Raw genomic sequence first — 114,722 nt, forward strand, 5'->3', positions numbered from 1 at the left:
GGCTCTATAATTACATCACAAAAGTTCATATCGGTTCGTAATTATTTCTTCCCTAAATATACTGGTCATGAACTGAATATATACGTTTTAAATCGACCTTTCTTGTGCCTACTATATATCCCGCATGGACTAACTTACAATTTAGAAGATGATGTTAAGAAGTCTTAAGATGCCTTGCCATCGGCCGCAACCCAAGTAATTTAATTGTGGATGACCGTCTTTAGTAGAAGTTTCTACGCAATCCATGGTGGAGGGTACATAAGATTCGGCCTGGCCAAACTTACGGCCGTATATACTTGTTTTTTAATTGACTTTGGTGATTGACACTATCATTTATGTGATTGAAGACATTTCAATTACAAATTAATTTAATCAATTAATTTCGTGAATTTTTTTCTGTGTATGTGATAATATATTCAAATATAAAAGTATCGGACCCTCATTGTATATATTTCAATGTAACTAAAAGATATTAGGAATTGTTTATATTCCCTATTCTATGGTGGCAGTCATAAAAACAGAATCGAATAATCAGGATTGACAATATAAGATTAAAAAGAATTATTTATTATATAAATACTTAATTTAACTTAAAATAATTTTAAATATAACTAAACTAAATGTAAGAGATCGAAACTTAAATTATAGGTACAATTAAACTAAACACATGCTTGTCAGAACAACTCCAGCATTGGTATCCATATCTATATAATGACTATCTTTCATTTCCTAAATGTATGAATCATAAATATGGGGTATCCATTTGCCCAGCTATGCGGGCCAATGAACTTCCGCTTGCCAAGAGCAGTGCCATTATCACTCCAGACATAATCTCTAGTAATAAATACTTAAACTAGGTGAGAATTCTAACACATTACTGTTTAAATATAAAAACTAGGAGATATTCTAATAATTTGACCATGATCTTGCCAACTGTAAGATAAAATGAATATGACCCCGTTTTTTGTAGATAACTTCATATAAACTTTATGATAATAGAAGATAAAATCTCCAAGTGATCCATATAAAAGGGGCTGGCTTGCAAAAAGTCATATCAAAAATAATTCTTCATTCATCATGAAATCGGAAATCTCATTTATATTTGCCTGGTGGCTTTTGGTGCAAGTAGGTGCAATATACGATGGCACTCAAGACGATTCAAATCCTAGAGAGGGCCGTATTGTTGGAGGTTGGGAAACATCTATAAGCTATTTTCCCTATCAGGTGTCATTACAAATATCCAATAGGCATATCTGTGGAGCATCGATTATACGAGAAGATCTAGTCCTAACAGCGGCCCATTGTGTCGATCATTATAGCAATCCATATCTCTATACAATAAGAGCTGGGTCCAGTTATCATTACATGGGAGGTATTATAGTACCAGTGAAGGAAATTGTAAAACATGAAAATTACAATAAGACCATAAACGATATAGCCTTGTTGAAATTACAAATGCCCTTGGTCTATAATGGCTATGTTCAGGCGATACAATTAATGGAGGAAACTGGTACACTTAAAGAATACCAAGAGCTTTGGGTATCCGGTTGGGGTACTCAACACAGTGCTATTCCCCAAGTATCTCCAGTCTTAAGATACACGACGGTGAATAAAATCCCCCCTAGAATATGCTATGAATCCTATAAGGCTTTGCTGAAGATCAATAAGAATATGTTATGTGCCGGTGTTGATAAAGGTGGAAGAGATAGTTGTCAAGGTGATTCGGGTGGTCCACTAATAGCTCGTAGTACCATCGATAGTTCACCAAGATTAGTGGGTGTTGTTTCTTTTGGCGTGGATTGTGCAAAAGCTCAATATCCTGGAGTCTATACTAGAGTACAAATGTATCATCAATGGTTAAATGAAACCATTGAAAAATTAAAATAAACTATATAAAAAAAATTGCTAATAACAAAAAACCGAATTAATTTTCTTTAACTACGAGGAGAGTATTTAAATGTTGTTTGGCTTTGTGATGTAACTGCATGACCTCACTTTTTGGCCTCCAGTCACCTTTCCATATCTTGTACCTGTTCCTTAAGGTAATCCAAATGATTGACACTATCATCCATGGCATCATAGTGATAGCTAACATGTTGTAATATCAAAGACATTTTATTAAGATTTTGGGCACTATAATCTGAGACTATATCCACTTGTGTGAAATTTCTTATAGACTGTCCCAAAATCTGAAAAAATCAAAAGAAAATGAAAGGTATTAAGATTACAAATATTTGTTTTTAATGGTTTTAGTAAAGCTTACCTCGTTTGATTTTGAACTTCGTACAACTTGTCGAGCCACGGAACCCATATTGTTGACATTCACAGCCACACGGGCACATAATCGTTTTTTACTAAAAACAAAATAAATTTTCAATTAAGACGGTTCTTAAGGAATATGATTTTGGTATTTTTCAATCTTAAACAACACACTAAATAGTCTATATAATTTTTTGATAGTCTCCACTAATTTGGTTATTTATTTTAACCCACATCCCAAAGAAAATTTTCTCACATTTCAATGAATTTCTATCCTACAAACAACCAAACTTTGTGGAAATAATGTAAAGTTCAGAAACCATTCTCTTTGGTCCATATACAACCACGGTTGCCACAGTTGGTAGAATTCTACCAAATATGGTAGATTTTTTATTGATTGATAGAATTCTTCGTGTCTTGATAGATTTTGTAAAATATTCCTCTCCATTTAAGAGGTACCTAATTTTTATAGAAATACTATTTTGATAAAATTTTCTATAGAAAAAAATAAATATTCCTATAGAAATAAAAATTAAAAAAAAAATAAAATTTTGACATAATTTCTTATTCAAATGAAAAATTTCCTTCAAACTAAAGAGTTTTTAAATTTGGTAGATTTTTGGTAAAATTTCCGAAATTGTTTATTGGCACGAGTTAAATGGTTAAGTTGGAAGCGAAAATTTTTAAAAATTCGACCAAAATGCCAATAAGTCTACTAATGTACTAACCAATAAAAATCAATCGCTTTGTAAGAATTCTACCAATTGTGGCAAGCGTGGGTATAGAACTTTTTAATTGACCGTTTTTGGAAAAGATCGACTTTTTAATTATTATTTCGATCAATTTGTTTTTTTAAGTAATTTATTTTATTTTTTTTTTTTTTTTGTTTTGGTTTCATTTCCATTGAAATAAAATTTTGATAAAATTTCAGTAGAAATAAAGTTTTGACAAAATTTTCAACAGAAATAAAATATTGACAAAATTTTCTATAGAAATTAAAATTTTTGAGAAAATTTTCTATAGAAATAAAATTTTGACAAAATCTTCTATAGAAATAAAATTTTGACAAAATTTTCTATAGAAATAAAATTTTGACAAAATTTTCTATAGAAATAAAATTTTGACAAAATTTCCAATAGAAAGAAAATTTTGACAAAATTTCCAATAGAAATAAAATTTTGACAAAATTTTCTATAGAAATAAAATTTTGACAAAATTTTCTATAGAAATAAAATTTTGACAACATTTGTTTTTTTTTTTTGTTTCATTTCCATTGAAATAAAATATTGATAAAATTTCAGTAGAAATAAAATTTTGACAAAATTTTCAATAGAAATAAAATATTGATAAAATTGTCTATAGAAATTAAAATTTGACAAAATTCTTTAGGAATAAATTTTTTGACAAAATTTTCTATAGAAATAAAATTTTGACAAAATTTTCTATAGAAATAAAATTTTGACAAAATTTTCTATAGAAATAAAATTTTGACAAAATTTTCTATAAAAATAAAATTTTGACAAAATTTTCTATAGAAATAAAATTTTGACAAAATTTTCTATAGAAATAAAATTTTGACACAATTTTCTATAGAAATAATATTTTGACAAAATTTTCAAGAGAATAAAATTCTGACAAAAATTTTTATAGAAATAAAATTTTGACAAAATTTTCTATAAAAATAAAATTTTGACAAAATTTTCTATAAAAATAAGATTTTGACAAAATTTTCTATAAAAATAAAATTTTGACAAAATTTTCTATAAAAATAAAATTTTGACATCATTTTCTATAGAAATAAAATTCTGACAAAAATTTTTATAGAAAAAAATTTTTCACAAAATATTCTATAGAAATAAAATTTTCACAAAATTTTCTATAGAAAGAAAATTTTAACAAAATTTTCTATAGAAATAAAATTTTGACAACATTTGTTTTTTTTTTTTTTTTGTTTCATTTCCATTGAAATAAAATTTTGATAAAATTTCAGTAGAAATAAAATTTTGACAAAATTTTCTATAGAAATAAAATTTTGACAAAATTTTCTATAGAAATAAAATTTTGACAAAATTTTCTATAGAAATAAAATTTTGACAAAATTTTCTATAGAAATAAAATTTTGACAAAATTTTCTATAGAAATAAAATTTTGACAAAATTTTCTATAAAAATAAAATTTTGACAAAATTTTCAATAGAAATAAAATTTTGACAAAATTTTCTATAGAAATGCAATTTTCACAAAATTTTCTATAGAAATGCAATTTTCAGAAAATTTTCTATAGAAATGAAATTTTGACAAAATTTTCTATAGAAATAAAATTCTGACAAAATTTTCTATAAAAATAAAATTTTGACAACATTTTCTATAGAAATCAAATTTTGACAAAATTTTCTATAGAAATAAAATTCTGACAAAATTTTCTATAAAAATAAAATTTTGACAACATTTTCTATAGAAATCAAATTTTGACAAAATTTTCTATAGAAATAAAATTTTGACAAAATTTTCTATAGAAATAAAATTTTGACAAAATTTTCTATAGAAATAAAATTTTGACAAAATTTTCTATAGAAATAAAATTTTGACAAAATTTTCTATAGAAATAAAATTTTGACAAAATTTTCTATAGAAATAAAATTTTGACAAAATATTCTATAGAAATAAAATTTTGACAAAATTTTCTATAGAAATAAAATTTTGACAAAATTTTCTATAAAAATAAAATTTTGACAAAATTTCCAATAGAAATAAAATCTTGACAAAATTTTCTATAGAAATGAAATTTTGACAAAATTTTCTATAGAAATAAAATTTTGACAAAATTTTCTATAGAAATCAAATTTTGACAAAATTTTCTATAAAAATAAAATGTTGACAAAATTTTTTATAGAAATAAAATTTTGAAAAAAATTTTTATAGAAAAAAAATTTTGACAAAATTTTCTATAGAAATAAAATTTTGACAAAATTTCTTATAGAAATGAAAAACTTCCTTTAAAATAAGAGTTTTTAAATTTGGTAGATTTTTGGTAAAATTTTCTTAACATTTTGGTAAATTAGTTTTGACACGAGTGGCAACCGTGTATACAACCAACCCATTCCCTTAGCTATTGACTATATATTTTTTTATATATATTTTATGTGCGCCATCTGTTGACTCACTTAGTAAAGAGACTTACCAATCATCAAAAAGGTGCCTAGCACTGCTACTCGAAGCGGACGCCATCTGTAAAATATAAACAAATATGTATACAGTACCAAATTTCTTAACATTTCTCAAAACAGTTTCATCGTTGTATAAATAGGACACTAGATGGCACTATCGACTAATGTGAATTACACCAACATATACATAAAAGTGGAATGTCATGTATTAATACATTAACGTTAATGAAACGGTTGATTTTTTAGTTTGTCAACACTCTAATCGAGCACTTCCTCTCAAAAAGAAAGACAAACTCTTCAATCAACGTATGGTTATTTCAATTTAATATATATTTGTGTTAAACACACGCACAACATAATGACGAACATTATAATAGGCAGTTCGTAAATCATATTGATTTATGATTGATTTATTTTGTTCATATGAGCTCTTTCTCTCTTCAGAGCAATGACATTTCCTCTCTACATTGTGGAGAGAAAATCTCTGTCTTGTTGAAATAATCTTTGCATTTGTTGTCAATATTTATCAAGTTGAGCCCATAGCAAATACAATATAATTGGAAGTTTTATGGAATTATGTTATTATCTGATGCTGTACTTACCTCAAAGATGTGAAAAATTCTTCCAAAAGCCCACAAAAAATTCGTTGAACAACTAAATCCTTGATTTTACCAGAAAATTGTGCAAAAACTGCTCATCTGCCCTTGTCTGTCTTTTGTAGAATAATCTAATTCAAAAGCGTTCCATTGTCCCCCTCAACGCATCATGCATGTTGGGTTAGACGAAAATCATAGACACCCAAGGGCCGTTGATTGATTATTGGTTGGTTGTTGGGGGGAGTAAGTTGTGTGATTGGAACGCTTTTATTTTATTATTGCAGCAACTAATGACGGCGTTTAAGTAAACAGACTGGCGGCGGAAGGAGTGCTGCCAAACTGCTAACGACATGGTGATGCCAATGCCTTCATATTAAGGACATTGCCAACGTATATCAATGTGAGGTAATAGCTCATTCACATTAGGCTCGAAATCTACTAAAAGTGGATTTGAAATCTTTTACGTATAAGGCAAATGACAGTTGAAATATAGTTAAAGTGAATTTTGGAAGTGTAATGTGAATGAGGTATAAATGACAAAATTTTATATGCATGTACCAAATATTAGCTGCCAGTTCATGAAACACAAAATCGACTCGTTCGTATAGATTGAAACTAAAATAACTTTTGATATATTCTTTAGAGAATCCTGAATTTTGTCATGACGACTTACTATCGAATACAGAAACAATTGGGATATCACAAACTCTTCGAGACATCAATATGGGATTTTTGACGAATCGTTCGTCTCGAGGCGAACGCAAATTCCACGAAAAGGCAGTAAAATTATTAAATTATTTTTTATTATTACATTTATTTTATTTATTTTTAAAAATAATATACTTGTATTGAAATAAAAGACAAAAATATTTCTTATAAAAACGTCCTTAAGCACTACTTCAGAAAATTTTCAAAAAATTTCAATATCCTGGAGTATATACCTGAGTACAAATGTATTGTTACGAATTTGATAATTATAGATTTAAGTTTATTTAAATTAGTTTCCGTTAATTTAAATTTCAAATTGTAACGATAAAATTTCGTTATAACTTGTTGGAATCATCTATTCATTTTCTAGCACTTTCCGGAATTTCTTTTATGTTCTTTTGTTTGCTTATTTTCATGTAAGTTCTCACTCTCTTTGATAACAACCCCTTTGCTTTGTTATTTTGCATTCTCATTTCATCTCATTGTATATTGTCATTGTTTTTGTTCTTGTAGTAATGCGAGCATATATCTATGTGAGTGTGTATGTGTTTGGCAGCCACCAGACGAACAACTTAATGGTCGTAGATCCTTCTAGCATTGTCTAAGAATGTTCTGGCGTTGCCAGAATATTGTAGTGCTACCAGAATGTTCTCGTATTGCCACACCGTCATATATAAAAGCGCTCGCATGCTGCTAAGGAGTCAGTCTTAATTAAAGCGTCAAACGAATAACTTCAGTGTGAACGAATTGTAAAGTGTGAAGTCATAGTAAATAAATTGTAGATTGTCGTTATTCAAAAGAACTGTGTTTTAATTGTCGGATAATTAAAAACGCCTAAATATAAAAACGTAACAGTATCATCAATGGTTAAATGAATCCATGAAAAAAAATATTCAAAAAAACTAAAAAATGGACAATAATCACAGCCTTCCATTCTTGGATATAATGTGCGCCATATAGGAGAAGGGAGGATCCATAGCCAGGACCAAGTTGGAAACAGGGACAAAATACAAAGTTTGAAAGGAACACTGGGTTCTTTGAAGCAGAGAAATGTACAGTGAAAAGGATGCATAAGAGCACAAAAGAAGTATGATTTAGTGCGAAAGCTGGCTAAAATCATCATATTTCCACGCTATAAGCCAAAGTGCTTTTACGGTTACTTTTATGAATCAATGAATTTAGATGGAATTTATATGAATAGTTCTTAACCACTGTCCGATATATTTTCTTTCATGACTTGACAAGATTTTATAAAAATATAATTGTCGTCATATACCTCATACATATTACACTTCCAAAATCCACTTTAACTAGATTTCAACCGTCATTTACCTTATAAAAAAGGGATTTCAAATCCACTTTAAGTAGATTTTTAAGTAGATTTTTAATATATAATTTTAAACTTCTTATTTTATGTTATAGGGCAAAACCAAACATAGTATCTACTTTTAGGTCCAAAAATTTTGACTTCTATATATTCAAAAAATAAAATAGAAGGGTCGGTGGCTAAGGAAAAACCTCAACCTATAAAATTTATATTTATTTAGCATATCTGTTAATCCCAGATAACAAATTTCAAGTAACTCTCAGAAACTCTTGATCATCTGGAAGAGAATCAGCTTATATGGGGTCATTATTAAACATCTCTTCATAAAAGTTACGACGAAGTAAAATTAGGTTATCAACCTCTATTTGAACTATATGGAAAACTGAAACGATGTAAACCATCGCACAGTGGGATGAAATAAAAAAGGTGAGCCTTTTGTGAATTAATGAAGTTTAAATTTTGAACTGTAAGGCCTGAAAAGCTTGCTAGACGACATCCGAAAACGTAAGTACTTAAATATAATTAGTGGCATGTGTACAGACTCCAAAAGTGGATAAACTCCGTCGCTTGTGATCGTGCTGCCAAATATTTTTAGAGACGTTTGCCCAAACTATCTAAAGGCAACAGATGCTTTATGATAGCATCAGTATGTAAATCATTTCTAAAAATCATGAAAACCCCAAAGGGACCATAAATAGTTTAGTCTTTCGATAGCTCAAGCCTTGGGAGCCACCGTGGTGAAATGGTTAGAATGCCCGCCTTGCATATGTAGGGTCGCGGGTTGAACCTCAGTTTCCAACGAAAACCAAAAAGGTTTTGAGCGCTGGATTTTCCCCTATCAGTAATGCTGGTGACATGTTTCTGAGTGTTTCAAAGCTTCTCGAAGTGGTTTCGCCGTTTGGACTTGGCTATAAAAAGTAGATCCCTTGTCATTGAGCTAAATATAAGTAATAAGAGAGAAGTTCACCATTGTGATAGAATAATTAACTGAATAGACTTAGTGAGCCTGAAATATAAGGCTGCCACTATACCTAACCTAACCTACTCGAAAGCAGACTGAATACCAGATAACATTATAGGTCAGATTTTATTATTTGATCGTTAACTTATTAATACATTACAAAAGTGTACAAAAATGAAAAGACATAAGAAAATGTTTCTTAATACATGTTCAGTAAAAATTTCTCGTTGGACGTGTCTTATAATCTAAAAATCTTACAAATACAGAAGAAATTGTCATTAACAATAACACATATAAGCTTTTCTACCATTCGCATATTATCTATCTATGATATAAAACTAATAGGATATCTCAGATACATATTAGTTTTCAGTGCATATTCACTTGTCCTTCTTTGATGGGGATCATTTCTTGTTCGGCGGGTGGTTTGTAGCCAGTCTTGGGTAAATATTGACGCTTTCTAGATGCCGGTCTTAATATAATATGGGCCACACATGTACATATGGCCATAATAGAGAAATATTTAAAGCTACTTCTACCACCAAAGTATTTCATAGCAAAACCTCCTATAAGAGAGCCAATACTGAAACCCAAGCCATCATCCATGCCGGCTATAAGACCTTGTATGGTGGCACTTGTACCCGGGGGAGCCACCTCAGAAGCATAGGCCACTATCACCGTGTAGCAAAGAGCATAGGTACAACCCTGGAAGTAATCACACAGAACATTATAATTTTTCATAAAAAGGAAAATATTTGAAAATACCTGGAAGAACAATTCCACTCCTACTAAATACCAAGGATTTGGTATCCATGAAATTAAAGCCAAACGTATGGCATAGAAAAAGAAACACATACTCATACAGTGGACATAGCCCAATTTTTTAATAATTTTACCACTGTAAAAGAAGAAAGGCACTTCGCCGGCTAAACATTCAGCTGCCACCACACATCCTTCTATCAATTTGATTTGATCGGTGAATCCCGTCTCCTCTGCCACCTGTTCCACATGCCAAAACATATAGAATATGATGAAAGAATCTATAATTCCAGCAATTGTGGCAAATACCAAGAAAGTTGCCACCGATGGTTGACTTATACATTCCCATACATCTTTGGTTATCGATTCCGAGGAGGATAATTTTGGAAGTTTCAATTTTGAAACACTCAACAAATCGAAAGTGCTGAATACCAACATTATTACTAAGGCTGGTGTGAAACTTTTCAATGTTTCCACTGTCCACAAATCGACTACAATACCCGATATCAATGCGGTCAAACCAAATCCTATAGTACCCCAAACTCTTTGAGCACCATATTTATGTTCCGCTGTATCGCCAAGCATATCAAAGCATATGGCATCCGATATTGAATTGGTGACATTGAATCCAATTGTACCGGCAAACATAAAGGTGACAAATAACCAAAATGTAGCTGAGCTGTATAGGCAATTCGTTTGTAAATCCGAGCGGAAATCGCATGTACCATTGAATAAGCCGGTTGAAAGATTGTACACCCCATGGGGTTTGGGATCAAGACATACATGGTATTGTACTGGAGACTTTTCAAAATTTGTGCTTAAATTCAAATGCGATACGGTTGGATTGTATATATCCACAAAATATGCATCAAATGCTAAAGCCTTTGATAAATCGGAACATTCAGCTTTGCGCAGGGATTTACACAAATTGGATTCCGTCAAAAGCTGAAAATAGATAGAACATAGACATCAAAAATTAAAGAAAAATCGAAAGGAAAATCTAAGAAAATATTTGCTAGTATATGTTAGTCCCCGACCACTACTCCCCATGGGATTATGAATTCAAATGCATTTTTCTATGTTCCATTTATTCTGTTTAAGGGTTTGATTTTCATCTTTCCCATTTTATTGTTATTATTTGAAAGCATTACCCCCAAAACAATGAATTTCTAATTTGACAATTTGTTTTAGTATTTTTCTAACAATTTGTTTTAGTATTTTACTCTCTTACTAATGATTCCGATAAGATAACCTTCCCAGTACGATCAATAAACAATCTGCCATACAGGTATTATTAATTTTATGAAATGAATGTTAAAATAAAAAAAGTTATTTTTACCTCCGAACTGCAATTTGATATCTTCTGAGTTGCCAGGCTAACATTCCACACTTCATTCGGTATGAAAAAGGATCCATGGGGTTGTGGTATAAAATAAAAGGCGGCGTAGGATAAAGTCATGCCCACAATTAAGGCAATGAATATGAATTTACGGAAATGCTGAAATAAATAAAAATTGGGTTTGAAAAAAGCGCAACATTTTATTGTGAATAAATATATTAGAATATATTTTTTGAAAACATTTATTCAATATTAAGGGTGGACTACTGAGGGTATATAAGAGTTGAAATCTTTGAAAATATATGCGTTTCATATAAGCGTCTTTCAAAGGTATAAATACCACCACAAAAAAAAAAAACCTTTTACTATTTATAGTCCGAGAGAAGCACAAAGGGTTGTTATTGATGTAGGTCGGATGCTATTGCTAACGGGTAAAATCGGACCACTTTTACGTATAGATAGCCCCCATATAAATCGATGGCCATATTTGACTTTCTGGGCCTTCTAAAAGAGCACATTTCATCTGATCCGGTTGAAATATCGTACGCGAAGTTAGTCTATGATTCATAATTATTTATACACTGAAAAAAAAAAAATATTGTCGTGAGGTCAAAGATTTCATGTCTTTAAAATTACGAATGCAAATTTTGCTTAGCATAGTAGACGCATTCCACTTATATAAAGTTTTTTTCCTGTTCAAAAGTCGATAAACTTTTCAATGAAGTCGTGTTGTCCTTATAATTAAGCGATTTCACTTAAAAATGGGTATCATAACATGAAAGAAAAAATGTTTGGGCTAAGGTCTACTTGACTTTAATAATTCAGAAAAATTCTTTAAATTTAATGAAATTGTCTTTAAATTTGTTGTCTTTTTGCATCTTGACATGTTTTTCAACACTTTATTTTAAAGACTTTTTTTATTTGAAACATAGCAAAATATTTGCTGGAAGTCGAGTCTTAGTTTGGAAAATAAAGTTGTTGTTAACACGTTTTTAAAGGACTTTGATAATATATGAAGAAAACAAGTAAGTAAAGTCGGGCGGGACCGACTATATTATACCCTTCACCCCTATGTAGGCCAAAATTTGGGTTACCATCTCAACTACTTCACATTTGCTGGAAGCTATATAAAGGAGACAATTTGTTTTCTTCTACAAAATTTCTAGAATAGGCTAACGCTATCCAGTTAATTGGAGGAAACTTCCATTGAAAATGGGTCTAAAATATGTAACAGTTTACCATATTTCCCCAACTCTGGTGTACGTATATATGGGAGCTATATATATATATATATATATATATATATATATATATATAGCTCCCATATATACGTACACCAGAGTTGGGGAAATATGGTAAACTGTTACATATTTTAGACCCATTTTCAATGGAAGTTTCCTCCAATTAACTGGATAGCGTTAGCCTATTCTAGAAATTTTGTAGAAGAAAACAAATTGTCTCCTTTATATAGCTTCCAGCAAATGTGAAGTAGTTGAGATGGTAACCCAAATTTTGGCCTACATAGGGGTGAAGGGTATAATATAGTCGGTCCCGCCCGACTTTACTTACTTGTTTTCTTCATATATTATCAAAGTCCTTTAAAAACGTGTTAACAACAACTTTATTTTCCAAACTAAGACTCGACTTCCAGCAAATATTTTGCTATGTTTCAAATAAAAAAAGTCTTTAAAATAAAGTGTTGAAAAACATGTCAAGATGCAAAAAGACAACAAATTTAAAGACAATTTCATTAAATTTAAAGAATTTTTCTGAATTATTAAAGTCAAGTAGACCTTAGCCCAAACATTTTTGCTTTCATGTTATGATACCCATTTTTAAGTGAAATCGCTTAATTATAAGGACAATACGACTTCATTGAAAAGTTTATCGACTTTTGAACAGGAAAAAAACTTTATATAAGTGGAATGCGTCTACTATGCTAAGCAAAATTTGCATTCATAATTTTAAAGACATGAAATCTTTGACCTCACGACAATATTTTTTTTTCAGTGTATAAATAATTATGAATCATAGACTAACTTCGCGTACGATATTTCAACCGGATCAGATGAAATGTGCTCTTTTAGAAGGCCCAGAAAGTCAAATATGGCCATCGATTTATATGGGGGCTATACGTAAAAGTGGTTGTCTTTAAATTTGTTGTCTTTTTGCATCTTGACATGTTTTTCAACACTTTATTTTAAAGACTTTTTTTATTTGAAACATAGCAAAATATTTGCTGGAAGTCGAGTCTTAGTTTGGAAAATAAAGTTGTTGTTAACACGTTTTTAAAGGACTTTGATAATATATGAAGAAAACAAGTAAGTAAAGTCGGGCGGGACCGACTATATTATACCCTTCACCCCTATGTAGGCCAAAATTTGGGTTACCATCTCAACTACTTCACATTTGCTGGAAGCTATATAAAGGAGACAATTTGTTTTCTTCTACAAAATTTCTAGAATAGGCTAACGCTATCCAGTTAATTGGAGGAAACTTCCATTGAAAATGGGTCTAAAATATGTAACAGTTTACCATATTTCCCCAACTCTGGTGTACGTATATATGGGAGCTATATATATATATATATATATATATATATATATATATATATATATATATATATATATATATATATATATATATATATATATATATATATATATATATATATATATATATATATATATATATATATATATATATATATATATATATATATATATATATATATATATATATATATATATATATATATATATATATATATATATATATATATATATATATATATATATATATATAATCTGAACCGATTTTGACTAAATTTGACATGTATTGTTAGAGTAATAATTCTGCCATATAACTTCAAATCGGATGAAAGATATATATAGGAGCAATATCTAAATCTGAATCGATTTTGACCATATTTGGCACATACAATAGTATCGGTAAAAGTACCGCTTGTGCAAAATTTTAAGTAAGTCAGGGCAAAACTCTGGCTTTTGAGACCATAAAAATTACAAATCGGGCGAAAGATATATATGTGAGCTATATCTAAATCTGAACCGATATTAACAAAATTTGACACACTTAACGATACTATTAAACGTATCCCTTGTGCAAAATTTGAAGCAAATCACGGCAAAACTCTGGCTTTTGTGGCCATATAAGTTCAAATCGGACGAAAGATATATATGGGAGCTATATCTAAATTTGAACCGATTTCAATCAAACTTACCAAGTATTGGTAGAATGTCAATTTTACCCTCTGTGCCAAATTTCACGTAGATCGGTAGTAAACTTTGGCCTCTGTGGTCATATGAGTCTAAATCGGACGAAAGATATATATGGGAGCTGTATCTAAATCTGAACCGATTTGGCTGATATTTTACAAGATTTTCGAGATTCATAAAATATTTGGATGTACGGTATTTCAAGAAAATCGGTTGATAAACACGCTAACTATGACCAAATCGGGGATAAATATATATGGCAGCTATATCTAAATCTGAACCGATTTTTTCCAAAACTAATTGCGATTGTCTCTGTCTCAAGAAACGACCCTATGCCAAATTTGAGGACGATCGGACTTAAATTGCGAGCTGTACTTTGTGCACAAAATTACATATACAGACAGACAGACGGACATCGCTAAATCGACTCAGAATTTAATTCTAAGCCGATCGCTATACTAAACGATGGGTCTATGACCACTATTTCTTGGCGTTACATACAAATGCACAAACTTATTATACCCTGTACCACAGTAGTGGTGAAGGTTATAAACAGCGAAAATTAAAATTTGCTTCCTAGAAGCAAGAACTCAAAACCAAAATTTAAAAGAGAATTGAGTCTTAAAAGTAACCTTAACCTCCGCTTCTTTGGCTCGGAATAAATACCAAAATTTTTAAAGTAAAGACAAAATCTTTGGAAAGGGGCATGCTTTTTTTCAGTGTAGCTTCCATATAAACCGATAGACTGGATAGTCTTAATGAGTTTAAAATATCCGGCTTCCTCATATAACTTAAGTTACCATCTAAAACGCTGGAAGGAATGATTCTTAAAAGACCGAAAGCTTATGTAGCTGTTTTATGTACATTTTTGATTTGACTTCTGGAAAAGTACCACTTGAAAAATGCACTCTAACCCGTGCTCAAAAATTTATATATTGATATTTGGAATTTTCTTTTCAACAACCACGAATATAAAAATAATTGTAATACAAAATATTTCTACTACATCCTTGTTACTTACCGCAAAATAATCAGCCACAAATCCAAACATGGGTTTCGCTATAACATACATCACCGGCAATATACACATAATATATCCCATTACTTCGGGTGAAATTCCGAATTGTTTACCAATTACCGAAATTTGAGGCAAAATAGGGCCCATTGCTTAAAAGGGAAAAAACACAAATTAGGAAAAATGTTTTTTCTTCACTAACAACTAACATACCTGCCATGAAAAAGAAGTAATGGGCCTTAATGGGCAGCAAGCGTTTATTGATTACAGGCATTATTATCACAGCCAAATACAATTGAAATAACAGTTACCACAAAAAAAAAACTAAATATGGATATGTATATCACAGATATTTTATTTATTTTTTGTAGGATTTTCTTCTCTTATTTTTTAGACCATTGCTTTTACAGCCAACTCCATTCATTACTTTATTATATTTTATTTAAATTTTCTCCGTTACGTTTTTTACCCGGCCATCTTCAGCTCACAACTAATGCTCTTTAGTTTTTGACATTTTCCAGTTTGGGACTAACTCAGGTATTCGAATCACTATCAGCATTTGGTAGTGTTGGCCTGCAATGCAATCTACCTTCTTTCTCAATCTCCTATCTAAATTTTCACCATTTACTCTCTTAATAACTGCCACCACCACCACTGGCGTCTATCCACATCCAGGTTTGTTGGGCTAATTGAGAAAAATGCCTTTGCCTTGTAATCTTTAGAGAAAAAATTCTAAAGATAAGGCTTTACTTTATGATCGTTTTAGGGTCGACGACGTCGATTTTATGCCTTTTAGTGTAGTAGGTGTAGAAATCAAATGATATCGTGGTTTAGTATCAAATTGCTTGGAGATTCATTGATGATAGAAGCCAACGAACGGATTGGATCAGTCAGTGTAGGTTTCTATGACAAAGTTTGTTTATTGCATTTGCTAAAATGATAAGAATGAAAAGTTTTATTGTTAACATTTATCAAATATTGAGATAATTAACTAATTTGAATGATGAAATACAAATTAACAATTTAAAGCAAACAACAAATATATTATGTTCACAATTGATCTTATATATAATCTTTATAAAATTTATTTGTTTTGATTTATTGAAAAAAAAAACTTTGATAACAATATTTATATTTATTAGTTATTAGTTATATATAACAATAATAATAAAATATTTTTTTTAATTTAATTCTAATAATTTTATTATAAATTATTTTTACAATTTATTTGGAAGCAAATTATTTAAAACTTATTAAAACAAACCCACTTCAATTTAATTTACCAAAATGTATACCCAATTATTTCCCTTTTTATTTACTTTGTATGTTGTATGATAATAAAATTTAAGTAAACATAATTCATATTAATCTAGCACATATATAATAGTTCTAATTTAATGTAGAATAAATTGATTTAAAAAATTAATTGTAATTAATATGTAAAATGATTTATGATAAATATAATTAATAAAAGTCAATTTAAATTATTATGATTTTATTTAAATAAATCCAGAAACAAAATATTGAAAAAATGTTCTATAGAAATAAAATTTTGAGAAATTTTTCTACAGAAATAACATTTTAACAAAATTTTCTATAGAAATAACATTTTTACAAAATTTTCTATAGAAATAACATTTTCACAAAATTTTCTATAGAAATAAATTTTCTTGGCAAAATTTTCTATAGAAATAAAATTTTGATAAAATTTTCTATAGAATTAAAATTTTGACAAAATTTTCTATAGAATAAAATTTTGAAAAATTTTTCTATAGAAGTAAAATGTTAAAAAAATTTTCTATAGAAATAAAATGTTGAACAAATTTTCTATAGTAATAAAATTTTGACACAATTTTCTATAGAAATAAAATATTGACAAAATTACATTTTTTATAGAAATAACATTTTGAGAAAATTTTGTATATAAATAAAATTTGAGAAAATTTCCTAAAGAAATAAAATTTTGAGAAAATTCTCCATAGAAATAAAATCTTGAAAAAAATTTCTATAGAAAAAAATTTTGACAAAATTTTCTATAGAAATAAAATGTTGACAAAATCTTCTATAGAAATAAAATTTTGATATCGTGGTTTAGTATCAAATTGCTTGGAGATTCATTGATGATAGAAGCCAACGAACGGATTGGATCACTCAGTGTAGGTTTCTATGACAAAGTTTGTTTATTGCATTTGCTAAAATGATAAGAATGAAAAGTTTTATTGTTAACATTTATCAAATATTGAGATAATTAACTAATTTGAATGATGAAATACAAATTAACAATTTAAAGCAAACAACAAATATATTATGCTCACAATTGATCTTATATATAATCTTTATAAAATATATTTGTTTTGATTTATTGAAAAAAACTTTGATAACAATATTTATATTTATTATTTATTAGTTATTAGTTATATATAACAATAATAGTTATATATAACAATAATAATAAAATATATTTTTTTAATTTAATTCTAATAATTTTATTATAAATTATTTTTACAATTTATTTGGAAGCAAATTATTTAATACTTATTAAAACAAACCCACTTCAAATTAATTTACTAAAATTTATACCCAATTATTTTCCTTCTTATTTACTTTGTATGTTGTATTATAATAATATTTAAGTAAACATAATTCAAATTAATATAGCACATATATAATAGTTCTAATTTAATGTAGAATAAATTGATTTAAAAAATTAATTGTAATTAATATGTAAAATGATTTATGATAAATATAATTAATACAAGTTAATTTAAATTATTATGATTTTCTTTAAATAAATCCAGAAATAAAACATTAAAAAAATTTTCTATAGATATAAAATTTTGAGAAATTTTTCTATAGAAATAAAATTTTAACAAAATTTTCTATAGAAATAACGTTTTCACAAAATTTTCTATAGAAATAACATTTTCACAAAATTTTCTATAGAAATAAATTTTCTTGGCAAAATTTTCTATAGAAATAAAATTTTGATAAAATTTTCTATAGAATTAAAATTTTGACAAAATTTTCTATAGAATAAAATTTTGAAAAATTTTTCTATAGAAGTAAAATGTTGAAAAAATTTTCTATAGAATTAAAATGTTGAACAAATTTTCTATAGTAATAAAATTTTGACACAATTTTCTATAGAAATAAAATATTGACAAAATTTTCATATTGACAAAATTACATTTTTTATAGAAATAACATTTTGGGAAAATTTTGTATATAAATAAAATTTTGAGAAAATTTCCTAAAGAAATAAAATTTTGAGAAAATTCTCCATAGAAATAAAATTTTGAAAAAATTTTCTATAGAAAAAAAAAATGTTGACAAAATTTTCTATAGAAATAAAATGTTGACAAAATCTTCTATAGAAATAAAATTTTGAGAAAATTCTCTATAGAAATAAAATTTCGAGAAAATAAAATAGAAATAAAATATTAACAAAATTTTCTATAGAAATAAAATTATCAAAATTTTCTATAGAAATAAAATGTTGACAAAATTTTCTATAGAAATAAAATGTTTACAAAATTTTCTATAGAAATAAAATTTTGACAAAATTTTCTATAGAAATAAATTTTCGTGGCAAAATTTTCTATAGAAATAAAATTTTGACAAAATTTCTATAGAAATAAAATTTTGACAAAATTTCTATAGAAATAAAATTTTTACAAAATTTCTATAGAAATAACATTTTGACAAAATTTTCTATAAAAATAAAATTTTGTAAAAATTTTCTGTAGAAATAAAATTTTGACAACATTTTCTTTAGAAATAAAATTTTGACAAAATTTTCTATAGAAATAAAATGTTGACAAAATTTTCTATAGAAATAAAATTTCGAGGAAATAAAATATAAATAAAATATTAACAAAATTTTCTATAGAAATCAAATGTTGACAAAATATTCTTCAGAAATAAAATTTTGGAAAAATTTCCTATAGAAATAAAATTTCGAGAAAATAAAATAGAAATAAAATATTAACAACATTTTCTATAGAAATAAAATGTTGACAAAATTTTCTTTAGAAATAAAATTTTGAGAAAATTTTCCATAGAAATAAAATCTTGACAAAAATTTCTATAGAAATAAAATTTTGACAAAATTTTCTATAGAAATAAAATTTTGACAAAATTTTCTATAGAAATACATTTTCTGGGCAAAATTTTCTATAGAAATAAAATTTTGACAAAATTTTCTATAGAACTAATATGTTACAAATTTGTCTATAGAAATAAAATTTTGAGAAAATTCTCTTGAGAAATAAAATTTTGAGAAACTTTTCTATAGAAATAAAATTTTGACAAAATTTTCTATAGAAATAAAATTTTGACAAAATTTTCTATAGAAATAAAATTTTGACAAAATTTTCTATAGAAATAAAATTTTGACAAAATTTTCTATAGAAATAAAATTTTGAGAAAATTTTTTATAGAAATAAAATTTTGAGAAAATTTATATATAAATAAAATTTTGAGGAAATTTTCTATAGAAATAAAATTTTAAGAAATTTTTCTATAGAAATAAAATTTTGACAAAATTTTCTATAGAAATAAAATTTTGACAAAATTTTCTATAGAAATAAAATGTTGACAAATTTTTCTATAGAAATAAAATTTTGACAAATTTTTCTATAGAACTAATATTTTACAAAATTTTCTATGGAACTAATATTTTACAAAATTTTCTATAGAAATAAAATTTTGACAAAATTTTCTATAGAAATACATTTTCTGGGCAAAATTTTCTATAGAACTAATATGTTACAAAATTGTCTATAGAAATACAATTTTGAGAAAATTCTCTTTAGAAATAAAATTTTGAGAAACTTTTCTATAGAAATCAAATTTTGACAAACTTTTCTATAGAAATAAAGTTTTGCCAAAATGTTCTATAGAAATAAACTTTTGCCAAAATTTTCTATAGAAATAAAATGTTGACAAAATTTTCTATAGAAATAAAATGTTGACAAAATTTTCTATCGAAATAAAATTTCGAGAAAATAAAGTAGAAATAAAATATTAACAAAATTTTCTATAGAAATAAAATTTCGATAAAATAAAATAGAAATAAAATATTAACAAAATTTTCTATGGAAATCAAATTTTGACAAAATTTTCTATAGAAATAAAATGTTGACAAAATTTTTTATAGAAATAAAATTTTGACGAAATTTTTTATGGAAATAAAATTTTGACAAAATTTTCTATAGCAATAAATTTTGACAAAATTTTCCATAGAAATAAAATGAAATGTAAAACGTTTTTATTTAAATTTGGTAGATTTTTGGTAATTTTTTTTTTCAAATTTGGTGGATTATTTTAGGAAAGTAATTACTATGTGCTAAAATATCAAACTGCCTGCTTTTTATACTCTTCACCATTGGCCGTCCGTCCGTCTGTTGAAATCACGATAACTTCCGAAATATTGCAAACAGATCGGATGAAATTTGGTACGTGATGTTAGTGTATGTTGTAAAAGTAAAGAGTTTTTACTATCTTTTAAACTCGATTGCCCTTAAACGTATTTTGTTTGTTGATCGCTTATATTTTTGGGTAGGAATATACAAAAAAATATTTTTGTTTTTGAAAATACTTTGTGTAACATTTTAAAATTTAAAAATTTTACAATGTACACGAATTGCAAGTCAGCAGACTTTTTTTCTATGAGTGTATTTTGAAAATTACAAACTAAGCAAACTATACTATTCGTAATATCTTTTATAAGATAATTGACGCTATGCTATAAACATAAAAATATATTTGAAATGCCAATAAAAATTATCTTTGCAGAAAAAGTTTACACCTCATCTTTATTATATTCGAATATCTTTAAAACTTGAGAGTTGCTACAACACATTATGGTTTTACTCACTTTCAGAAAGTTAGAATTTATTTACATTCTGTAAAGTTTATTAACTTTTTAAAATATAAACAATTAAAACTATCATACATATATAGTGCGTTATCATACAGTTGGTATTATCTCAAATCTTATCTTAAATTTTGAAGAAAAAAATATTACAAATAAAAAAATTAAGACTGCATACTTTGTAAAGATTTCTAATACATTCAAACACGTGTAAAATTATAAATTCAAGAAAAGAAAAGAATCATACATGCAGAAAAGAAAATTAAACACAAGACTATTGTTACCCTTAATGAGAACGTAGATGTTGTTCTTGTAGATGTGATACTACCTGCCGTATTATGCATTCTCATCCTTCGATTATTAATTAATCGGTTACTAAAAGTAAAATAAAGTAATTCACAATATCTTTATGTGAAAAACAAATGGTTAGATGAGTTATGAATTACGTGAAAATACTATTAAAATCCCACATATTGTTTAAGAATTTATTGAATACATCTTTCCCCTTCATACCTGAAATGTCATCTCAATGTGAGAAATATAGTTTATATTTTTTATCAGTGTATGAGCAGACGAAAAATAAAACTAATTTAAATATTAAATTTGAGTCTATGACACGGTTGGTTGCCACTCGAGCCAAAAATAATAATTTGAAGAATATTTTACCAAACAATTACTAAACAAAAAAATATTTTGCAAAATTTTATGTTTATAGAAAATGATGTAAAATTTTGTTTCTATAGAAAATTTTGTGAAAATTATATTTCTGTAGAAAAATTTTGTCAAAATTCTATTTCTATAGAAATTTTATGTATATGGAAAATTTTGTCAAAATTTTATTCCTGTAGAAAAATTTGTTAAAATTTTATTCCTATAGAAAATTTCGTCAAAAATTTATTTCTATAGAGAATTTTTTCAAAATTTTATTTCTATAGAAAATTTTGTCAAAATATTATGTCTATTGAAAATTTTGTAAAAATTTTATTTCTATAGAAAATTTTGTCAAAATTTTATTTCTATAGAAAAGTTTGTCAAAATTTTATTTCTTTACATAAATTTTGTCAAATTTTTATTTCTATGCATAAATTTTGTCAAATTTTTATATCTATATATTTTGCAAAATTTATCAAAGCCTCAAATATTCTACCAATCTACCAAACAATAAAAACTTAACCAAGTGTACGCTACTACTCATATGTAGAGTACACTTGCCAACTATCACATTACCTTTACTTGGATTTAAATGCTACACAAGTTGCGAAAGCTTTTTATTTTTTGTCCGTCCGGTAGTTAAATAAACCGGATACGCATATAAGCTCAAGAAAAGAGAACCCCACTTTTTGAATTTCTTATGAAATGGGGATTACCCTATAACTCTAAACGAATATCTGTTATTGCTGGAAATGCAAATTCTTATTTTTGGGAAATACCACACATTATACATTTAATAGAAATTGTTTTAATATTGATCTTTTTAATTTGCAACACAGTTTTGCGAATTATGATAATTTATAAAATTATGATGTACAAAGCATTTATGTATACAAATATTTTTATACCCAGAAAAGGAATAAGGCTAACAATGTCTTATATTAAATTACTCAGAAACATTATTTGATTTGAGTCTACAATGTCCGTACTTCCGTCCGCCCATACAGCAGTCGACTATCATACCATAATATGGCACCATTTGGAGAATGAAACGACGGAAATACTCGATTTGACTCAGGAAGTTATTAAAAACAAGTAGGATCCACACTAGTCGACATTATTTATTTTTATTAGACATTTTTCTATGAGTGTATTATCGAAAAAAGACAAAAAATTATAAAATGAATAATAAATGAATTGAATAAGCATAAGCTGGATTAAATAATTTTTTCTCACTTTAAATGTTCAATTTGTAAATACCAATAACACTAATATGCAATTCTCACCATTTTAACACGTAACAAAAAAAACCGTGTATGTCACATTTATTCTAACAAAAAATCCCACCAACGAATGTCTTACGATATTGTTGTTTAGAGCAACCTAACGTTTTTTCTCGCCAACTGTCATATTCAAATTCAAAATAATCGTACACGCATTTGATATGACGATGTGAGTGCCCTAACCCATTAACACTCAATATGTGTTCAAAAACAAATAAAAGGGTTGCCAACCACTTGCTTGTTGTCAAAATGTTATTTCTATGGAAAATTTTGTCAAAATTTTATTTCTATAGAAAATTTTGTTAATATTTTATTTCTATTATATTTCATGTTAGCCTGATACCGAAACAGGCAATTGACCATAAAGCTCGAAAAATAATTGTATAATTAGATTTTATTTCTATTTTATTTTCCCGAATTTTTTTTTCTATAGAAAATTTTCTCAAAATTTTGTTTTTATACAATATTTTGCCAAAATGTTATTTCTATAGAAAATTTTGTTACAATTTTATTTCTATAGAAAATTTTGTCAAAATTTAGTTCTAAAGAAAACTTTGTCAAAATTTTAAGTTCTATCGAAAATTTTGTCAAAATTTTATTTCTATAGAAATATATTTTTTTTTCTATAAAATATTTTGTAAAAAAATTGATTCTTATAGAAAATTCTATCAAAACTTTATTTCTTTACAAATTTTTGTCACGATTTTATTTCTGTAGAAATTTTTTCAAAATTTTATTGTTATAGGAAATTTTGTCAAAATTTTATTTCTATAGAAAATTTTGTCAAAATTTTATTTCTATAGAAAATTTTGTCAAAATGTTATTTCTATAGAAAATTTTGTCAAAATTTTATTTCTATAGAAATATTTTTTTTCTATCAAAAATTTTGCAAAAAAATTGATTGTTATAGAAAGTTTTATCAAAACTTTATTTCATTGTTGTTGTTTTTTTTTTATTTCAGCTTAAAACCATGCATTGACTAACCTAAAAGTGTGGCTTGTAGTTTAGTAAATTTTTTTAAAGAATATTTTCTCAAAATTTTATTTTTATAGAAAATTTAGTCAAAAATGGTTTCTATAGAAAATTTTGTCCAAATTTTATTTCTATAGAAAATTTTCTCAAAATTTCATTTCTATAGAAAATTTTCTCAAAATTTCATTTCTATAGACCATTTTGTCAAAAATTTATTCCTATAGAAAATTTTGTCAAAATTTTATTTCTATAGAAAATTTTGTCAAAATTTTATTTTTATAGAAAATGTTGTCAAAATTTTATTTTTATAGAAAATTTAGTCAAAAATTGTTTCTATAGAAAATTTTGTCAAAATTTTATTTCTATAGAAAATTTTGTCAAAATTTTATTTCCATAGAAATTTTGTCAAAATTTTATTTCTATAGAAAATTTTGTCAACATTTTATTTCTATAGAAAATTTTGTCAAAATTTAGTTCTAAAGAAGATTTTGTCAAAATTTTATTTCTATAGAAAATTTTGTCAACAATCATTTCTATAGAAATTTCGTAAAAATTTTATTTCTATAGAAAATTTTGTCAAAATTTTATTTCTGTAGAAAATTTTGTCAAAATTTTATTTCTATAGAAAATTTTGTAAAAATTTTATTTCTATAGAAAATTTTGTCAAAATTTTATTTCTATAGAAAATTTTGTCAACAATTATTTCTATAGAAAATTTTGTCAAAATTTTATTTCTGTAGAAAATTTTGTCAAAAATTTTATTTCTATAGAAAATTTTGTCAAAATTTAGTTCTAAAGAAAATTTCGTCAAAATTTTATTACTATTGAAAATTTTGTCAAAATTTTATTTCCATAGAAAATTTTGTCAAAATTTAGTTCTAAAGAAGATTTTGTCAAAATTTTATTTCTATAGAAAATTTTGTCAACAATCATTTCTATAGAAATTTCGTAAAAATTTTATTTCTATAGAAAATTTTGTCAAAATTTTATTTCTGTAGAAAATTTTGTCAAAATTTTATTTCTGTAGAAAATTTTGTCAAAATTTTATTTCTGTAGAAAATTTTGTCAAAATTTTATTTCTACCATCTGTTCTTCTAAGAGGCTCTGGAAATCAAATCTAGGGATCGGTTCATATATTTGCATGATAGCTATAGAGCATATATTTACATCACGTATTAAATTTCAAACGGATCGGATGAAATATGCTCCTCCAAGAGGCTACAGAATTCAAATCGTGGGATCGGGACTATTTATAATTATAGACGAATATGGACCAATTTTTGCATGGTTCTTAAATGGCATACGAAAAGCACGTACCAAATTTAAACCAGATCGGATGAAATTTGCTTTTCAAAAAGGCTCCGGAAGTCAAATGTGTGGTCGGTTTATATGAGGCTATACCCAAAAGTGAGTTTATATGGGCCATCTACATTAATAAGAGCTACTTGTACTGAGTTTCAATTCGACAACTTGTTACGGTCGAAAGTTAGCGTGCTTTCACCAGACGGACGGACATCGCTAAACCAACTCCAAATTTCGCAATGACCCAGAATTTGTAAGAAAACACCTGATAAAAGATTAATTTTAAAATCACGCTAGATGACAATCCTTTTGAAAAAAATAACTCCTATATGAAAATTAAAAAAAAATAATTTTTTTATTAGAAAAAAACTTCCTATGTTCGTATATATGCTTAAAAGAAACTTTTTGTTATAAATAGCTAATAATTCCATGTAAGACAAATAACGCATATACAAAAAATGTGTGTTTTTTTCTGACATTTTTTATATCCGTTACCAACTGTATAAGATATGTAAATGGCAACCATTTTCATCTCCAAGATACTACACAACATTTAAGCTTGGATCTGGATTGCGTTTGTCTTTTGCTCTCTTCTTAATATCAATTTTGCATTGAAGCTTCATAGTGGCCGGTTGTTGGTTTTTATAGGAGAATATGAACATATGCTATAGAATGAATACAACTTCAAGATTCAGTTAAAGCCCGACTCTCAAGAGCATCACAAGCGTTTACGCTGTGTGCTAGCGCGGCAAAGTATTCACAGAGGAATATAAACAAATTCAAAACGATAAAATATTAAAAATTACATTACATATTTTTTCGTTATAAACATATATGTTTATAAATTATTAAAGTGATAATCGTTTTCAACTTACTCACTTGGGAAATTTCGTTTTCTCAAGGGAATTGAAAAAATAATAAATTACAAAAGATTTATATAAATCAAGAGGAAAAAGTGATTATTGTGTGAATAACAATTATTGAAATTGAAACAAAACAGAAATCAATTATTATATTTTATAAAGAGGAAAAATTTAAGTGAAAAAAAAACAACAAATTATTAAGCAATATGGATTTTAAAACTGCATTCATTTTGTTGGTTTTATCAGCACTTTGGGTCTCCGGGGATGCTTTGGAAATTCCAGATGATGGCAAATGTAAGTCTATAAATTTGGGTTTTTCTGTGAAATTATAAAGAATTTTCTAGTCAATAATGAAATTTGTTTAAAATTAACTTTTAGATTTTTCCATTATCCACCACACAAATTAATATTGATTAATTAATTTCAATTACTATTAAAAATTTCCAAATTATTCAATTTTCTAAATTATTTTTTTTATTTTCCATCTTAGTTGTAGTAATCGACATGATCTTGGCATATGTATTTCATTAAAAATTTTGAAATCAAGTTCTTATGAAGAGTTTAATATTTAAATTTATTTCTAAATTTAAATTATGATGATTATAGCTTTTAACATTTATTAATTGTTTAATTATTATTTCCTAAAAGTTCAAACAAATTCAGGTTTGTGGTCTTTCTCTTTGGTTTATTTGCAATATAAGACGATTTGGTTAAATCATCGAATAAAGAAAACTGGAATTCATAAAAATGTTTCGAATTATAAATTGGTCTCTTTGGGATAGACAAATCGTTCTAAATGGTAAACACTACACTTAAAAAGAAGTTTCTTGGTTCCAAAGATTTTAACCTTTCTAGCATTTTGGTGAAATGCGGCTTCTTTGGAAAAAAGACTTTAATGAAAAAATTTTAGTTTAAAAATAAAAAAAAAAGTGGAACTTATTAAATTTTAATGGAATATTTTGTAAAATTAAATTAAAACTTTAATTGGAAAAATTTTGGTGATATTTTTTCTGGGTGTAATGCGTTATTCCAAGCATTAAATCGGTCTCTTAAGGATTTGAATTGCTTATAAAAATGGAAGTAAAAAACAGACCAACTGAAAACCCCAAAAAAGATTATGGTGTGCATCGAAAGTTAAATTAATACAAAGTCATTGGCTCTGCATCAGCTAGCTGACTGTCACCCTTAATAACCAAATTTATTTGCCCATAAATATACTACGTAAAATATTCATTCGTTTTTCTATTAGAAAAATACTCATTTGTATATTCCAAAAAATTATTTCTAATACATTCTTCTCCTTTCACCAGATTTCAAACCCCTTCGAATTTGGGAATTCAATATGACAATTTTGACCCCTCTATCTTTGATAAATTCTACATCGTCTATCGACATTAATATGTAAATATATTTCATAAATTAAAAAAACTAAAATGTAGTCAAATAAACCCATAGCTACTACATCAATACTTGATTATTCCAAATGCTCTAATGTATTCAGAAACACAAATCACCTGTAAGTTTTACTATTGAACTACCTAATGTGACGTTGCTGGGGTTTACTTCATGAATCATCATCATCGTCAGTGATGTGCCAGTAATAAAAATCATACCTAAAATTTTGAAATGTATGGAAATTATAGGGCTTCAAGCGTAGCTAAACTCAAAAATCCCCTCCTTATAATGGATAAAAAACAATATCCCATAGCCTACTAAAATCGTGCTAACTTGTTCTCAAGGTCAAGCCGAAATTAAGACCAACAAAAAAACGAGACATCTAAAATATCGTCTTGCACAAGTTGTTGGAATTGATTGTAGAACAATTCAAAATACTAGTTGAGAATCTACACTCAGAAAAAAATATTCGCTATAAATGTAAATGTAAGCAGCATGGAAGGTCGAGTTAAATGTCATCATCTCTACTACAGCAGTTTGGTAGATTGGTAGAATTCTTGATGATTTGGTCACTTTTGTAAAAAAAATTCTCTGCAACAAAGAGGTACTTCAATTTTCTATAGAAATTAAATTTTGACAAAAAATTGCTACAGATTTCTATAGAAATAAAATATTGACAAAATTTTCTATAGAAATAAAATTTTGACAAAATTTTCGATAGAAATAAAATTTTGACAAAATTTTCGATAGAAATAAAATTTTGATAAAATTTTCTATAGCAATAAAATTTTGATAAAATTTGCAATAGAAATAAAATTTTAACAAAATTTTCTATAAAAATTAAATTTTGACAAAATTTTCTATAGAAATAAAATTTTGACAAAAATTTGCTACAGATATAACATTTTGAGAGAAAAATTTCTATAAAATAAAATTTTGACAAAATTTTCTATAGAAATAAAAGTTTGACAAAATTTTCGATAGAAATAAAATTTTGACAAAATGTTCTATAAAAATAAAATTTTGATAAATTTTCTATAGCAATAAAATGTTGATAAAATTTGCTATAGAAATAAAATTTTAACAAAATTTTCTATATAAATAAAATTTTGACAAAATTTTCTATAGAAATAAAATTTTGACAAAATTTTCTATAGAAATAAAAATTTGATAAAATTTGCTATAGAAATAAAATTTTGATCAAATATGCTATAGAAATAAAATTTTAACAAAATTTTCTATAGAAGTGAAAGTTTGACAAAATTTTCTATAGAAAAACATTTTGACAAAACTTTCCATAGAAATAAAATTTTTATTAAATTTTCTATAGAAATAAAATTTTAATAAAATTTGCTATAGAAATAAAATCTTGATCAAATATGCTATAGAAATAAAATTTTAACAAATTTTCTATAAAAATAAAATTTTGACTAAATTTTCTATAAAAATAAAATTTTGACAAAAATATCTATAGAAATAAATTTGTGACAAAAATATCTATAGAAATAAAATCTTTAGAAAATTTTCTATAGAAATAATATTTTGACAAAATTTTCTATAGAAATAAAATTTTGACAAAATTTTCTATAGAAATATCTATAGTTACAAAATTTTGACAAAATTTTCTATAGAAATAAAATTTTGACAAAACAGGTTTCAATTTTCTGTAGAAATAAAATTTTGATAAAATTTCCTATATAATTAAAATAATACCAAAATTTTCTACAGAAATCAAATTTTGACAAAAATATCTATAGAAATAAAATTTTCTACAGTAACAAAATGTTGACAAAATTTTCTATAGAAATTAAATTTTAACAAAATTTTCTATAAAAATATAATATTGACAAAATTTTCTATAAAAATAAAATTTTAACAAATTTTCTATAAAAATAAAATTTTGACAAAATTTTCTATAGAAATCATTATTGTTGTTTTTGATTAAAACCATGCATTGACTAAACTATAAGTGTAGCTTAACCAACAGAGGAAAGGTATGCTTGTCATATTTATTTGGGCAAAGCCCTATAGACTGCAAGATGGTTGTATGGACAGCTGTTTCGGAATTACCACATTCCTCATCAGCATCCTCTACTTACATCAAAACTATCAACCATTACATCAACTTACATCAGAATAAATTCGGGTAATTCACTTAACCCAAAGTGAACTACACTTGAACCTCTCAAAAAAAGGTTTTTGATAGTCGGCTTTGCCTAAACAAAGTTGTAAGCATTTCTCTTTTCCTTTGTCAAAGTCATTGTATTTCTATTTCTATATAAAATACAATTTTGACAAAATTTTCTATAGAAATTTCTATAGAAAATGTTGACACAATTTTCTATGGAAAGTTTTAGAAAATTTTCTATAGAAATAAAATGTTGACAAAATTTTCTATAGAAATAAAATGTTGACAAAATTTTCTATAGAAATAAAATTTTGACAAAATTTTCTATGGAAATAAAATTTTGACAAAATTTTCTACAGAAATAAAATTTTGACAAAATTTTCTATGGAAATAAAATTTTGACAAAATTTTCTACAGAAATAAAATTTTGACAAAATTTTCTATGGAAATAAAATTTTGACAAAATTTTCTATAGAAATAAAATGTTGACAAAATTTTCTATAGAAATAAAATTTTGACAAAATTTTCTATAGAAATAAAATTTTGACAACATTTTCTATAGAAATAAAATTTTGACAACATTTTCTATAGAAATAACATTTTGACAAAATTTTCTATACAAATAAAATTTTGAGAAAATTTTCTATAGAAATAAAATTTTTACAAAATTTCTATAGAAATAATGTTTGGACAAAATTTTCTATAAAAATAAAATTTTGACAAAATTTTCTATAGAAATAAAATGTTTACGAAATTTCTATAGAAATAATATTTGGACAAAATTTTCTATAAAATTAAAATGTTGACAAAAATTTCTGTAAAAATAAAATTTTGACAAAATTTTCTATTGAAATAATATTTTGACAAAATTTCCTATAGAAATAAAATTTTTGATAAAAATTTTCTCTAGAAATAAAATTTTGACAAAATTTCTATACAAAATAAAATTTTGACCAAAATTTCTAGAGATATGAAATTTTGACAAAATTTTCCATAGAAATAAAATTTTGAGAAAAATTTCTATAGAAATAAAATTTTGAGAAACTTTTCTATAGAAATAAATTTTTTGATAAAAATTTTCTCTAGAAATAAAATTTTGACAAAATATTCTGTAGAAATAAAATGTTGAGAAAATTGTCTACAAAACCGAAACTAGCCAGAAAAATATTTTTACATCCTAAAGACACGTCAACAAAAATAGTTTAGTTTTCTTCCAAACCAAAATCAATTTCCCAACGATCTTCGTTAGCCTAAAATGGAGGTAAGATTCTTTTGGTAGCAGCAAATTTCCTTATATTATGAGCAATTTTATTCGAGTGTAGAAGGGAATCTCATACTGCTGTAGGATGAAGCAATTAATATATGTTGCCAAAAACAAAACAAAAAACACAATACATGACAATCTGATATTAATAATTACCCATTCGGTGTTAAACCTTTACCGGTTCATTGTTTTTTTTTTTTCTTTTTATTATTAGCATTATTATTTAATATTTCAATAGTAACCTATATGAAATTTTAGATCTGTGTACTGTGTACGCTTGCTTGCCTGCCAATCTTGGGAGAAGGTCTTCCACAAGTCATGAACAATGTATGATGAGTTTTTTGTTATGTAGCATTTGCAATTAAACCGGTTAATCTGTAGATGGAATAATAGCCAGATATTATTTTACTAAGAAATCAATGTCTACCGGTAGCAGTGAACCCCCCATGATCATTAATCAACGGAGATGTTGATTAATTTTTTTTTTTTTTTGGGTATTGTTTTAATATATCAAGGATCCAAGGACAAAAGTGGACACGTTTTACAATTGAAGTGGCAATTTCATTGACCTATAATTTCAAGTGATTTTTTAAAATGAAAATACACACAAAAAATATATTTCTATGAAACGAAATTTTAGATCTTTATTTATGGTACACATTTCAATTTCATTTCATTTCAATTCACATTCCATTGCTATTTTTCCCCCAAAAACGATATTTGTTGGACCTGACGGAAACAACTTTAGCAACAAAAGAAAACTTCGATGGCCCAAAATTTCGTTTCCGATAAAAGAAATTAATTGTTTGTGTGTAAAGTCATTACATAAACCTAACTAAATTCAATGATGTGCACTATATACAAAAGAAATGTAGGTGAATTAGAAGCTATTCTATTGAAGATCATGAGTGTAGCAAAAATACCAGCTACTATTATTTAGTAATTCACTTTAAGCACGATCAGAGCGACTATCGGCGGGCTAATATACATTTACGTGTTCTTATAAAAAATTCTAAAATTTTTATTAAACTACAATGTGGACTGTGAAAATCGAATTCCATATTTCCATCATAAAATACGTGAAGATATGCCAAAAAGAAAATTTTTAATAGCCAAGGTACAACGGACATGGTGTCTTGGAATAAGAGGGGCAACGAATACCATATCAAGCAGAGCTTTGGAAACGAATCTGGACTTTAAACCTATACAGACATTGATCAAAAGCGAGTCCGCCATGGAGGTGATGAGATTTAAGATGTTAAGAGCCATCTAAGGGTAATAGGGAAAAACGGTGGATGTAGTGGCGAACGCAACAAAAATCCATAATCGTATAACTGAGGTGACCATGACCACTTCAACCAGAGCTTTAAAAACGAAACAGACAGGATAACCAACGATTATCCGTAAAACGGCAGGATCCACATCATATGGGCTTGCACATCTCAGAATAAGAGGAATGTAAAGGCAAAAAAAAAACTGGCTGGAAAACAAAGTAAACTGAACTTAGCAGCCCACTTAGCCCCTATGGGATTTATGGAACAATATAATGGTCGGATGGGAGGCGATAATACTCTGGGGTGATCCAATAATGCAAAAGACTAAAGAACTACTTGAAAAGGGTAGAAGCAGAAGAGCCTACGGTCGGAAGGGGGACAAAAATAGTGATCCAAAAAAGGGGTGATCCAAGCAAGTAAAATACTGAAGAACTGCTTCAAAAGAGTAGGAGCAGAAGGGCTAAATGACGGGGCGCCTAGAGTTGAGGGCATATCTTTGCCGACTCGGAGCCGCAGATAATCAGGTATTTGCAAGTTTTGGAAAGAGGATATGTTACCTTCCAAAACGCATTGCTCTGATTTTACCCGATTTTTAGCCCACCATATTGGGGAAGAAGTGATTAGGAACCTGTCCCATGTGGGAAACAGGGATTGGAAACAAATTAGAGAACTCGTTAAACAAACCGAGTTTTCGTAATAAAAGAGCATATGGAGGGGCTAGATATAAAGAATAGGATTGCAGTCCGAAGAACATTGGAAAATAATGACTGGTTGCCTAGACCACATTTTTCCGAATCGGAGCCATGATTTTGCTACACTCACTGCTCTGCTTTTACACGATATATAGCCCACACTATTGAGGAAAAGGGGATTAGGGATCTGGCCAAATGGGAACGAGGGACTGAAAACCAATAAGGGAATTTGTCAAATTAACCTTGTTGCAGGAATAAAAGAAGACAATAATGGAGAGAAAAAGCTACAGCGCACAACGAACTAGACACTGACATAGCTAACATATATGTCAACGATATTAGACAGGGAAACCTGAATCCTCCTTTCAACTTGATCTAACCTATCCTGAAAAGGGTAGAGACTACGAGGTCTTCAATGTATCCTTAATCTGATTTACATATCTCGTAGGTATATCGCTCGATAGACTCTCATTTTAGTGCAACCATCGTCTTTAGATACTTGATGCATTCGTTTACAGTTTTCGGTATCTTTCAAAAACCTGAAATCAAACAATTGAGATCATACGCGAAGAGGACGTTTTTGGATTGGACCTACTTTCCAATAATTTTAGATAATCTAAAAATCAAAATAGTTTAATTCCACTGCTAATTAACCCTTCGGTACTGCATTCTTATGTCTTAAGCGTCATATATACTGTAAACGAAATCGCCTTTTTTGACTACTCACTTTTGTATAAGAAAATCGACTTGAAGCACACTTGGTATTAGCTCTTACTCACTCCTCAAAATATTCCCCTTTGTGTTCTTTCAGTGCGTGTATGTATTGTGGAATCTCGAGGTGTTTATCGCAAGACACCCAAATTCTGTCCTATCCTAGAGGCAACAAGTAATATAGAATGTGTAGTCGGTGTAGATCGTCTCGATTGTGTTCGGCGAATTCACAAAGGTACTGCCCACTTTGGAGTTTTAACATCAGAAGATTTGGTGGCGGCTCGTTGGGCTAGTGTAGAGATTCTGGTAGCCAGTGAACTGAGGACTCATAATACACCATTCGAATATGAAGTTGTAGCTGTTGTTGACAATGAAGCAGATATTCATACCATACATGATCTGAGGGGTTCAAAATTTTGTCATCCTGGTTATGGTTTGGAAAATCATTGGACCGAGGTATTGGCGAATGTAAGTTGAAAATAGGAAATATGTATAATTTCTTATTAATAAATTGTTTTCTTTTTGTTAGTATTTTGAATCGACCTTGGTATCGAAATCCTGTGATCCTGATATATCTATCACCGAAGATCGCATAAAATCTTCAGCCCATTACTTTGGCCCCAGCTGTAAAGCAGGTCCTTGGGTGCCTGATCCCAAACAAGATCGTCAGCTTAAGGCGAAATATCCTTCATTATGTCAAATGTGCTATGATTCGTATAGATGCGATATTGGAGACAAACACTGGGGTCGACGTGGGGCTCTATACTGTTTGACTAGTGGCGGAGGTAATGTGGGCTGGGCCAGATTGGATGATGTTCGCAGTCATTTTGGGGTAAGAGAATGTAAAAAAATCTTCTTACACATACTAATTTTCCATTGTTTCAGTTGACTGGCTTACCAAAACAAGCTGAACCCTCTGAGTATAGCTTTTTATGTGCCGAGGGCCACTTGCAACCTATCAATACAACAAAACCTTGTGTTTGGGTAGCCAAGCCATGGCCTGTGATAGCTGCCCGTCGTTCTCATGCAGCCCAAGTACAAAATCTGGTGACCGGTTTAAATCATGATGCGCCCAATAGTTGGCAAAATGCCTTGTTAAGTCTTCTGGAGACTTATCATGTGGATATAATGCCCCTGGATAATGTCATACCCATTGATGACTATTTAGATCAAGCTCCTGCCTTCCAAAGTGCCTACAGTTTTCCCGAATGTAATCCTCCACGTTCTATTGTCTTTTGCACTACATCGATAATACAGCACATCAAATGTTCCTGGCTTCAAGAAGCTTCTCAAGTCTATGGAGTTCAGCCCAATATTCAATGTACTAGATCGACTAACTTGGAGAGTTGCATGGATGATATCAAATATCGGGCAGCCGATGTTGTCTTGGTGGATCATGAAAATCGGGTGAAGGCACAAAGAGATTTCAATTTGAAACCTGTCCTCTTTGAATTCTCCCAGGATATGCATCAACGGTATACCACAATAGCTGTGGTCCATAAGGATTCAACATTTTCGACATTTGATGATTTGAAAGGAGCCAAGGTATGCTTACCTTCGTTTGAGGGCCCCGCCTATTTGTCAGTTCTCGAAACCTTACATAACAAAACCCATCATGAAAAACCATTGCATAAATACTTCCATCATGAGTCTTGCCTTTGGGAACCTCATTCATCGCATAAATGTCCTGATGTTTATCAGGGTGACGAAGGAGCTTTAAGATGTTTAGCTGAGAGGGGAGATGTGGCTTTCCTTAGCTCGGATTTATATAAAAAATATACCATTGGAAATTTAACCTCACCATGGATCAAGCAAACTCAGCATAAATCATTTAGAGTCCTCTGTCCGTATGGATCCAATGAAAAAGGATCGAAATTTGAATATTGTTATTTACATTGGACCACCAGGGGTCATATTATGACCCATGACACGGCTCCCGCTAGACTCAATGAAATCCACAATTCTTTGAGGGATATTGATATACTATTTGGTAAAACCTATAAGTCCGAAACGAGACCCTTCACAATGTATGGAACTTTCGACAAGAAAAGCAATGTCATCTTTCATGATAGCACCGATGGCTTACGAGGTCTTCAGGATTTAAGAAAGGATCATAATACACGTATAATGGAAGATATTTTCGAAAAGTATATACAGAAAAAATATGTTAATCCTTTGGAAAGTGGTTCATCGACATCGAAGGCTATGGGATATGGTAGTCTGTTTGCAATGACTGTTTTAAGTCTTTGGAGACTTGTGAACTGAAACGTTTTGTAAAATATTATTTTTTTTTTCATTTTGTGTTAAATTGTCTATATCATTATAGTTTGTGTACAATTAAAAAAAGATTATTGTGATATTATCTTGTAAGTTAAACAAAAATATATAAAAAAATTAAAAACTATCAAATATCAATGGAGACTTTATCAAATTCTGGATTTATAGACGCCATATTTGTTTCAGTTGTTGAGAAATGAATATGTACATTAATATTATGAAATGTTTCGCTATGAAATATAAAATTCATTACAAAAATCAAAAAGGTCATTGTACAGAGTGGATGATATGTAATGCAACCAACTTTATGTTGCTGTCATTTCTAAACCGATCATCTGTAAGGTGACAGCTTTATTCCAGTTAAAGTTCATTTTATTGATTACGAGCTTGCAAAAGCTTTTCGATCTATTGCATTCAGAAAAAAGACTATTCGTGATGGAATTTATATTTGGTTGCAAACCTACAAGCCCTTCAACATGTAAATGTAAACAAATCGTTTGTTTCTCGTATTATTGCTCATTACTGTGATACTGGCTGTGTTACATTACCTCCAAACAATGGAGAAAAAAACGGTAACAATACCATGAATGGTTTGAAAAGTGAAGGTCAGATTTGATCAAATCCACGAAGCAGTGGTAAAAAACTTGCTTTTGAGCTGAACATGTCGCGGAAGCAACACATATTTAAAAAGGAGATTGAACTAAAGCCATTGAAATCCAAGAGGTCACCCATCCACACAAAAAAAAATTGATTGGGATGAGCCAAGGAGTTGCTTTGCTTGAACGAAATTTGCCATTTACCGAATTTGGTTTTCTCCGTTGAAATGCGATTCTTAATTGTGAACAAACAAAATAATCGTAAAAGCTCAGCTAAAAATTTACTCCTTCGATTGTTCACCAGAACTCAAGCGCCACCGATGGTAATGGTGTGGACCGCCGTAAACGCCAATGGGCGCTGCCCGCTGGTATTCGTCGACCGTGTGGTCCAACTAAATGTCGAATATTATCGGGAAAATATCCTAAAGTCGCTTGGCCTCCAAAATCTTCGGATCTCAATTCGTTGGACTTTTGCTCCCTGGGAATTTTAGATAGTGACACACAGATATATCAAAGCGTCGATCATCTCTCATCTCAAGACGTCGCTTTGCTGGAAATGGACCAAACTGAATCTAAAATTTTATGTTTCTTCCGATTTTTTTTCTTTTGAACAATGTAATAAAAAACAAATATATACGGCCGTAAGTTCGGCCAGGCCGAATCTTATGTGCCCTCCACCATGGATTGCGAAGAAACTTCTACGAAAGACTGGATTTCTACGAAAGACAAATTACTTGGGTTGTGGTAATACTTACCGATGGCAAGGTATCTTAAAACTTCTTAACATCGTCTTCTATTTTGTAAGTTAGTCCATACATGGTATATATTAGACAAAAAGGTATATATAGGTAAGTCTACAAATAATTACGAACCGATATGAACTTTTGCGTGGTAATTAGAGAGCCAGTTTTGAAATATGGGGGTCTTTTTATATGGGGGCTACATACAATTATGAACCGATATGGACCAATTTTGTGTGATTGGGGATCGATTTATCTGATATGGACCTAGTTAGGCATGGTTGTTAACGGCCATGTACTAGCACAATGTACAAAATTTAAACTGAATTGGATGAAATTTGCTCCTCCAAGAGGATCCAAAACCAAATCTGGGGATCGGTTTATATTGAGGCGATATATATGATTATGGACCGACATGGACCAATTTTGGCATGGTTGTTAAAGACCACATACTAACACCACATACCACATTTCAACCGGATCGGATGAAGTTTGTTTCTCCAAAAGGCTCGGGAGGTTAAATCTGGGGACCGGTTTATATGGGGGCTATATATAATTATGGACCGATATGGACCAATTTTGCTTCTCTAAGAGGCTCCGCAAGCCAAATCTGGGGGTCGGTTTATATGGGGACTATACGTAAAAGTGGTCCAATATGGCACATTTGCAATACCATCCGACCTACATCAATAACAACTACTTATGCCAAGTTTCAAGTCGATAGCTTGTTTCGTTCGGAAGTTAGCGTGATTTCAACAGACGAACGGACGGACATGCTTAGATCGACTCAGAATTTCAGAGCAATATTTCTATGTGTTACAAAAAACATATCAACCCTCCGCTATGAAATTGTCTTATTATCTAAATGTTAATATCACGAATGTTTTTTTTTACCAGTGTATGATTGACCTAATTACGGTTTCATATAACATACCAACAAAACCACGACATTTTTAGTGTCTTTTTTAATTAATGATATCTGAATCTGCTATTCCAGAACGACGGCAAAATATAGTTTTTAGCACATTTTCTTTTCTTATTTACAAATACATTGTACATACAATAGTTATTAAATTTTCAAATCAAATAAAGCGTAACGGTTCATTACTTGGCAAACAACTCTGTATTCATATCATCAACCACCATGCATATAACAAAAACCACCTTTACCCTCAATGGTGAGTGGTGAGATTTTTTAATATATACTCAACAGCTGTGTGTTGTCAATGGTAGGGATGAAAATTGGATTTTTAAAAAGTAATAAAATGAACACAAAAAAATAATTTTTGGTACCAATTTTGTGTATATATAATAATTAACATAATAAAAATCATTAAATAAATTTGTCCATTAATATCCTTAAAATTGTATGTTAATGTTAATTGTTAAATATGTGACAAAACAAAGAAGAAACGTTTTGCTTTCTGGGTCTGCAAGTCATAAACATGTTTTTAGCTTTTTCGCAGATTTTCAAATTTTTTGATTTTATTGTCGTATTAGCCCTGGAAAGTCATCCTTATTTTTTGTACACTAACGTCATCCTTCGTCATTTTGACTACGGCATATTTAAAGACGCTATAATTTGAATTGTGAGCAAAAATGAGAACCAAATTTGAGAATATTTTCTTATTCAATATGTTTTTAATTAGTATACAACAAAAATTCATAAAATAGTTTAATTAGTATAGCTTAAATTTCTCATTTCCCAATCGACTAAAATACATTTTAGATCGAAATTGAAATTATGCGTCGTCATTTTGACGAAGGATGACTGTCCAGGGTTAGTAAAAAGTACTGCGGTACTTTGGCATGCTAAGGAGCCACCGTGGTGCAATGGTTAGCATGCCCACCTTGCATACACAAGGTCGTGGGTTCGATTCCTGCTTCGACCGAACACCAAAAAGTTTTTCAGCGGTGGATTATCCCACCTCAGTAATGCTGGTGACATTTCTGAGGGTTTCAAAGCTTCTCTAAGTGGTTTCACTGCAATGTGGAACGCCGTTCGGACTCGGCTATAAAAAGGAGGTCCCTTGTCATTGAGCTTAACATGGAATCGGGCAGCACTCAGTGATAAGAGAGAAGTTCATCAATGTGGAATCACAATGGACTGAATAGTCTAAGTGAGCCTGATACATCGGGCTGCCACCTAACCTAACCTAACCTAACCTTGGCATGCTAAATGTACTACAAAACGTACTAAGGTACTGAATTTTTCATCCCTGGTCTACTATGGATATTGAACTTACCTCTCATTACGTCTTCATATACACACTTGCCCACTAAAACAGCTGTTGATTTCATTGAATGTTTTTGTTTTTATTTCACGCGGACGGTTGCCACGAACAACTACAGACATATATGGCATATATATATGGGTATAGTTAATTAGAATCCGTTGCTAAGGTATTAAGGAAATGTCACTATGGCATTTATTAGGATATGAGGTTTACCACACACGAAAGAAATTTCATTGATTAACCTCGTAGACAGCGTGTTTTTTTTTCACAAGCAACCCGAAAACACTTTAAAATTCAACTTTATTTTTTACCATTAATTGTTTTTTCGGCAAGCCAAACCAAGTGTATTTTTATGTGGATTTTAGTGTGGATTTTAAATTGTTTAAATGTCGAAGATTGCAAGTACTAGTAGTAATGTGAATACAAAGGTTGTTAAAAGAGATGTAAGAAAAAATAAATCAATCCAGAGCACTACAGTAATTCATAATGAAGTCTTGCAGTAAAATGAACAAGAAAAAATCAATTATCAAAAACGCATAGCAATACACATATTCACTTTTAATTTCATCACGTTCAGAGTACACACCAAAGTGCCGTCTAGTCTAGATTGAATTTCTTTTGTTATTGTCAAATATTATTTCTTGTGCGTTTATATACACTACACCATTGTTTAAAATTTACTTTGATCAGCTTATATTGAAGATTGTTCTACAACGTTTAAATTTTACGTATATCAAATTGTTGTAGTTGTCGTTCTTGTGTTGTTTTTGTTTCTATCTTTCTTTCACATCTACCATACAAAGAGTGTTTGGGGTGGGTAGGGTTTGATGGGAAATATTGAGTATTATCTTGACCCGCATTGCCGCGATACTAATAATACACAAACAATCAAATGGAATAGGAATCACTGCCATTGGGAATCGATGGGAGATTTTTTGAGATTCTCTTTCTCTACCTAATGATCAGAGAAAGAGAGCGTAAATCTTAGAGTGTGATTGGAAATCAGGGCTGCCAATTTTGCCGATTTATCGGCATTTTGACGATTTTTTACTTAAAAAAATAGCAAATGCCGATTTTCCGATTTGTACCCCAAAAATGACAATATTAGCTCGGTTAAAAAATTTGGACTAGAAGCACTTCGTTTACACATTTAGAGTCAGCAAAAGAGAGAATACATGTGAGAATAGTCAGATAGAGAAATTGCAAGTTTTTGCTAGAGATTTCATACATGTATACCTCATTTTACATCTACAGTATTAGTTTCACGGTTGCCAAAAATAATCCACCAAAATTTGAAGAAAATTTTATCAAAAATCTACCAAATAAAAAAATATATTAAAGTTGTTGTGGTTAGTATATTAGTATAGTTTCACTGTTGCCAAAAATAATCCACCAAAAATTTGAAGAAAATTTGATCAAAAATCTACCAAATTAAAAAAATATATTAAAGTTGTTGTGGTTAGTATATGCAAAAATTTTGTTTTATTCGAAACAAATGGTTTATATGGAATTTATAGAAAATTTTGTTAAAATTTTATTTCTACAGAAAAAGTTGTAGAAATTTTATTTCCTATATTATTTTTCTATATTATTTCTATAGAAAATTTTATTCTCAAGACTTTAAATCTGTAGAAAATTTTTGCACATTTGTATTTATATAGAATATTCTTGCAAAAATTTATTTATTTAATAAATTCTTGCAAAATTGAATCTCTAAGAAAATTTTGCAAAATTTTATTTTTAATAAAATGTTTGCAAATTGTATTTCAAGAAAATTTTGCAAAATTTTATTTTCAATAAAATTTTTGCAAATTGTCAAATTTTTGAAAATCGGGCAACACATATGTAAATATTAAAGATCTTTATTTGTATTTTTAAATAAAGAACTTACTGAAGTAAAACAATATATTAAACAAATAATTTTTATATAACTTTTTGAATTGCATAGCATAGCATTGCATAAAAATATATATATTTTTTTTTAATTTTATTTTTATACAAGACTGATTTGAATTTTCTGTTCTTTATACGAAATAAATATTTTTGGTTTTAACCACAAATTAGTTTGGTTTTAATATTATTAACATTGGAGATTTTTTTGGCGATTTTTAAAATGGAAGTGACGATTATGACGATATTTTCGGAAAAAAGTGACGATTATTCTTGAAATTTTCTTTATTGGCAGCCCTGTTGGAAACTAATGGGAGACTTATTGTTGCTCTCTTTTTTTTTACTTTAACATCGCTCTCTACAAAACTACCCTGTTGGGATTATTTTCAGTAAAACAACTGTAGAAAATGAAATGTTATCGAATCATGGCTATCGATCATTTATAGTGTGCAACTATAAGCAAACATTTGTTTACGAACACTGAGTAGTATAAAAATAAAAATTGCCGAGTCTTTTTTCAGAAACTGAGACTATCCCCTATGTTCTGGTTAACGAATTTTTGGCAAGCCCGAGAGGGCTTAACAAAAAACAAGTGTATACGGCCGTGAGTTCGGCTAGGCAGAATCTTATGTACCCTCCACCATGGATTGCATAGAAACTTCTACTACAGACTGTCATCCATAATCGAATTACTTGTGTTGCGGTAACGCTTGCCGATGGCAAGGTATCTTAAAACTTCTTAACGCCGTCTTCTAAATTTTCTATAGAAATAAAATTTTGTCAAAATTTACAATACAAATAAAATTTTGACAAAATGTTCTATACAAATAAAATTTTGACAAAATTTTTTATAGAAATAAAATTTTGACAAAATTTTCTATAGAAATAAAATTTTGACAAAATTTTTTAAAGAAATAAAATTTTGACAAAATGTTCTATGGAAATAAAATTTTGACAAAATTTTCTATAGAAATAAAATTTTGACAAAATTTTGTAGAGAAATAAAATGTTGACAAAATGTTCTATAGAAATAAAATTTTGACAAAATGAACTATAGAAATAAAATTTTGACAATTTTTTTTTATAGAAATAAAATTTTGACAAAACTTTCTCTAGTAAATAATAAAATTTTGACAAAATTTTCTGTAGAAATAAAATGTTGGTAGATTATTTTTGGCGATGTGGACCAATTATTGTGTGATTGGCCATCGGCTATATATTGCTATAGACCGATATGGAAAAATTTTTGTATGGCTGTTAGCAGCCATATACTAGCGCAATGTAGCAAATCGGATGAATTTTGCACCTCCAAAAGGTTCCAGAGGTCAAATCTGGGGATCGGTTTATATGGGGGCTATATATAATTATGGACCGGATACCACGTACCAAATTTCAACTGGATCGGATGAAATTTGCTTCTCTTAGAGGCTCCACAAGCCAAACCGACAAGCGTCGGTTTATATGGGGGCTATACGTAAAAGTGGTCCGATATGGTCCCATTAACATTACCATCCGACCTACATCAATAACAACTACTTGTGCCAAGTTTCAAGTCGATAGCTTCTTTCGTTCGGAAGTTAGCGTGATTTCAACTAGAGGTGTGCACGTGAGTAATATTTTGCTCACGCACACTCACGAAGGAGAAATCTTATTAACGCACACTCACGCACGATATTTTTTGGTAGGACTCACGCTCACGAAAAGAAAATTTGTACTCACGCACGAAAATCTTTTAAATTTCGTGACTCACGAAAAACCTCGTGATAGAGGTGTGCACGTGAGTAATAGTTTACTCCCACTCACGACTGAAAAATCATACTCACGCACACTCACGCACGATATTTTTTGGTAGGACTCACGCACACTCACGAAAAGAAAATTTGTACTCACTCACACTCACGTACGAAAACGTCGTGACTCATGAAAAATACCGTGACTCACGAAAAATATCGTGACTCACGAAAAATATCATGACTCACGAATAATATTATAATTAATTTACCTTACCGAAGTGTCTGAAAGCATGAGCATTATTAAAATCGAGAGTGTTATTAAACTCTTAACATCTCAGGTGTCACTAAAATTGTAATTGAATTTAACTCTTAAGCGTTTTATGTTGGCGAGCAGGAATATTATCGTGAGTGCAATTCGTTACTCACGCACACTCACGAAGATATTATTTTCGTGAGTCACGACAATTTCGTGTCACGTGCACACTTCTACCTCGTGACTCAGGAATAATTTTATGAGTAATTTACCTATAGAACCCGATTGAAAACATGCGTATGATTAAAATCGAGAGCGTTATAAAACTCTTTACACCTAGGGTGTCACTAAAATTATAAATGAATTCCACTCGTAAGCATTTTATGTTTGTACGCGGAATTATTTTCGTGAGTGTGTTTTTCCGAAATTCGTTACTCACGCTCACGCACGACATTTGGTTGGTTAATCACGCTCACACACACTCATGCCGTTACCGTCAGCGTGAATCACGACAATTTCGTGTCACGTGCACACCTCTAATTTCAACAGACGGACGGACGGACATGCTTAGATCGACTCAGAATTTCACCACGACCCATATACTTTATTGGGTCTTAGAGCAATATTTCGATGTGTTACAAATAGAATGACAAAGTTAATAACGTTGATTTCTGTTCACAATATTCAATTCATGCAAGAGAAGCCAACTCTCAACCGGTCCATCGCATTAAAGGCTTATAACGTCGCCTGAGGAATTTATTCCCAGACGCGGAATAAATACTGAAACTTTCGGGTCTAAAGTTGCCGCCCTAAGACCTACAGTTCCACCACTGAGACCTTCCGGCCTACCTTTCCACTGATTTAGGTCGGATGGTTGTCAGAGTAAGTTTTTTTTAACAACCGTGCAAAAATTGGTTGTTATCTGTTCATAATTATATATAGCCCTCATATCAACCGGTCCCCAGGTTTTGCTTCTTGAGCCTCCTGAAGGAGAAAATGCCATCTGACATGCTTGAACTTATGTACGTGATGTCATAATATGTTTTCTATCTTTCATAGCTATATATACCCTAACATAAACAGGACATTAAAATTGGGGATTCTAATCGCAGCGTCTTGAGACAAAGCACATAATGCACAAAACTACAGTCATATACATAATCATTACATGTAATCTTGTCCCTAAATAATAATCTATTTAATTTCAGACTTCAAAAACAGCCAAATCTGAAGCAACAAAACGAGCAACCCCAAAGTCAAGCACTACAACGACATCATTACTTAAAAAACCAACCTCAAGGACAACAACAGAAGATAAGGATACTCAACGAAACACAAAAGCCTCAGTTACTACAGTAACCAAGGCTAGGACTGTATCAACAAAATCCACCAATGAAAAGGATCCCAATCGAATAACAAGGACAAGGCAAGCATCTACCAGCAAAACCATATCACCAAAACCTTCTGTTATTTCGTCAACAGCACGAGCAGGACAAGCTCCCAGAAAATCCAATGAGACTAAACCAAATGGCAGTCAATTGCAAACACAACGAATCAAAAGAATACCTTCATATGATTCCGCTTCAAGTTCACCAACGCCCAAACAACCTTTACGTGCCAAACATACAGCCGAAATTAAGGAGGCGGTTAGGAAGAACTCAACAAAAGCTAATGCTGTGTTAGATACACATTCAAATGTAACCATTGCTTCACCGCCTCCAAAACGAAAAAGTGATCCAATACCAAATGAGAATGAAGTCCAACCAAAGCATTCCTCGGAAGGTAAACTTGTGAGGAAAGGTAGTAGGGTTTTAGCGCCCGAAGAGATTGTGGTTCTTAAAAGAGAATCAGCCAAGCGGAGAAATGAGGAACAAATACGTAGAGAGAGTATAAGACAAGTGGATCAGATGGTGGCAGTAGGTCCTGTGAAGGAACCTGTAGCTTTTGAGGTTACATTTGACGATGCCCAAAAGAAAGTTAATGACGGTGAAAGAATACAAATGGAAAGAGAAGAACAGCATAAATCTAGAGAGCGTTCTAGATCTCGAAACCGACTAGCAAAAGAAACCAATAGTGAAGAGGAACCTAATTATTCGGATGATTTTGATTCATATGAATCGGATTTCGAGGCTAGTTCATCACAGAAATCATCACAACAGACTGGAAATAATAGCAACGAAGATTCGTACAATGAAGACGATGAAGAGGAATATGAAGAAAGTGGTAATAACACTTCCAGCGATTATGAAGAAGATTCAGAAAATAAGTCCACTAGTAAAGAATTGGAGGAATCTGAAGATGAATCTGAAATAACTCAAGATCCCATAACTGTACTACAACGTGATAAAGAGCGCAAGTTAGATTCAGGTCATTATGAAATGAACTCTCGTAGAAATCCCAAACTTGGTGAAACATCTGCCCAATCTACTCAGAATTTTGTGGATAGTTTTGATGCTTTCAGCCTTAATACCTCCGATCAACTAGATTCAGGTATCTCAGCCTATGGTCCATCTACCTTGAACCTCAATAATACTAGCAGCAATAAAGGAAACTATCAGGTTTTCTATTTCGGTTACCGTGAGTTTAATACCAAACCCATATTCAATAAACGAGGAAGAGATCTAATGTCCAAAATCCAATTGGATACATTAACCTTCACTTTTTTGGATATGAAACCCATATCGTATGATGTGTTCATGCAAACCTATGGAAAGCTAAATTCCACACAGAGTTCTACACAAACCCAAGATAATCTTATGAACGTAGAACAACAAACCGAAATGTGGGAAACACGCTCCATGTGGACCCAACATCCAGCGCAATATGATTGGAATATGGTGGAAAATCTTAACAAACTAGGGAGTACCTATAAAAGAGGAGCTTTATCGCAAAACTGTTGCGGTGAATTGGAGGAAAGTGGTGAATTAAGAACACCCAAAAGTGATTGCGAATTGGATCTTAGTCTACAAACTCTAAAGGATATTGGTCATCAGCGTTCGGCAAGAAATATGCATAATCATATCGGCGTTCAAAGAAAGCCAGTTAACTATGATCGTCTTAACGCATTTCTTCTAAAATCTTCTATGATCCTCGACCAACTTTTGGGATCAAATGAGAGTAAGATAGAAAAAATTGACAAAACCTCCGATTTCGGTAGCTTGGAACGTATTACTGAATTCGGTTATGTATTACAAACGTCATTCCTCAATACCTTAAGAGTCGTCAAGATCTTTTCGAATGCCAAACATAATCTGGTAATAACTGTTCATGAATCTCTACCGGATACCGATGTTTATCGCATGGATTTTTCTCAACTATTAATGGTTTGGTGCATAAATGTTAGCGATAAACCTATACGCCTTCTCACAACTTGGAGTTATGTTGCAAAAGTAGACATATCTAATGATTCGCCTGATATCATAGTGGCCGCCCTACGAGATGGTTCTATTTCAATGTGGGACTTAAGAGAAACCTATTCGTTTTGTTCCAAATTGGATGGATATTTGACACATTTTGCAGCAACGCAATCCATTATTCCATCTACAATTGGTCTACGAGACAAGACGGCCCTATTAATGGATTTGGGTTCATGTCTGGATATAAAGAGTTTTCGTGCTCCCTCCAATAATTGGGGATTGGCGAAAGTTAGTGGGAACCTAAGTAAATCACAGGTAAAGTACGCCAACAGTTTTAGTAAATTTCGTGACATTTTCAGTTATATCGTCTTTGCTACGATTCGAAGACGATATAAAATGTGGGTGTTCGAGAGGTTTCTGAAAGGGGTGTTCGAGAGATTTCTGGTCCTTTTCAAATGTATAAAATTCGTAACTGAAGACAAAGAAATTATCAAAATATTCTGGATTCCCGGGATTGAGTACCGTAACAACCCTGTTTTCTTATTGGCTGATTGATCTGAGTGCACATGGTGCTTTTTATTCATATAATTGCTTAATTCACCATCTGGACGTGCTCAATACTCCTTAGATGTCATCCTACCGATTTTGTTCCACGAACGTCCTTCTCTCGTTTGGGATTTAAGAGATGCTTCGTCATCCATACAGAGATCTTGGAGATGTTTGCATTTATTCTCCCTCCTATGATAGTTTACAAACCGGTCTATCATCTTTTGTCTGTCAATGAAAGCTTTGCTGCTCCATAGGGAATTCCCTTCTTCCCCTTAAATTATGCGATATCTGTTCGTAGATATATCCAATTTGCAGCAGCAAATTCATAAGCTCCTGATAACTTTCTGTTCTTCAGTACAGAGAATTCTTATCTTATCCCTGAAGTTTGTGATTTTTGTTAGTATACAGCCTATTACTATTCCATTGAAAAATATTCGACTTGTAGTATTCATTTTCCGAACATGGTCTATAATCTGTATTATCGAAGAATTTTGATGTATCTTAGTCTCGTGTTCTAATATTTTAAATGGAAGCTCGGATGACACTGTTGGTTGGATATCTTTTTAATTTGCATCAATCAAGTCTGAGAAGAGAAGACAGAAGTAGTTGAAGTTGAATTAGGTTAGCTTAGAATGAGGATCCAGGTTTCCATGCTTCATGTCGGTTGAAATATACCTTAACCAATATTTAGCCTATTGTGCTCTCTTACCCCTTCATTCTATAACACCCTTATTTTTGCTACAGTAACCCTGTGGCTTTCGCGAATTCCCCAATTCTTTCCAGTTCTTGTTTCCCGAGCTATCTCTTCAGGGATATGAAGGGATAGCGCTCCAAAGGTTCTTCCCCTTAAAACAAATCGTATATACACCATCATCCGCAAACTCTTGTAACTGTCTTCCTAATCTCTTTGTGTAGTTCTTCAGTATTTTTCTTTTGTAAGTCACCCCATGGCATTGCCTTCAATTCAGACATGATTCCCACGGCTCTTCTGACTGTCGCACTTTCTATCTGTAGTTATTTTCTTGTTTTCGTCGCAGGTCCGACCGTTGCACTTCTGCGCATCACATGTCGATGCTTTGGGTTTTGGACTCTCTGTGTGCACTTCCCTTTATGGCCCAGCTCGTATCGTCCAGTCCCTGTTTCTCAGCTCCTCTTTCCTGAGCTATCTCATCCTTGATATTATAGGCTCTATAACTTTTAAAACCTGGGCAGATGTCGTGCTTCAATGCTTCCTCCTCAAAACACGCCACATATATACCATCATCCGCAAGTTCTTCTGATTGTCTTCCTACTAGCTTTGTGTAGTTCTCCATATTTTTCTTATTTAGGTCACCCCTTACCATTTTCGTTGCCAGTGCGACCGTTGCACTGCCCTCAATTCAAAGTACCCAGACATGATTCCCATAGCTCTTCAGACTTACGCTCTACTTTCTATGTGTAGTTCCTTTTCTTGTTTTCGTCGCCAGTCCGACTGTTGCATTTCTCCACATCGCTTGCCGATTTTGTGGGCTCCGGGTTCTGTAAATTCACTTCCCTTTATGTCCCAACTTTTTTCGTCCAGCCCATAGCCAGGTAGTGCTTCAATGCTTTCTCCTCCTCAAAACACGCCCTATATACACCGTCATCCTCATCTTCTATTCGGTACAGATGTGTCCTCAACTCAAGGATGCCAGTCATGATTGTGTAGTTCTTCAGTACTTATTTTGTTTGAGTCACCCCATAACATTTTCGTCGCCAGTCCGATCGTTGAATTTGTCTCAAATCAAGGTGCCGGGTTGTGATTACCAGGACTCCTCTGACTGTCGTCATTCTCTCTATCTGTACATATTTTCTTGTTTCACTTCAGCTTCGTCATATGTGTGGCCGTTGCACTTCTCCACATCGCGTTCCGATTCTCTAAGTTCACGTCCCTTCACGAGAACTTAGAACTTATAGTCCAGAAGGTTTGATAAAAATGGTTTGGAACACTATCGAACCCTAACATTCAATCTTCAATCTTTTGTTTCCGCATGTATAACCTATATTTGCTTTTTCCCATATATTAAACTATTTTTCTTACCTATATGCATTTTCTTTCTCCTTAACAGTTTGTGTCACTGCATGATTCAGGGGTTTTAACTGTTTGGACTTTAGTGGAAACATCAGAGATGTCATTTAATCCCCTAGAAAAACGTCAATCGGAAACATCAAAAAAGCCAAATAAATTGTCCCAGAAATTTGGCTATAGTTCACCTTGGGCTCGTGTTAAACTCATACAAAGTTCCATGGTATATTTGAAGGACTATTTGGAGACAAGGACACTACAATCCCTTTCACGTTTTGATAAAACTAAAGCCCTATTCCAAAAGAATATTTACAGTGATGAAGCCTTGAAGGAATTGCATGAGAATAGTGGAGATTTTGGTCAACAGGGTCTACGTTTTACAAGCATTGAATGTGGTTCGGAAAATATTTACATTTGTACAAATCGCAACTTTATATTAATGTGCTCAAAAACCTTGAAAGCGGATCGTTTTAGACGTGTCATACTAAATGAGAGTCGTTTACTATTTCCCACTGCCCTAAAAGTTTTAAGCAATGAAAACTTTTTAGCTGTGGGTCTATCAAATGGGGCTGTGATGATTATAAATTGTGCCTTAAATAAACCTCTCAAATCTCCCGCATCGGCAGGAAAATCCAAGACACCCGGAACCCCTTTCCCAGGAGAAAATTCTATAGCAGTTCCACCTGGAGATATTGATACCATAACAGGCAAATCTTGTGCCATACAAAACATTGTTCTGAACTCTCAGAAATCCTACGATAGCATGGATTTCACTTCATCCTCACATGATATGGATATAAGGCCAACTACTGCAGCAATTGCTGCATTAATTGATACCAATCGTAAACCCTTTGAATTGAGAGTTTATGATCAGCAGGTGATATTATCGGGCTCCGTGTTGAGAAGAAATCTAATTCAATCTTTGGAATTATCGTCGGATGGTTGGCGTCTATTTGCCCTCAGTAATGGGCGTATACGAGTTTATGATTTCTATTTGGATCAAGAAATCCATGGGGGAGAAGATATCGAAGAATCTGAAATTGGAAACATCTTGGATATTGGATGCGGCAAAGCAAATCAAAATGAAATGGACCTAATAGTTTTGAAGGATGAGTCACGAGTTGAGATTTATGTTTTAAAAAAGTAGAATTATGTATGGGCCAAAGGTAGAGGAAATTGAGGAAAACTTTTTTTTATTTATATATAGACACATTATTTTTATTAATATGATCTCAGTTTATATGTCGCTTAATAAATTTATTTATTAATTAATTTACAGAGTTAAAGTTCGAATTAGTCATAAGTATGGGAAAGATTATATTCTTCAAAATACGTTACTTTTTTTTAGAGTCACATATATTTAATGTTGAAATCCATCCATTAATAGTTTTTATTTATATAGACTCTACCTTTAAAGAAATATTGTTAAATTTTATAAAATAAAATTGAAAATAAATCGTAATGGTTTCAATTGCCATAGGAATCAAGTATCGAAGTTTTTTTTTCGAAGCCAAAGGCAATGTTCGGCAAGAAAGATACAATTCAGCCGAAAACGAAGGCAAAGTCGAATGTAATAAAATACTGTCATATATTTTATATCCTCCACCATAGGAGGGGGGTATATTAACTTTGTCTTTCCGTTTGTAACACATCGAAATAATGCTCTAAGACCCCATAAATATATATATTCTGGGTCGTGGTGAAATTCTGAGTCGATCTAAGCATGTCCGTCCGTCTGTTGAAATCACGCTAACTTCCGAACGAGACAAGCTATCGACTTGAAGCTTGGCATAAGTAGTTGTTATTGATGTAGGCCACATCGGACCACTTTTACGTACAGCCCCCATATAAACAGACTCCTAGATTTGGCTTGCGGAGCCTCTTGGAGGATCAAAATAAATCCGATCCGGTTGAAATTTGGTACATGGTGTTAGTATATGGTCTCTAACAACCATGCAAAAATTGGTCTATATCGGTCCATAATTATATATATCCCCCATATAAATCTATCCCCAGATTTGACCTCCGGAACCTCTTGGAGAAGCAAAATTCATCCAATCCGGTTGAAATTTGGTACATGGTGTTAGTATATGGTCTCTAACAACCATGCAAAAATTGGCCTATATCGGTTCATAATTATATATAGCCCCCATATAAATCTATCCCCAGATTTGACCTTCGGAACCTCTTGGAGAAGCAAAATTCATCAGAATCGGTTGAAATTTGGTACGTTGCGCTAGTACATGGCCGCTAACACTCATGCAAAAATTAGTCCATATCGGCAATCGCACAAAAATTGGTCCATATCGCCAAAAATAATCTATCAAAATTTTATCATAATCGAAAATTTCGTCAAAATTTTATTTCTATAGAAAATTTTGTCAAAATTTTATTTCTATAGAAATTTTTTTCAAAATTTTATTTCTATAGAAAATTTTACAAAATTTTATTTCTATAGAAAATTTTGTCAAAATTTTATTTCTATAGAAAATTTTGTCAAACTGAATTATATGTATTTAATCGGCCTTTTTTTGTGTAATAATATATATACCACGTATGGACTAACTTACCATTTATAAGACGGTGTTAAGAAGTTTTAAGATACCTTGCCATGGGCAAGTGTTACCGCAACCCAACTAATTCGATTATGGATGAAAGTCTTAATAAGAAGTTTCTACGCAATCCATGGTGGAGGGTACATAAGATTCGGCATGGCCGAACTTACGCCCGTATATACTTGTTTTTAATTCTATTGTTCAAAAGCAAAAATATCGGAAATAGCATTAAATTTTAGAATCAGTTTAGATTTGTTCGAACTGTGTGAAGCTGTGCCCTGTTGGAAATGTCGATGGTCTACGGCCGAAATGTTTGTTTTCCCAGAATTTCAATACAGTCTTTAGGACATTTTCCCGATAATATTTGTCATTTATTTTGACCCCAAGGTAAATGCATGCGAGGGTGGTCACTCCTCAGCCGTTACGGCTTCACACATCTTTACCATCAGCGAGAATTAAGTTCTGGTGGAGGCGTAAGTTTTCAGTGGCAAGGAAATCCAATCATTTTGTTTGTTTACAAACTGCTGACAAAAACAATTCGTTAACTGAGAACTTTCGTGCAAGCTAAGCAACTCCTTGGCTCTAACCAGTCGAACTTTGGTGAGCTCGGGTTTTCGTCAAAGCCTATTTTTCATTATAATTTGCAGCCGGTCTAGCCGTTCTATGTTCAGCTCACGAGCAAATTTTCTCCTACTGGATCACATCTGACATTCACTTTTCGGATCAATTCTGGTAAGTGTGTATTTCGTCCAATTTTTGGATGCGATCCCACACTGCTAACGAGCAATGGTACGAGAAACAAACCCTTTATTCACATTTAAATGTTGAAAGGCTTTACTGATAGGCATTTGTGATATCCATCCGAATATAAAGCAATCCCATTGTCGCCCTTGAATTCCATCACGAATAAATTTCTATTTCTGAATGCAATAGATTAAAATGCTTTTGTAAGCTTGTAAAGAATAAAAAGAACTGCCACTGGAATAAATATGTCACCTGTCAGACGAGTGGTTTAGAAATCATAGCTACCTAAAGTTGATTGCAATACATATAAATCTCACTATAGACCGGTTCCCCAATTTATATTTTGAGCATCTGAAAGCCGATTCTTTTTTCAGGTTTGTTTGAACCTTCGATCCTAAAACTTCCCTCAAAGAAATTCAAATATTTTTTTAGTCAAAATTAAATGTTTATTTTCAAAAATCTGTCATAAATTTAGAAGCAATCATCAATGCTGGCCAAGGTGCCGTCACAGTATTTCCAGGTGGACCAGGCAGTCCAGCCTTGTTGTTTCAAGACCAACTGAGCGCACTTGACGGCAGGTTCAATGCTGTCAACCAAGAAATCTTCACACTTGACTTTGCATTCGTTGTAGGAGAAAGCACCAGAGGGAGGAGAGCACCAGTAGTAGTTGTTGATTTGGAAGATACCGTAGTCGCGGGAGCCATTGGAGTTCAAAGAGCCGACAGCCTTGGTGTTGTAGGAAGATTCATGTTGAGCAATGCAAGTCCAACGAGCCAATTGATCCTTAGGTACACCCAAATTGTACATGGCCTTGGCCAAGGAACAACGAGTGTAGACCTCAGCGTAAGAGGGGGCAACCAATAGGATGGCAGCCAAAACGGCGAAGGTGAGCTTGAACATTTTGCTTTAGTTGTGACCGAAGAAAAACTGTGCTCTACAATTGAAAACCGAACCTATTTATAGGGAAACGGTCAAGAGCCGCAAATAGATAAGGTATAGTGTTTTGATGGATGAAGGTATTAGGCATATTTTTGTTTAATATGTGGTTTATATCAAGAAATATGATAAAATCAATATATACAAATTAATGTATATTACATTCCTTTAGATATCTAAAACTGATAATACATTCATTATTTTCTATAACATTTTTTTTTATCAAATAAGAAACGTGTACAAACTTGGACTTGTTTTCAAAAAAAAAATACTATAAAAGACCTAGAATATTCTGAAATTACCATAGTTTGTTTTCGATTACATCTAAAGCAAAATGTTCAAGCTTACTTTCGCTGTCTTTGCTGCCATCCTTTTGGTTGCTCCTGCTTTCGCTGAGGTCTACACTCGTTGTTCCTTGGCCAAGGCTATGTACAATTTGGGTGTACCAAAGGATCAATTGGCTCGTTGGACTTGCATTGCTCAACATGAATCATCCTACAACACCAAGGCTGTCGGCTCCTTGAACTCCAATGGCTCTCGGGACTATGGTATCTTCCAAATCAACAACTACTACTGGTGCTCTCCTCCCTCTGGTGCTTTCTCTTACAACGAATGCAAAGTCAAGTGTGAAGATTTCTTGGTTGACAGCATTGAACCTGCCGTCAAGTGCGCCCAATTGGTTTTGAAACAACAAGGCTGGACTGCCTGGTCCACCTGGAAATACTGTGACGGTACCTTGGCCAGCATTGATGATTGCTTCTAAATTTTGCTTTGATTTTAAAATAAAAAGACTATAAAATAATTGACTATTAGATATTTGGTTTGATTTATTAGCATTTAAGCAAGAGATAAGTCTGAAATACTCAAAAAAAATTTTATGGTGTTAGCGGATTTCAGCAATTAAACAAATGACTCTAAGTGGACATGGTACACATTAATAATTCCATGAACCAAAATAAAGTTAAATTGGCTTTAGTAAAATAGAGAGTTCACTTTTTTTAAGTGTGAGATATCTAAATATCTATAGGATTATGTCTGGCTACGCCTAATTATATCTCATCGTATATACACTGATAAAATATTGACCTAATAGGATAGATTATACAACCTGAATTTGGGAAAACCCACAATTTACACAATATTAAGGACAAATTTCTTTAAAATAATGAAATTTTAATTAAAAGAATGTTTATAATCTTTGCTTTACATTTTTATACCCTGCGCCACACTGTGGAACGGGGTATTATAAGTTAGTGCATATGTTTGCAACACCCAGAAGGAGACGAGATAGACACATGGTATCTTTGGCAAAAATGCTCAGGGTGGGCTCCTGAGTGGATATAGCCATGTCCGTCTGTCCGTAAACACATTTTTGTAATCAAAGTCTAGGTCGCAGTTTTAGTCCAATCGACTTCAAATTTGACGCAAGTATATGTTTTGGCTCAGAATAGAACCCTATTGATTTTGGAAGAAATCGGTTCAGATTTAGATAGAGCTCCCATATATATCATTCGCCCGATATGGACTTATATGGCCCCAGAAGCCAGAGTTTTACCCTAATTTGCTTAAAAATTTGCACAAGAAGAACAATTAGTACTATAGTCAAGTGTGCCAAATTTTATTGAAATCGGTTCAGATTAAGATATAGCTCCCATATTTATCTTTCGCCCGTTATGGACTAATACGGTCCCAGAAGCCAGAGTTTTACCCCAATTTGGTTGAAATTTTGCACTAGGAGTACAATTAGTAGTGTAGTCAAGTGTGCCAAATTTAATTGAAATCGGTTCAGATTTAGATATAGCTCCCATATATATATCGTTCGCCCGATTTACACTCATATAACCACAGAGGCCAACCTTTTACTCCGATTTAATTGAAATTTTGCACAGGGAGTAGAATTAGCATTGTAGCTATGTGTGCCAAATTTGGTTTAAATCGGTTCAGATTTAGATATAGCTCTCATATATAGCTTTCGCCCGATTTACACTCCTATGACCACAGAGGCCAATTTTTAACTCCGATTTAGTTGAAATTTTGCACAAGGAGTAGTATTAGCATTGTGGCTATGCGTGCCAAATTTGATTGAAATCAGTTCAGAATTACATATAGCTCCCATATATATGTTTTTCTAATTTGGACAAAAATGGTCAAAATACCAACATTCATCCTTGTAAAATCGCCACTGCTTAGTCGAAAACTTGTTAAAATGACTCAAATTTTCCTATACTTCTAATACATATCTATCGACCGATAAATCATATATATACTTTTGCGAAGTTGCCTCAAAATTGGTTCAGATTTAAATGTTTTCAATACTTTTTTACTAACATTGTGTTCCACCTAGGTCATTAACGGATTTAAATTTTAAGTCAATAACTTTTCTAGAAAGTCTTAAATATAAGAAGCCTGGGAACATAAACCTTTATATATAGCACCTAACAAATTTGAAGGATTTTGTAGATCCACAAAGTGTTGCCGGGTATAATATAGTCGGCCCCGCCGTACTATAGATTTTCCTTACTAGTTATACCCACCACCAAAGAATGGTGACGGGGGTATAATAAGTTTGTCATTCCGTTTGTAACACACCGAAATATCGATTTCCGACTATATAAAGAATATATATTCTTGATCAGTGAGAAATTCTAAGACGATATAACGATGTCCGTCTGTCCGTCTGTCTGTCTGTCTGCCTGTTGTAATCACGCTACAGTCTTCAATAATGAAGCAATCGTGCTGAAATTTTGCACAAACTCGTCTTTTGTCTGCAGGCAGGTCAAGTTCGAAGATGGGCTATATCGGTCCAGGTTTTGATATAGTCCCCATATAAACCGACCTACCGATTTGGGGTCTTGGGCTTTCAGAAATCGTAGTTTTTATCCAATTTGCCTGAAATTTGAAATCTAGAGGTATTTTATGACCATAAAGAGGTGTGCCAAAGAGGGTGAGTATCGGTCCATGTTTTGGTATAGCCCCCATATAGACCGATCTCCCGATTTTACTTCTTGGTCTTATAGAAACCGCAGTTTTTATTCAATTTACCTGAAATTTGAAATCTAGAGGTACTGTAGGACCACAAATACGTGTGCCAAAAATTGTGAGTATCGGTCCATATTTTGATATAGCCCCCATATAGACCGATCTCCCGATTTTACTTCTTGGGCTTATAGAAACCGCAGTTTTTATTCAATTTACCAGAAATGGGAAATCTAGAGGTATTGTAGGACCACAAATGCGTGTGCCAAAAATTGTGAGTATCGGTCCATGTTTTGGTATGGTCCCCATATAAAACGACCTGCCGATTTGGGGTCTTGGGCTTATAGAAACCGTAGTTTTTATCCAATTTGTCTGAAATTGGAAATCTAGAGGTATTTTAGGACCCTAAAAAGATGTGCCGAAAATGGTGAGTATCGGTCTATATTTTGGTATAGCCCCCATATAGACCGATTTCCCTATTTTACTTCTTGGGCTTCTAGAATCCGAAGTTTTTATCCTATTTGCCTGAAATTGGAAATCTAGAGGTATTTTCGGGTCATAAAGAGGTGTGCCGAAAACGGTGAGTATCGGTCCATATTTTAGTATAGCCCCCATAAGAACGATCTCCCGATTTAACTCCTTGGGTTTCTAGAAACCGTAGTTTTTATCTGATTTGCCTGAAATTGTAAATATTCTGCTATTTTAGGCTCACAAAAACGTGTATCGGATTAAGTTTTTATCGGTCCATTTGGTAATGCCTCCATATAGACCGACTTCACTTCTTGAGGGTGTAGAAGGCGCAGTGATCATGAAAATTGCTTGAAACTCAATGTAAAATTTCCAGTTTTTACTTCTGCAGTTTTTACTTTCAAATCAAGACGTTATTTTATAATTTTCTTGCACACTTACAAGAGATGTTAATGATTCCTCTAAAACTAAAACAAAAATGGTTCTTATAAATCCAGAATCTGATATAGTCCTCATAGGTGAAATCTTTAAATTTATCTTCTGGAAGTGTCCTCAAGTCCTCAAGCCCTCCTGAAATTTCAAAGGAAACCCTAATATTTCGTTCATGGTGGTGGGTATTTAAGATTCGGCCCGGCCGAACTTAGTACTGTATATACTTGTTATACCCACCACCATAGGATGGGGGGTATATTAACTTTGTCATTCCGTTTGTAACACATCGAAATATTGCTCTAAGACCCCATAAAGTATATATATTCTGGGTCGTGGTGAAATTCTGAGTCGATCTGAGCATGTCCGCCCGTCCGTCCGTCTGTTGAAATCACGCTAACTTCCGAACGAAACAAGCTATCGACTTGAAACTTTGCACAAGTAGTTGTTATTGATGTAGGTCGGATGGTATTGCAAATGGGCCATATCGGTCCACTTTTACGTATAGCCCCCATATAAACGGACCCCAAAATTTGGCTTGCGAGGCCTCTAAGAGAAGCAAATTTCATCCGATCCGGCTGTAATTTGGTACATGGTGTTAGTATATGGTTTCTAACAACCATGCAAAAATTGGTCCACATCGGTCCATAATTATATATAGCCCCCATATAAACCGATCCCCCGATTTGGCTTGCGAGGCCCCTAAGAGAAGCAAATTTCATCCGATCCGGCAGAAATTTTGTACGTGATGTTAGTATATGGTCTATAACAACCATGCAAAAATTGGTCCACATCGGTTCATAATTATATATAGCCCCCATATAAACCGATCACCAGATTTGGCCTCCGGAACCTCTTGGAAGACCAAAATTCATCTGATTTAGTTGAAATTTGGTATGTGGTGTTAATATATGGCCTCAAACTCCCATGCAAAAATTGGTCGATATCGGTCCATAATTATATATAGGCCCCATATAAACCGATCCCCAGATTTGACCTCCAGAGCCCCTTGGAAGAGCAAAATTCTTGCCATTCGGTTGAAATTTGGTACGTGATGTTAGTATATGGTATCCAAAAACCATGCAGGAATTGGTTCCTATCAGTCCATAATTATATATAGCTCCCATATAAACCGATCCCCAGATTTGACCACCGGTGCCTCTTGGAGAAGCAAAATTCATCCGATCTGCTTGAAATTTGGTACGTGATGGTAGTATATATTTAACAACCATGCCAAAAGTGGTCCATATCAGTCCATAATCGTACATAGCCCCATATAAACCGATCCCGAGATTTGGTTTTGGAACCTCTTGGAGGAGCAAATTTCATCCGAGTGAGTTGAAATTTGGTACATTGTGCTAGTATATGGTCGTTAACAACCATGCCTAACTAGGTCCATATCGGTCTATAGTTATATATCGCCCTCAGATAAATCGAACCCCAATCACACAAAAATTGGTCCATATCAAGTTCATAATTGTATACAGCCCCCATATAAGCCACCCCCATATTTCAATTCTGGCTCTCTACGTACAAAAAGTCCATATCGATTCGTAATTATTTGTAGACTTAACTATACATAACTTTTTTGTCTAATATATACCATGTATGGACTAAATCACAGTCTTTCGTAGAAGTTTCTACGCAATCCATGGTGGTGGGTACATAAGATTCGGCCTGGCCGAACTTGCGGCCGTATGTACTTGTTTTTTGCTAACATTGAGCTTCGCCCCAGGGCACTAGGCGATTTAAATTTTCAGCCAAGATATATTGTAGAAGTCTTACAAATTTTGGGAATATAAACCATTATAAAGAATCCAACAAACTGGAAGGATTTGAAAATTTGGATCCACAAAGTGGAGCAGGGTATAAAATAGTCTACCGCGCCGTCCTTTGTAAATTATCCTTTTAGGTTCGAAAATCTCAAAATTTTAAAATATTGGCAAAATTTTAAATTGCTCAAATCTTTTTATTTTTTTTTATTTATTTATTTTTTTTTTTTTTTTTGTGGGTTAGTTCAAAAACGACCACCAATACTGTACAAAATATTCCATAGCCTTTAATATAGACTTGACAGTGGGAGATGACATATTTTATGTCATATCTATTTCATGGAAAGCATTGACGATTAAAATATATTAATAATTTAAGTAAATAAAATATTATCTTGCCATTAAGATTTTGGCCACACGATGGTTTATTTATAGAAAATCAACTGATACTGATATAAAAACCAGGTGGTGGTACTATTTACTTTTGAAAATATAATTAGCAATCATTATTAAATAATTACATTTACTTTGTTTATCAAAAATTTGAAAATATTGTCAGTGAAAGTTATCGATATTTTTGTTTCCAAATAAACAACATCATCCATCATATTTGAAATTATTGAAAAACAAAAAATAACAAAACCAGTGGAAAAATTATTATCAAAACTATAAAAATAGTTTTTGCGATATTAAGTGGGATTTCTAATAAACTAACAAGAGGAAATATAATAAATCATAGAGTTTTAGATCAAAAAGCGAAGATTATATGATATTAGCATAAATACCCAGCCAAAACAATGTCAACAAAAGAGGAATGAAAATGTGCTGTTTGGATCCGGAAACGGAATGAAATATACATGGGCTTGTCATAGGACAGAAGTAATTTTTTTAAGCATTTTTTTCTTTGGGTGCATGGTAGCCTAAATTTTTCCTTAATTGGGAGGTTATTTTAATGTGATAACAAACATTTCACGAAAATCAAATCCCGGTCTAAAAGGGGGCTATATCGAAGAATGAAATACAAAACATATTTACTTTATATCCTTATTCATCTATAGGAATCTGAAAAATTTCGCGGTGTCAAAGAATCATCAGTCAAAGAAAAAAAGGTTAAATCTGAAAATCGGATTCCGAAAATCTTAATCCGATTTAAAGACTTCATCCTAAGCTCTCAAAAAGTGAACAGAGAAATCGAGCTACGTCAATGCTTTATCAAATAGTGAGACAAAATCCATCCAACCATTTCTTTAAATGTGTGTTGAAAATATCATCTTTTTACATGCAAAGAAAAAAACGTTTGGAAATCCTGAACCGAAAACGTTTTTCTTTTGTTGTATTTTTTTGAATTTCGTCATCAATTCCAAACTTTTATAACCAACAAAAAATTTACAAAATTTTTATTTTTGTAATAAAAAAAATTATTTTTGTTCCTAAAACAAAGTCCATTTCGTTTATATCAAGCATTGTTCTTTTCTGACTTACCCCCATTTTCATGAAGCTCCGTTAGTGTTACGTTAGCTAACGAAATTTTAAACCGTGCTGTCATCTTGCGTATATATTCCATATGCAAACTTAACAGCTGAAAATTTTTCACTTAAAGTTAACCGGGGAAAAGATATTTCCATTTTTTTCTTTCTGTTAACTGGCAGGTAAAGCCTATCGGAGCTACATTAAAAGGGCCTTTAATGTCTTTAAAAAGACACATTTTGAAATTTCATAGTAAAAATTTTATAATGTCGAACATTTTTGGAATGTATATATGTAAAATTACATTACGTTTTAGTGATCTTCGACCGATCAGAGACAGAACCTACGACCCTTTGTATGCAAGGGTGGTAGGCTAACCATTGTTCCACCTAGGCCAACTAAAGGTATGTTTCTGTTAAATAAAGTTTCTTTAAATTGGCTCGTGGGCGTCCAAATCTAGTGGAAAATTTCAACCACATTGGGCTAAAACTCTGGCTTCTGGGGCCATTTAAGTCCATATCGGGCGAAAGATATATATGAGAGCCATATCTCAATCTGAACCGATTTCAATCAAATTTGGCACACCTTACTATAATAACATACTTATTGTTCTCCTGGTGCAAAATTTCAAGCAAATTAGGGTAGAACTCTGGCTTCTGGGGCCATATAAGTCCATATCGGGCGAAAGATATATATGGGAGCTATAACTAAATCTGAACCGATTTCTTCCAAAATCAATAGGATTCTATTCTGACCCTAAGCAGGAAGTTTTGCCAAATTTGAAGTCGAATGGACTTAAACTGCGACCTAGACTTTGATCACAAAAATGTGTTCACAGACAGACGGACGGACAGACAGACGGACATGGCTAAATCGACTCAGGGACCCACCCTGAGCATTATTGCCAAAGACACTATGTGTCTATTTTGTCTTCTTCTGGGTGTTGCAAACATATGCACTAACTTATAATACCCTGCAGGGTATAAAAATTTAGTCCCTTGTCATTGAACTTAACCGTTTCACTACCACTTAGAAGGACATTCGAAAAAAGCACCAAATTCTATTTTCCCACTTAGTTTCGATTTATTTCTCGATGTTATTTTAAAGTAGAGGCTTTAATCTAAATAAGCTATATACATTGTCCATATGGGTGAGGTCTAAAATACATTTTTATAAACTTCTTTAACAATAAACGAAAAATGCGAAAATTTGAGACAATTTTTGTACTGCATGTTTCTAGTAAATGGGCATTTATACAAAAACTATAGCTGATACTTTTACATGTTCTTTTTGTATTTTTTCTCACACTTTGAAAGATATTATAGGCCAAATAGCGCTTATTTTCGTAAGGCTATTTGGTCACAATTCAAGAATCAAGTTTTCAGAGCAAGCTCATATAGCTCTTGAAGTAATTGAGTTAGGTTTTCAAAATGACAATCTTTGTTCTACATGCTGTTAGTACAAGTAAAAACAGAAGAAAAATAAAAGTTTTTACCATTAGTTTTATTTCGGTAGTGAAAGGGTTAACATGTAATCGGGCAGCATTCAGTGATAAGAGAGAAGTTTACCACCTATAACAGACTCAATATAATTCAGAAGACAATGGCAAGATAGAAAACAATATATTTTGCCGTCGCCAACTGTTAGTACAACCCAGCTAATCCGATTATGGATGACAGTCTTTAGTCATCCAGTCCACAGCCGAAATGTGGGCCGTACATACTTCGTTTATTATAATCCCCTGACACTTTCGCTTCCACACGAGGTAAATATAATGAGTGAGTCTGATCTAGCTGAAATTTCGAAATTAGCAAAATGTAATACCCGATAGTTAATATCTCCAGAACAAACATTAAATCAGCCAGTGAGGACAAATAGTTTATCCATTGATATTGTAACCACCAAAATTGGAAAACTATTTACGTTTAAAAATTTCAAATTCTTTATTCCAATCAGAGATAAGTAAAGATCTTCTGAAGGAAACTCTAATAAATCAAACCTAATGTAGAGGAATGAGGAGGAATTCAGTTACATATTTGCTCGCCACAGCATGAATTCTCTTTGGAAATAAGCCCATAATTATTAGTCTTTACTCATTTTTTATTATCAAAATTTTCTTTTAAATAAACTTAGAAGCAGTCATCAATGCTGGCCAAGGTACCGTCACAGTATTTCCAGGTGGACCAGGCAGTCCAGCCTTGTTGTTTCAAGACCAATTGGGCACACTTGACGGCAGGTTCAATGCTGTCAACCAAGAAATCTTCGCACTTGACTTTGCATTCGTTGTAGGAGAAAGCACCAGATGGAGGAGAGCACCAGTAGTAGTTGTTGATTTGGAAGATACCATAGTCCCGGGAGCCATTGGAGTTCAAAGAGCCGACAGCCTTAGTGTTGTAGGAAGATTCATGTTGAGCAATGCAAGTCCAACGAGCCAATTGATCCTTTGGTACACCCAAATTGTACATAGCCTTGGCCAAGGAGCAACGAGTGTAGACCTCAGCGTAAGAGGGAGCAACCAAAAGAATGGCGGCCAAGACAGCAAAAGTAAGCTTGAACATTTTGTCTAAGTCGAAACGAAAAACAAACTATACTAAACTGAAATTTTACTGGGACTTTTATAGCAAAATTTGCTATAAACAATTTGTTTATAATTACGAATAATTATTAATTATTTAAGATTATAACTAAGATTTTTAGCATTAAATAGGCAGCATTGAACAAATAGAACATTTTGGCAAACTCATGAATTTTTACCCATTATCATTATCGTTCATCTAAATTTATCATGCAGATACAAAACAAAAACTTATCGAATACCTTCATTCATCAAATACCACCTAAACCACTTCTTATCTTGGCAGAACGTTTAAACATTTGCCTATAAAAACGATTGTTTTCAATTGTAGAGCACAGTTTTTCTTCGGTCACAACTAAAGCAAAATGTTCAAGTTCACTTTCGCCGTTTTGGCTGCCATCCTTTTGGTTGCCCCCTCTTACGCTGAGGTCTACACTCGTTGCTCCTTGGCCAAGGCTATGTACAACTTGGGAGTTCCTAAGGATCAATTGGCTCGTTGGACTTGCATTGCTCAACATGAATCTTCCTACAACACTAAGGCTGTCGGCTCTTTGAACTCCAATGGCTCCCGGGACTATGGTATCTTCCAAATCAACAACTACTACTGGTGCTCTCCTCCCTCTGGTGCTTTCTCCTACAACGAATGCAAAGTCAAGTGTGAAGATTTCTTGGTTGACAGCATTGAACCCGCCGTCAAGTGCGCCCAATTGGTCTTGAAACAACAAGGCTGGACTGCCTGGTCCACCTGGAAATACTGTGACGGTACCTTGGCTAGCATTGATGATTGCTTCTAAATTTATTTAGAAAAAATTGGAAAATAAAAAAATGAGTATAGACTAATAATTATGGGTTTATTTCCAATGGGAATTATTATTGTGGCAAGCAAAAATGTAGCTGAATGTGGTTAGGTTGAAACCCAAATGAGCATCTTCCTTATTAGGTTTGAGTTATTAGAGTTTACTTCAGAAGATCTTTACTTATCTCTAATTGGAATAAAAATTAGAAAACCTTCAACATAAATACATTTCAAATTTTGGAGGTTACAATATCAACGGATAGACTATTTATCCTCACCGGCTGATTTAAGATTAGCGCAGGAGACATTGAGTATCGCATAATATGTTACATTCAGCTAATTTCGGAATTTCATCCAAATCAGACTCGTGTCGAAGTGAAATTATCAGCGGATTATAATAAAACAAATGTGTACGGCTGAAACTTATATACCTCCCGACCAAAGTGAAATTATCAGAGGATTATAATAAAGTAAATATGTACGGCCAGGCTGAAACTTATGTACCTCCCGACCAAACAAAGTTCTACAAAAATCTGTCTGCCGATAATCACAGCGAAATTAAGGAGCGTTGGAATTCTGTATGCATTGAATCTTCGTCTTTGATGCAGGCCATCTAAACTTGATTTATTTAATTTAACATGGACATGGACGTTGGTGTTTTATGAATCACTTTCTTCTTCAAGTCCAAATACTTCAAGACCCTTCCCAATCGATTTCAATGGCAATGGAAGTTCGGAATTTTTTTGCACGATTTTTGCTATTAGTGATTTTGTCATTATGTCTACAACCATCAACTCATTGCGACGTTTTCCTTCTCCCTGATTAATCTTCATATATTTTTATACCCACCATCATAGAATGGTGATGGGGGTATAATAAGTTTGTCATTCCGTTTGTAACACATCGAAATATCGATTTCCGACTTTATATAAAGTATATATATTCTTGATCAGGGAGAAATTGCAAGACGATACAAGCATATTCGCCTGTCTGTTGTAATCATGCTACAGTCTTCAATAAAGGAGCTATCTTCCTGAAATTTGGAACAGAACCGTGTTTTGTTTGCACGCAGGACAAGTTCGAAGATGGGCTCTATCGGTCCAGGTTTTGATATAGCTCCCATATAAACCGATCCCCCGATTTGGGGTCTTGGGCTTATAGAAACCGTAGTTTTTATCCAATTTGCCTGAAATTGGAAATCTAGAGGTAGTCTAGGACCATAAAGAGGTGTGGTGAAAATGGTGAGTATCGGACCATGTTTTGATATAGCCTCCATATAGATCGATCTCCCGATTTATTTCTTGGGCTTCTAGAATCCGTAGTTTTTATTCAATTTGTCTGAAATTGGAAATCTAGAGGTATTCTAGGACCATAAAGAGATGTGCCGAAAATGGTGAGTACCGGTCCATGTTTTGAATTAGCCCCCATATAGACCGATCTCCCAATTTTACTTCTTGGGCTTCTAGAATCCGTAATTTCTATCCAATTTGTCTGAAATTGGAAATCTAGAGGTATTCTAGGACCATAAAGAGATGTGCCGAAAATGGTGAGTACCGGTCCATGTTTTGAAATAGCCCCCATATAGACCGATCTCCCAATTTTACTTCTTGGGCTTCTAGAATCCGTAGTTTTTACCCCATTTGCATGAAATCGGAAATCTAGAGGTATTCTAGGAATATAAGAAATTGTGCCAAAAAAGGTGATTATCGGTCCATTTTTTGATATAGGCCCCATATAGACCGATATCCCGATTTTACTTCTTGGGCTTCTAGAATCTGTAGTTTTTACCCAATTTGCCTGAAATCGGAAATCTAGAGGTATTCTAGGACCATAAAGAGTGGTGCCGAATATATTGTGTATCGGTACAGTTTTTGATATAGCCCCCTTATAAACCGACCCTCCAATATGGGGGTCAAATTCTAGAACTACAATTAGATATGCCGAATATTGTGTGTATACCTTCATATTTTTGGCATAGTCCCCGTTAGAGTGATCTCCCGATTTAACTACTAGGGTTTCTAGAAATTGTAGTTTTTATTCGATTTGCCACAAATTAAAAATATACTGGCATTTTAGACAAACAAAAAAAGTGTATAATCGTATATAGTAGCATTTATCGGTCCATTTGGTAAGGCCTCCATATACACTAATAGAAAAAATTACGTTCCATAGTCGTGAACGGACGGTGACAAAATGAAACGGAAACGTTCACAAAAAATCAAAACGGAATGTTCACAATTTCGTCCACGGGCGTTCACGATTTCATGAACGGCATTCGTTTTTCTTTGGTCATAAAAAGTCTTAAAATAATCGTTAGATGTTATTATGGCAACTACCTCGGTGGTAGAATTTGCTAAGGCGACTGTTAACGCGTATGGTGCAGAAAACACAGGTTCGAGTCAAATCTATTTTTAATTTTCTTTATAAAGTCGTAACCATAACGTTTTCAGATCATGAACGCTGGTTGTTGTTTTGACAACGCCTGGTGTCATTTTATCGTTGTCAGATTGACACCACCTGTTCTCAGTTTGAAACCACATGTGTGTTGATTCACTTTCATGAACGAATCGTTTTGAAATTAGTAGAGCGATTTCAGATCATGAGGATACAGAAGGTGCACTGATCATGAAAATTCCTTGAAAGTGAATGTACAATTTCCAGAGTTTACTTCTCGTAATAATTTAAAAAATTGGGGTAAAAATCTACAGATCAAGACGATATTTCAACATTTTCTTGCACACTTACAAGAGATGTTTATGAGTCCTCTAAAATTCAAACAAAAAATGGTTCTTATAAATCCAGAATCTAGTCTTCATAGGTAAAATCTTTACATTTATCTTCGGGAAGCGTACTGGTTGAACTGATCAGCTTGGAAAAATATCTGTCATCAAACCTGAAATTTTCAAAGGAAACTATTATATTTGATTCATATAAGAATCATATAAGGGTATATCAGATTCGGCCCGGCCGAACTTACTGCTGTACACGGACGAAAAAGACTGTTTTTCATATGTTTGGGTGTAAAAATTATATGTTTGGAATTTGTTAACACAATATTTTTAAGTGCAAGCATGTTTGGGACATATATGTTAATATGTTAGAACATATTATGTTTGGGACATAAAATGTTTGTAAATATAATATGCTTAGATGCAAACATATATTAATTTGGAAATAGCCTATAAACATATATGTGTTTAGAAAGAGAGACCTAGAGAGTATGCTGCAAGTAAAGCGTATACCCTAAGGTGAAACATAATATGTTTGAACAATACAAACAATATTTTGTTTGGACCAATCCAAAAAATATATATGCTTGAATCAAACTGATACCCCAAACACATTTTGCTGTTGCAGAAGCGATTTTTTTAGGGTGTATATACTTGTTTATAGTTTTCGAAGCCGAATGGCTTCATTACACACTTCTGATAGAGCGATACATACGGCCTCTGTTGAAAACAAAGATTTGCATGTCTGCACCCTCACAAAAAATCGCTTCTGTAACATATACTCCCAAACATATTTTGCTTCAAGCATATACATTTTTGGGTATTGCCCAAACATTTATATGTTTGATCTCTACCAATATATAATATGTTTGAAAGCATATTGGTCTAAACAATATATGTTTGGGTAGTCTAAGTTCCAAACATTTTGTATTTTTGCATCCAAATTCAATAATGTTGTCTTCCAAAAAACAATATGTTATTATGTGACCATATAATATGTTTGGAAGCATTTTGCACCCAAAAATATTATATGCTTAAAAAAAAATTCTCCCAAACAATATTGTGCTCAAAATTTTATTTATTTATTTATATATTTACAATCATAATGAATTATGAAAATAAGCAGGTAATATAGGTGCTAACAACATACAGTATGTCAAGAAAGTCTTTTGACATTGCCAAATATTTAAAATTCCAGAAATAATTGAAGTAAAAATCGAGTTGTTAATTCGTTTTGAGAAAAATAAAATATGTATACTTTGCAAAATACATAATAAAATATTTTTTAAAATTAAATTATATTTAATTTTGGAACAAAACATAAGTTTTATTCTATTGTCAAAACACTTTCTTGACATACTGTAGGTTTTCGACCTGAATGCTCAAAATTTTGTTTCAGCCCAATTGTATATTCCCCGACATCTTTCTCACTTCCACGAGATTTTTTAGTTCTTAGCACCTTTTTCTGTAATACAAACATTGTAGAAGAAATTATTAAATTTTATGATTTTTTTTATACCCACCACCATAGGATGGGGGGTATATTAACTTTGTCATTCCGTTTGTAACACATCGAAATATTGCTCTAAGACCCCATAAAGTATATATATTCTGGGTCGTGGTGAAATTCTGAGTCGATCTGAGCATGTCCGTCCGTCCGTCTGTTGAAATCACGCTAACTTCCGAACGAAACAAGCTATCGACTTGAAACTTGCCACAAGTAGTTTTTATTGATGTAGGTCGGATGGTATTGCAAATGGGCCATATCGGTCCACTTTTACGTATAGCCCCCATATAAACGGACCCCCAAATTTGGCTTGCGAGGCCTCTAAGAGAAGCAAATTTCATCCGATCCGGCTGAAATTTGGTACATGGTGTTAGTATATGGTCTCTAACAACCATGCAAAAATTGGTCCACATCGGTCCATAATTATATATAGCCCCCATATAAACCGATCCCCCGATTTGGCTTGCGAGGCCCCTAAGAGAAGCAAATTTCATCCGATCCGGCTAAAATTTGGTACATGGTATCAGTATATGGTCTCTAACAACCATGCAAAAATTGGTCCACATCGGTCCATAATTATATATAGTCCCCATATAAACCGATCCCCCGATTTGGCTTGCGAGGCCTCTAAGAGAAGCAAATTTCATCCGATCCGGCTGAAATTTGGTACATGGTGTAAGTATATGGTCTCTAACAACCATGCAAAAATTGGTCCACATCGGTCCATAATTATATATAGCCCCCATATAAACCGATCCCCCGATTTGGCTTGCGAGGCCTCTAAGAGAAGCAAATTTCATCCGATCCGGCTGAAATTTGGTACGTGATGTTAGTATATGGTCTCTAACAACCATGCAAAAATTGGTCCACATCGGTTCATAATTATATATAGCCCCCATATAAACCGATCACCAGATTTGACCTCCGGAACCTCTTGGAAGACCAAAATTCATCTGATTTGAAATTTGGTACGTGGTGTTTATATATGGCCTCAAACTCCCATGCAAAAATTGGTCGATATCGGTCCATAATTATATATAGGCCCCATATAAACCGATCCCCAGATTTGACCTCCAGAGCCCCTTGGAAGAGCAAAATTCTTCCCATTCGGTTGGAATTTGGTACGTGATGTTAGTATATGGTATCCAACAACCATGCAAGAATTGGTTCCTATCAGTCCATAATTATATATAGCTCCCATATAAACCGATCCCCAGATTTGACCTCCGGTGCCTTTTAGAAGCAAAATTCATCCGATCTGCATGAAATTTGGTACGTGGTGATAGTATATGATATTTAACAACCATGCCAAAAGTGGTCCATATTAGTCCATAATCGTACATAGCCCCATATAAACCGATCCCGAGATTTGGTTTTGGAACCTCTTGGAGGAGCAAATTTCATCCGAGTGAGTTGAAATTTGGTACATTGTGCTAGTATATGGTCGTTAACAACCATGCTTAACTAGGTCCATATCGGTCTATAGTTATATATGGCCCTCAGATAAATCGATCCCCAATCACACAAAAATTGGTCCATATCAAGTTCATAATTGTATATAGCCCCCATATAAGCGACCCCCATATTTCAATTCTGGCTCTCTACGTACAAAAAGTCCATATCGATTCGTAATTATTTGTAGACTTAACTATACATAACTTTTTTGTCTAATATATACCATGTATGGACTAAATCACAATTTAGAAAACGATGTTAAGAAGTTTTAAGATACCACAACCCAAGTAATTCGATTGTGGATGATAGTCTTTCGTAGAAGTTTCTACGCAATCCATGGTGGTGGGTACATAAGATTCGGCCTGGCCGAACTTGCGGCCGTATATACTTGTTTTTATTTTAATTTTACCTTTTGCCGGACGGGGATTCGAACAGCGGACCACACAGTTTGTAAGCATCAAAGAAGTAGCTGATCAGTTGCCCAAGGAAAAATAAAATGTTAATTTTGTAATAACAAGCAACAACCACCAACTTAATTCAATATGCATCCAAGCATATTATATTTACAAACATTTTATGTCCCAAACATAATATGTTCTAACATATTAACATATACAGTATGTCAAGAAAGTCTTTTGACATTGCCAACTATTTCAACTTTTAGAAATAATTGAAATATTAAATATTTTATTAAATTTTTAATTCTGTGTACGTATACTTTGCAAAATACATAATAAAATATTTTTTTAAAATTTCATTATATTTAATTTTGGAACAAAACATAATTTGTATCCCATTGTCAAAACACTTTCTTGACAAACTGTATGTCCCAAACATGTTATGCTAGTTTATGAACATTATATGCTTGCACTCAAAAATATTGTGTTTAAAAATTTGTTTTCCAAACATATAATGCTTATAGCCTAACATATGAAAAACAGTCGTTTTCATCCGTGTGCCTTCTGAACTTTCTCGATTTCTAAGCAGTCCTCTTGACATTGCTGGCTTAATTTTCATGCGAGCATTGAGACGTATTCTGTGATATCGGGCCTTGACTTTTACGTTGAGGTATAAAAGATATCCCATTAACTTTTGATATTTCTTGTTGTCCAGAAGTTTATTTGGGGGGGATTTTGAGTGGTCAAGACCAAATTCTTTCAAAAGATTTTTAATGAAATTTTTCTGACGCAAACAGCAGCTCTGCAAGTTATCTTTGAATAGTGCCCAAAATCCCAAATAATGCTTAACCTCTCCACGATTATTTATTTCAGAATGTTCTTTCAATAGATTTTTAACTGTTTTTATATCCCTCCACCATAGGATGGGGGTATATTAACGTTGTCATTTCGTTTGTAACACATCGAAATATTGGTCTAAGACCACATAAAGTATATATGTTCTTAATAATTTCACCATATTTATATTTTTTTATTTATTATTTATTTTTTTAAAATCTTTTTTTTATTTTTTATCTACATAAACTCTTCTTAAAGTTATGTCCGCACACTGATCACTGAGTTTCTTCATCTTTTCCAGATTGAGATTTAAGTATCACATCGCTATGCGCGTTTCACTATATTCTCTAATGCATTCCAAGAATTTTGTGGATTATATCGCCTAGAGAGTCTCGATCCAACTTCCATCATTAAAGATCGGGCACATTAGAGGTAGGCGAAAGACTCATATTCAACAAAGCCATTATAGGTAAAATTATATTATTTTCTTCATATTCCCAATCCGTAGATTTTCTAGGCCGTATAACAGAGGAAACCTTTTCCAAAGGCAAAACTGCAGCCAATATGGCAAATGTAACAATGGATAATAGGACAGCAGCCAATAGAATAAAATGAAATTTCAACATTTCGTGTGAATTCTTTCCAAGTAAGAAAATAATTGACAGACTCACAAAACTCGTAGAAAATTACTAGTATTTATAGGAGCATAACATCAGGGACAGAGCGATGGTTTTATTTCAGGTGGAAATAGAAAAATGTCTAATATTTTATTTAAATAAACAAAATATATAACGTTCTAAAAGATTTTTGATATGTTTAACTCAAGCATGAAGGCTTTCCCCTGACTACGTTCATGGCTATTATAGAAGTGTGCCTTAAGAGAGATAATTATAGTCCATTTATGATGGATGATTTTTTAATGTACACAAATATTTTCTTCGTTATTTAAATGTTAAGTAGAAAGACTTAATGTGGAAATGGATAACATAAATTCAATAAGATTTAAATAAAATAAATAAATTAATAATTGTTATAAAAAATTGCTATAAAAGACCCATCATATTCTGAAATTAGCATAGTTTGTTTTCGATTACATCTAAAGCAAAATGTTCAAGCTCACTTTCGCTGTCTTGGCTGCCGTCCTTTTGGTCGCTCCTGCTTTCGCTGAGGTCTACACTCGTTGCTCCTTGGCCAAGGCCATGTACAATTTGGGTGTTCCCAAAGATCAATTGGCTCGTTGGACTTGCATTGCTCAACATGAATCTTCCTACAACACCAAGGCTGTCGGTTCCTTGAACTCCAATGGCTCCCGCGACTATGGTATCTTCCAAATCAACAACTACTACTGGTGCTCTCCTCCCTCTGGTGCTTTCTCTTACAACGAATGCAAAGTTAAGTGCGAAGATTTCTTGGTTGACAGCATTGAACCTGCCGTCAAGTGCGCTCAGTTGGTCTTGAAACAACAAGGCTGGACTGCCTGGTCCACCTGGAAATACTGTGACGGCACCTTGGCCAGCATTGATGATTGCTTCTAAATAATAACGATATTATAGAATAATAAAACAAACTAATAATACCATACATACGTAATCTTCTAAAATATTCGAATTTTCCATTGAATTTCCATTAGAAGGCCCAACTGCTTCTCGGTGCTAATGTCTTCTAAGTATATAATGACAACATTTTTAGGGATAGCGATACAAAAAGGCGATTTTCAATGCCCTCTTATTATTTACCGTGTTGCTGACCGTACAGAAAAAAATTACTAGCTTGTAGTCTATCCGCCGGTTAAGTACTAATCCGAGGATGAGAATTTGACTTTTAAAGAGAATATCACAATGGACTGAATAGTCTAAATCTTCATCACAGAACCAGCAATAATGACGGTTAATAAAATATCGTAGGCTGAGAATGAGATATCGGTACTTTGAAATGGTAATAAGTTTTAAGTTATGAATAAACATAAAGCCCCATATGCAATAAAGTTACAGAATACATCAAGCCTACTTTTGCCATATAAATTCATTCGATAAACTGTCAATAAATTGTTTTGCATATGGACAAAAGAGTATAGTCTGATTTCGACTAGGTTGGCTGATAAGTCCCCGTTATAACAAAGAAAAAGATTTCGTTATGTAACAGGTTGGCTGACAAAGAAAACCCCATTTTTTTGTCAAAATTCGTTTTTATTATTCAACATAGTTCCCTTCAAGAGCGATACAACGATTATAACGACCTTCCAATTTTTTGATACCATTTTGGTAGTACTCCTTCGATTTTGCCTCAAAATAGGCCCCAGTTTCGGCGATCACCTCTTCATTGCAACCAAATTTTTTCCCTGCGAGCATCCTTTTGAGGTCTGAGAACAAGAAAAAGTCGCTGGGGCCAGATCTGGAGAATACGGTGGGCGGGGAAGCAATTCGAAGCCCAATTCATGAATTTTTGCCATCGTTCTCAATGACTTGTGGCACGGTGCGTTGTCTTGGTGTAACAACACTTTTTTCTTCCTTCATATGGGGCCATTTTGCCGCGATTTCGACCTTCAAACGCTCCAATAACGCCATATAATAGTCACTGTTGATGGTTTTTCCCTTCTCAAGATAATCGATAAAAATTATTCCATGCGCATCCCAAAAAACAGAGGCCATTACTTTGCCAGCGGACTTTTGAGTCTTTCCACGCTTCGGAGACGGTTCACCGGTCGCTGTCCACTCAGCCGACTTTCGGTTGGACTCAGATAGTGATGGAGCCATGTTTCATCCATTGGCGTCCACTGCGTTCACCGTCCTCCGTGCTCATTTCACCACGCTTGAATTTTGCATACCTATCAATTATTGTTGATTTCCCTGGGGCCGAGTCCGGAAACTCATTATCAATCCAAGTTTTTGCTTCCACCGTATTTTTGCCCTTCAGAAAACAGTATTTTATCAAAACACGAAATTCCTTTTTTTCCATTTTTTTCACAATAACAAAAGTTGCTTCACAAAAGACGCTCTATCTCACAAACTAATTGACTTACAGACGTCAAATTTTGACACGAATCATTTGAAGGTTGGTACTATATAAAAACAAGTAAGGAAAGTCTAAAGTCGGGCGGGGCCGACTATATTATACCCTGCACCACTTTGTAGATCTAAATTTTCGATACCATATCACATTTGTCAAATGTGTTGGGTGCTATATATAAAGGTTTGTCCCAAATACATACATTTAAATATCACTCGATTTGGACAGAATTTGATAGACTTTTACAAAATCTATAGACTCAAAATTTAAGTTGGCTAATGCACTAGGGTGGAACACAATGTTAGTAAAAAAATGTGGGAAATATTTAAATCTGAAGCAATTTTAAGGAAACTTCGCAAAAGTTAATTTATGATTTATCGCTCGATATATATGTATTAGAAGTTTAGGGAAATTAGAGTCATTTTTACAACTTTTCGACGAAGCAGTGGCGATTTTACAAGGAAAATGTTGGTATTTTGACCATCTTTGTCGAAATCAGAAAAACATATATATGGGAGCTATATCTAAATCCGAACCGATTTCAACCAAATTTGGCACGCATAGCTACAATGCTAATTCTACTCCCTGTGCACAATTTCAACTAAATCGGAGCAAAAAATTGGCCTCTGTGGTCATATGAGTGTAAATCGGGCGAAAGCTATATATGGGAGCTATATCTAAATCTGAACCGATTTCAATAAAATTTGGCACGCATAGCTAAAATGCTAATTCTACTCCCTGTGCAAAATTTCAACTAAATCGGAGTTAAAAATTGGCCTCTGTGGTCATATGAGTATAAATCGGACGAAAGATATATATGGGAGCTATATCTAAATCTGAACCGATTTAGCTGATATTTTGCAAGTTTTTCGAGACTCATAAAATATTCGGATGTACTGATTTTAAAGAACATCGGTTGATAAACACGCCAATTATGACCAGATCGGGGATAAATATATATAGAGCAGCTATATCTAAATCTGAACCGGTTTTTTCCAAAATCAATAGCGATTGTCTTTGTTCCAAAAAACGACCTTATGCCAAATTTGAGGACGATCGGACTTAAACTGCGACCTGTACTTTGCGCACAAAAATACATGAACAGACAGACAGACGGACAGACAGACGGACATCGCTAAATTGACTCAGAATTTAATTCTAAGACGATCGGTATACTAAACGATGGGTCTCAGACTTTTCCTTCTTGGCGTTACATACAAATGCACAAACTTATTATACCCAGTACCACAGTAGTGGTGAAGGGTATAATCCCAGCAAAAACTAGGTAACCACATCTCATTACAATTGACATTACCAGGAGTAAAGCTGTCATTACACGTTGCATTACATTGCGGCGAGTTATAATGACTAACTTGTAATGACAAAAATAAATACTTCTCGGTAATTTTCGAATTGTTATTCTCAAATTTTTAGGCAGTTGTAGTTAATATAATTATTCACATAATCGAGCACTTACATAAAAAATAAAAAAGAATATGTAATGTAAAGGCAATTCTGAAAATTTTTCCGTTAAGAATTTTTTATCACAAATATTTCATAATAATTGTGTTTAATGGCATTATCACATTATGTTTTAAATAAATGCTTTCTTATACCTCATTGACATTACACTTCCAAAATGCGCTTAAACTAAATTTCAAATGCCATTTGCCTTATAAAAAAGAGACTTAAAATCCACTTTTAGTAGATTTCGAACCTTATGTGAATTGGTTATTGGATATATTATAACGTAATTCACGAATCCAACTCCCTTAAACAACCTACATTTATTTCTATTTTAAGTGTGAAATTAATTTGAGTGTAATCTTATTTAGATTATTTATTAGATTTTTTGTTTATTTATACAATATTCTATTTCTATTCAAGTAGTTCTCCTATTACAGCACCACTCGCCATATTTTGATCCATTGTAATCGGCGATAGAAATCAATATTTTCGAGATTTGGTTGCCTGAGACAATAAGTGGCTATTTTGCAAGCTTTGGTGTATCTACGAATAAGTCATTACATATTAGGTGATTATATGCTTTAAATGCACTACTTATTTTATGGCCGAAAGTATGCCTGGGGAGAAGTACTTTCCTCCTAGGACATGCGTATGTAAATGTAATCCGAAGCGATGCCAATTAATAAGTGGTTATTAATTTTTAAATAGGCTTACCTACAAGATTACCGGGTAATGAGAGTTTTTGCTGGGATAATATGCATTTAATACTAGCGACGCCATCAGACTGGGGACTTATCAGCCAACCTGTTATAGTGAGAATTCTGCCCAAAGCTTTGCGCTGTAGCGATAGAGATACTTCGTAGATAATATTTCTTACTTATATAGTTAACATTTTCTTGGACTATTTGCTTAAATATTAAATATTTAAAGAAAAAATGTACTATATTAAAAAATATCTTATTTTGAAGTTGTTGATCAAATTTTTTTGGTTAGTATGAAAAAATGCTGTTTTTTTTTATTCGAAAGAAATGTTTTATAATGAATTTATAGAAAATTTTCTCCAAATTTTATTTCAATAGAAAATTTTGTCAACCTTTTATTTTTATAGAAAATTTTATCAAAATTTTATTTTTATAGAAAATTGTATCAATTTTTTTTTTTTATTTTGCTTCTATATAATTTTTTTGCTAAATTTTATTTTTATAGAAAATTTTGTCGATATATTATTTCTACAGAATATTTTGTCAAATTTTTATTTTATAGAAAAATTTTTCAAAATTTTATTTCTATAGAAAATTTTGTCAAAATTTTATTTTTATAGAAAGTTTTATCAAAATTTTCTTTGTATAAAAAAATTGCAAAAAAATTTGTTTCTATATAAAATTTTTGCAAAATTTTATTTTTATACAAAATTTTGTCAATATTTTATTTCAATAGAAAATTTATGCAAAAATTGATTTCTGAAAAAAAGTTACAACATTTTATTTCTATAGCAAATTTTTGCAAAATTTATTGCTATATAAAATTTTTGCAAAATTATATGTTTATAGAAAATTTTAACAAAACTTTGTGGAAAATTTCTATGGAAAATTTGTACAAAATTTTATTTCTAAAGATTTTTTTTACAAAATTTTATTTCTATAGAAAAGACATCTCAAATTTCGAAATGGGTAAATAGCCACTACAGTCATATCCCATATTTCAGATTTGATCGAATTTAGAAATGATCTTTGGTCAAAAACAGCCTATAACATGGGAATATAGACCACACTCATAAAATATGAACTCTCTATGGCCACTTAAACTCTATTTATTATTTTATATTTTATTTATTTTTTTTTGCGTAATAAAAAGGGGGAAAATTATATACTAAATTCGTAAAAATTTCTTAAAATTTGTTAAATTTATCTCAAATGCGTTTTTGCAAAATTTATTGCTATAAAAAATTTATTGCTATAATAAATTTAACTTGTGAACTTCATATGGCGCCTAAGACATTTTCGTAATTTTGAACTCCAAGTTTTTCTTCAAACTACGAAATTTTCTTTAAAAGGTGATACAATTAATTACGTCTAGTAAATTGTCTTCAATTTGTCGAAAAATATTTACTTAGTTTTGTGATATTGCCGTGTATTCGGCGCTTCTAATATAGTTGAATAATTTTTTACTAAAATTAACCGATATTTTCCTTCCTGGAGGGTTCACTGTTTTTCGAGGCAGAACTATTACACGTTTAAAATCGTTGTAATGGACACTGAACCAATTATGAAAAATACAAAAGTATGGTTTCTTCTCCTAATCAATGTTATATTCAATTAATCGCGACTGAATGCATTTAAAAGTAGTGGTCAATGCTGATCAAGGTACAGTCATAGTATTTCTGAAAGAAAATATTATTTTCTTGTATGTACCATATCCAGTTATAATAATGGGTCTAATTGCAAATATCGTCTACCATATAAAAATTTCTTGAGTATTTCAGACTTATCTCTTGCTTAAATACTAATAAATCAAACAAAATATTTAATAATCAATTATTTTATAGTCTTTTTATTTTCAAATCAAAGCATAATTTAGAAGCAGTCATCAATGCTGGCCAAGGTACCGTCACAGTATTTCCAGGTAGACCAGGCGGTCCAGCCTTGTTGTTTCAAGACCAATTGGGCGCACTTGACGGCAGGTTCAATGCTGTCAACCAAGAAATCTTCGCACTTGACTTTGCATTCGTTGTAGGAGAAAGCACCAGAGGGAGGAGAGCACCAGTAGTAGTTGTTGATTTGGAAGATACCATAGTCGCGGGAGCCATTGGAGTTCAAGGAGCCGACAGCTTTGGTGTTGTAGGAAGATTCATGTTGAGCAATACAAGTCCAACGAGCCAATTGATCCTTGGGAACACCCAAGTTGTACATAGCCTTGGCCAAGGAACAACGAGTGTAGACCTCAGCGTAAGAGGGAGCAACCAAAAGGATGGCAGCCAAAACGGCGAAAGTGAACTTGAACATTTTACTGTAATTGTAGTTAACGAAAAACTATGCCTTTTCGTTGAATTGTATGGCCTTATATAGAAAGACTAAAATCATAAGCAAAAAAACTAACTAATCCTTTCATAATTGATTATGGATCGATGATTATGTTCAAATTTTCTACGGCAAAACATTAAAATAATAAGTGGTACCCAATTTCTATAGAGCGCCTATTTTAAAATAATTACTATTAAAATCTCTATCTACTATCAAGATAACATATATCAGTAAGTCCAAATAGATATCACAAAAATTCCCTTAATTCTCTAAAACAACGACTATTTTTATTTATTATCAATTTTTTCTTTACATTTTTCCTATAAAAACTCATCAATATTTCGAGATGATATAGTTTGTTTTCGATTACATCTAAAGCAAAATGTTCAAGCTTACTTTCGCTGTTTTGGCTGCCGTCCTTTTGGTCGCTCCTGCTTTCGCTGAGGTCTATACTCGTTGTTCCTTGGCCAAGGCCATGTACAACTTGGGAGTTCCTAAGGATCAATTGGCTCGTTGGACTTGCATTGCTCAACATGAATCTTCCTACAACACCAAGGCTGTAGGCTCCTTGAACTCCAATGGCTCCCGCGACTACGGTATCTTCCAAATCAACAACTACTACTGGTGCTCTCCTCCCTCTGGTGCTTTCTCCTACAACGAATGCAAAGTCAAGTGCGAAGATTTCTTGGTTGACAGCATTGAACCCGCCGTCAAATGCGCCCAATTGGTCTTGAAACAACAAGGATGGACTGCCTGGTCCACCTGGAAATACTGTGACGGTACCTTGGCCAGCATTGATGACTGCTTCTAAATTTTGCTTTGATATTATATAGAAAAATAAAAAAACTTAATTAATTAAACCCTATCTACGTATTCTTATAAAATATAGAGATTTTCCAATATAATTATAAAAGGGTCCAACTAGTTCTCGGTGCTACGGACTTCTAAGTCGAAAATGACGGAATTTTTAGGGATAGTGATAATAGAGGCCGACTTTACCAAGTTTCTGACAGTACACAAAAATTTTTTTCTTGTAGTCTATCCGCCGTTTAAGTACTAAACGTGGGATGATAATTTGACTATATGACTTTCAAAGAGAATATTGCTATCAGTTAGAACTTATTAAAACTTGAGAAGTTCACTCATATGGTATCAAACTAATCGAAGTGAGCTCCCTGCCAACATTTTGTGAATTTGACGGCACTTCTGAGAATACCCACCACGTCGATAACAGTCGTATACGATATCCAAAACTCTTCCCAAAAGCGCCGTCACAATTGAAAAGTTGTACCACGCCAAGTTACTACAAAAAAGTTTCTCATCAGTGCAATTATTTTTTGCATTAATAAAATAATGATGTTGAATTACAAGTAGCAAGTTACATGTTGCAGCGCCTATCAGCCATTGTTTTTATTCTCGATGGAGGCAGCGTGTCTAGACAAATATCTGAAAAAATATCACTTTATTCCATTTGAAAATTCGAAAATTGTTCACCAATATACCTTTCACAATTTCAAGCGAAATAACTATGTTTTATGCACTTCATTTTCGTTTTTACTTAAATAAAATATAATAAGATAGTTGCGCTTGGTATTTCACTATTATAAAATGGCTCTTGTAACAATAGTGATGGCAAAATACTTTCAGTTCGTAATTTTTGATACGTTGCCCCTATCACAGTTGGCGATTGTTGTAGTGTCACTTACGAGCCTATAGTAGCGATGAGGATGAAATGGAACTTTGTAATGCTGGCAGGGCTACACCTAACTTAACCTATATAAACATCCATGTGATTCTTTAACATTAATTTAATATAACAAGGGCCTGTCTGAGCCCACAGAAGGTGATGAGGGTTCAACTCTACATCGCAGAATCTGCAATAATGGCGACTAATTAAATATTGTGGGCTGGGAATCTTCTGACTGTAAAATGGTAATACGTTTTAACTTATTAATGAACATTTAGGGTAAAGTCTGATCTCGAAAAGTATGTTGATTATCTTGGATTTTCAATGAAAAATCACATATCTCCATATATTCATACGTATCAAAGCGATTAACATCTCGTTATGTGTAGTGGGAAAAAGCTTTGAGCGAGGGAGATACATAGCCACCGTGGTGCAATGGTTAGCATGCCCGCCTTGCATACACAAGGCCGTGGGTTTGATTCCTGCTACGACCGAATTCCAAAAAATTGTTCAGCAGTGGATTATCCCACCTCAGTAATACTGGTGACATTTCAGAGTTTTCAAAGCTTTTGTAAGTGGTTTCACTGCAATGTGAAACGCCGTTCGGATTCGGCTATAAAAATGAGGTCCCTTGTTATTGAGCTTAACATGGAATCGGGCAGCACTCAGTGATAAGAGAGAAGTTCACCATTGTGATATCACAGTGGACTGAATAGTCTAAGTGAGCCTGATATATCGGGCTGCCACCTAACCTAACCTATGGCTGCCGTCTCGAAGTCTAAAATAATAGCAAACTTCTTGTGTAGGCTAAGTATGTTTTTGACTCAATCTGATTTTGGGCGAAGGTAACGTTTTCGTGCGTATAGGAGCAGAAACTCCTTACTGTCATTTGAAGACAGTAACAAGGATGTCAGGGTTCATCTGGTCATCCCTTGGAAAAAGTTGGTGAGGGCGCTAACAATTAGCAATATTGGCTACATTACTAAATGATGGAAATTCGAATGTAGGACGAGTACGACCTTTGAAATATTTTAAAGGTACCGTGCACATTGGACTGAATAGTCTAAGTGAGCCTGAAATTTAATCGGGCTGCCACTTCAACCTAAAGGTGCCGTTCCTACATTTTGAAAATTGAGAAAAAGACCCAAATTTCTTTTCGAACATTCTTGAAAAATCGCCCCTAGGGTTAATACCAAATGGACATAATTTGCAAATTATTCTATGATCGTAAACAGTCAATAGCATGGAAATATATTCCAGAGCTATTAGACATTTTTCGAGAGTTATTACAAAATTAAAAGAGTTGAAATGGACCCTAACCCTATTAAAAAAAACTAGAAGAACACAGAAGTAGTTTCCTCTCCTAATCAATGTTTCATTTTATTTAGCATACTAAATGTATTTAGAAGCAATCATCAATGCTGGCCAAGGTACCGTCACAGTATTTCCAGGTGGACCAGGCAGTCCAGCCTTGTTGTTTCAAGACCAATTGAGCGCACTTGACGGCTGGTTCAATGCTGTCAACCAAGAAATCTTCACACTTGACTTTGCATTCGTTGTAGGAGAAAGCACCAGAGGGTGGAGAGCACCAGTAGTAGTTGTTGATTTGGAAGATACCGTAGTCGCGGGAGCCATTGGAGTTCAAGGAGCCGACAGCCTTGGTGTTGTAGGAAGATTCATGTTGAGCAATACACGTCCAACGAGCCAATTGATCCTTTGGTACACCCAAGTTGTACATAGCCTTTGCCAAGGAACAACGAGTGTAGACCTCAGCGAAAGCAGGAGCGACCAAAAGGATGGCAGCCAAAACAGCGAAAGTGAGCTTGAACATTTTGCTTCAGTTGTAATCGAAAACAACTATGATAATTTCAGATTATGCTGGGCCTTTTATAGTAACACAAAAAATATAAAACTAAAACTAATTTGATAAAAATATCTTATAGATAGATAAGAATGTACATATTATCAGTTTGATATATCTGAATATATCAAGGAATATAACATAAATAAGTTTGCGTATATATTGGTTTTATCTTATTGCTTGATAACGACCAAATATTACCAAACTCTGTATAATCCCCTCATCCATCAAATCACTATATCTCATCTATTCACGGTTCTTGACCGCATACCTATAAATGTGTTCAGTTTTCAACTTTAGAGCACAGTTTTTCTACGGTCACAACTAAAGCAAAATGTTCAAGTTCACTTTCGCCGTTTTGGCTGCCATCCTTTTGGTAGCCCCCTCTTACGCTGAGGTCTACACTCGTTGTTCTTTGGCCAAGGCCATGTACAATTTGGGAGTTCCTAAGGATCAATTGGCTCGTTGGACTTGCATTGCTCAACATGAATCTTCCTACAACACCAAGGCTGTCGGCTCCTTGAACTCCAATGGCTCCCGGGACTATGGTATCTTCCAAATCAACAACTACTACTGGTGCTCTCCTCCCTCTGGTGCTTTCTCCTACAACGAATGCAAAGTCAAGTGCGAAGATTTCTTGGTTGACAGCATTGAACCTGCCGTCAAGTGCGCCCAATTGGTCTTGAAACAACAAGGCTGGACTGCCTGGTCCACCTGGAAATACTGTGACGGTACCTTGGCCAGCATTGATGATTGCTTCTAAATACATTTAGTTATGCTAAATAAAATGAAACATTGATTAGGAGAGGAAACTACTTTTGTGTTCTTTTTGTTTTTTTTTTAATAGGTTTAGGGTCCATTTCAACTATTTTAATTTTGTAATAACTCTCGAAAAAAATGTGTAATATCTCTGGAATATATTTCCATGCTATAGGCTGTTTACGATCTTAGGAGAATTTGCAAATTAGGACCATTTGGTATTAACCCTAGGGGCGATTTATCGAGAAAAGAAATTTGGGTCTTTTTCTCAATTTTCAAAATATAGACACGGCACCTTTAAAATATTTCAAAGGTCGTACTCGTCCTACATTCGATTTTCCATCATTTAGTAATGTAGCCAATATTGCTAATTGTTAGCGCCCTCACCAACTTTTTCCAAGGGATGACCAGATGAACCCTGACATCCTTGATACTGTCTTCAAATGACAGTAACGAGTTTCTGCTCCTATATGCACGCAAACGTTTCCTTCACCAAAAATCACATTGAGTCAAAAACACACTTAGCCTACACAAGAAGCTTGTTATTTTAGACTTCGAGACGGCAGCCATAGGTTAGGTGGCAGCCCGATATATCAGGCTCACTTAGACTATTCAGTCCACTGTGATATCACAATGGTGAACTTTTCTCTTATCACTGAGTGCTGCCCGATTCCATGTTAAGCTCAATAACAAGGGACCTCATTTTTATAGCCGAATCCGAACGGCGTTTCACATTGCAGTGAAACCACTTACAAAAGCTTTGAAAACTCTGAAATGTCACTAGTATTACTGAGGTGGAAAAATCCACTGCTGAAAAATTTTTTGGAATTCGGTCGAAGCAGGAATCAAACCCACGGCCTTGTGTATGCAAGGCGGGCATGCTAACCATTGCACCACGGTGGCTATGTATCTCGCTCGCTCAAAGCTTTTTCCCACTACACATAACGAGATGTTAATCGCTTTGATACGTATGAATATATGGAGATATGTGATTTTTCATTGAAAATCCAAGATAATCAACATACTTTTCGAGATCAGACTTTACTCTAAATGTTCACTCATAAGTTAAAACGTATTACCATTTTACAGTCAGAAGATTCCCAGCCCACGATATTTAATTATTCGCCATTATTGCAGATTCTGCGATGTAGAGTTGAACCTCATCACCTTCTGTGGGCTCAGACAGGCCCTTGTTATATTAAATTAATGTTAAAGAATCACATGGATGTTTATATAGGTTAAGCTAGGTGTAGCCCTGCCAGCATTACAAAGTTCCATTTCATCCTCATCGCTACTATAGGCTCGTAAGTGACACTACAACAATCGCCAACTGTGATAGGGGCAACGTATCAAAAATTACGAAATGAAAGTATTTTGCCATCACTATTGTTACAAGAGCCATTTTCATAATTGTGAAACACCAAGCGCAACTCTCTTATTATATTTTATTTAAATAAAAACGAAAATGAAGTGCATAAAACATAGTTTTTTCGCTTGAAATTGTAAAAGGTATATTGGTGAACAATTTTCGACTTTTCAAATGGAATAAAGTGATATTTTTTCAGATATTTGTCTAGACACGCTGCCTCCATCCAGAATAAAAACACTGGCTGATAGGCGCTGCAACATGTAACTTGCTACTTGTAATTCAACATCATTCTTTTATTAATGCAAAAAATAATTGCACTGATGAGAAACTTTTTTTGTAGTAACTTGGCGTGGTACAACTTTTCAATGGCGACGGCGCTTTTGCGAAGAGTTTTGGATATCGTATACGACATTTTTCGACGTGGTGGGGATTTTCAGAAGCGCCGTCAAATTAAAAAAATGTTGACAAGGAGCTCACCTCGATTATTTGGATACCATATGAGTGAACTTCTCTAGTTTTAATAAGTTCTACCTGATAGAAATATTCTCTTTGAAAGTCATATAGTCAAATTATCATCCCACGTTTAGTACTTAAACGGCGGATAGACTACAAGTAGTAAAATTTTTGTATACTGTCGGTATCACTATCCTTAAAATTCCTCTAGTATCACTATCCTTAAAATTCCATCATTTTCGACTTAGAAGTCCGTAGCACCGAGAACTAGTTGGACCCTTTTATAACTATGTTGGAAAATCTCTATATTTTATAAGAATACGTAGATAGGGTTTAATTAATTAAGTTTTTTTATTTTTCTATATAATATCAAAACAAAATTTAGAAGCAGTCATCAATGCTGGCCAAGGTACCGTCACAGTATTTCCAAGTGGACCAGGCAGTCCAGCCTTGTTGTTTCAAAACTAATTGGGCGCACTTGACGGCAGGTTCAATGCTGTCAACCAAGAAATCTTCGCACTTGACTTTGCATTCGTTGTAGGAGAAAGCTCCAGAGGGAGGAGAGCACCAATAGTAGTTGTTGATTTGGAAGATACCATAGTCCCGGGAGCCATTGGAGTTCAAGGAGCCGACAGCCTTGGTATTGTAGGAAGATTCATGTTGAGCAATGCAAGTCCAACGAGCCAATTGATCCTTAGGAACTCCCAAATTGTACATGGCCTTGGCCAAGGAACAACGTGTGTAGACCTCAGCGTAAGAGGGGGCAACCAAAAGGATGGCAGCCAAAACGGCGAAAGTGAACTTGAACATTTTGCTTTAGTTGTGACCGAAGAAAAACTGTGCTCTAAAGTTGAAAACTGAAAACATTTATAGGTATGCGGTCAAGAGCCGCGAATAGATAAGGTATAATCGTTTGATGGATGAAGGTATTAGACATATTTGTAGTATAATATTTGGTTCTTATCAAGTAATATAATAAAACCAATATATACCCAAATTAATGTATATTCTATTCCTTGAGATATTCAGATACATCAAACTGATAATACATTCATTTCTATCTATTTTCTATCAAATTAGTTTTAGTTTTATTTTTTTTTAATTCTACTATAAAAGGCCCAGTCTATTCTAAAATTATCATAGTTTGTTTTCGATTACATCTAAAGCAAAATGTTCAAGCTTACTTTCGCCGTGTTTGCTGCCATCCTTTTGGTTGCTCCTGCTTTCGCTGAGGTCTACACCCGCTGTTCCTTGGCCAAGGCTATGTACAACTTGGGAGTTCCTAAGGATCAATTGGCTCGTTGGACTTGCATTGCTCAACATGAATCTTCTTATAACACCAAGGCTGTCGGCTCTTTGAACTCCAATGGCTCCCGCGACTATGGCATCTTCCAAATCAACAACTACTACTGGTGCTCTCCTCCCTCTGGTGCTTTCTCCTACAACGAATGCAAAGTCAAGTGTGAAGATTTCTTGGTCGACAGCATTGAACCTGCCGTCAAGTGCGCCCAATTGGTCTTGAAACAACAAGGCTGGACTGCCTGGTCCACCTGGAAATACTGTGACGGTACTTTGGCCAGCATTGATGATTGCTTCTAAATTTTGCTTTGATTTTAAAATAAAAAGACTATAAAATAATTGACTATTAAATATTTGATTTGATTTATTAGCATTTAAGCAAGAGATTAGTTTGAAATACTCAAGAAATGTTTATGGAGTTAGCGTATTTCAGCAATTAAACAAATGACATGGTACATGGTACGCATAAAAAAAATTGTCTTTCCTCCGAAACGAAATTGTAGACCATCAACATTTTCTATTATTGATAAAGTTGTATTTTTAAAGGCAAATAAATCTTTGTGTATGGTACCCGTTGCCACTTTGGGTCCTAAAGAACTCTATTCGTCCGCACACAATTTTGATACCCTGCGCCACACTGTGGAACAGGGTATTATAAGTTAGTGCATATGTTTGTAACACCCACAAGGAGACGAGATAGACACATGGTGTCTTTGGCAATAATGCTCAGGGTGGGTCCCTGAGTCGATATAACCACACCCAGAGATGGTCACCATACAAAAATAACATTTATCTCTTAAAACATGTTTGAGGTGATCATATTCCTTCTCTGGGTGCATGTCCGTCTGTCCGTCCGTCCGTCCGTCCGTCTGTCTGTGAACACATTTTTGTGATCAACGTCTAGGTCGCAAGAAATCGGTTCAGATTTAGATATAGCTCCCATATATATCTTTCGCCCGATATGCACTAATATGGACCCAGCAGCAAGAGTTTTATACAGATTTTCTTGAAGTTGTGTACAAACATAACACTTAGTCGTATAGTCAAGTGTGAAAAATTTGATTGAAATCGGTTCAGATTTAGATATAGCTCCCATATATATCTTTCGCCCGATATGGACTTATATGGCCCCAGAAGCCAGATTTTTGGTCGAATTTTGCACTAGGAGTACAATTAGTAGTATAGTCAAGTGTGCAAAATTTGATTGAAATCGGTTCAGATTTATATATAGCTCCCATATATATCTCTCGCCCGATATGGACTAATATGGTCCTAAAAGCCAGAGTTTTGGCCCAATTTGGTTGAAATTTTGCACAGGGAGTAGATTTAGCATTGTAGCTATGCGTGTCAAATTTATTTGAAATCGATTTAGATTTAGATATAGCTCCCATATATATCTTTCACCCGATATGCACTTATATGGACCCAGAAGCCAGAGTTTTATCCCGATTAGCTTGAAGTTTTGCACAAGGAGTACAATTGGTAGTATAGTCATGTGTGCCAAATTCGATTGAAATCGGTTCAGATTTAGATATAGCTTCCATATATATTTTTCGCCCGATATGGACTTATATGGCCCCAGAAGCCAGAGTTTTGGCCCGATTTGGTTGAAATTTTGCACTAGAAGTACAATTAGTAATATAGTCATGTGTGCCAAATTTGATTGAAATCGGTTCAGATTTAGATATAGCTCCCATATATATGTTTTTCTGATTTCGACAAAAATGGTTAAAATACCAACATTTTCCTTGTTAAATCGCCACTGCTTAGTCGAAAAGTTGTAAAAATGACTCTAATTTTCCAAAACATCTAATACATATATATCGAGCGATAAATCATAAATAAACTTTTGCGAAGTTTCCTTAAAATAACTTCAGATTTAAATTTACTAACATTGTGTTCCACCCTAGTGCATTAGCCGACTTAAATTTTGAGTCTATAGATTTTGTAGAAGTCTATCAAATTCTGTCCAGATCGAGTGATTTAAATATCACTCGATCTGGACAGAATTTGATGATGTATGTATTTGGGACAAACCTTTATATATAGCACCCAAAACATTTGACGGATGTGATATGGTATCGAAAATTTAGATCTACAAAGTGGTGCAGGGTATAATATAGTCGGCCCCGCCCGACTTTAGACTTTCCATACTTGTTTTTTTTACTGTTTCAATCACAAAATTAATTGATCCAATTAATTGTTTAATTGAAATGTCTTCGATAACAAAAATGATACTATCAATTAAAAAATTAATTGGAAGTCAATTAAAAAATTAATTCATCCAATTAAAAAATGAATTGGAAGTCAATTAAAAAATCAATTGATATTATTAATTTTTGTGGTTGTGGTTTTTGTTCCAATTAAAAAATTTGTTGAATCAGTTAAATTTGTAATTTAATATTTTTTAAAAGTCAATTAGGACTTTAATTGGAAAATTTTTGGTGGAAATTTTTTCTGTGCGGAAAGAAACATTTTCAACAAATTTCGTTTCCTTGAAAAGAAATTAATTTCTTGCGTTTAGGCATGTTTACAATTGCATCATAATAGCTCCCTTAATTATTTAATTAGGCTGCCACAATTACAATTCGCTTATTTTCTTATTTGAGAACATTAAAAGCGAATGTTATACGAAGGAATGGTAAACCATCTCCATGAATCCAAGAATTCAATTGGCTAAATTTCCCCATCATGACAAAAGCCAATAAATGTTCAACAACTAAAGCAATAAAAATTAATTGTTTGCAAAAACAAAAAAAAAATGAAGAAAAACAATAAGAAATGATATGAAATATAAAATTATGCCACTAATGGTTTACAGGGCACATAACTCATTATAGGAAAGGCAAACCCCCTTATTTCATTTCTATTAGAGGGTGCGTATGCATGTGTGTGTATTTGCAAGGACCTAGTCCTTGTTGTCATTTGGCACCATTATCAAGTGCTGCACGTTTTGTTTAGCATGGGGCTGTTGACATTTCACTAGGTTCTTTATTTAATAGGGTGATCCAGAAATTTTACGTGAAATCGCTGGCAATTGAAATGTTTAGTTACGGTTTGTTCACATATATATATATATATATATATATATATATATATATATATATATATATATATATATATATATATATATATATATATATATATATATATATATATATATATATATATATATATATATATATATATATATATATATATATATATATATATATATATATATATATATATATATGTTCAGTTGAAGCATATTACGAGAAAAGTTATAGGAGTATACTCATTTAAAGGAGTATGTTCAGTTAATACATATTACAGAAGTATATTCAATTAATTGTGTTATGGGAGTATGTTCATTTAAAAGAGTTATGTTAATTTAACTAGGTATAGTGGCAGTCCGATATTTCAGGTTCACTTCGACTATTCAATACATTGTGATACCACAGTGGTGAACTATTATAGGAGTATGTTCTCTTGATTTACATTATAGGAGTATGTTCAGTTCTTCCCAGCAAAAAAAGTGTCGCCAAAAAAGTAATGAAAATGTTCTTTTTGGATCCGGAAGTGGTGCAAAATTGACGCAGAAGCGATGAATTTAACATGGGCTTGTCATAGGACGGAAGTCCTCCATTTCAACAGCCGTTGCACTGAATTTGCATCACTTCTTTAGGTGTGATCCGAGTTCAATGTTTTGGATGTAAATTAAACAAGTAAGAAAAGTCTAAAGTCGGGCGGGGCCGACTATATTATACCCTGCACCACTTTGTAGATCTAAATTTTCGATACCATATCACATCCGTCAAATGTGTTGGGTGATATATATAAAGGTTTGTCCCAAATACGTACATTTAAATATCACTCGATTTGGACAGAATTTGATAGACTTTTACCAAATCTATAGACTCAAAATTTAAGTCGGCCAATGCACTAGGGTGGAAAACAATTTTAGTAAAAAATGGGAAACATTTAAATCTGAAGCAATTTTAAGGAAACTTCGCAAAAGTTTATTTATGATTTATCGCTCGATATATATGCATTAGAAGTTAGGAAAATTAGAGTCATTTTTACAACTTTTCGACTAAGCAGTGGCGATTTAACAAGGAAAATGTTGGTATTTTGACCATTTTTGTCGAAATCAGAAAAACATATATATGGGAGCTATATCTAAATCTGAACCGATTGCAACCAAATTTGGCACGCTACAATGCTAATTCTACTCCCTGTGCAAAATTTCAACTAAATCGGAGTTAAAAATTGGCCTCTGTGGTCATATGAGTGTAAATCGGGCGAAAGCTATATATGGGAGATATGTCCAAATCTGTACCGATTTCAACCAAATTTGGCACGCATAGTTACAATGCTAATTCTACTCCCTATGCAAAATTTCAACTAAATCGGAGCCAAAATTTGGCCTCTGTGGGCAAATGAGTGTAAATCGGGCGAAAGCTATATGTGGGAGCTATATCTAAATCTGAACCGATTTGGCTGATATTTTGCAAGTTTTTCGAGACTCATAAAATATTCGGATGTACGGAATTTGAGGAAGATCGGTTGATATACACGCCAAATATGACCAGATCGGTGAAAAATATATATGGCAGCTATATCTAAATCTGAACCGATTTTTTCCAAAATCAATAGGGATCGTCTTTAAGCCGAAACAGGACCCTATACCAAATTTTAGGACAATCGGACTAAAACTGCGAGCTGTACTTTGCACACAAAAATACATCAACAGACAGACAGACGGACAGACAGACAGACAGACAGACAGACAGACAGACAGACAGACAGACAGACAGACAGACGGACATCGCTAAATCGACTCAGAATTTAATTCTAAGACGATCGGTATACTAAACGATGGGTCTCAGACTTTTCCTTCTTGGCGTTACATACAAATGCACAAACTTATTATACCCTGTACCACAGTAGTGGTGAAGGGTATAAAATTTCTGTGTTATTTTGTCAAATAAATAATTTTTATAATTTTTTATAATTTTTAATGGATTCTAACGCTTGTCGGAAACTTTGACCACAAATATTTTCAAAAATTCACAATTTTTTCAGATTGCATTTAGCATTTTTTTCGACAAAATTTAAATGATTTGTACCATTTTATGAATTCTTACTCTGTTTTTAATCTATTTGAAACAAAAAAAATTAAAAATTCCCATTAAAAGTATAAAAAAACCAAGTTATAAAAGATTGCTTTAAAATAACTTCCTGAGTAGTTAAAATAAAGAACATCATTGGAAGTGCATCTTGTGGAAGTGCTTTTAAAGTTGTGCCTTTGGAAGAACTTCCAAAATTTTTTGCTGGGTTATTACAAAAGCAATTTTGAACCGTTTCACTATGACTAACAAGAATTATTGTAGAATGTGAGTATTGCATATATGTCAGTTCACCCTTTTCACATGTGGCATAAAATTTAGCACGGAAATAACCGATAATAGATTATTCTGCTATGATTAGTTAGAGCAGCTAACAAAAACAAAAGCTGAAGAGCCATAAAAAACACCTGTTCGAAATCCCATGCATGTGTTTACAGTGATGGGACTCTTTGATTTCTTCACGCAATGGTGTGATGTCCTGCGGTAAGCTAAAGTGTCACAGGGTAAATATTGGTTGTGATGGGTTAATAATACACGGTTCGGTTTAATACCGAAATCTATCTGATTTAATAATATTGGTAGCTAGAACTAGGCGCCCTGTAATGTAACATATACAGTAAAAATTTTCAAAATTGGACACTGCGGCCTCTCTTCTCAAAAGTGGACAATTTCTCTAATATGTTATCACATTAAAATTAATCTCTTCTGAGTGGACAACACCCCAAATATGGAAATTTTTCATGAGACGTTTGATCTACTATCACATTAAAATTCACCATAAGCTAACTCATAAGTGGGCAACTCCCCAAACGTTGAGAAAATAGAGATGAACGTGAGTAAGGATACTGTATACACTCAGAGAAGGAATATGATCACCCCAAACATGTTTCAAGAGCAAAATGTTATTTTTGTATGGTAACCTGTAACATGAAGGCAATGGTGCTGAAATTTTGCACAAATTCATCTTTTGTCTGCAAGCAGGTCAAGTTTAAAGATGGGCTATATCGGTCCATATATTGATATAGTCTACATATAAACCGACCTCTCGATTTGGGGTCTTGGGCTTAGAACCCTAAAGAGGTGTGCTAAAAATGGTGAGTATCGGTCAATGTTTTGGTATAGCCCCTATATAGACCGATCTCCAGATTTTAGTTCTTGGGCTTCTAGAATCCGCAGTTTTTATCCAATTTGACTGATATTTGAAATCTAGAGTTATTTTAGGAACATAAAGAGGTGTGTGCCAGAAATTGAAAATCTGGAAGTTTTTAGGTCTATAAATAGGTGTGCAAGAAATGATTTTATTGTTTGAGATTCTAGAAACCGTAGTTTTTATCCAATTTGCCTGAAAATTGAAATCTAGAAGTATTTTAGGACCATAAAGTGGTGTGCCGAAAACTGTGAGTATCGGTCCATATTTTAGTATAGCCCCCAAAAGACTGATCTTCCGATTTAACTCCTTGGGTTTCTAGACACCGTAGTTTTTATCCGATTTGCCTGAAATTGTAAATATACTGGTATTTTAGACTCACAAAAACGTGTCTCGGATTTAGTTTTTATCGGTCCATTTGGTAAGGCCTCCATATAGACCAATTTCACTTCTTGAGGGTATAGAAGGCGCACTGATCATGAAAATTGCATAAAACTGAATGTAAAATTTCCAGATTTTACCTCTCGTAATCATTTAAATAATGGGGGTTTCAAATCAAGGCGTTATTTCATTATTTTCTTGCACACTTATAAGAGATCTTAATGATTCCTCTAAAACTCAAACCAAAATGGTTCGTATAAACCCAGAACCTGATATAATCTTCATAGGTAAAATCTTTAAATTTATCTTCGGGAAGTGTACTAGTTGAACTGCTCTGCTTGGGAGAATATCTGTCATCAAACCCCCCTGACATTTCAAAGGAAACTATAATATTTGTTTCATGGTGATGGGTATTTAAGATTCGGCCCGCCCGAACTTACTGCTGTATATACTTGTTTTTTTTTAATATAATTTTCTCCCAAAGCTTGGAACTTCAAAGACAAGCGTTTGGGTTATATAAAAAATTGATCCTATTTTTTTAAATTCCCAAACACTTGCTCCTCTGATGAGAATCTTCTATATTAAGGTTCAAAACATGATTGGCGAAAAACAAATACTTTCAAACTCAATCAAAGTACAAATACAACCAACTCTTTTATAATTAATTTTCTTTATTAACAAAATCAAAAGCAAATTTAGAAACAATCATCAATGCTGGCCAAAGTACCGTCACAATATTTCCAGGTGGACCAGGCAGTCCAGCCTTGTTGTTTCAAGACCAATTGAGCGCACTTGACGGCTGGTGCGATGCTGTCAACCAAGAAATCTTCGCACTTGACATTGCATTCGTTGTAGGAGAAAGCACCAGAGGGAGGAGAGCACCAGTAGTAGTTGTTGATTTGGAAGATACCATAGTCGCGGGAACCATTCGAGTTCAAGGAACCAACAGCCTTGGTGTTATAGGAAGATTCATGTTGAGCAATGCAAGTCCAACGAGCCAATTGATCCTTGGGGACACCCAAGTTGTACATGGCCTTGGCCAAGGAGCAACGGGTATAGACCTCAGCGAAAGCAGGAGCGACCAAAAGGACGGCAGCCAAAACAGCGAAAGTGAACTTGAACATTTTTAATTAATTGTAGTTAAGCAAAAACTATGCCTTTCCTTTGAAGTGTTTCGGCTTTTATAACAAAACTTGAGAAGTTCAGAAAAAAAAAACAAACTAATCCATTCGTAATTGATTATGAATTTACGATTATGTTCAAATGCTCTTCAGCAAACCATTAGAATGATGGGTGATAACAAACTTCTAAAGAACGTACAGTTTTAAAATAATTAAAATTAAGATCACTATCTACTATCAAGATAACATATATCAGTAAGTCCAAATAGATATCAGAAAAATGCCCTTATTTCTCTAAAACAACGACTATTTTTACTTATTATCAATTTTTTCCTTAAAATTTTCCTATAAAAACTCATCAATATTCCGAGATGATATAGTTTGTTTTCGATTACATCTAAAGCAAAATGTTCAAGCTCACTTTCGCTGTCTTGGCTGCCGTCCTTTTGGTCGCTCCTGCTTTCGCTGAGGTCTACACCCGCTGTTCCTTGGCCAAGGCCATGTACAACTTGGGAGTTCCTAAGGATCAATTGGCTCGTTGGACTTGCATTGCTCAGCATGAATCTTCTTACAACACCAAGGCTGTTGGTTCCTTGAACTCCAATGGTTCCCGCGACTATGGTATCTTCCAAATCAACAACTACTACTGGTGCTCTCCTCCCTCTGGTGCTTTCTCTTACAACGAATGCAAAGTCAAGTGCGAAGATTTCTTGGTTGACAGCATTGCACCAGCCGTCAAGTGCGCTCAATTGGTCTTGAAACAACAAGGCTGGACTGCCTGGTCCACCTGGAAATACTGTGATGGTACCTTGGCCAGCATTGATGATTGCTTCTAAATTTGCTTTTGATTTTATTAAACATGGAAATAAAAAATAATTGAACCGTTTATATTATGAGTTTTATTTTCTTAAGATATTCCAACAATAAAAACGAAATTTTCATAAATTTTTATGAATTTGAATTCTTGTAATACGACGTTCTCACCACGCTTGTTTTGGAGTTTGAAATGCTTTCCCTTTATAAGCATTTCAAAACGAGTCGTTTTTCCCCACAAAAAAAAAAAATCAAGTTCAAAACACAAGTTTTCCTCAAAAACACTTCAATTTTAGAATATGAACGTCCCTAAGTTGGAAGATGTTCTGACTAAACATACCCTTTTCAAAATATATGTCAAATTATTGAAATAAATTACATAGAATAAACGAATAAACAAAGGCTTTGAAGAACAAAGGGATGTTAAAAAAACTTCATATGTTAGTTTGTGAAGCAACTTTTGTTATTGTGAAAAAATGGAAAAAAAAGAATTTCGTGTTTTGATAAAATACTGTTTTCTGAAGGAAAAAAATACGGTGGAAGCAAAAACTTGGCTTGATAATGAGTTTCCGGACTCTGTACCAGGAAAATCAACAATAATTGATTGGTATGCAAAATTCAAGCGTGGTGAAATGAGCACGGAGGACGGTGAACGCAGTGGACACCCGAAAGAAGTGGTTACCGACGAAAACATTAAAAAAATCCACAAAATGATTTTGAATGACCGTAAAATGAAGTTGATCGAGATAGCAGAGGCCTTAAAGATATCAAAGGAACGTGTTGGTCATATCATTCATCAATATTTGGATATGCGGAAGCTCTGTGCAAAATGGGTGCCGCGCGAGCTCACATTTGACAAAAAACAACACCGTGTTGATGATTCCGAGCGGTGTTTGCAGCTGTTAACCCGTAATACACCCGAGTTTTTCCGTCGATATGTGACAATGGATGAAGCATGGCTCCATCACTACACTTCTGAGTCCAATCGACAGTCGGCTGAGTGGACAGCGACCGGTAAACCGTCTCCGAAGCGTGGAAAGACTCAAAAGTCCGCTGGAATAATTTTTATCGATTATCTTTAGAAGGGAAAACCCATCAACAGTGACTATTATATGGCGTTATTGGAGTGAAATCGCGGCAAAAAGCCCCATATGAAGAAGAAAAAAGTGTTGTTCCACCAAGACAACGCACCGTGCCACAAGTCATTGAGAACGATGGCAAAAATGCATGAATTGGGCTTCGAATTGCTTACCCACCCACCGTATTCTCCAGATCTGGCCCCCAGCGACTTTTCTTGTTGTCAGACCTCAAAAGGATGCTCGCAGGGAAAAAATTTGGCTGCAATGAAGAGGTGATCGGCGAAACTGAGGCCTATTTTGAGGCAAAACCGAATACTACCGAGTACTACCACAATGGTATCAAAAAAATGGAAGGTCGTTATAATCGTTGTATCGCTCTTGAAGAGAACTATGTTGAATAATAAAAACGAATTTTGACAAAAAAATGTGTTTTTCTTTGTTAGACCGGGGACTTATCAGCCAACCTGTTGTAAAATTTTTCCTTTGCGGTCGCGGCAGTTATTTGAACAAACGTTGCATATATTTGAATTTAGAGTAAATGGGTATTTCTAGTTACCATGGTAACTGTCAACGTAAGACTTCTCAACTCGGTGTGAACGGTGAAATGTTTTGCAAAAACGAATGAGGAAATCCAGAGTGTGGTAACATAGCATAAGTCGATTTTTTGTCGAAATTCGTTTGGTCGAAAAGTCCTTTCTCGACTTTTGTATTCCTCTGTAAGTCGAGTCATTATTCAAGTTTTATCAAACCGAAAATTCACTTTTGTTTTAATTTTCTTTGAAAATTAATTTTTTTTTATCAAATTTTCTATAAATATCCATTTATTTCAAATTTTGTATGAAATTTAAAAAGTATCATTTTTTATGAAAATCCAATTTTCTACAAAATTATTTTTTCATTAAAGTTTCTATCAAAAATCATTTTTTTTTGTTAAAATTTTCTATGAATTCGATTTACATCCTACTTACTATAAAAGTTAAATTTTTATTAAATTTTTTTGAAAATTTGATTTTTCTTGTCTTTTCTAATAAAAATACGATGATAGTTTTATGTGTAATTGATCCTATTTATATTTCAATGAAAATTCAATTTTTCTAGAATATTATTGTTTTCTAATAGTTTTCTGTGAAAATTCGATTTTTCTTTAAATTTTAAAGAAAAATTCGATTTTAGTCAAATTTTGTATAATTTTTCGAAAATTAGATTTTTCTTGTCTTTTCTAAAAAAAAATACGATGATAGTTTTATGTGTAATTGATCCTATTTATTTTATTTACTATAAAAGTTCAATTTTTATTACTTTTTTTAATTTGATTTTTCTTGTCTTTTCTAATAAAAATACGATGATAGTTTTATGTGTTATTGATCCTATTTATATTTCAATGAAAATTCAATTTTTCTAGAATAATATTGTTTTCTAATAGTTTTCTGAGAAAATTCGATTTTTCTTTAAATTTTAAATAAAAATTCGATTTTAGTCAAATTTTCTATAAAAATTAGACTTTCTTCAAATCTTCTATGAGCCACCGTGGTGCAATGGTTAGCATGCCCGCCTTGCATACACAAGGTCGTGGGTTCGATTGCTGCTTCGACCGAACACCAAAAATTTTTTCAGTGTTGAATTATTCCACCTCAGTAATGCTGGTGGCATTTCTGAGTGTTTCAAAGCTTCTCTAAGTAGTTTCACTGCAATATGGAACGCCGTCCGGACTCGGCTATAAAAAGGAGGTCCCTTGTCATTGAGCTTAACATGGAATTGAGCAGCACTTAGTGATAAGAGAGAAGTTCACCAATGTGGTATCACAATGGACTGAATAGTCTAAGTGAGCCGATACATCGAGCTGCCACCTTCCTATTATAAAATTTCAATTATTATAAATTTTTTTATTAAAATTAGATTTTTCTTATCTTTGATATTAAAAATGCGTTGATAGTTTTGAGTGAAATTTATCCCATTTAAATTTCGATGAAAATTAAATTTTTCTTTAAATTTTAAATAAAAATTCGATTTTAGTCAAATTTTCTATAAAAATTAGATTTTCATCAAATTTTCTATAAAAATTTAAGTTTCTTCGAAATTTTTTATAACATTAGATTTTCCTCGAAATTGTCAAAGAAAATACGATTTTCATCAATGTTTCTATCAAAACTCAAATTTTAATAAAATTTTCCATCATAAATGAAAATTCATCAAATTTTCTATGAAAATTCTACTTTCATGAAAATTTGTATGAAAATTCTATTTTCTTTGTATTTAAAAAATTTAAAAAATACGAATAATTTTTTTTACATATAATCACATTTATATGGTATATATGGTAATGAAAATTCATTTTTTCTAAAATATTTCTTTAAAAATTTGACAGTTTTGGAATTTTTGTGTGAAAAATCATTTTTCCCAAGATCTTATGAATATTCTATTTTCATAAGATTTTAATAAGCTATTCGATTTGCTTGATTTATGTAGAAAAACTTTGTCAGATCTATTTCATCCTATGAATAACTCAGCCAAACACACTAGCTACTAAAATAAAAATATAAATCAAATATTTTTCTTGCAATTACAAGCTTCCAAATTACTTTATATAAAATTACCAATAATAACTCATAACTAAGCCCATGATACATGGAAATATATTCAAATTACTTGACCTCATAGTGCAGTTGTAAACCACCCATATCATTAGTACAACAAATATTGGTAATAGGTAAACAATGGTCAAATATCCAAACAATACGTATTACCAATTACCACACATTAACACATACCTCCATCTCCCATAAAGCAGAGTTCATACATTTAGATATTTCCAAAGGATAGGAAAAAAATGATAGATGATGTCTTCTAAGCGGAATAATAAGAAAAGACCATTAAGATAAATAACTGCCCCTTTGGGGCACGCATACCCAACCCTCCCTCCTCCGCACTTAGAAAAGGCCTAAATCAAAATCTAAAACAGCCAAAGTACACATATCCAAATAAGCTATTTCTCCTGTTTGTTTTTTTTTCTTTGGTGGAATTATTTTTGGAAATAATTACCCCGATAATATTTGAATGATTGGGTTTGGGACATAATTGTTATGTTTTTCTCCTCCAGCCTAATGTTGTCTTTTATTATGAGGCCATGAATTATATATCGATAATAATGATGAGCAAACAAAACATAGAAAACTAACTCCTTAGGAGCTTATAAAAAGTCCTGTAAAAGGGGATGATATCAAGGTAGCCGGTAAATGAGCCATCCTTTTGTTTGATGTTCCTAATGGTATGTGTATGTGTGTGGGTTATTGCCAAATTGTTTTTGGAAATATAACATATGTTGTCACCCACCCCCTAACCCACCGTTGAAGAACATTATACCTTAAAAGGATGACACACATCCTCATGTCGGTCAACATCCTTTTTAACACTTAACCCTATAGGTCGACACCTGAACATGTGACCATAATTAGGGGTTAAATGGCAACATGCGCCAAGTCGTTCGTTTATGGCTTGTATTCGATGAGTGTGCCTTTCCGGTTTAAGGGTTTGGAATGGGAATTGGCCTTTAACAAAACACAAGGACAAATATCACCCATAAGTTCTGTGACAAAACACCTGTTAATTTTTAGGTAATTTTTATGATTGCAGTCTCTGGCCAGAAATCATTATTTCATAGAGCAAGTTGCAGAGATGAAATTAAATCAGGTTTCCAAATACAAATTATTAAAACTCGATCATCGACATATTTTCTATGAAAATTCGATTTTCACAAATTTTTAATGAAAATTCAATTTTCTTCGAAATATTCTATGAAAATTCGATTAGCACAAAGTTTCCCATGTAAACTCGATTTCCTTCAATATTTTCTATAAAGATTCGATGTTTATCAAAATATTTTATGAAATATCGATTTTCTAGTAAATGTATATGAAAATTCGATGTCCATCAAATTTTCTATGAAAATTCCATCTTCACCATATTTTTATATGAAAATTCGATTTTCTTCGGAGTATTCTATGAAAATTCGATTAGCACGAAGTTTTCCATGTAAACTCGATTTCCTTCAATATTTTCATAGATAATTTAATTTTATTAATTTTTAATTTAATTTCCTTCGAAATTTTCTGTAAAAGTTCGAGTTTCATCAAATTTTTCTATGAAAATTCGATTTTCACTATGAAAACTCGAATTTCTTTAAAGTTTTCTTTAAAAAATTTGCTATAAAAATTAAATTTTCATCACATTTTCTATGAAAATTTCTGAGAATATTCGATTTTTATCAAATTTTCTACGAAAATTAGATTTTTTCGAAATTTTTATGAAAATGCGATTTTCACCAAATTTTCTTTGAAAATTCGATTTTTCCAAAATTTTAAATGACAATTCGATTTTCATAAAATTTTCTATGAAATTTTGTTTTTGTGCGAAATATTTTATGAAAATTCGATTTTCATAAAATTTTCTATGAAATTTTGTTTTTGTGCGAAATATTTTATGAAAATTCGATTTTCATCAAATTTGCTACGAAAATTCAATTTTCACCAAATTGTCTATGAAAATTTGATTTTCATCAGATTTTCTATGAAAATCCGATTTTCATCAGATTTTCTATGAAAATTCGATTTTCTTGGAAATATTCTATGAAAATTCGATTTTCACAAATTTTTAATGAAAATTCAATTTTCTTCGAAATATGCTATGAAAATTCGATTAGCACGAAGTTTCCCATGTAAACTTGATTTCCTTCAATATTTTCATGGAAAATTTAATTTTATTAATTTCTAATTTAATTTCCTTCGACATTTTCTGTAAAAATTCGAATTTCATCAAATTTTCTATAAAAATTCGATTTTCACTAAATTTTCTATGAATATTCGATTTTTATAAAATGGTCTATGAAAACTCGAATTTCTTTAAAATTTTCTTTAAAAAATTTGCTATTTCTGAGAAAATTCAATTTTTATGAAATTTTCTATGAAAATTAGATTTTTTCGAAATTTTTATGAAAATGCGATTTTCACCAAATTTTCTTTGAAAATTCGATTTTTCCGAAATTTTAGATGACAATTCGATTTTCATAAAATTTTCTATGATTTTTTGTTTTTGTGCGAAATATTTTATGAAAATTCGATTTTCATTAAATTTGCTATCAAATTCAATTTTCTCCAAATTTTATATGAAAATTTCTATGAAAATCCGATTTTCATCACATTTTCTATGAAAATTCGATTTTCTTGGAAATATTCTATGAAAATTCGATTTTCATCAAATTTTCTATGAAAATTCGATTTTCACCAAATTTTTTATGAAAATTCAATTTTCTTCGAAATATTTTATGAAAATTCGATTATCACGAAATTTTCTACATAGAAAATTTTACATAAACTCTATTTTTTTAAAAATGTTGATGGAAAATTTGATTTTATCAATTTTCTATTTAATTTCCTTCAATAATTTCAGTAAAAACTCGAGTTTCATCAAATTTTTTTATGAAAGTTCGATTTTCATTAAATTTTCTAAGAATATTCGATTTTTATAAAATTTTCTATAAAAATTTGATTTTTTCGGAACTCTTTTAACAATTCAATATTTTTGAATTTTTTATCAATTTTGATAAAAGTTCCTATTAGAATTCGATTTTCATCAAATTTTCTATGAAAGTTCGGTTTTCATAAAATTTTCTATGAAAATTCGATTTTCTTGGAAATATTCTATGAAAATTTGATGTTCGTCAAATTTTCTATAAAAATTAGATTTTCTTCGAAATATTCTATGAAAATTCGATTATCACAAAATTTTCTATGTAATCTCGATTTCCATCGAATTTTTCAAATTCGAAAATTCGATTTTCTTCGGAACATTCTTTAAAAATTAGATTTTTTTTAATTTCTATGAAAATTCGATTTTTTTGAAATTGTCTATAAAAATTCGATTTTTTCGAAATTTTCTATGCAAATTAATTTTTTTCGAATTTTTTTTTATAAGAATTCGATTTTGATAAAAGTTTCTATTAAGATTTGATTTTCATCACATTTACTATGAAAATTCAATTTTCATCAAATTTGCTATGAAAATTCGATTTTCTGTGAAAATTGGATTTTTATCATTAAATTTTCTATGAAAATTGGATTTTTATCAAATTTTCTATGAAAGTTGGATTTTTATCAAATTTTCTATGAAAGTTGAATTTTTATCAAATTTTTTATCAAAATATAATTTTCATCAAATATTCAATAAAATTCGATTTCCGTCAAAATTTCTATAAAAATTCGATTTTCATCACAATTTCTATAAAAATTAAATTTTCATCAAATTTTTTATAAAAAAATATTTCCTTCATGTTTTAAGAAAATTCAATTCACATTTTCTGTGAAAATTCGATTTTTATTTAATATTCGATTGTCATCAAATTTGAACATTTTCTTCGAAATTTTCTATGAAAATTCGATGTTTTTTGGAATTTTTCTATGAAGATTTGAGTTTTTAAATTTTTCAATAAAAATTCCATTTCCACCAAAGTTTCGATTCGAGCATCATTTTCTATGATTTTCTACAATTTTCTTCAAAATTTTCAGTGAAAATGTATTTTTTAAGTATTCCATGGAATCTAAATTTCTTTCAAATTTTCCATTATCAAACTTTTTAAAAAAATCTACTTATCTTCACTAAAAGCTTGATCTTCCTCAGGCGATTTTTTATGAAAATTAGATTTTCCTTAAACGTCTAAAGTAAAATATATGCCCGTTTTGCTATGAAATTGTTAATGGTTAACCGCAAGTCCTTTATTTCAAATGCATGTTTGTGTAATATTTAGTCAATTAATGTTTACTAGCCTTCATCAAACAACTCAATTATTCTGTGGCTGTGACGATTACATGAATTTGGTCTTTTCTGGAAGGATACTACAAAGTAAGCATAATTTAGAAAATGGTTGTGGTCATTGCCATTAAGATCTAATCACACATGGGACTACTCGATGTTGTACTTAAGTTCATACAACTGATGTTTTGCATATCCTTTAAATGTTCCCAGGCAATGTTAAATTGACGCACGGTACGTGCCTGGCCAAGTTTTGCAAAGGGTCCTAATGTTCTATAGCCCTGATAGAGATAGCGTATAAATCCAGCCGATGTAAGATCTTTAATGGCCGCCTTGACTTGTGAGATAAGGTCGCCACAGGCAAAAGATCTGAATGGATTGAATTAGAAGAAGAAATTCATTCGGGAGTGTATACTTAATCCATACTTACTCTTTTGCCAACATTGCCACTATATCAGCCTCTTGTAGACCCTTTGCGTATTTGGGATGATCTTGAAAGAGGCGTATTACGTCCAATATATACAAAGGCAAATGCAAATGATAAACGTTCGTTCTCAGGCCAGCAGTTGAGGGTTCTATATCGCGTATATTATTCATGGTTTATAACGATCGAATGAATTTTGAAAAATTTGTTAAAGCGCAGAATTAATGCAACGGATAGTAATTGATAGGATGTCTGTATGTGTTTGTATTATTTTTATTATTTTTTTTTTATTTTTAATAAAATGACATAATACGAAAATGTTAGCTTTCTTTGATTCAAAAGTACAGGGTATCACACAGTAATGGTAGACATTAAATGCAGTGTATTAGCTGATAAATGGGTAGAATTCGTGGTGCTTCATAAATTGTCTATAGATAAATAAAAAAAATTGACAAAATTTTCTATAGAAATAATATTTTGACAAAATTTTTTATGGAAATAAAATTTTGACAAAATTTTCTATAAAAATAAAATATTGCCAAAATTTTCTATAGAAACAAAATTTTGACCAAAGTTTTCTATAGAAATAAAATCTTGGCAAAAAAATTCCATAGAAATACAATTTTGACAAAATTTTCTATAGAAATAAAATTTGAACAAAATTTTCTATAGAAATAAAATTTTCTATATAAATACAATTTTGACAAAAATGTTTTGATGACAAAATTTTCTATAGAAATAAAATTTGAACAAAATTTTCTATAGACGTATGGTATTGCAAATGGGCCATATCGGTCCACTTTTACGTATAGCCCCCATATAAACGGTCCCCCAGATTTGGCTTGCGCAGCCTCTAAGAGTAGCATATATCATCCGATCTGGCTGAAATTTGGTATATGGTGTAAGTGTATGGTCTCTAATAAACATGCAAAAATTGGTCGATATTGGTCCATAATTACATATAGCCCCCATATAAACCGATCCTCAGATTTGACCTCCGGAGCCTCTTAGAGGAGCACAATTCATCCGATCCGGTTGAAATTTTGTACGTGGTGTGAGTATATGGTCTCTAACAACCATGCAAAAATTGGTCCATATCAGTCCATAATTATATATAGCCTCCATATAAACCGATCCCCAGATTTGTCCTCCGGAGCCTCTTGGAGGAGCAAAATTCAACCGATCCGGTTGAAATTTGGAACGTGGTGTTAGTATGTGGTCTCTAACAAACACGCAAAAATTGGTCCATATCGGTCCATAATTATATATAGCCCCCATATAAATCGATCCCCAGATTTGACCTCCGGAACCTCTTGGAGGAGCAAAATTCATCCGATTCGGTTGAAATTTGGTACGTGGTGTTAGTATATGGTCTCTAACAACCATGGAAAAATGGGTCCATATCGGTCCAAATTTTATTTCTATAGAAATTTTTATTTCTATAGAAAATGTTTTCAAAATTTTAATTCTATAGAGAATGTTGTCAAAATTTAAATTCTATAGAAAATTTTGTCAAAATTTTATTTCTATAGAAATTTTTTTTTCAAAATTTTATTTCTGTAGAAAATTTTGTCAAAATTTTATTTCTATAGCAATTTTTGTCAAAATTTTATTTCTATAAACAATTTTGTCAAAATTTTAATTCTATAGAAAATTTTGTCCAAATTTTACTTCTATAGAAAAATGTTGTCAATTTTTTTTGTCAAAATGTTATTTCTATAGAAACTTTTGTCAAAATTTTATTTCTATAAAAAATTTTGTCAAACTTAATTATATACGTATTTAATCGGCCTTTTTAGTTTAATATACAGCACGTATGGAACAACTTGCAATTTAGAAGACGGTGTTAGAAAATTTTAAGATACCTTGCCATCGGCAAGTGTTACTGCAATCCAAGTAATTCGATTGTGGATGACAGTCTTCAGCAGAAGTTTCTACACAATCCATGGTGGAGGGTACATATGCTTCGGACTGGCTGAACTTACGGCCGTATATACTTGTTTTAAACAAATTTTGTCTAAAAATTTATGAAAAGTCAATTCAAGCTTTTATTAGATTGATTTTCATTCCCAACTATACCTGGCTCTATTGCATCCCAAAGCCATCCAAATATGATATAATTTACAAATATTATGGGAACCCAACACACCTGTTTCAAAAGGTTAAATGACAAAATAGTCTCTCCGGAAAAAAATGTCAACACTAATTGCACTATGTTATCCATTAGGTTACAATCCATTAACAACAAACGGAAGGATTCACCGGAAATGGTGAATCCTTTCGTTAAAGTGACATCAACTTACATTGTAGATATTCCTCATGGTTAAACTACAATAGTCATATGGAAGGAAGTGACATCAACTTACATTGTAGATATTCCTCATGGTTAAACTACAATAGTCATATAGAAGGATATACATCTCTCCCCTTTGCATGTCACAAGCTGGTAAGTTATAATTTGTCATATATGAAAATTTCATAATAAATGCGTAAATTTATTATTTTATTGTAACTTAAAATACCAAGTAATCACTTATGGCAGATATTATGAAGGAAAATACTGAACTAAGTTTTAGTAATGTAGACATGAATAAAACACATTTTGCGAAAAGGGTTAAAAGGGTGGAGAAAAAGTTTGAAACATGCAAATCACTCATGTAGGATGGAAAATTGATTGAATAAGAAAAAGTTTTACTAATAGTTATGGATGTTTTAGTAATATGTAATATGAAGATATAGGAGACTCCAGAATGCTCAAAAAGTTAAATTGGGAGGACGGTTTATATGAATGTACAATGTGACTTATTTGTATTGCAATAACTTTCAGGTTGCTATCACATTTAATAAACAGCTCGCCTGACAGCTGACAGATTTTTCCAGTGACAGTTCATTTTATTGTTTACTAGCTTACAAAGGCAATTTTATTTTTTGCATTCAGAAATAAAGTTATTCGTGATAGAATGCAAGCGTGATAGTATGATTGAGCCCAAAGATTATATATTCAGGAAGATAGGAAATTAGCTACTGAGGAGATCGAACCATTTACCAGATTAGTTTAATACTCGAACCAAACACGTATACGACAAGTATTGACATAGCATTAAAATGCAAATAGAAAGAAATTAAGTGCACGAAATAAATTTCCATAAAGGGGAATATGTAATTTTTTTTTTGTTGTTGCCTAAAATTTAACATTGTTTCATTAAGAAAATTAATTTTTTCATTTAAAAAATAAAAACGAAAAACAACTAGAAGATTACAAACATGTATTGAACTAACATGGTAAATGCAACATTTGGTATGACGCAAGCCAATTTCCTATCTTCCTCAAGTTTATAATCTTTGATTGAGCCCACCAGAATTTAAATGTTAATAAATCTTTTGCTTGGAAATATCCAATCCCTCTTCATATATATAGCTAGCTCTTTGGCCATTAAAGGCAGGACAGTAACAAAGTTAGTGTTCCAATGTCTCATCATCCTCAAAATACGTCGTACATGCACCGTTCTCTGCTGCTCCTGTTCAGAGCAGATGTGCTCTCAATTCTAGGTACCAGGTCATTATTCCCATATCTATAGTAGCTGACAGGCACCTAGAATTGATTGCATAGATATGCAGTTAACTCTTTGCCCCTGGGAGCCACCGTGGTGCAATTGTTAGCATGCCCGCCTTGCATACACAGGGTCGTGGGTTCGAACCCAATTTCTACCAACCACCAAAAATTTTTTCAGCGGTGGATTATCACTCCTCAGTAATGCTGGTGACATTTCTGAATGTTTCAAAGCTTCTCTAAGTGGTTTCACTACAATGTGGAACGCCGTTCGGACTCGGCTATAAAAAGGAGGTCCCTTGTCATTGAGCTTAACATAGAATCGGGCAGCACTCAGTGATAAGAGAGAAGTTCACCACTATGGTATCACAATGGACTGAATAGTCTAAGTGAGCCTGAAATATCTGGCTGTCAATATCCCAGCAAAAAAAGCGTCGCCAAAAAAGTAATGAAAATGTTCTTTTTGGATCCGGAAGTGGTGCAATATTGACGCAGAAGCGATAAATTTAACATGGGCTTGTCATAGGACGGAAGTTCTCCATTTCAAGAGCCGTTGCACTGAATTTGCATCACTTCTTTAGGTGTGATCCGAATTCAATGTTTTGGATGTAAATTAAAAAATTCTGTGATGTTTTGTCAAATAAATAACTTTTATAATTTTGAATGGATTCTAACGCTTGTCAGTAACGTTTGACCTCAAATATTTTCAAAAGATCACTATTTTTTCAGATTGGATTTAGAATTTTTTTCGTCAAAATTTAAATGATTTGTACCATTTTATGAATTCTTACTCTGTTTTTAACCTATTTGAAACCAAAAATGTTAAAATTACTCATTGAAAGTATGAAAAAAACCAAGTTATAAAAAATTGAATTAAAAGAACTTCTAGGGTAGTTAAAATAAAGAATATCATTGGGAGTGTATCTTCTGGAAGTGCTTTGTGCCTTTGGAAGAACTTCCAAATTTTTTTGCTGGGATACCTAATCTAACCTAAATCTTTGCCCCGTAAAGGCATGACAGTGACAAAGGTAGTATTCCTCATGCACCATCCTCTGATGCTCCTATTCGGAACACAAGTGCTCTCTATTGTAGATGCCCGGACCATCCTACTCTCCGTGAGTAGTTCTCCAGACTTTTTCTTTTATCGTCCTTCCAACTGTAGCATTAGTCGATATCACTTTATGTGTCTCCTATACTCGGCCCGCGCTATCTCTAAGGGCTTTGCGTTCTCAACGTTCACTTCCTTTTGTGTTTTATTCCTGGCACACATACGATGCCGATGCTGCCGTATTTCGAGTATTCGTTGATCATGCATTTGCATTCCAATACGCTTCGCGATCGAACCGTAATGTCTGCCATTGCCTTCCGGCAGTCTGTGAAAATGTTCACGTTATTTTCGATCCAATTAACATATTCCGTTATGGCACGCACCACATCTGCCTGCTGCAATGTTCTGTGGTAATCAGAATAGGACGTCGGTGTCTAGCCCTCCACATATACGCCCAGTACCGTCCTCTCATCCATCTTCGATGTAACAGTTATTTCGCTTTGGTATCTGTTCTGGGATTCCATACCCCCAGGTCCATCTTACTAGTGTCAGAATGTTACACTCGGCAGCGTTGACCATCTCAGTTATAATTTTAGGAAAATCGTATGAATTTTTTTTATATGTGCATGTTCTATATCTACAGACAAAATCAATTATATTTAAAATTTTAGTGCAATAATTCCGATTTTCATTCCGATACTTATTTCCCTAAATAAAGGAATTTAATTTTGATGATAAATTTATTCCCGGATGAATAAACTTATAATTCCCGCATTGCTAAAATATATAAAAACTATTTTATTTAATATTCAGAATTTTTCTGTTAGCCAACTGTGCGACGCGTGCTTTTTGTTTATCAACATATCAGGTATTAAGAACCATTCTTAAAAACTTTGATGATTGATCGATTAATAGATCGAATATTTGTATCGTTGGCTCCTAGGTGTTTGGACACATTTCCATTTTTGTTTGAAATACTCCAGAGATAATAGGTAAACACATAACTTGCCATTAATTAAATTGACCGGACAGTGATTACATTGATAAGAAATTTGTTTATATTTGGCAAAGTGTGTCCGGCACAAAATAACAAGATTTTAAATTGATACCCAAATTAGGTTTGTTTTCGGCACGTGTAAAGAATTCGCCAAACATCATAACAAATGTGAGTGGAAAATTTTAGAAGAGGCTTAATAATCTAGTTAAAAAAAATTGTATTTTTTTCTAATAGTAATTTTAAATTTTCTATGGCGATACATCACTTTTAAAGACTATGGATATAAATGTTAATCTAAGGCTATTTCTTTTATACCCTCCACCATAGGATGGGGGGTATATTAACTTTGTCATTCCGTTTGTAACACATCGAAATATTGCTCTAAGACCCCATAAAGTATATATATTCTGGGTCGTGGTGAAATTCTGAGTCGATCTGAGCATGTCCATCCGATCCGGCTGAAATTTGGTACATGGTGTTAGTATATGGTCTGTAACAACCATGCAAAAATTGGTCCATATCGGTCCATAATTATATATAGCCCCCATATAAACCGATCCCCCGATTTGGCTTGCGGGGCCTCTAAGAGAACCAAATTTCATCCGATCCGGCTGAAATTTGGTACATGGTGTTAGTATATGGTCTCTAACAACCATGCAAAAATTGGTCCACATCGGTCCATAATTATATATAGCCCCCATATAAACCGATCACCAGATTTGACCTCCGGAGCCTCTTGGAAGACCAAAATTCATCTGATTCAGTTGAAATTTGATACGTGGTGTTAATATATGGCCTCAAACTCTCATGCAAAAAATGGTCGAAATCGGTCCATAATTATTTATAGGCCCCATATAAACCGATCCCCAGATTTGACTTCCAGAGCCCCTTGGAAGAGCAAAATTCTTCCCATTCGATTGAAATTTGGTACGTGATGTTAGTATATGGCATCCAACAACCATGCAGGAATTGGTTCCTATCAGCCCATAATTATATATAGCTCCCATATAAACCGATCCCCAGATTTGATCTCCGGTGCCTTTTGGAGAAGCAAAATTCATCCGATCTGCTTGAAATTTGGTATGTGGTGATCTATATGATATTTAACAACCATTCCAAAAGTGGTCCATATCAGTCCATAATCATATATATCCCCATATAAACCGAACCCGATATTTGGTTTTGGAGCCTCTTGGAGGAGCAAATTTCATCCGAGTGAGTTGAAATTTGGTACATTGTGCTAGTATATGGTCGTTAAGAACCATGCCTAACTAGGTCCATATCGGTCTATATTTATATATATATATATCCCTCAGATAAATCGATTTCCAATCACACAAAAATTGGTCCATATCAAGTTCTTAATTGTATATAGCCCCCATATAAGCGACCCCCATATTTCAATTCTGGCTCTCTACGTACCGTGCAAAAAGTCCATATCGACTCGTAATTATTTGTAGACTTAACTATACATAAATTTTTTGTCTAATATATACCACGCATGGGCTAACTCACAATTTAGAAAACGATGTTAAGAAGTTTTAAGATACCACAACCCAAGTATTTCGATTGTGGATGACAGTCTTTCGTAGAAGTTTCTACGCAATCCATGGTGGAGGGTACATAAGATTCGGCCTGGCCGAACTTACGGCCGTATATACTTGTTTGGTTTAGATAAACGACGAGACGACGCCGCTACATTTACAAATATTGGCAGAAAATCGTATTTCACACAAAATTCACACGACTGCCCAATTTGGCAGATGCCATTCCGATGGACTTTTCTTCTTGGATTATTTTAGAGAGCATGGAAAAGACTAATACATTACAATGATTTTTTGTATTTTTTTCTTTATTATACCCTGCTCCACACTGTGGAACAGGGTATTATAAGTTAGGGCATATGTTTTGAATTAAAAAATGGTTGAATCCATTATTTTTATAACCTGCGCCACACTGTGGAACAGGGTATTATAAGTTAGTGCATATGTTTGCAACACCCAGAAGGAGACGAGATAGACACATTGTGTCTTTGGCAAAAATGCTCAGGGTGGGCTCCTGAGTCGATATAGCCATGTCCGTCTGTCCGTGAACATATTTTTGTAATCAAAGTCTAGGTCGCAGTTTTAGCCCAATCGACTTCAAATTTGTCACAAGTATGTGTTTTGGCTCAGAATAGATCCCTATTGATTTTGGAAGAAATCGGTTCAGATTTAGATATAGCTCATATATATATTTCGCCCGATATGGACTTTTATGGCCCCAGAAGCCAGAGTTTTACCCTAATTTGCTTAAAATTTTGCACAAGAAGAACAATTAGTACTATAGCCAATTGTGCCAAATTTTATTGAAATCGGTTCAGATTTAGATATAGCTCCCATATATATCTTTCGCCCGATATGGACTAATACGGTCCCAGAAGCCAGAGTTTTACCCCAATTTGGTTGAAATTTTGCTATACGTACCAAATTTGGTTGAAATCGGTTCAGATTTAGATATAGTTCTCCTATATATTTTTTGCCCGATTTACACTCATATGACCACAGAGGCCAATTTTTTGCTCCGATTTAGTTGAAATTTTGCACAGGGAGTAGAATTAGCATTGTTGCTATGCGTGCCACATTTGGTTGAAATCGGTTCAGATTTAGATATAGCTCCCATATATATGTTTTTCTGATTTCGACAAAAATGGTCAAAATACCAACATTTTCCTTGTAAAATCGCCACTGCTTAGTCGAAAAGTTGTAAAAATGACTCTAATTTTCCTAAACTTCTAATACATATATATCGAGCGATAAATCATAAATAAACTTTTGCGAAGTTTCCTTAAAATTGCTTCAGATTTAAATGTTTCCCATATTCTTTTACTAACATTGTGTTCCACCCTAATGCATTAGCCGACTTAAATTTTGAGTCTATAGATTTTGTAGAAGTCTATCAAATTCTGTCCAGATCGAGTGATATTTAAATGTATGTATTTGGGACAAACCTATATATATAGCTCCCAACACGGATGTGATATGGTATCGAAAATTTAGAACTACAAAGTGGTGCAGGGTATAATATAGTCGGCCCCGCCCGACTTTAGACTTTTCTTACTTGTTTTTTACTAACATTGTGTTCCACCCTAATGCATTAGCCGACTTAAATTTTGAGTCTATAGATTTTGTAGAAGTCTATCAAATTCTGTCCAGATCGAGTGATATTTAAATGTATGTATTTGGGACAAACCTATATATATAGCTCCCAACACGGATGTGATATGGTATCGAAAACTTAGAACTACAAAGTAGTGCAGGGTATAATATAGTCGGCCCCGCCCGACTTTAGACTTTTCTTACTTGTTTTAATTTACATTTAAAAGAATAATTTAAAAATTTGTTGAATCAATTGTATTTGCGATTGAATATGTTTTTTTTTTTTTAATTCAATTAAAATTTTAATTGGAAAATGTTTGCTTTCAATAATGGCGCTATCGTGCCGAAATTGGATTGTCGCAATTGTAGAATTCTACCATATATGATTTTGTACTGTTTGGTAGATTGGTGGAATTCATGAAGTTTTGGTAGATTCTGCAAAACATTCCTCCCCAACTAAGAGGTACCTCAATTTTCTATAGAAATAAAATGTTGATCAAATTTTCTGTAGAAATAATAAATTTTTCTATAAATATTAGATTTTGAGAAAATTTTCCATAAATTCATTATCTTTGAAATGAAATGAAATTGAAAATTTGGAAGTTCGGACGACGGTGTGTATTGGTTCATGTTCTGGCATAGGTTCCATCCACAGGTATTTTAGGAACACAAATAGGTGTGCCGAGACTATATTGGGGCTATATAGACCGCCTTCCCTATTTGACCAAATTTTTAACCGATTTTCCTGAAAATGGATATCAAAATATATTTTAGATCCTAAAATAAGTGCTCCGAATATGGCGTGTATTGGCCCCTATTTCGGTATAGTCTCCATATAAAACGATCTCCCAATTTGACTTCATCCGATTTGCACGAAATTGGAAATCTAGAGATATTTTAGGCCCCGAAATAGTTGTACTGAGTGCATGTTTTGGTATAGCCCCCATATAGACCGCTCTCCTAATTTGATTTCCTGGCCTTCTATAAAATCCAATTTTTAACCGATTGTCCTGAAATGGATAACTAGATGTATTTAGATCGTAACATAGGTGTGCAGAATATGGTGTGTATTAGTCCCGGTTTCGCCACCCTCCATATAGACCGATTTCCCAATTAGATGTCTAAGTCTTCTAAAACCGTAGTTTTCATCCGATGTGCCTGACATTGGAACATTAGGTGTATTTTGGGACCACAATGAGGTGTGCCCAATATCGTGCGTATCGGTCCATTTTTTTGGTATAGCTCCTCTATAAACCGACCTCCCGATTTGACTCCTTTCCCAATTAGATGTCTATGTCTTCTAAAACCGTAGTTTTCATCCGATGTGCCTGACATTGGAACATTTGGTATATTTTGGGACCACAATGAGGTGTGCCCAATATCGTGCGAATCGGTTCATCTTTATGGTATAGCCCCTCTATAAACCGACCTCCCGATCTAACTCCTTGGACTTCTAGGCACCGCAGTTTTTGTCCGATTTGACTGAAATTCAAAATCTAGAGGTATTTTAAGTCAACAAAGACCTGTGTCAAATATTATTTAAATCGGTTCAAGTTTTTAATTCTTGGGTATGTATATACTGCAATTTGTATTGTCCTAAAAGTGTACATCTAAAAGTATTTTAGAACAATTTTCCAAGTTGCACTAAACTAGAACTAAAATTTCCCGATTTTACTTTCTCGGGCTAATCCTAATTATGCAGGTAAAAATATATAGAACTTAGATTGCAAATCATATGAAAGGGGTTATTTCATCAGATTTTCTTGCACGCTTAGGCGGGACGCTTAAGATTCCTCTAAAACCCCAACAATAATGGTTTTTACAAATCCACAATCTGGTTAGTATCCATATGTAGAAACTTTAAATTTAACTTCACGAAATTATATATTTTCAAGTAACCCACTACAAAGAAGAGTTTGCAAAGGAAACATGGTGGGTATTTAAGATTTTTTTTCAACTGAAATTTTTTATATTTTTTTTTTTTTTCGATCAGCAACAATGTACTTCATATAATAATGACCCATTATGTGTTGGATTCTACAATAACATAAAGTTTTTTTTTTTTGTCAACTCATGAATATTTTCCACAACTCATTCACTTTTATAACTTAATGCTGTTGAGAAAATGCCTTTCTATTAACCCACCAAAAACAACACTTTTCCCTCACCATCCCACCAGAAAACAGAAAGTTACCCCCAAACAAACCTAAATGAAAATTTCCTTCTTGGCTTATGTCATTGTTTGCTCCACTAAATTCTGATTGGCTGTCAGTGGACTGGTTACATGATTTTCCTACGATTATGGTTGGTTGAACAATAAACTATGCCTTCCCCCATCCAGTAAACTCAAGTTATTCCCTTCCTCCTTCCCTCTCTCTCTCTCTCTCTCTCTCTTGTGGGTAAATTGCTGTGATTTTGTAAAAAAAACCTAACGATTTTCTAACGTTTTAATGGTTGTAATAAATTTTAGTCACGAACATTAAAAGAGAATATACACTGACTTCTTATTGCCATATGGAGTAACTGGTTGCAGTGGTTGATAATAAAAAGTTCCACCCTTGACTAATGCAATAATAACGCAACCTTTGGTAACAAGCAACCCCATGCCATGTACTTGTCATGGCATTGAGGCAAAAGTTTGGTATTGGAGCATATACGATTCACGTTATTGGAAATTTATTTAACTAAAATGAATAAATCTCAAAGATTTAATATTAAAAAATATATTGAAATATTTCGGAAAATAAAATATATATTATTCAGTATTTTTTAGTTTATTTTAATTTAGTCGAAATATCCATTTTCAACTCATAGACTTAAAAAAAATTAAAGTCGAAGTCGAATTTTTTGTTATCTACAAATGCTATAACGGTTGCCACAATTGGTAGATTTTTTACTGTTTGGTAGATTGGTATAATTATCGATATTTTGGTAGATTTTTCAAAATATTCCTCTCGTACTAAGAGGTATTTCAATTTTCTATAGAAATAAAATTATGACAAAATTTTCTCTAAAAATAAAATTTTGACAAAATTTGCTATAGAAATAAAATTTTTACACAATTTCTCTAGAAATAAAATTTTGACAAAATTTTCTC

The 114,722-nt window shown here is 32.4% G+C and overlaps 19 protein-coding genes across 20 annotated transcripts; 10 read left to right on the top strand and 9 right to left on the bottom strand.

Moving 5' to 3' along the window:
* Positions 1-546: 546 nt before the first annotated feature.
* BORCS7 (BLOC-1 related complex subunit 7) lies at positions 547-6,194 on the bottom strand. Its single transcript, XM_075311033.1, has 4 exons — positions 6,028-6,194; positions 5,440-5,486; positions 2,264-2,354; positions 547-2,189 (listed from the first exon to the last, which is right to left on the bottom strand). Exons 2-4 carry the CDS (start codon positions 5,484-5,486, stop codon positions 2,010-2,012), a joined length of 318 nt encoding a protein of 105 aa, XP_075167148.1. The 5' UTR covers positions 6,028-6,194; the 3' UTR covers positions 547-2,009.
* LOC142239253 (trypsin 3A1-like) lies at positions 1,078-1,902 on the top strand. Its single transcript, XM_075311032.1, has one exon. It carries the CDS (start codon positions 1,078-1,080, stop codon positions 1,885-1,887), a length of 810 nt encoding a protein of 269 aa, XP_075167147.1. The 3' UTR covers positions 1,888-1,902.
* Positions 6,195-9,124: 2,930 nt separating the features above from the next.
* LOC142237564 (major facilitator superfamily domain-containing protein 6) lies at positions 9,125-39,742 on the bottom strand. The gene is made up of 6 exons (XM_075308927.1): positions 39,636-39,742; positions 15,580-16,297; positions 15,373-15,518; positions 11,116-11,274; positions 9,783-10,721; positions 9,125-9,722 (listed from the first exon to the last, which is right to left on the bottom strand). The coding sequence occupies exons 2-6, from the start codon at positions 15,638-15,640 to the stop codon at positions 9,387-9,389; spliced, it is 1,641 nt and encodes a 546-aa protein (XP_075165042.1). The 5' UTR covers positions 15,641-16,297; positions 39,636-39,742; the 3' UTR covers positions 9,125-9,386.
* Tsf3 (Transferrin 3) lies at positions 26,158-36,185 on the top strand. Its single transcript, XM_075311924.1, has 4 exons — positions 26,158-26,606; positions 33,877-34,244; positions 34,306-34,608; positions 34,662-36,185. Exons 1-4 carry the CDS (start codon positions 26,519-26,521, stop codon positions 36,039-36,041), a joined length of 2,139 nt encoding a protein of 712 aa, XP_075168039.1. The 5' UTR covers positions 26,158-26,518; the 3' UTR covers positions 36,042-36,185.
* Positions 39,743-39,924: 182 nt separating the features above from the next.
* Positions 39,925-50,938, top strand: LOC142237563 (uncharacterized). 2 transcript variants are annotated; one of them, XM_075308926.1, is made up of 3 exons: positions 39,925-40,054; positions 44,711-47,173; positions 49,495-50,938. In XM_075308926.1, exons 1-3 carry the CDS (start codon positions 40,013-40,015, stop codon positions 50,596-50,598), a joined length of 3,609 nt encoding a protein of 1,202 aa, XP_075165041.1. In that variant the 5' UTR covers positions 39,925-40,012; the 3' UTR covers positions 50,599-50,938. The 2 variants fall into 2 exon arrangements, with proteins under 2 accessions (XP_075165041.1, XP_075165040.1); XM_075308925.1 differs by having other exon boundaries at positions 39,933-40,069.
* Positions 50,939-53,173: 2,235 nt separating this feature from the next.
* Positions 53,174-53,654, bottom strand: LOC142239130 (lysozyme 2-like). Its single transcript, XM_075310907.1, has one exon. The coding sequence runs from the start codon at positions 53,648-53,650 to the stop codon at positions 53,222-53,224; it is 429 nt and encodes a 142-aa protein (XP_075167022.1). The 5' UTR covers positions 53,651-53,654; the 3' UTR covers positions 53,174-53,221.
* Positions 53,655-54,018: 364 nt separating this feature from the next.
* LOC142239364 (lysozyme 2-like) lies at positions 54,019-54,449 on the top strand. Its single transcript, XM_075311142.1, has one exon. It carries the CDS (start codon positions 54,021-54,023, stop codon positions 54,447-54,449), a length of 429 nt encoding a protein of 142 aa, XP_075167257.1. The 5' UTR covers positions 54,019-54,020.
* An 8,478-nt stretch (positions 54,450-62,927) lies between these two features.
* Positions 62,928-63,360, bottom strand: LOC142239361 (lysozyme 2-like). The gene has a single exon (XM_075311140.1). It carries the CDS (start codon positions 63,354-63,356, stop codon positions 62,928-62,930), a length of 429 nt encoding a protein of 142 aa, XP_075167255.1. The 5' UTR covers positions 63,357-63,360.
* A 353-nt stretch (positions 63,361-63,713) lies between these two features.
* LOC142239357 (lysozyme 2-like) lies at positions 63,714-64,192 on the top strand. The gene has a single exon (XM_075311136.1). It carries the CDS (start codon positions 63,739-63,741, stop codon positions 64,165-64,167), a length of 429 nt encoding a protein of 142 aa, XP_075167251.1. The 5' UTR covers positions 63,714-63,738; the 3' UTR covers positions 64,168-64,192.
* Positions 64,193-72,201: 8,009 nt separating this feature from the next.
* LOC142239367 (lysozyme 2) lies at positions 72,202-72,630 on the top strand. The gene has a single exon (XM_075311145.1). The coding sequence runs from the start codon at positions 72,202-72,204 to the stop codon at positions 72,628-72,630; it is 429 nt and encodes a 142-aa protein (XP_075167260.1).
* A 5,511-nt stretch (positions 72,631-78,141) lies between these two features.
* LOC142239365 (lysozyme 2-like) lies at positions 78,142-78,570 on the bottom strand. The gene has a single exon (XM_075311143.1). The coding sequence runs from the start codon at positions 78,568-78,570 to the stop codon at positions 78,142-78,144; it is 429 nt and encodes a 142-aa protein (XP_075167258.1).
* Positions 78,571-78,970: 400 nt separating this feature from the next.
* Positions 78,971-79,448, top strand: LOC142239366 (lysozyme 2). The gene has a single exon (XM_075311144.1). The coding sequence runs from the start codon at positions 78,971-78,973 to the stop codon at positions 79,397-79,399; it is 429 nt and encodes a 142-aa protein (XP_075167259.1). The 3' UTR covers positions 79,400-79,448.
* Positions 79,449-81,626: 2,178 nt separating this feature from the next.
* On the bottom strand, positions 81,627-82,111 carry LOC142239360 (lysozyme 2-like). Its single transcript, XM_075311139.1, has one exon. It carries the CDS (start codon positions 82,104-82,106, stop codon positions 81,678-81,680), a length of 429 nt encoding a protein of 142 aa, XP_075167254.1. The 5' UTR covers positions 82,107-82,111; the 3' UTR covers positions 81,627-81,677.
* A 350-nt stretch (positions 82,112-82,461) lies between these two features.
* On the top strand, positions 82,462-82,949 carry LOC142239358 (lysozyme 2-like). The gene has a single exon (XM_075311137.1). It carries the CDS (start codon positions 82,471-82,473, stop codon positions 82,897-82,899), a length of 429 nt encoding a protein of 142 aa, XP_075167252.1. The 5' UTR covers positions 82,462-82,470; the 3' UTR covers positions 82,900-82,949.
* Positions 82,950-85,069: 2,120 nt separating this feature from the next.
* On the bottom strand, positions 85,070-85,531 carry LOC142239359 (lysozyme 2-like). The gene has a single exon (XM_075311138.1). The coding sequence runs from the start codon at positions 85,525-85,527 to the stop codon at positions 85,099-85,101; it is 429 nt and encodes a 142-aa protein (XP_075167253.1). The 5' UTR covers positions 85,528-85,531; the 3' UTR covers positions 85,070-85,098.
* Positions 85,532-85,883: 352 nt separating this feature from the next.
* LOC142239362 (lysozyme 2-like) lies at positions 85,884-86,369 on the top strand. The gene has a single exon (XM_075311141.1). It carries the CDS (start codon positions 85,888-85,890, stop codon positions 86,314-86,316), a length of 429 nt encoding a protein of 142 aa, XP_075167256.1. The 5' UTR covers positions 85,884-85,887; the 3' UTR covers positions 86,317-86,369.
* Positions 86,370-93,350: 6,981 nt separating this feature from the next.
* Positions 93,351-93,779, bottom strand: LOC142239368 (lysozyme 2-like). Its single transcript, XM_075311146.1, has one exon. It carries the CDS (start codon positions 93,777-93,779, stop codon positions 93,351-93,353), a length of 429 nt encoding a protein of 142 aa, XP_075167261.1.
* Positions 93,780-94,183: 404 nt separating this feature from the next.
* On the top strand, positions 94,184-94,612 carry LOC142240891 (lysozyme 2-like). Its single transcript, XM_075312645.1, has one exon. It carries the CDS (start codon positions 94,184-94,186, stop codon positions 94,610-94,612), a length of 429 nt encoding a protein of 142 aa, XP_075168760.1.
* Positions 94,613-102,394: 7,782 nt separating this feature from the next.
* Positions 102,395-103,222, bottom strand: LOC142239020 (uncharacterized). The gene is made up of 2 exons (XM_075310788.1): positions 102,900-103,222; positions 102,395-102,838 (listed from the first exon to the last, which is right to left on the bottom strand). Exons 1-2 carry the CDS (start codon positions 103,064-103,066, stop codon positions 102,604-102,606), a joined length of 402 nt encoding a protein of 133 aa, XP_075166903.1. The 5' UTR covers positions 103,067-103,222; the 3' UTR covers positions 102,395-102,603.
* Between the last annotated feature and the right edge of the window lie 11,500 nt (positions 103,223-114,722).

The sequence above is a fragment of the Haematobia irritans genome, chromosome 5 (assembly GCF_050003625.1).
Source record: "Haematobia irritans isolate KBUSLIRL chromosome 5, ASM5000362v1, whole genome shotgun sequence".
Classification (NCBI taxonomy): domain Eukaryota; kingdom Metazoa; phylum Arthropoda; class Insecta; order Diptera; family Muscidae; genus Haematobia; species Haematobia irritans.

What these genes read in the sequence shown, in the direction of transcription:
- LOC142237563 (XM_075308925.1), top strand. Translation starts at nt 40,013, where the DNA reads ATGTCGAAGATTGCAAGTACTAGTAGTAATGTGAATACAAAGGTTGTT. An exon ending in CAAAGGTTGTTAAAAGAGAT is followed by an intron (nt 40,070 to 44,710) that starts GTAAGAAAAAAT and finishes ATTTAATTTCAG; the next exon opens with ACTTCAAAAACAGCCAAATC. An exon ending in GGAACCTAAGTAAATCACAG is followed by an intron (nt 47,174 to 49,494) that starts GTAAAGTACGCC and finishes TCTCCTTAACAG; the next exon opens with TTTGTGTCACTGCATGATTC.
- LOC142239368 (XM_075311146.1), bottom strand. Translation starts at nt 93,779, where the DNA reads ATGTTCAAGTTCACTTTCGCTGTTTTGGCTGCCGTCCTTTTGGTCGCT.
- LOC142239364 (XM_075311142.1), top strand. Translation starts at nt 54,021, where the DNA reads ATGTTCAAGCTTACTTTCGCTGTCTTTGCTGCCATCCTTTTGGTTGCT.
- LOC142239362 (XM_075311141.1), top strand. Translation starts at nt 85,888, where the DNA reads ATGTTCAAGCTTACTTTCGCCGTGTTTGCTGCCATCCTTTTGGTTGCT.
- LOC142240891 (XM_075312645.1), top strand. Translation starts at nt 94,184, where the DNA reads ATGTTCAAGCTCACTTTCGCTGTCTTGGCTGCCGTCCTTTTGGTCGCT.
- LOC142239358 (XM_075311137.1), top strand. Translation starts at nt 82,471, where the DNA reads ATGTTCAAGTTCACTTTCGCCGTTTTGGCTGCCATCCTTTTGGTAGCC.
- LOC142239253 (XM_075311032.1), top strand. Translation starts at nt 1,078, where the DNA reads ATGAAATCGGAAATCTCATTTATATTTGCCTGGTGGCTTTTGGTGCAA.
- BORCS7 (XM_075311033.1), bottom strand. Translation starts at nt 5,486, where the DNA reads ATGGCGTCCGCTTCGAGTAGCAGTGCTAGGCACCTTTTTGATGATTG. An exon ending in AGGCACCTTTTTGATGATTG is followed by an intron (nt 2,355 to 5,439) that starts GTAAGTCTCTTT and finishes TTTTGTTTTTAG; the next exon opens with TAAAAAACGATTATGTGCCC. An exon ending in GAAGTTCAAAATCAAACGAG is followed by an intron (nt 2,190 to 2,263) that starts GTAAGCTTTACT and finishes TGATTTTTTCAG; the next exon opens with ATTTTGGGACAGTCTATAAG.
- LOC142239359 (XM_075311138.1), bottom strand. Translation starts at nt 85,527, where the DNA reads ATGTTCAAGTTCACTTTCGCCGTTTTGGCTGCCATCCTTTTGGTTGCC.
- LOC142239361 (XM_075311140.1), bottom strand. Translation starts at nt 63,356, where the DNA reads ATGTTCAAGCTTACTTTTGCTGTCTTGGCCGCCATTCTTTTGGTTGCT.
- LOC142239130 (XM_075310907.1), bottom strand. Translation starts at nt 53,650, where the DNA reads ATGTTCAAGCTCACCTTCGCCGTTTTGGCTGCCATCCTATTGGTTGCC.
- LOC142237564 (XM_075308927.1), bottom strand. Translation starts at nt 15,640, where the DNA reads ATGCCTGTAATCAATAAACGCTTGCTGCCCATTAAGGCCCATTACTTC. An exon ending in TTGTGGCTGATTATTTTGCG is followed by an intron (nt 11,275 to 15,372) that starts GTAAGTAACAAG and finishes TATTTATTTCAG; the next exon opens with CATTTCCGTAAATTCATATT. An exon ending in TATCAAATTGCAGTTCGGAG is followed by an intron (nt 10,722 to 11,115) that starts GTAAAAATAACT and finishes ATCTATTTTCAG; the next exon opens with CTTTTGACGGAATCCAATTT.
- LOC142239360 (XM_075311139.1), bottom strand. Translation starts at nt 82,106, where the DNA reads ATGTTCAAGCTCACTTTCGCTGTTTTGGCTGCCATCCTTTTGGTCGCT.
- LOC142239020 (XM_075310788.1), bottom strand. Translation starts at nt 103,066, where the DNA reads ATGAATAATATACGCGATATAGAACCCTCAACTGCTGGCCTGAGAACG. An exon ending in GTGGCAATGTTGGCAAAAGA is followed by an intron (nt 102,839 to 102,899) that starts GTAAGTATGGAT and finishes CAATCCATTCAG; the next exon opens with ATCTTTTGCCTGTGGCGACC.
- LOC142239366 (XM_075311144.1), top strand. Translation starts at nt 78,971, where the DNA reads ATGTTCAAGCTTACTTTCGCTGTTTTGGCTGCCGTCCTTTTGGTCGCT.
- LOC142239367 (XM_075311145.1), top strand. Translation starts at nt 72,202, where the DNA reads ATGTTCAAGCTCACTTTCGCTGTCTTGGCTGCCGTCCTTTTGGTCGCT.
- Tsf3 (XM_075311924.1), top strand. Translation starts at nt 26,519, where the DNA reads ATGGATTTTAAAACTGCATTCATTTTGTTGGTTTTATCAGCACTTTGG. An exon ending in AATTCCAGATGATGGCAAAT is followed by an intron (nt 26,607 to 33,876) that starts GTAAGTCTATAA and finishes GTGTTCTTTCAG; the next exon opens with TGCGTGTATGTATTGTGGAA. An exon ending in ATGTTCGCAGTCATTTTGGG is followed by an intron (nt 34,609 to 34,661) that starts GTAAGAGAATGT and finishes CCATTGTTTCAG; the next exon opens with TTGACTGGCTTACCAAAACA.
- LOC142239365 (XM_075311143.1), bottom strand. Translation starts at nt 78,570, where the DNA reads ATGTTCAAGTTCACTTTCGCCGTTTTGGCTGCCATCCTTTTGGTTGCT.
- LOC142239357 (XM_075311136.1), top strand. Translation starts at nt 63,739, where the DNA reads ATGTTCAAGTTCACTTTCGCCGTTTTGGCTGCCATCCTTTTGGTTGCC.